The sequence below is a fragment of the Nelumbo nucifera genome, chromosome 1 (genome assembly GCF_055504915.1).
Source record: "Nelumbo nucifera cultivar China Antique chromosome 1, China Antique-T2T, whole genome shotgun sequence".
Taxonomy (NCBI): domain Eukaryota; kingdom Viridiplantae; phylum Streptophyta; class Magnoliopsida; order Proteales; family Nelumbonaceae; genus Nelumbo; species Nelumbo nucifera.
In genome coordinates, this window is record NC_142649.1 from 192,339,481 (window position 1) to 192,478,777 (window position 139,297).

At 37.9% G+C, this 139,297-nt stretch overlaps 1 protein-coding gene, 1 non-coding gene and 1 pseudogene across 2 annotated transcripts; 1 reads left to right on the top strand and 2 right to left on the bottom strand.

The window, feature by feature from the left end:
- Positions 1 to 16,751: 16,751 nt before the first annotated feature.
- Positions 16,752 to 115,741, top strand: CPSF160 (cleavage and polyadenylation specificity factor 160). The gene is made up of 26 exons (XM_010279097.3): positions 16,752 to 17,217; positions 18,102 to 18,248; positions 22,014 to 22,167; positions 25,708 to 25,843; positions 31,273 to 31,418; positions 34,253 to 34,348; positions 34,519 to 34,571; positions 45,530 to 45,661; positions 47,441 to 47,492; positions 47,610 to 47,732; positions 54,761 to 54,895; positions 56,339 to 56,467; positions 56,814 to 56,891; positions 58,175 to 58,315; positions 64,831 to 64,925; positions 75,327 to 75,523; positions 79,486 to 80,273; positions 85,345 to 85,425; positions 85,537 to 85,602; positions 85,711 to 85,788; positions 92,658 to 92,888; positions 93,014 to 93,145; positions 93,309 to 93,482; positions 111,074 to 111,259; positions 112,145 to 112,530; positions 115,144 to 115,741. The coding sequence occupies exons 1-26, from the start codon at positions 16,895 to 16,897 to the stop codon at positions 115,256 to 115,258; spliced, it is 4,374 nt and encodes a 1,457-aa protein (XP_010277399.1). The 5' UTR covers positions 16,752 to 16,894; the 3' UTR covers positions 115,259 to 115,741.
- On the bottom strand, positions 22,893 to 23,012 carry LOC148804292 (U5 spliceosomal RNA). The gene has a single exon (XR_016081494.1). It is a non-coding gene; the product is annotated as a U5 spliceosomal RNA (small nuclear RNA).
- Positions 50,047 to 52,684, bottom strand: LOC148804293 (NADH dehydrogenase [ubiquinone] flavoprotein 1, mitochondrial pseudogene; annotated as a pseudogene).
- Positions 115,742 to 139,297: the final 23,556 nt, after the last annotated feature.

Here is a 139,297-nt window from a genome sequence, read left to right on the forward strand (position 1 = left end):
CTAAGACTTACGCTTTTATTGCTGGTCGCGGCTCGTACCGAATGTCATATTCATTGAGCTCGATTGCCCATTTGGTGAGTCAGCCCGAGACCTCGGGCTTTAGGAGAACTTGTTTCATGGGTTGGTCTATTAGTACCACAATGGTGTGGGCCTGAAAATAGAGCCTTAACTTTTGGGGGGCAAGCACCAATGCGTAGGCAAGCTTCTTTATGTTGGGGGTATCTCGTTTCTGCTGTGTGTAGGACCTTGCTGACGTAGTAGATAGGTCGCTATGTCCTATCTACTTCTCTTAGTAGGGCCGAGCTATCCACCTCATCACTTCCGGAGAGGTAGAGTTTAAGCTCGTCATCGGTCTAAAGTTTGGTTAACAGCGGAGGCAAACTAAGTTCTCTTTTCAGCTCGTCAAAGGCGAGCTGCTGTATAGAGGTGGAGTGGCTTGTCGTTGAGTCGAGCCCCGAGGTGGCAACCTACTTTTTCTTTGTGGTGAGCTGTTGCACCTACTCTGAGGCGATCTGCTTTTTCTTCGTGGCGAGTTGTTGCGCCTGCTCCAAAGCAACCTACATTTTCTTTGTGGCGAGCTGTTGCACCTGCTCTGAGGCGACCTGCTTCTCGTTGGCGACTTGTTCCTTCGTTTAGTTCTACTTGTACTCACCTTTTCTTTGATGCCCTTTCTCTTTCCTTTTGTATCAGACTTTGTTCCTATTGCTTCCTCCACCTTGATGAAGTCATGGGCTATGTCAATGACTTTTTCCATGGTGGCTGGAGGGTGTAGTTCGAGCTCCTACTTAAGCTTGCCATGTTTCACGCCTTTCTTCGCTGCTATGAGCTGCACAGTGGGATCCAAGTCCAAGATCTGAATTTGACTACACACCTATAGGCGAGGTGGGTCTTCTCGATTCAAGTTGTTATTATGTGAAGGAAGTTGTTGGTTGCTAGGGGGTCGCTACTGACTATTGTGAAGTTGGCTGCCTCGTGGTACCTACTAGCCGTCTCGCGGGATTGGCTGATTTGGTACCACAGGGTGCTGTTTTTGTACTGCTATTGCTACTGATACTACTGTTGGAGTTGCTAGAGGGGATGCTGTTGCTGTTGTTGAACTTCTTGTTGTTGTTGTTGTTGTTGTTAAACTTGTTGATGTTGTTGTTGGAATGGTTGTTGCTGCCCAGCACCATGGCATTAAACTGTTGCACGTCCACCGCCACAGGAGGTGCCATGGGATCTGCAGCTGGAGGTGGGGGTGGCATGTTCACATTTTCTTGTACATCCACTAGCGGTAGAGGAACGTCAATTTGACCTATTGTTATTGTCTCCACTTAGCCATTAAAATTGTTGGCAGAAGGGTTGCTTGAGAATGCAATTGAAAGGTTTCTTTTGAATGAAATGAGAGAGAAAGAGATGAATAAAATGAAACACTTGCTATTTACTGTGTTTCCCACAGACAGTGTCAATTGGTGAAGCCCAATCTAGATGCTCCCTCGTGTGTTGGGACTCGAACTCCAACTGGCAACAATCTGGCTGGGCTGAGCTATGTGGACGAGCTGCGAGTTGGATATCCGAGCTGAAGCAAGCTATAAAAACAAAGGAGGAGAGGGTGCCTGGGTAGCTTTTACCCGGGGAAGGCACTCCGATGCTTAAGTCAATGGGTGTGTAGGAGTAATCTCCGAGAACATAAGGGAGCTTTGAGGGTATCACTGTGCATACCTTTCATAGTGATCTTGGGTTCTTTTTATAGCTATCTTAGGTTCAAGTGCCATCTGGCAACGTCTCTGAGTCTTCTGTGGAGCTGTTTCCGTAGTTTGAGGCATGTCTGACTGTCAATTGCAAGATTCATGCAGCAGTTACAGGTCGCTCGCAAGTCTTGTGGCGTATGTAGCAGTTGCATACTGTCCTAATTGACCCAATTGTTTATTCTACCACAATCGATACTTGTAAGTAAGTAGTTTATCCATGAGATGCCATCTTAGATATCACGATGGATGTGCTTACAATAGAGATCACAAGAGCAGGAATAGTTGCCACCATAACAAGGGTAAGAAGCCACCCTTTGATGAAAGCTACTATAAAGCCACTTACGAGCGTTGTTGTTAGTTGTATAAATTTGCCAACCTAAAAATATATATACATAACAAAGATCTCTTAAATTGTCAAGCTTTATGTGTAATATGATTGATAATAATCATGATGTTGTGTTTGTCAAGGTAGAAGTTGAAGGGAAAGGAGATTCATCATATGAATGGTCGAACCATGTAGGGTGATTGGGAAAATTTCAAAAAATTTATTTCTCCCCTCTGGGAATCTTATTCCCTGATTTAGAAAAACTGCATTTTTCAATGTTCATTCTTGAAACAAATCGGACCAAATATGAAACCAAGATTCAGGGAGGGATATACTGAAAGAATGGTAGGATCCATCGTATGGACGCCAAAAGGTTGCGGAATTGGTGGGCGAATTTCAAAAATTTCCTACCTCTCTTCCAACTAGAAATCATATTCCCTAAATTTAGAATACAATACTCAAGGATCCTACTTGAACCATAATCGAACCAGATCTGAACCAAAAGACAATGGAGGAATTATACCTGATCCAGAGAAGCAGTATCTCCCAAAGTTGGTGTTACGCCAAAAGAGGACACCAAGATCCGCTCCTGTTGAAAATGACACAGCAATCTGTGGAACGGAACCAACAGAGTGCGTTCTACACACTGAATCCTTCACAAGAATCCTCTGGAAACACTAAGCACCGAATCTTTTCAGTTCCTTCTGCAAAACTGATTTCTTGATTTCTTTTCTTCAAAGATCGAATCCTTTCAGAGAAAGGCGGTGGCTGGAGGAGAACTCCTGAGGTGAAGATGGCGAATGTTGCTTCTCTTCTCTCTGGAGTGTATGAGATCCTATCTCAATTTGCAGGAAGGTTTTCTTTCTCAAAAACCCTAGGTTCGAATTCTGTTAATCCTCTTAGGATTTTTCCTCTTTCTTCTTGATTAAGAAATCTCCTAATCCTATGGAGTTATCCCAATCCAAATCAGCATCTGGATAGGGGATGATCTTAATCCTATCTGCAAATTAGGTTAACTTACTCCTGATCTTATCAGGAGATTACCATATTCAAATCTGATACGAATTTGGTCTCCTGGAGTGGATTAGGTTAAAGGCACAATCCTTTTGCTAACCTTAATCTCAGATCCACCCCATAAGTGGGTGATCATATCAGCCCAGTTCGAAATGGGCTTTTGGCCCATTAAGTAATCAGCGCTCAATTGGTTTCCAATATGCTGCCCAGTTGGGCTTCTTTGTATGGCGTAGGACCCAAGCATTGATCTACACACCAGCCACAAGAGTTTTCCATTTAGCCTTCTTTTTTTTTCTTTTTTTTTTTACTCTACCTCTCTTCACACAAAATAGACATAATAGAAGATGTACATATTGATTTAAGCACTGCACAGCTCCTGGTTATCAAACTTAACTTTTGTGGTTTTGTTTTTTGAGTAATACAATACTTTACCTTCTTTCTCAAAAAAAAAAAAGAAAAAAGAAAGAAAAGCTTGAAAACTTGAAAGCTTTGTTGCTCCTTGGTTCTTGTATTCTTGAAGATACAGTGTTTTAACTCAAATTGTACTTGTATTCTTCTTAAAACTTTCAATGGTGCTTCTGCATGTTACAATCATATTGCTTTTATTTTTCTTACAAAGCATATTATGGTTATTTGATCCAATAGAGTACAATGTTTTTGTTCAAAATACACGTGCACAAGAAGATATCATATCTAGAGCAAAAAAAAAATCACATGTCCCTTACAAGAATAGTAAACTTACACAACCACTCCAAGATTCTTTAGATGGTCAAGCCAAGACACTGATGTTTATTCACACAAGCCCTGAACTAGATGCCCCTGAGGAAACAAATAGTACCTTAAATGCCAAACTTGGTGCAGCAAGAGTAAACAAAGTTCAGATGACAGAGAACTCAAGGAATAGATTGCTAGCCCTAAGGCAGCCTTAGCAAGAAAAGAGGGAGAACCAAAGTGCCTTTAAAGTTCCATATCTAGTAACCCTGAAAAACATAGAATAAAGGTTGATGGGTCATCATCTTTACATTCTAACCAATAGTTTGGAAGGGATATGTTAGGTGGACAGCAGTTGCAAGCAGCCTATGGAGGATGTAGGAAATATAGAGGTTTGTTATAACTCTACAATAAGGCCAAAAAGGGTAAAGCTTTGATCTCCAAGAGCTACTCAATTCCCCTCCATAGCCACCCATCAACAATCCTGGACTAAATTTCCACATGGATGATGAGAAAGACACATGCTGCTGAGATTGGGTTGGTAAGGTCATGGTGAAGAAGCCAGAAGCCGAAAATCGAAATGAAACCCACTAGGAAATTGGAAAGGAGAGAACCGAAAAGTACCTAGCTTTTTTACTAGAGATACCTACCAAATTTATAAGTATATCCAACAACCATATAATAGACTGACAATAAACAAAATGGAGAGCCATTATTATGGTTTACAATGAAGTTGATTTGACATAGCTACAATTGATCATTCTGATGAGCTAGAGGTTGCAGCTAGTGACTCATTTGAACCAGATTTGCTTAGGCAATTTAATCTAACCAAGCTTACCAGCATACCTAATGATGCTAGGTCAAAGATCAAGAAACCTCATCCTAAGCCAGCAAAGAGCCTGGAACTAAGAACTTCAATACCCACACTAGGCCCTTCACCATCATGAAAGTTGTTGAATGGGGTTGTCCATCTTGGCAGTGTAGTGCGCAACACATAATTTGTGTTGATGTAGAATATGGAAAACTAGAAATGGGAATTGTTGAATTTTGTATCTTCTCACACTTAATAGAGAAATTCTTTATTTATTCTTTTGTTCTAGTAATTTGAATTCAGATAGGAGTTCTTCTTGAAATCCTTCTCCATTATTTTCATTTGATCAAATCTCTCTTTAGCTTCCGCCATGACGCTTTTGGAATTGTTGCATATCAAGTATAGGATTTCTAGAGCTTCCTTCTTCTGGAGACGAATACCAGTTGACTAGATACCATTTCTATGATACCATTTAGTGTATCATAGAAGTGATTATTTCCTCCTATGGTGTTTCATCCTTTGACAATGTATCATAAGACACCACTTCTTAACCACACTAAATTGTTTGCTTGGAGATATTCTTGTCTTTTCTGTCTCATTCATATCATAGCTGATCTCTTATCTTTTATCATTAGGGTGTAAAATGGACAAGAGTTAGATTCACTAATCAATAACTTGTAAAGAGTATCTAGATGGTTTTGATCATTTTATTAGGTTTGCTTTTAGGAAGACAAACCATGAAGGAAAAATTCGATGTCCTTGTACAAAATGTGGAAATGTTTTGTGGATGGGTCAAGTCGATGTGAAAAATCATCTAATCATGAATGGGTTTCTTTAAGGTTATACAAAGTGGATATTTCATGGAAAGTCAAATTATGTGCATACAACATATAATGAGGCTTATTCTTCTGATAACCCAATTGAGCGTGATGATATGCATGGGATGATTCATGATGCATGTGGCATTCCTATAGTGGAACAATGTGATGAAATGATGGATATTCCAGTACAGTCTAGTGGAGGGCCTAATCCTGATGCTCATATTTTTTTTAATCTCTTACAATATGCTGAACAAGAATTATATCCGGGGTGTACAAGATTCTCAAAACTTTCATTCATTGTTAAGCTATTTCATATGAAGTGTTTGTATGGTGGAGTAACAAATCATTTACCGAGTTGCTTGAATTGTTGAAGGAGGTGTTCTCGGAAGGTAATCAAGTACCAAGTTCTTTCTATGAAACTAAGAAGATGATAGGAAATCTTGGACTTAAGTATGAAAAGATTGATGCATGTCCCAATGATTGTATGTTGTTTTGGAAACAACATGCTAATGATGAAATCTACGCCGCATGTGGTGATTCAAGATGGAAGCCAAATGATGACCATGAGAACAACACTGATGGGGCAGTTGGTATAAAAGAGAGAAAGATTTTTGCAGAAGTCCTGCACTATTTTCCTTTAAAGCCAATGATGCAACGTCTTTTCATGTAAACGTCATTTCTTATGACTTGGCATGAGAATGGACATGCTAAGGATAGCTTCATGAGACACTCTACTGACTTTCTTGCTTTGAAGGAATTTGATGTCAAGTATCCAAACCTTGCTGTAGAACCTCACAATGTTAAGCTTGGTTTGGCAAGAGACAACATAAATCCCTTTAGAGCACTCAGTGCCACATACAGTACATGGCTAGTGGTACTAATCCTATACAATTTGCCCCCATTGATGTGTATGAAACAACCTTATTTATTTTTAGTAATTGATTATTCCTAGCCTAAATGCTCCTGGAAATGATTTTGATCCGTACTTACAACCCGTTATTATTGAACTCAAGGAATTATGGGAGGATGGTGTCAAAACATATGATGTATATACTAATCTAAATTTCTAATTACGTATTGCTTTGTTAATGACAATTAATGACTTTCATGCATATGGAAATTTATCGGGTTAGAGTATCAAAGGAGGTTCACATGTCCATCATGTAACATTGAAACTTGTTCTCATTGGTTGAAGCATGGTCCAAAGTTTTGTTACATGGGTCATCGACAATTCTTGGATGCCAACCATAAATATCAATATGAGAAACAATATTTTGATAGAAATCAAGAATTTAGAGTTGTACATACTCCACTAAGTGGCATTATGGTATTGCACCAGTTAGAATGATTGTAATTCACACTTGGTAAAAAGGACCAAGGTAGTACTAGGAGAAAAAAGAAATGCAATGCTGAGTTAGAGAGTCATTTCTTTGACTGTAAGAAAATAGTATATTTTTCTTTTTACCACATTGGCAGCACAACTTGTGTTGTCATAATCTTAATGTGATGCAAATATAAAATAATATATGTGATAACATAATGAGTACCCTCTTGAACCTTGATTGTAAGATAATGGATAATGTAAAGGCACACTTAGATTTAAGGGTAGTGTGAATAAGGCCCAAGCTTCATCCTCAACAACGTGGATCAAATGTTGCATATTTGCCCCTGCATGTTACTCTTTATCTTCTATTGAGAAAAAGTTTTTTTATAGAGTATTGAAATCGATTAAGGCTCCAGATAGATATGCATCCAACATGTCCTGACTGGTGGATGTGAGGCAACACAAAATTTGGGGTCTCAAAAGTCATAATTGTCACTTTTTAATACAACAATTGCTTCCATTGGTCATGCGGACAACTTTGCCTAAGAATGTTGTTCCCCTTTGACTGATCTATGCGAGCTTTTTAGGAAGTTGTATGCTCAAAAGTATTAAACCTATATGAGTTATGCAGAATAGAGAGGGAGATTGCAATAATACTTTGTCGTCTAGAGAGGATCTTTCTTCCATCATTTTTCACCATCATAATGCATTTAGCAATACATCTAGCACATGAGAACAGTATGTGTGACCCAATGCAATTTTGCTGGATTTATCCAATTGAGAGGTAAATCTTGATATTCATTTCAATGCTTAATACATTTATACACACAAATATATGTGTGTGTATGTGTGTGATCATAATTTAAAATTTCATTCTCTTTATCTAGGTACCCTGGAAAGTTAAAATCCTATGTTCGCAACAAAGCATATGCAGAAGGCTCTATAATAGAAGGTTACTTGTAGGGATAAGGTTTAATAGACCAATAAGAAATGATGATGAGGTAAATAATGGAATGCAAGGATTCTCAATGTTTCAGATGCCAGGTCGTCACTTAAGAAATATTGACTATATCAAATTAGATGACATCACATGGGCCCAATTTCATCGATATGTGTTATTCAATCGTGACAAAGTAATCCCCTATATTGAATAAGTTTTTGGTTCAATGTGATTTTTTATATTGATAAGTAACTTTAATCTTAAAAATTTTAAGAATACTAACCTTAAATTTATGCTGACAACATGCTGCAATTATCAAGCATCAACGTCAACGTACACATAAGAAACTTCTTGCACTATGCATCTTCTTACACCTTGTTTGTAAACATAAATCCATCTCAAACATTATTTGTAGTGTTCTTTAAGTTGCAAACCTTGAATCAGAAAATAATCTTCAAATTTTGGAGGAGGTTAGATGATTGGCTAAAGGTCAACCGTGTGAAGTGCAGAAGTTAGGGGTTTATTGTAAATGGTTTTAGATTTTACACCAAGGATCGTGGATGACGAAGAAATACCTAAAATAGTGGGTTATTGTCACAACATAGACATCAAATTTTGCTTGTTGAAGAGATAGAAATCCAATTTCTAAGGATGTCACTTATTATGGAACATTAACCAACATCATTGAGTTAAATTACTATGAGAAATTTAGGGTTGTATTATTTCGATGTGATTGGGTTGATGTGACACAAAACAAGGGAATAAAACATGATGAGTATGGCTATACACTAATTAACCAATATCATTGGAGTGTTGTTATCAAGACAAATTTAAAATATTTATTTGATATGCGGGCTGAAGAAGTTGATGGAGATGATGATTTTAAAGTTGAGCCACCTAAACACATGTAATGGAAAATACTCCTAATGATAACATTGATTGAGTTCGTGAGGATGTTGATGGAACAACTATTGAGGCAACAATTTTCGATAATGAAGTTAATGATGTACATGAGCCTACATATGAGGAAGAGTTAGAAGATGATACCATTTATGACTACATATGATGTTGATTAGTTTTGCAAGATTTAAAATGTGATTCATTACACTTATTTGTACTTTCAAGTCACACCTTGTGACTCTCTTTAGGGTGTTGTAACTTTGCTTACATTTTGGTAATAAAGTAACTTTTTCAATATTCAAAAAAAGATGTATGTAATAATACATATGTTATTCTAATATGATTGTGCAATTTAAAATATTATGCTTGTATTGTTTTATTCTGGTAGACATGCGATTTGAAATCTATTGAAAATGTTTGTTTTTTTTATAGGAAATTATGGTTGAAGATACTGATGGTTCAGTTGGTAATATTATTTTATGAATAGATTTTTGTTTGGGTCTTATTTTTATCATATTCAATTTGAATATTTTAACTTTTTATGTACTATGAAATAGATGCCTCAGTGTGAAAAAGGGGCAGGGGCCTTACAAGAACTGCCGACATTTGAAACTTGTCAGCAAGAGAAAAGATTCCCATAACATTAAATGAGTTAGGCCAAGGAATTGAAGAAAGTACAAAGAAACTACTTAAGTTTATGAGGACAATTGCATCGAATGGTGATCTCTGTCATTTGGGTTTCAAGTAGTGGACTTCATTTCCAATTCCACGTGAGGAGGACATTTGGAATCTTGTATTGGTATGGTTTTTTTTTATTTAAGTCAGTTTATTTATTTGATTTCATATATTAATCATTAATACATTTGTTTAATGTGTTATTTGTAGTGTAAATTTAAGATGGATAGCAAATGTAGAAAGTGGATATTGTCCTCGATTGGGAAAAAACAAAAATATGACAAGTCAGATTTAAAAGCCATGTACTATGATCCAGTTACCTCATGATGAGGCAATGCGGAATTGTCCAAAAGGGGTTCCTAGTGATCAATGGCATATTCTTGTCACTTTTTAGAGCTCTGATGAGGGCAATGTATTATCTCCTAATTAGATTGATTAACTTATATTGTTTAAGTGTCACAATATACATGGCCTTACACCTGTAGTTTTTATAAAATTATAGAAACGAAGTATGGGTATAGATGTAGGAAACCAGTGTTGGGGCACAACCAAACAAAGGAGTTGTGTAGATCAAACACATAGAAAGAAAGATGGGGCACTTGTAGATGTAGAATCGGGAATGACAATGGTTGTTTATTGAAATTGTGAACACACACATGCATATAATGTTAATTATATGATTTAGTATAAACACCTCATATTAGCCTTGATGTGACCCGAAGCATGTCGTTAACCACTTCAGAACACCAATTTAATCATTTATAATTTTATTCTGATTCTGAAACAATTACTAATGCAGTAAAGTGATGAGAACGGGTTGTATCCACAGGGAAGCAGGAGAAAAATAATTACGTACTTAGATCTGAGAGAACACAAAGGGGAGTTGCAAAAATATAAAATTAACCAATTAAAAAAATGGAATTCATTAAAACCAAATTCGAATAGTACTAAGAATAACAAGTGCATAAAAATAAATAAATAACAGAAACAAATAAATAAAAAGAACGAAATAAAAATGCTTGAGAATCCGATCAGAGGTAGTAATCTCTGGATCTCTCCTTCGACCCTCGAACTTCTCGAACTAGGCCTTCCGTCTTACCTGGCCGAATTTCAAATCTGCAGAAAAGAAGTAAAGTACATATTAAATCTAATAAAAGTAAAATTTGCAGGAAGAAAAAATGAACTGAAAATTAAAGAACATAAAGTAATTCTAAAACTGAAGAGAAAATGGTTGGGATTCAAGTCTAGAGGTGGCAGTAATGGCTTAGGCGAACTACAAGCAGGAACCCCTCCTCTTGCCTGGGCATCCTCCTCTTCCTCTACCTTTGAACTTCTCAAGATCGGCCTTCCTTCTTTCCTGGGTGAATTGGCCAACCCTTTCTACAGGGCCCGTGGGACCCTTTTTATAGAGAATGGTGGACACAACTGGAAATAAGGAGAAAAATGGGGGCGATAGCTGGGATTTAGCAAAGTTAAGGATGCCCTAGGGTTTCTAATGAATGGCTAAGATGGTTTTAGGGTGATCCTAAGGATGAGAATGGAAGGAGAGGGCGCCCAATATTATGTAAGGCTGAGATTTGGGCGCCCAAAAATGGAGAGTGTAGATTAAAACATCTAGAGTTGAAGGGTTAAGATTAAAAGAATAAGTGGCGCCCTAGATTGAATGGTTATGATATAAGATGGAGGGAGTGGCTGAGATTTAATGGTAGAGGAGCTGAATGGTGAGGATTAGCAGAATAGGTGGCGCCCTAGGGTTCAGAAGGTACAAAGGAGAGCCCTAAAATAGATGGTGGACATTAGGAGTGGATGGTGGAGATTACACAGCTAGGGTTGATAGGGTTAGCTAAGGAGGAAAATAATGGGTCAAAAATGCTCCATAGGGTTTGCTAATGAGAGGGGAGCATGATAATACAGTAGGATGGGCGCCAACTGGGTTTAGCAAATAGGAGGCACCGTCCTGTTCTTAGTTCTTTGTAAAAACACCTCGTCTCTCAGTTGGTCTTCACACCATCTTCCCAAAAACTACAATTCGGGCCTGAAAATTTCCCAGTTTTCTACATAATTTGCACAGAGACCGTCAGAGGTCACATAATTGATTTTAACAGGAAACAATTGGAGAACCTGGCATTACAACCGGCCACAACTTCTGGTGGGTCCTTAACCCCTAATGAAGATGATTTTGATCAAATATTTGAAGCGGAATAGCATGTGTACGTGCGAACGTATGGATTGGGTGTTACTCCTTCCACTCTAAGCATGAGTTGTAGAAATAGAGCATCAGAGTCTACATCAACAAGAGGAGGACATGGGCATGAGAATGGCGATGAACGATTCAGGCAGATAGAGGATAGCCTTGAAAATGTGACTATGGCAAGTAGTGATGTATAATGCCAGGTGCGAAGGATAATATCCATATTTCGTCAAAATCTTCAAGGCATACTAAACAATGATCAGGATTTACCTTTGAGAGGCACATAGGTAATACGTGTCTCAAAGTACAATTTCAATATTTGCATACTATATGTGTTTATTGGTATGGTTTCTTATTTGCTATCATGGTTAGGTTCCCGACCAATCGAATGCACCGCGTGAAGCATCATAGCATGAGTCAACATCCTTGTACAAGTATCATAATAAAAAATCAGAAATAGATTTGGATTGAATCCCGTATTACCTTTAATCCCTGGTGATCGGCATTACCTTTCCTTAGTTAACTCTTAATAAAATCTAATCTTTCTGTTGGACTTGTAGAGTGTGTTTGATTTGCCTAGTTTGGATTCTTTGTTTCTTTCTATCTTTCTTTTTCTGTAAACGTGGTTGTATTAAAGCTAACACTTTGATAGTCTTGCTTGTTGAAGCTTATTGTTTTCCCCTTCTAGTTCAGATTCATTTGGAGTGTTGGGGGTGTATCACTTCTTTTCTTTTTTCCTTGTAGTCTGCCGAGGCTCGAGTTTAACCCTTATGTGGACTTAGATATAGCTTATGAGTTTTTAAGCCGAGATCTGACTTCACTTTTGAGACAGACTTAAATTTTCCATAGCTTTACCAAACATGTGGTCACTATGAAACCCATAACTTGGTATATGTAAATTCGAATCGATGCAACTTTGTATGGTCATCATATAGGTTGGTATATGTAAATTTCTTGCATGTGATTTTGGATGCTTATTATTTCATATATTGTTTTTGTTACAGTCCAGGAATAATGTCGTTGATACTCACAAGAGCTAGTGGCCATGTCCCTCTCAAGATTTTATCAAACAAAGGATAACACTATTCTTAAGGCCTTCAGCCATCTTCTTCATTGAAATAAGAAGGTGGATTTCATAGAGCAGTTCAATGAAAAGCTTCTTATCAAGCAAGAAAATGAGAATCTTTAGATTCTTGATGTAAGATTTGCTTTGTTATTTCGGTATGTAGAATAGTAAATCTAATTAATAAACTTACATTCCATCCGTAATAACTTCCTAGTTTTCTTTTAGGTTCGTACTTTTGAGCTAATAGAAGTTAGCAAAACCAAATTCATGACTCCATCAGCATTTATCTTCCTATATGAAAATCAATTATTCTTGACATTTCGAAATCAAACAATGGCTGTTTGGAACTTTCGTGGGGAGCTTGTAACTTCGTTTGAGGATCATTTGTTATGGCATCCAAATTGCAATACAAACAACATCTATATCACAAGTGACCAGGACCTTATAATATCTTATTGCAAGGTGGATTCTGATGATATTTCTATGGAAAATGACACCCCCTCACCCTAATCAAATTTTAAGATTAACCATATTATGAATATATCTTTGAAAAATGTTAATGATTTGTCTTGTATTCATGATGTGCTTTTAAGTCTCTGAAGTTGAAATTCTAGGAATGCTTAAAGTTGGTGGAAATGCCCCTTTAACTTTGATTTTAAATCTTGGAAATCAAACTTAGTGGAAAATGCCTAAAGCTGCAATTGAGTACTTATAAGTTTAGTACTTAGACTTGATGTTTCTCCTTGGCTCATAAATGAGAAGTGTGAATTTCTATTATTCAAAAGAACTATAGCAAATTATGAACAAAACAAACCATATTGCAAGCATCTTAAGTTACGATAGCCTATATTACCTGAGTATAGGTGCAATAATTTTCCATATGAAAGTCATGTTTTGGACCTAGGCTTGAAAAGAAATGAAAGGAATGGACATGCAATAGATACTCACCTGAGGCTTGAAAAGAAATAATCTGACAGAAAATAGACATGAAATAAAATAAACAACCTTTTCTTTATATCTTTTAAAGGGATACACAGCGGGGGGGTAGCCCATCCCCCAACCCAGGTGCAGGTGGGATTTGATCCCAAGTCTCCGCTACGACTAGCAAGAGATCTTACCAACTTGCTGGTTGGCACCTTGCAAAATAAGTAACCATTCACACACACATGCAATATGCAGTTCTTCTTGTCTACCTTACTGTATTGTTTAATTTTGGTTTGCTCTTGTGTGTTACAAAAACCTAACATTGCAGGTCTAGCAGAATTTCTCAAGCCATTAAAAGATCTCATCATGAAGACAAATGCATTGATTGAAGGATGACCTAATTTCTTCAATTACTTGAAGACTACTGCTGACAATCTCACAGCCTTAGCTGCTTGGATTGCCTACTTAGACCATGATTGCGGTGAGAGATTTTTTTACTAATGTTTGTGTGCTAAAAGGATCTATTTTCAGTTTACTAACTTCATTTTCTTGCCTTTTTTTTTCAAGGTATGAGTCTTCCTATTGCACATGTGGAAGAGAGTTGGCAAATGGCTAAGTTCTACAACAATAAAGGTATTTTCAGGGTGATGTGAATTATAATAATTTACTACCACACAACAACAATGTGGCCATACAAATCATGAAAATCATTTGTGCTATATTTTATAGTGTTATCAAAATTTTGTTTTATCTCTAACATTAATACTTAATAGTATATGTTCATATTAAAACATTGATAAAAAAGAGCTCAACTCTTTGTATTGTCATATTGTTGGTATCCTATGCCTTTTTAAGTTTCCATTTGATTTATGGGCAGTGGCATCGTTTAGTCCTGTGGTGGTTTCTCTCAAATCTATCATTTTCACTCTACTTATGTTTATTGACAAGGAAATAAATGTACATGGGTTATATGAACTCAATAGGTTAATTCTCACATTCCACATTTAATTTAACTCAGGTTATAGTGGAGTATAAAAGTAAAGACCCTAATCATGTAGAGTGGAAAGCTTTGAAGGAGCTCTATTTACTAGGTTTGAGGGATTGTGTTAAGAGTTTATGTTATTTGGGTCCAATATGGAATCCTACTGGAAAAATGGTTGTCAGTGGCTTGGCATCCGCACAGTAAAAAACTTCTATGCCAAATGCCACCAGCTTCCCTCTTCACTTCTGAATCTTCTAGTTCTTCATCATCATGTCCAAAGGAAGGAATGTCAACTGTATTTCGAGAAATCAATTCGGGGAAGCCTGTAATTGCTGGTAAATGGAGCAATATAATCATTACTTGATGAAATAAGCACTGCTTTGGATGGATTATTTTATGATTTCATTTGAATCTTGTTTCATAGGATTGAGAAAGGTAATGGATGATATGAATACAAAGAGTCGCATGGATAGAACTGTTATTGTTGGTGCTAGTGAAAAAGAGACACGTACCACTTCCCTATCCTTATCTAAGACTGGACCTCAAAAGTTTGAGCTTCAAATGGGTCACGAGTGAGGATTTTAAAGATGTTCTTTGAAATTGAAGTTATCCATGTTTTCAAGAAGCATCATTTGTTATATGCTTTACATTTAAGTCATGACTACCGCTAAAGAAGTCCATGATTGTCGCTAAAAAAGCATGCGCCAAACTTATAGTGGCAGCCAATTCAGTATTAGCGCCAGTTTAAAATTTATACTAGTAGCCGAGAAAATTGTTGATAGAACGTCTAGCAATAGTGCTTTTAGCAACAATTTACCGTCTGTCGGTAAAGTCTCTAGCGATAGTTTTAGAGACTTTTAACTGCTGCTAAAAGTCATTTTTCTTGTAGCGGAAAATTATAAAAACCTCATTGGGTTTTATAATAGTCGTATAAAACTCTCCCATGTTTTGACTTTAACAAAAACCTCCACTATTGTGTTTGAAAAATGTGCAAATACCTTCCTTTCAATAGGATTCCAAACAAAAAATGGTGATGAAATGTATTGATTTATTTAAGTGCAAAATTTACCTTTAACCAATTTCGTTTACATATAAATTTAGTAAAATACCTTGAAAAAATGATTTGCTTTCCTTTACGTCACTTTAGCCTTTTTACCTTACTTTGTCAAAGAAGACTATTGGAGAATTACTCTTTGAAAGTTGTCAAACGAAATAGAATAGTGGAGGTAAAGTTGAAACTTTAAATTTGTGTATGAAAATAGCTTAATGATTATATGAGTATTTTGGAAAATTCATTGTTTTTGTTACCAAAAAGTCAAGAGAAAGGAAACCTAACCAACCCGTTGGTTACCTAAAAATAATACAAAAATAATAACAATCCAATAAAAATTAATACAAAACTATTATTAAGAGACAAAAAACAATACAAATTTATCTAGAGCATAGGAAATTAGCACTCTTAGTAAAGTGCAACTTAAATTATGACCGAATATACTATAAATAACCCAAAAAAAATCCGTGATTTTGACTTATATGGGAACCACTTTATTGGAAATGTCGTAAAACTCTATCCTCAATTTTAAGTTATGAAAATAAAACCCATGCATCGCATGGTCCTAACTAGTAATAAAATTACAAGTAAATGAGAATGTTGGGATAGGGTTTCAAGAGCTTGAACCAATGAGATTGGCCTATCGGGCTCTCTGGATGACATTTCCAATTCTATAATTTTCACCCAAAAATCCATAAAGTATCACAATCATGAATCCTCCAAGGTAATCTTGCTCCTTTGTGATCCTGTCCCTAGTTCACTATTTTTTTTTTTAATTTTTTTTTCTTTAATGGCTCCATCTGAGAATGCACGTTAACCCTTTCTGCAACTAATATTCTTTATCCTTTTTTTTCCTCTTAGTCAAATATCTGAGGAAATCAAGTTTAAAGTTTTTTACCAATCTTCTCGTATTTTTATTTTACTCTTTTTTGGTCCGAAACTCATCTTTGATATTTATACTTCTTATCTTAAAAGGAAGAAGAAAAAGCATTTGAATTGAACGGCTAAAAACAATGAAATAAGAGAATCTAAATATGGGCATTTTTATAATTCTATTCTAGTGTTATGTTTAGTAGAATTTGATTTAAGTATTATATTTCTAAAAGGTTAGGATATGAAACTATGAAGGTATGTATATTTGTATATGTTTCCCGATGTCGCCTCATCCGGACCCGAGCCACCCTCGGTTCGGATTGAACCCTATGTCCCATTGTTCCAAATCTAGATAGTAGATATAAGACGGGACCAGCTATGCGTCTATGCCCGTTTTCGTAATTGAGCTTCTGCCCTAAACCGCAGGTTCCAATTGTCTACTCCCGCCAATCCCCCGCTCGATTGATTTTACTCAACTACTCCCAAAGCGTCTCTCTCTCTCTCTCTCTCTGGTTCTCATATTGTCAAGCTCTTCGAAATCGCTTGACAAGAAAAGATGAGTTACGCTGCGTTTAAAGTGATGCACTGGGCGACCGGAATCGAGAACTGCGTGGCCGGATTCATCACCCACTCGAGTGCTGATGCTGCCCCCAAACTTCCTCCTCTCCAAACAGACGAATTCGAGTCTGAGTGGACCGCAAGGAAAGAAACCGGACCAATTCCGAATCTCGTTGTAACTGCTGGTAACATTCTCGAGGTTTATGTCGTTAGAGTACAGGAGGAGGACAACCGATCTTCTCGTTCATCCACAGAAGCCAAACGTGGTGGTGTCATGGCTGGGTTATCGGGTGCTTCGCTCGAGCTTGTTTGCAGTTACAAGTAAGCTCGTGTTTATTTAGTCAGTTTTACCGTAATTTCAGTTACTACTTTACCCACATTTTAGCGCAATTGGGTTTGATGCTTTATTCGGATAAAACATGACTATGATGGTTTCATATTTCATGAATCTTGTTGGGATATTTCGCTGTAGAAAGAACATTTTCCTTAGTCTTATTTTACTCGAAAATTGCTAAGAGCAAAGTACTTATGCGACTTTCCTCCCACCCGAAGACCTTCAATTAGACCTTCCTGAGCTGCTTTCGTTGTCATTCTCTTTAGTGCATCTGCTACCCAGATGAAGACTATGATTGCCTTCGTTTTAAATTTTTCCTCATAATAAATAAACAAGTATACGAATGCATATACTGGACGATAAAAGCAGCTCAGGAAGGAGGGAGGGAGAGAATGGTATTGTGCTGAGTCTGCTTACTAGTTTGATAAAAGCAGAATTATAAGTTAAAGCCAGTTAGCCAAGCCTCACCTTCCTCAGTCACAGTTGTCCCTGTTAACTTCTTTTTCTGTTTACTTGGTTTGCAAGGGTATTATCTCCTTATCAGACTGTAACCAGTTAATTAACACTCGACAGTCCCTATGCACAACTTATTATCTCCATCAAAGAGATGATGACAGCTGTAAGCCTTTAGTTAGAGCTGTAGTTTCCGTTCTTACCAAATTACCAACACCCACTAGCCTTGAGAAGCTAAGAATGATGTTGTCATTACCATCTCTAGTGACACTCCAATGCCAGAGGCTCCAGGGTTGCCAAGGCTGCAACAGGAACCTCCACTCTGCTTCTGCTCGGATAGATAAATTCATCTTTATATTTGATTTTTGGAAATATAGTTGATTTGTTCTATTCATCAAACTTCTTAATGTTTTTTTAGGTTGCATGGTAATGTTGAAACAATGGCAGTGTTGTCCATGGGTGGTGGTGATGGTAGTAGAAAGAGGGACTCAATAATCTTAGCATTTCAAGATGCAAAAATTTCAGTGCTTGAATTTGATGATTCAATACATGGACTTTGCATAAGGTGAGATGAAAGTATTGAAGTAAGTTAACGGAGGTTTTTTCCTTTATGTGTGAATGTTGTTGTTAGATGTGCATTTATACTGATTTTGAGCTCTGCACAAAGAAAAAGCTTGCATGGTGAGATGAAAGTATTGGAGTAAGTTAACAGAGGGTTTTTCCTTTATGTGTGAATGTTATTGTTAGATGTGCATTTAAACTGATTTTGAGCTCTGCACAAAGAAAAAGCTTGCATGAATATTTTTTTTTTTGAAGAGCAAAAGTAAAAAAAGAAACAGAGTACAGGTGGAACGAGGTGTTAAAATAACACCCAATCATACAAAAATAATGACCAACATCCATACTCAAAGCAGAAAATAACGCAGCCTTCCAAAATTACATCCTCCTTAATCATCTCCTTCGGGCAGTTCTTCATTTCCATCACCCTCCTCATTCCGTGCCTCACCTCCTTCCCCTGTCTTACATGAATAATTGGATCACAATGGGACATCCATAATGATTTTCATTTTTTTTTTTGTAATTGATGACAATGAATTTTGTTAAAGAAGAAAATGTTTAGGAATACAATTCATAAAAAATGCTGAGGAATAAAAGGGTAGCCATAGCAACCATGTAAATAAAGGACAAAACCCTATTGGCCTCATTACAGTATGGTTACAACCCAGTGAAGCTTGTAAAACTACAAAAATAAGCATGAAGTTCAAATGCCCTTCTCTTTGTTCCCCATTAATGCATATTCTTGACAAATGGTCAATCAATGAATTTTTTGATCTTTGGATCCTTCTGAACAAGGTTTTCATGTTAGGATTCAGAGATGTAGCCTCTTTGATGTAGCCATAGGCCTTCCCCAGCTTTCTTCATCCATTTGATCATTTTGAGTCATCATATATCTCCATTCGGGATAGACCTATAATGTGGGAAAAAAGTCTAAGAAAAGGGAAGCCAAATCTATACTTTCCTATTAGTCTTTATAGGCCTTCATTTCGCTATCAGCCTATCATGAATCATGATCAGCCAACAATTGGGTTTCCACAAATTCACGTAAATCCAATCCTATTTCATGGGCCTAATAAGTTGCAATAGTAGGCCTAAACCTAATATGTCTTTGGATTGAGTTTAAACTCTAAAATGAATAAAGTTCAGCCTTTTCTAGAATGTCCAATAAGTTAGTCGTCAAGTCAAGTGGAACCCACGTGATTTGGATTTAATTTTCTTATTCAAATCTTTGTTTACATTTTCAATATATGCTGCCTAAAGGTGGATCTCCAGGATATTTTGAATATTTTTTTTTTGTTGTAAGTGTTTTTAGTTCTATGTTTAGGAAAATAAAAAGTTTTTATATCTTGGAAGATCCATTGTGTTTTCCCATAAATACTCCTTTAGCTTATATGAACTATTGATTGAATGAATGAATGAAGAGTTTTTCCTGACTCATAAAAAAAGAAAGAAAATGAAATGTGTTCTCTGTTGATGTGTTTGGTGCTGACTCCAAAGTTATGAAGGTGTTGACTCCATATATTGCTGCTGATTCCTCAAGAGACCTAGTAGTGCTAAATCCATTAGGGCCTATATTTAGTTTAGAGCATGTATTTATTTGTTTTATCGTAGTTTACTAAACTAATGTGTTATTATTTTCATATTTGTTTTCTTATTGATTGTTATTCTTCATTGGACAACATTACTGAATTGATTTATAAAATATATCAGGCAGATTGGTTGAAAACTTGGACATTTGGCTATAAATTTGGGTTTTAGCTATGTATTTTACCCAAAATTTCAAAATATTATTTATTTCTAGATGAGATCAATAATATAAATATAACTTATCAAATAAAATCATTAATATTAATGTAAGAATGCTATAAATTATTAAATACTAATAAAATAATTACATTTAATACGGGGGCATTGCTTGTTGCAATGGTAAAATCTCAGTCTGACAAGCTTCGGGACATGCATCTGATCTGAGAACTACTGTTTTATTCAAAGGATGTCAATGATTAGGGCTGTATCTAATCCACCCTTCCCAAGAGCCTGAATGGTTGGGACTAACATTGGGTAATGAAAAATTAATAAAATGATTAACATTTAATGAAAAATTTCATCGAGAATTCTTAAAGTTTGAAAATTTTCTATCATGGATCAAGGACCCAAAATGTTCTTAACTAATTGTTTCTATTGATAAGTTTCTGTGGTCCTTATACAACATAATTTATTTGTTTTCCTTTCTTTTCTTGATTCTTCACATACTTTGTAGTCCTACCCAATCCTTTTGCTAGGTACACTTAAGGTAAGTCTCAAAACCAATATTGTCAAAATCTTACGATTTACGATACGATTCACAATTCAAACCATGAACCCCAAGGGTTTTGATTCAAATCTTATGTCTAAATCCTTTTCTGCAAAAACTGACAATTTTTGTTTGAGTCCTACGACTTATTTCATAAATCTTACAATTTATACGATTTCTACAATTAACTACGATTCAAATAAACTCAATTAAGTATTAGTTCTCTACTTAGTTTTTTTTGTTTATATTTAGTTTTGCCAAAGGGAGACTTTTTTTAAAGTTCTTACTAGAAAACTATTTATTTACACTATTTAAGACAAGAAATTGAGTTTATTTTCCATCATATGTAGGTTAAAGAGCCATTGTATGTAGATTTGTTTGATTTTCAAGTCCAACTTGATTATATCATTTTAGGCTTCTATTGTATAAATGCTGAATTGTATTGTTTTAAGTACATATATGGTAGATATAGATAAAAAATAGAGTAAAGTCACTTTTCCTATATATATTTAGCCTATTAACATTATCTATATTTAATTTTTGACAAGTTTGTAAAAAATAGAAATAATCTTACGATTTACGATACGGTTGACGATTTGATTTGATTCAGCTTTCTCTACGATTTACAGTACGATTATGATTTTCAAAACATTGCTCAAAACATGCAAGCTGAAGGCTTTGTGGTTTTTTCCAGTTTAATACCAATCCTCCTTAACCCATTATTCCTTGTCACTTCATCCTTAACTTCTTTACTGCTTTAGACTGATTGCTTACATCAATCTATTTTTGCCATTTCGGCTTCATAACCCATCTTAAACCTTGTATTGCCTTGTGTTGGGTGTTAGTGGTGTTTGATCCTTTTAAGAGCATTTTGGGTTTCCCTTTGCTGTCTCTCTATCTGTGTTGTATTGTCTGTATACAAGGCAAACCTTCCCCCCACAGGTCTTCCTAGAATCTTGTTTTGTCTCTAGAGGAAGCATCAAATCTAGTGTGGGCTAAAAACTTAGGTGAAAGGGCTGAAATAGCTTTCCATGGGATTTGACTGTAGCTTCTGAAGTTAATTCAACATCCCAGCCATTGTCATTCTTTATTATTATGAGGAGCAAAAAGCTTCACCAAGATTCTTATGAAATATAGGCATAATCGATGAGCCCAAAAATTCTAATATTTAATATTGCGCATGTATGTTACTTTTTTCTTCTTGCTAACTGTTATTATAATGATGCCTTGCAATTGTTTTCTGCTTCTCGATTTCCTTTTAATAAATTGTCTGTTTTCGATTAATTGTTGGATTTGTTATTGCATTCTCTTATTGAGGGATGGCTATGATGCAATACTAGTTGTTATTTCATCATATTGGTTTTTGTTCTTTACTTATGTTTTGTTTATTATTTTTATCCTGTTGGTTTGTTTTTACCTTGTTGTAAAGTAATTGTCTTGTTCACTTAATAAAAATATGTTACATCATCCCTTGAGCAGTTCTATGCACTGTTTTGAGGGTCCAGAGTGGCATTATTTGAAAAGAGGCCGGGAATCATTTGCTAGAGGTCCAATTGTAAAGGTCGATCCTCAGGGCCGGTGTGGTGGGGTGCTTGTTTATGATCTGCAAATGATAATACTTAAGTCTGCTCAGGTGCCTTTTTCTCTATATATTCTATCTTTCTATTCTGATCAGCTTTCAGACTTGATTTTATTCTGTTCTCTAAAGGAGATGCAATTTAATAACTTAGTTCAGTTATTTGACTTTGACATGGAATAGGACCCTTTCTCCTGAGCTTTCTTGATAATAAGATCTAAACGAAATCCAGTGATGGTTATTCAGAAGAAAAAAGAAAAAAAAACAGAAAAGAATGAAAAATACTATCAGTGTTGCTGAGCCAATAAGCCAAAACGGAATATGGTAAAAGGACAGCCTGTATAATTTAGATATAATGCACAATTGAAAGTGAGTTTTAATTTTGTCTACAATTCATCGATGTCAAGGTGTCTAGGAGATTCTTGTGGACACGGGGGTTCCTAGTTGCCTAGGTGCTGATAAGAATTTTGTGAAGTAAATACCATTCGGCATGCATATTAATTTTAAAAATATTGTCTCTTTATTATGAACATTACATTTCCTCTAAAAACATGTTGAACATCATATTTAGGACATTAGTATTCCAAATTTCAATTCTTTCTTTCTTTCTTTTTCTCTTCTCAAAAGCCTCATATCTTTTAATTTCTTTTGAAGGGCTACAGAACCGGGGGGGGGGTAGCCCATCCCCCAACCCAGGTGCAGGCGGGTTTCGATCCCATGTCTCTGCTACGACCAGCAGGAGACCTAACCAACCTGCTCGTTGGCACCTTGCCTTTGTTTGGACCTTCTCAAAAAAGAGAAAAGCCCTCCAAAAATAGGTGTATGCTGCATTAAGTGACGAGCACACGGTATTCTTTAGTAAATGGTGAAAGAATAGAACGACTTGTGCTCATTGCGCGGCTGCGTCTCATATCTTTTAAATTTCAAGTATAAAACTTTAAAAATAAGTATAAATGATACATACAATATATGATAATATTAATTTAAAATGCATATTAGTAAGATGTAACAATATGAATGACATTATAATAAGACTCCCATCTTATCATTTTTTGTTGCCTAGGCAGATGCCAATCACCTAGATGGGCGCCTAGTTGCCTAGGTGATGACTGGGAGATACTATGAGAACTATGTTCAAATGTTCCAGAGGTAAGTTCTATGGTTCTTGTGACCTTGTGTCCTAAAGTAAGATTGTCACGTTCTCATGACATTCTTGCTTGCCCCTCTCCCTCTCATGGTGTGGTGTCGCAAGTTTTGGAAGTCTAGGATGATGCGTTTAAGCTTGGCCATGTTGGTGTGGAGAAGTGTGCATTTTCTCAGAGGAGTTTGGAGAATTTAGTGGTTGAAGAAGGGATAATGGGTAAGATTGGAGTTGATTTGGGTAAGGATTTAACAGTCTCTGTTGACCCTAATGAAGGAGTGGAGGATGCAAAGAAACGTAGGGGTTCTCTTAAATCTCACCTGGATCATGTAATGAAGGTCTTCTCCTGTTTGAAAGAAGGGCTGGTCGGAGCTGGCCCTTACAGTAAATATAAGAGGGTGTATAGAAGAAGTGGAGCGAGCAAGAAAGCCATAAACCAGAAGTCTCTTGGTGGGAAATCTGTTCTCTCAGTTGTGTTCTGTCCCTAACCCTCAGCCTTTCTTTTGTAAGGAAATCTGTTCTAAACCCATTCCCTCTAAGGTTAGAGCCCTTTGTTGGGAAGCCTCCCTTGGGAAATTAAACACCTTGGATAACCTACAAAAGAAAAGACCCTACCTTTATATCTCCTAAAATTGGTGTTTCCTTTGCAAAGCAAATGGAGAGAGCTGTTAGCACCTGCTTTTTGGGTGCAGGTGGAGGAGGCGTTTGCAAATTGGGGGGCTTTTTGACCCCACAACTTTCAGGTGGCCTAAGAAAAGAGGGAGGGTCTTATGGAGGTGTATTAGGGCTACTTTTGTTTGGACAGTTTGGGAGGAAAGGAATAACAGAGTTTTTAATGATAAAGATAGGGATGAGGATTCTGTGTGGGAATGTCTGCTGTTTAGGGCTATTAGCTGGGCTAAAGCTATGGACCTTTTTTCACTTTTCTCCTTTGATGACATATGGAGAAATTGGGAATTAGTTGCTGATAAAGCTTCTTTTGTCAAGGACAAACCTTTTATAACCTGGAAGCCTCCGGAAGAAAGCTTCACAAAAATAAACTTTGATGGAAGCAGCCTTGGTAATCCTGGGCCCTCTGGGATTGTGGAGTATTCAGGAATGCAGAGGGCCAGATAGTGGCTTTATTCTCTGGTCCAATTGGAGTGGGAGATGCAGTTAGTGCAGAGGTTCAAGCTGTTTTACAGGGGGCTCAAATCGCTAAAGAGATGAACCTCAGAAATCTGGTTATAGAAGGAGACTCCAAAGTGGTAATAGGGTGGTTGAAAGAACCAGAGACAGCAGCTTGGTCTTTCAGGGGGGCATTGAAAAGATTCAAATGGCTAACTTCTAATATAACAGTCATAGTTCAGTGGGAGAGAAGATCGGCGAATGGGCTGCAGACCTACTAGCTAAACAAGGGGTGAATAGTGGTCAATTATTTTGGGCTACATTGTAATTTATATTGTTTTTGAGGCTGCATCTCGCGGTTCTTGGGAAAACTAAATTCTGTCTCAGTTGTAAACCTATCTTAAATAGTTTTTAATGAAATGCTTTATTATTCATCCGAACAAAAGATAGGATCAACTTTGTTCATGTAAATAGAAACTTAAATGGTGTAGTGCATAGTGTTGCCCAAAGGGCAAAATCTTTTATTTCTTGAATGATCTGATGATTAAATCCACCTGAGTGACTATGTTGTTTTGTTGTAATTAGGGCCATAAGTTGGGTTGCCCCAAGTTGGAGAATTTCAACTACATCAGGCTTGGGCCCATTAAAAACTTAAGAAATTCCCAGTCCAACCCAACTAAAGTTGCACCCCTAGTTGTAATGAACAATCAGTGTACTGTTAGTTAATAAAATCTTTTATTTGATTATAAAAAAGTGGGCATATACCTTGGTTTATTTAGTATTTTTGTTCCTTAAATCATATTATTGTGTGTATTTGAAAAGTTTCTCAGTAGTGTTTTGTTTTTTGATTATTAATCATGTGAATGATTACGTTTCTCAAGTTCAGCAGTCAACACTTGCAACACATTTTCACTGGTCGTGCCCCCAAAAGGGAAGCTCATACTTAATTTCAAAATTTCTGGAATAATTGTGGAAAATTTTGCTTGTTGAAGTATGGAAGTTTCCATTTAAATCGAAATTGCAAACCTTGAATGTGTCTAATATTTGCCTTCTTGGTGATAATACCAAACTGAGCAATCCATTATCTTTGACGGACATTTTGATTTGAGATCAGTTTGTGGTACAAACTTACAATTGATCAAATTGAGTCTTTCAGGAAGACATGGGTGTAGTTTATTAATAAAATTCATTACTTTATCTTTCTCTAGACCTGTTAAAAAAAGACATGGGCGTAGTTCACTGATTTTGAAGGTTGACAGAAATAAGGGCTGTGATTTGATGAGTTAATTTATCTATGATGCTTTATTCTTTATAATCATTGGATTTTATGAATTTCATTGCTTTATTAGGCTGGATATGGTTTTGCTGGGGATGATGAGGCTAGTGGTTCTGGAAGTACCATCTCTGCTAGGGTTGAATCATCATATGTGATCAGTCTACGTGATTTGGACATGAAGCATGTAAAAGATTTCATTTTTGTACATGGTGAGAATATATGGGTAATTACTCCTAAATTATCATGTGCTCTAGATAATATTTTTACATCATTTTTATTATCAGATATGGTATATATGCTGTTGTAGTTAGGATCTGAAGCTCTGATACTAAAACAAAGCTTAAAGGCCAAATTATCTTGTAGTTTGTTGATAATATTTTAGGCCAAGGGACTGTTTGATAAGAGCTCAAGTGACTGAGTAGATTTGAGCTCCCTAATGGATGAATGAGATGTTGGGTAATGGTTATATGGCTATTATATCTACTAAAAAACATTCAAGTCATCGACCACTTCAGCTGTTACAAAACTGCCCCATGTACTTGTGTCCAGCTGAAACTTTTGTACATAGGGTGATATCCCATTACATCTATTCTCTATCATTAATTTTCCTTTTATTCCCATTACATTTTTATCTCATGTGTTCAATTTTCTGGAGGAAATTTTAAGAATGGAGATGCAAGGCTTGACTCCACTGAGCTTTTCTGTGTTGTGTTGTTTATGATCTGTCTATTCTGTTGTGTTGTCTATGCTTTAATAAAATTTTTCAATTCTCTTTTTGAAAAAAAGGAAAAGAAAGAATAGGTAACTCTTAAAATTGGAGATAGTTTCTATACATTAGTATTAGGACTTTTAATGTCAGGAAAGATATAAAAGATTAATATTATTAAGTTTCTAAGTAAGAATGGATAACTCTTAAGGCCTTTTAAAGCACAGGACATATTAGAGATTTAATCTTATAAATTTTGTATATGAGAATGTAATTTTAATTGTATTTTCATTGAGTAGTCAATTTTAGATTGGTAAAAAATAGTAAGGTTCCTAAGTAGTAATCAATTATAGATTGGCAAATGGTTTAGCTGACACCCTAGCTAAACAAGGGGCTATGAGGCAAGAACTGTTTTGGGCATCCATGTAATCTGAAATGGCAAAGTGGCTAAAAAGTTATACTTACTATTTCTTCATTCCAAATATTTATAAAATCACTTTTCTACTGATAAAAAAAGTAAGATTCCTGGTTATTCATATATTTTGGATATTTTAGTCATATAAACAGTCTATGAAACCTTATTTTTTTTTTAATTTAAACATTGAAGTTATTAGTGAAAATTCAAAATATAACTATCATCTTGGATCTTGAGGACAGAAGAATGTGGGACCCCAACCTATTTACCTGAATAGAAACCTTGTTTTGTATGCTTTTTTTTTTTTTTTGGAAAAGGTAAAGTAATACTTATTGAGAAAGAGATACACACAGGAGGCTGAGATCAGTCCCAGAATAGGCTGACTGATCTAAAACAGCAAATACATAAACCATCAAGAAACAGAAAATAAAACATCTGACACATTACAGTTTCTAAACTCTGCAGCCACAGACAGCCAAGAAATCAGCTTGTCCACTAACTTCTGAGATAGGTCCTCTGGACTAAGAGACTTATTATTAAAAACTCTTCTATTCCTCTCGGTCCAGGTGCACCAGATTACCACGATTGGAATCAGCTTCCAGAGTGTCTTCTTTTTCTTGCTCAAACCCCTAATCTGCCAGCAACTTAACAACTCTTTAACCGACCTCAGCATCACCCAGCTAACCTTCACGATGTTGAGGAGATGATTCCACAAATGAGCAGAAAACGGGCAGTGGATGCACAAATGATCAGTGGACTCAGCATTGCAACCACATAAACTGCAAGACAAGTCTGAAACCTGGATGCCCCTTCTCACTAGATTTTCCTTAGTGATTTATTTAAAGCCATAGTCCAAACTAGGAAGCAGGCTTTTGTTGGGCTGGTTGGATTCCATACTTGCCGAGCTGGGAAATCAGGCCCACCCCTCCTACCTATCAAAGCAGCCAAGGATTTTACAGAAACAGACCATCAGAATTCCACCTCCAAAGCCACTTGTCCTCCAAATCATAATCCAGAAACTGATTTTGGAGACAGGACAAGAGATTCACTGCCTCTTCCACCTCCCAATCAAAAAGATTCCTTCGAAAAGAGGGAGTCCAAAGAACTGAACCACCCGAAATATTATAGCACTCAGCAACTGAGGCTTCTTGATCTGAAGCACACTGAAATTGGAGCGGGAAGGACTCAGCAAGAGGAACATCAGAGCACCAAAGGTCCTTCTAGAATTTGGTCCTGTTACCATTACCCACCCTAATTGAGACTCCCCTGGCCAAATCGGAGTAGGTCTTCATTATCCCTTTCCACAGAGTTACCCCAGTTAGGAGGAGGATCCCTAGTTCTCCAATTTCCCCAACTCACCATATTTACTGGCAATGAGAGATCACCACGCATCAGGCTCTACAGAAAATCTCCAGATCCATTTACAAAGAAGAGAAGAGTTAAAAATTTTCAGCTTCCTTATACCTAACCCCCCTTCAGATTTAGGGAGGCACACTTGCTCCCAACTCACTAAGTGCACTTTTTTCTCCTCCTCCCAGCCTTTCCAAAGAAAATTCCTTTGAAGCTTTTCGATCTGATTTGTAACCTTCTTAGGAATATAGAAAAGTGACAAGAAGTAGGTAGGCAAATTGGAGAGAGTACTCTTAATCAGAGTCACCCTCCCCCCAAAAGAGAGATATTTTGCCTTCCAAGAAGCCAACTTCCTTTCCAATCTCTCAATAACTGGGTCCCAAATTGCAAAGGAACCACCACTCACCCCTAACGGGAGACCCAAATATTTAACTGGGAGGGACTCAATCTGACAAGCCAAAATACCAGCACACTCAGCTAAATTAGACACTTGGCCAACTGGGATAATTTGGCTCTTGTTCCAATTTACTTTTAGCCCTATAATCACTTCAAACCAACACAAAATCCCAAGGATTAGCTCCACCTGAGAGGGGGAGGCATCCACAAAACATAGAGTATCATTTGCAAATTGAAGAATATTCACCTTCTCTCCCCCTGGAACAATTGCAAATCCATCCCATTCTCCCAAGATTGCAGCCTTCTTATAGAACAGAGTAAGGATCTCCATTACACATATAAAAAGAAGAGGAGATGAGGGGTCTCCCTGCCTAAGGCCCTTGGAACTGTCAAAGAAACCTGCAGCCTGCCCATTTACCAGGACTGAGAACTTTGGAGAAGTGATACAGACTTTAATCCAATTTCTCCATTTCTGCCCAAAATTCATCTGATGAAGTACAAGGTCCACACATCTCCAGTTAACATGATCATAGGCCTTCTCAATGTCAAGTTTATAGATCAAACCAGGGAAACCTTCTTTTTTCCTTGAATGAATGAGCTCATTGGCAATAAGAACCGAATCTAGCATCTGCCTACCTGGAATAAAAGCACTTTGGTTGTTTGAGATGACACTACCAAGTACTCCTTTTAATCTTTCAGCAAGCACTTTAGCTAGGATTTTATAGAAACTATGTAGAAGGCTAATCGGCCTGAAATCCCTAATATTCACAGCACCTTCAATCTTTGGAATAAGGGTGATGAATCTTTCAGGCTTCTCTGCAAAGAACCCCTCTCAAAAAAATCTTGGAAAACATTCATGATGTCTTGTCTCACCACATCCCAGCATTTAATATAAAAGAGATTTTTAAGACCATCGGGGCTAGGAGACTTCTCATCAGTCAACGACTTGATAGCTTCATTGATTTCCTCCTTAGAGAAGGGACCCTCAATAAGGGAAGATTGCTCCTCGTTCAACTTGTTAAAAGGAAGGGATCTAGGAAAAGGTCTGAAAGACCAAGATTCCTTATACAGCTTCTTGTAAAAATCTGTTGCCACAAACTTCATATCAGTCTCAGTGATACCTACCTTGCCCTCCCCCTCCAATCTAGTAATTACAGAAGCTCTAGCTCTAGCATTTTCCATTTTGTGAAAAAAATGTGTATTCCTATCCCCCTCTTTCAGCCAAGCTACTTTGGCTCTTTGCCTCCATTTAATTTCTCCCACCACTGCCAATTTGTCAAACTTCAACTTGGCCTCCTGTCTTTTTAGTCTGAGCTGTTTTGTATGCTATTTTTTATTTTGTTTTTGCATAATTCACTTTTAATTTGAGTTAATACGCTTTTTAAAACATTTTTTTTAAAATCATTAAGCTTTTTAAAACATATATTTTAATATGAATAAGTATTATTTCAAATTAATGTTTGGTTTTTTAATTAATACTATTTTTAATACTTTCTTAATTTATTTTGATTTATTTACATTTTTTGCCATTTTTTGGGATTTTTTTTTTAACTTTGTGCCTTGCTTCAAAAAGTGCGTGCCTTGCCTTGCACCTTGAACACAAAATGGCCTTTGCACTTTTAAAACACAGATGGAAAGAATGATATCTTTAAACAAGTTTCTAGTGCATGGTATACTTTGTTTATTGTGTTATAATTTTTTTTTTGGATCAATACTTTTACCTTTTGATTAACAGAAACATATTAGAAAAAATATGCAACTTTGAAGATGATAATCCAACATAAGAGATAACCCAATGGAGCATAGCACCAGCTATCTCCCCCAATACACATTTTACAAAAAGTATGCAACTTTGAAGATAATCCAGCATAAGAGATAACCCAATGGAGCATCGCACCAGCTATCTCCTCCAATACACATTTTGCAATTCAGGCCAGAAAACCCAATGGAGCATAGAACCAGCTATCTACTAACTCATTGGACCTTAGTTTGTATGTTGCTAGTCAAGAACTTCACTTCATCGGATTTCTGTATGCTCAAATAGCTTTTTCCTCATTCATCAACTAGCTTATTAGCACTTTTTTTTTTTTCTGTAATTAGGTTGGACACACCCATTTCCACAGTCTATAATTCAGTCCTTGTTGAGTCCCCATTACCAATTGGGCCCAAATATATTGCAACTAAATTTCCCTCTTTATTTCTGAACATGCCCCTTATACCGGAAGACCCCGGATTTCCAACACTGTTGCCATCAAAATTCAATTTAAGAATTCCCTGCTCAATTTTATCCATGCACAAGCCTCCCTCCTCTTTCTTGAACATGATCCCACTATCATGGACCAATTCCTTGAAATGTGGCCCTAGTCTATACAACAGCAATTCCATTCATTTGTGCCTAGGTGCTTCCAAAGATAAGAATCATATTTCTAGTTTGATCAGTCTTTTGCGAATTTATGGATCTAACACTGTCAGTTGGACTTTTTTTGTCAGCACAAAAAATGTTTTATTATAGGCTGAATGCTCCTGTATCATCCGTATCCAATGGGACAGCTTCGATTTGTCTTGTTATTCCTTGATATGTCTGGGCAAGGTTGATTGTCTATATTGGAATCCTTAACTGCATGTTTGGAGAATTTTTTTCTTTTTTTTTTTTTTCTTGAACTTGTAGACTAAGATTTGTATTAAGTCATTCATTAAATTATGACTTGACAAGAATGAGTTTGTCATTCATTAATACTTGTTTGTCTTATTTTATGTTTCTTACCATGAAGGGTATATTGAGCCTGTGATGGTAATCCTTCATGAACGAGAGCTTACCTGGGCTGGTCGTGTCTCATGGAAGCATCACACATGCATGGTTTCTGCTCTTAGTATTAGCACCACCTTGAAACAACATCCCCTCATATGGTCTGCTGTTGTAAGTATGCTTTCTCCATTATCAAATACAGTTCATATAATCATACTGTAATAAGTCCATATTTGTGTTGCTGACTGCAAATACAGTTGAGATGAGGCTAGTGTTTTAAAAGGTGCACCATTGTGATACTTGGCTCATGGGTGAGGCTCATCTTGTTGGTTGTGCCTGCCTGAACACATGTCCTTTCCTGGCTTGTTGCTGTATTTTGATGAACTATAGTTTGGATTTGTTGTTAAATGTGTAATTTACTATATTGTGGGGTGTTGCATGATGTTTAGAGACTGTTCAATTACACTAAATGGCTGAAGTAGCTGAACTGAATTATTTATTGATTTGTATTTTAGTGGAAGTTATTGAGGAGGTTGCAAGCTTCTTAATGACTGAAACTGGAATTGGGTCGGTTACTATACCATCAAATATTTTATTATTTAATTATTTTATGCATCAACATCTGTCCCTCCCCAGACCCTGCATTGGTGGGAGCCTCGTGAAGGGCTGCCCTTTATCAAAAGACAAGGTAATAAATCATTAGACCAGTCACTTTAGCCATTATCAATGAGTCTCTTAGAGTTTAAACAATTATATGCCATTTGATGACAGATGAAGTGGGTGAACTGAATGACTTATTGCTTTGTCTTTTAGTGAATAAGTTATTATGTATTGTTATGACCCCCTTAATGTCTGAAGGCTGAAGCTGTAGTTCAGCTGGTCAGTAGTATACCCATGATTATTTTATTATTTAATTATCTTATTCATTGAAAGGTAGAGAAACAAATCATTTAACTCAGCCAATCCAGCCATTATCAAATGACTCATTGGACTATATAGGAATTGAATGTTTTAAGGCTACAGCCTTTGTGTTAATAACATATTAATTGACCTAACATGTAATTTTGAAATATTTTGTCTCTCAGAATCTAGATTTGCATAGTCTTGTATATTTAGCTTTTTTTGATGGATAATATATTAAAATTTTCTTTTGTTTTCTTTTTCAAAAATGGCACCTTGCCTTGTTTACTATTTTTGAATTATTTAATACACATTACTTTTTCAATTTTAACAGTTTTCATTATTTTAAGCAAATTTCAAATGTCTTTTTATAGCACTGTAGAGGCATTGAGCTGACCCTATCAGGTTAGGGTTGGGTTTGGGTCAAGGCTGCCTCACAGCAGAGCCATCCATTGACATATAGCATTGAAAAATTTGTAAAAATAGCCTGGGTTGAGTACAGGTGCACCATTTGTGGGGCAGGTTGGATCATGTTTGGATTTCTATTTTCTTTAGACAGATTGGGTTGGGTTGGGTTCAGTACTTCGGTTTAAGCTAAAACCATTGATGAACCTGATCCATTGACATCCTTAGGTCCTACTGAACAACCCCCAATTTCTGGAAAACAAACGTTTCGGCAATTGAATGAGACCAAAATCTACAGCTTTTGTCTAAATTTCTTATTCCATTACTTTAGTGAGTAGGGACATCTTTGGATTTGGATTGGGTGTGGTATGGGTTTGGATCAACTGAAACTGAACCCATCTAAATTTAATGGGGATACCAGACTTGATTGATCCACCCCACAAATAGTGCGTCTATGATAAGACCTGGCTGGTGCCTTTTCCCAAATTGGTGTATCATATGCGAATCTTGCGGTGAAACTGCTTATCATCTTCTTTAATTACTGCCCTTTTGCTTGCTGTATTTGGGATTGTTTTTTTTTCTCTTTTTGGTTGCAGGTGGATTACCCCAAATAGTTTGGATAGGTTATTTGATTCTGCTACCTTCAGGTGGCCAAAAAGAAGGGGGAGAGTACTATGGAGATGCACGAGGGCAGCAGTGATTTGGACAATTTGGGAGGAAAGAAATATAAGAATTTTTAATGAAAAGAAAAGAAGTTGTGATAGAAGGCATTTTGGTAAAGGTGGTACATTGGGTAAAGTCTTTGAATTTATTTTCAGGCTTTTTTGATGATGTAATCAGAAATTGGGGAACAGTTGCAGCCTCATCCTCTTCTAAGAAGAATACTTTAAGGAATTGGGTTCCACCTGAGAATGGCTTCCTTAAATTAAACTTTGATAGCATTAGTTTTGGTAATCCAGATCCATATGGAATTGGAGGGGTGATAAGGAATGAAAGTGGAGTAATTGTGGATTTGTTTTCAGGACCACTTGGAGAAGGGGATTCCACAAAAGCTGAGTTGAATGCAATGATGCTTGGGTTGCAAAAATCTGTGGAGATAGGGGTTGGGAAGCTGATAATTGGAGGAGATTCAAAAATAATTATAAGTTGGTTGAAACAAGATGAAAAGACTCCTTAGTACTTCAGAAATGAAATCAAAAAGTTTTGAAGGCTTTCAAAGGATATGTAACTAATAATTCAATGGACTCCAAGTTGAGTTGAGTCCTTGAGGCCCTAATCAAGTACTCCTGTTTTCCTTAGTAATTCATGATAGTCTACCTTTTTAAACCTTGTTATTGATGAAAACAAGAGTGTCAATATTTGAGATTCTAGTTAAATTACTTGTACAATTTCAGAAATAAATGGTCTAGCATAGCTACTCCTGTTTTTCCATTTCTTCTCTTCGTAATATATTTTATCACTATGGTAATATTTATAAAAAAAATATATTTTATCACTATGATAATCCATAAAAGAAATTATTATGGTGATATAGGCATCCTGCCTTTCAGGAACAATTTGATTCTATCATGAACACAAAAACAAACTAAGGTTTCTGTTCTGCAGTAATGTGTGACCTCTTAGTTTTCTCATCTCCCCCCCTCCCCCCAAAAAAAAACCTCATATACAGATAATCCCTGTTCTTTTTGTTTTGTCATCAGAATCTTCCACATGATGCCTACAAGCTTCTTGCTGTTCCTTCTCCAATTGGTGGAGTGCTTGTAATTGGTTCAAACACCATCCATTATCACAGTCAGGTGGTCCTTTATCCTTATCTCTGCATTTTGATTTCTGTAGTAAATTTGGCATGCTTTTAATTGTTGCTTAATATTATTATCTGTTGTTTAACTTTTATTTCATGTTATTTAATCTTATATTTGATATTGCCCCAGACGTTATATCTCTTTTTTGTTTGGTCATTTTGCAGTCAGTATCTTGTGTGTTGGCTTTGAACAATTTTGCTGTTCCTCTTGATAGTAGGTCATTTCCTCCCCCTTATTTTCTGTTGGTGTTTTTGATATTTTTCTACTCGATTTTATTATGTGAATAGTTTTTAAATTTCAACTTGTCTGAACATTTCTTTGGCTAGTATAATAAATGCACTTATTATTGCACAAATGAGAAGATTAACATTATTCCCCTTTGTCTTTTATTGAGGAATCTACAGCCTTTATCTGTTTTTCCCTATTGATAAATAAACTTTTGTTCTCCATATTGATACACTTTGTTTTTGATTTTTTGTTCTTTTTTGCTTTGGTGTAGGTGCCTTAGTTCATGCTCTTAGATTTAATTCTTAGACCCCTGGGTGTTGCATGTCTTACTGCTTGTTAATTGGGGGGGGGGTTAGAAGAGAGATGTACCTAAAGTTTGCAATCAATAATGTTCTTGGTGGTCCCTGATTAACATTCTTTTAATAGGTACTCATAAAATTTATGAATATGTATGAACCTGAAGGTGTATAAAAAGACGTTTTACAATAACTTTTTATCAAAGTGATAGTTTACAGTTTGCTGTAATGGTTCATAATTTGCCATCCTCTACACCCAAAATACCAACAAGTTGAATGCAAAGCCTGAGAAAACCTAGTCCAAAGTTCAGGCTGCTAGCGTCCATGCAAAGCTTGAGAAATCTTCTGCTTTTCCTTCAAAAATATGCTGGTGTTGCAGGGAACTATTGATGACAAGAGGAGGATCCAAAATGAAAAAACTGGGTAACTCCCAAATAGGTCGATGGGATAGTTTGCTGTTGCTTCTGAAAATCCTTATATCTTTTAAGTTTCAGTAGTATGACTTTAAAATAAAGTGTATGTGTATAATGTGTTTTTATCACCTATGTGCCTAGTTAGCTAGGTAAGCATCTTGTTGCTATAAGCAAGGCATTTAGGCAAGGTGCTCAGCCAAGGGTGCCTGGTTTCCTAGGCTTTCAATTAACGTGTAGAATACATATTATTGGCATAAGGAGTCTCAAGGTATGGGGTTTGTGCCTTATATTGTTATGCTTGAGCCTCAAGGCCTTTTCCTTAGTCTTAATGCTCGAGGCTCACATGCCTTTCAAAACACTGGTTTTGATATTAAATTTATGAACAAGGACTTTCTAAGCATGAGCGCTTTCTAGGAGTTTGTAAAGAATAGGCAGATTATTGATGAGATCTTAATTGCTAATAGAGTCTGGAGTTGAAAAGAACTGGTAAAAAGGGTTTAATAATCTTGATTTGGAGAAGGCCTATGACCTAGTGGATTGGTCCTTTTTAATGGAACTGATGAGAAACTATGGGTGAGGAGATTAGTGGTGTAAATGGATTCAAGGGTGTGTTAGAACTTGACACTATTCAATTTTGGTGAATGGGATTGTAGTGGATCATTTTCCAGCTATTAGAGGAATTAGGTAGGGAGACCCTCTCTCCCCCTTTTTGTTGCCTTAGTGCCTTAGTTGTTGATGTCTTAGGGAAGTTAATCCATAGAGCAGATTTGAGAGAGTTGGTGAGAAGGTGGAGAGTGGGAGGGAATAGATTGCCTATTACTCATTTATAATTTGTTGACGATACGATTTTATTCTGTGAGGGAGATGATCTCAGATTGGTGAGAAATTTGAAATTGGTAGTTCAACTCTTTGAGCAAATGTCATTTAAAATTTAATTTTAATAAGAGCTGTGTAGTAGGGGTCAATATGGATGTGAGGGAGGTTTTAGATTGTGCTACTATTTTGGGTTGTGAAGTTTCCTAATGGCCAATGAATTATTTGGGCCTTACTTTGGAAGATAACCCGACTAGTGGAAGTTTTTGGAACCCTGTGGTTGACAAATTTACAAAGAGGTTAGCTTCTTGGAAGAGGAACTATCTATCTTTGTGTGGCAAAATTCCATTGATAAAATCAGCCTTGGCCAGCATTCCTGTTTATTTGTTATCAGTGTTCAAAATCCCATTGGGGATGTGCAAGAGGCTTGAAGAAACTAGTGAGATTTTTTGCGGGAACTGGAGTAGCAAAGATATGGCCTAGGGCAGCTTGGAAGTTGTATGTAGTAGGAGCTTTGGTGGTTTAGGAATTAGGAACATTCAGAAGAGGAATATGGCACTTTTAGGAAAGTGGTTATGGAGATTGCCAGTGGATAGTGATAAATTGTGGGTAATGTGATTTTAAGCATTCATGGGCTGGTGGGTTAGGGCTGGAATGCAGGAGTGATGGCTCGAGCTACTAGTGCTTTTCCTTGGAAATCTATACATGCCATCCTACCATCCTTCCTATAAGTTTTCAGGTATTACCTGTGCTCTGGGGATCTTGTAAAGTTTTGGGAACATGTTTGAGTGGGTTTGCCACTAAAAGATCAATTCCCTTCTTTGTTCTCCATCTTTAACTATAAAAATGAGTTTGTGCACCTTCATGTCTTCTTTTGTAGTGGGTTCTTGGCTTGAATGGGACTTGGGTTTTAGGAGGGGAATTATAGACTCGGATATGGACAATGCCTTGGCACTGCTTCAACTTTTACAAAGGTTTTCTTGATCAAAATTGGATTTTCGGATTTGGACCCTTTCTCGTTCTAGTAGTTTTACTTGTGCCTCGTTTTTCAAAGCCTTAGCTCAACCCTTTGACAGTCTTGGGCAATCCTTTCTTGTTAAGGAAATGTTGAAATAGTTTATTTTTATTTCTTGTCTATTAATTTTGTCTTGTTAGGGTCTGTTTGGTTGGTTAAAAGCCTTTTTTATTTTCTGTTATTGTACTTTACTTACAGCTGGGGAACAAGGGTCTTTTTCCCTTTTATTTTAGATGCCCTATAAATACTAATAGAAGCTGGCACTGCCAGCACTGTTCCATTGGTCGCCAATCTTTCCTCTGCTCTTCTCCCTTCTTTCTTCTTCTTCTCTTCCCTTTCTCTCTTATTTCAGGCCAGCCACACTGTCAAGATGGTATCAGAGCGGGAATACTGACTGTGAGAGCAGATCGAACAAGCTTTCTTTCCTTTTTCGGCTTGCTGAATCTGGGCAGAACAGAGAACTGAATCTGGTTTGAACAAAACAGATCTATGACTGGAACAGTCCTCTCTTTTTTCTTTTTTTACCTTCCTTGGTCATGTACCAAGAAAAAAATCCAACGAATTTGGGCTGCTGAATGCTGTCAGACCTTTGTGAGGTTTATACCTCCTTTTTTTTGGATCGTGTGATCCTGTACCTGCGAAAAGGTGACTGTAGTTCATGAATGACCTGTTAGCTCCAGTTTTTGGCTTGATTATAAGTGTTAAGGATCTCTCCTGATGATTAATGTTCTTAGACATTCTGGAAGGTTGGTAGGTTGGGATTGTTAACCCATACAGGTCTGAAATCAGTCTGGTCTTGCCTCTTTTGTTTGGAAGTTGGTGCTGTTTTGTACTCAGATTGAGTCCAAACCGTAGTTTGTGTGTGGATTGAGTACGTGTGTGGAGAATTTTTTTTTCTTGTTGAAAGGAGGGATCCTAAGTCGAGTGTTGAGACTGAAATTCTGTTTTGACCATGTCCTCTGAGAATTCTGCTACTTCGGGGGTTTCAGGAAGTCATAATGGACTGAGTGGGGGAATGGATATGAGTTTTCCCATGGCTGTAATCCCCTTCGATGGACCAAACTACCTTGAATGGTCTAAGGGAATAAAACTCTACATCACTGCCAGGGGGAAAATAGGATATATTAATGAGAAAGTGAAGGAACCGAAGAATGGAAGTGCTGAATATGATAGGTGAAACCAAGAAAATAGTATGGTGATGTCATGGCTCTTGGTTTCCATGCTGCCACAGGTAAGAAAGACATTCATGTGGGCTGAAACAACTTGTGAAATATGGGAACAAGCAAAGTCTACTTATTCAAAGCAAAGGCACTATGCCAAGATATACAAACTGCAAGTTGAATCCTCTACTTGCAAGCAGGCGGAGAGGAGTCTCTCAGTGTACTACTCAGATATGATATCGATCTGGAAAGAACTGGATCACTATCAAAATGTGAATTGGAAGTGTGATGTGAAGGGATGAGAGATCCATCATATGGATAACCGAACCCTGCAGGTAGGTTGGGCGAAATTTCAAAAATTTCTCTCTCTCCCAGCTGGGAATCACATTCCCTGTTTTAGAAAACTGCATTTTCAAAGATCAATCTTGAACCCTAAACCAGACCAGATCTGAAACCAAAAAGGTAGGAGAGGGATATACCTGATGCAGAGTAGTAGTAACTCCCAATAAAGGTGTTCACGCCCAAGGAGATCTCCAAAGACTTCTCCCACTGAAGATGACACAGTGTAGGGTGGAGCAGAATCAGCAGGGTGGTCCTTCAGCAAGAACATGATTCTTCACCAAGAATCTGATGGAGGGCGAGTGAGCACGACTTCAGATCAGTTTTTCTCCAAAAACTGATATCAAGAACCATTCTTGATCGCTCCTACAGGTGGAGATCGAATTGGCTATGGCGGCAACAGTAGAAGGCAAGAGCAGAAGATGGCGTCAGTCCAACTGGTGCTGTCTTCTCTCTTGAATCTGTAATCTGATGGATGAATTGGGGTTCGCCCTCCTCCTCTATTTATAGCCTTAAGAGATAAGGATAATCCCTTATCTTACACTTAACCTCTCAGGCCATAATGATCAAACACCGCCCGACAAGAGATGACCTCTCCCTTTTGCAAACATTTTGAAACCATAATATATATATGTATATCTCTATATAAATATATTTTGCAAAACAAATTTCAACGGTTGAAATCGACTACCGACAACTTTGGTTTCCATCGGAGGGAGTGCATCCCTGATCATTCACTTTGTCCGACAAAGGGGCTGATCCTGTCACTATGATCACCCACTCAGATGAATTCTCGGACTGTTCCAACATACCCAGGTTTTGACCCCCTCTAAGGATCTCACTGATTGGCATATCAAAGACAGCCCAATCCGACACTTAGTGCAGTATCATAATCGAGTCTAGGGGTCAGGTGTAATATTCCAGTTTTGCCCATCAATCTCCAAGGTCCAGGGCAATACTAGAATTTTGGTCCGATTCAGGGTTTCAAGAAAACCCACACTGCATGTACCTCAGGTCTCACCCTGGCAGCTGAGACAAGCCACCCCAACCAACTTGGCGGGAAATCAGTGTTAGCCTTGGCAGGATAAATCTCCTAGATCTATCCAACGGCCGTGAAGAATCTAAACTAACACGGGTCTCATATGTGTCCAATTTAAGGGTATTACACAGAAATACACCATAATAACATGAATCAAATATGTACTTTATTCATTTACATTAAATGTCATAAGGTACATCATTCCGATTGGAGCTAAGGGCATACACTGTCTAACATGATGAAGATGCAAAGGCATACAAGTCACTTGTCTCTCAGTAACGGGTATTTGCTTTTCTCTTGAGGTTGAACCCTTCATATGAGTCCATTAGAGTACAAATCTTGGGAAGTAAAGACTTGCCATCAGTTCAGGAGGTTTATGCCTTAGTCTAGTTAGAAGAGAGTAGAAGAAGTTTGATGAATTGTAAAGAGGGGGAGCCAGTTGCCCTTGCTATTCGAGGAAGTACAAATACTAATGTCGGAGGTTCCTTTTAGAAGGGTGATTCTTAGAAGAGAATAGATGACAAGAGTAAACTTTGGTGCACTCACTGCCAGAAGACAAGACACACCAGAGACACATGTTGGGATCTCCATGGAAAACCTAAATGGGCACAGGATTTGGGTAAGAAACCAATTTAGCAAAATCAGAAAACATATAACTCAGCTAATATGGCATCTCAAGAGACTAGTCTCATGGTAACTCAGGAAAGGCATCCTAGTTCTTACCCTAAGGAAGAGATTATCAACTCCTTTTGTGACCATTTGGAGTTATATGGTAGGACTGTTCGCCAGATTGATTCTGGTCCTACTCCTTCTACCTCCTTTGCGTCTACATTAGGTAACACTGCCACCGCTTTCCATGTGTCATCTCATACATCTAATTCCCCTTGGGTAATTGACTCCAATACCTAATGGAGTACTTCATTACTTTGATCGATGATTACTCTAGATATACTTGGGTTTATCCTATACGATCTAGAGATGAAGTGCCTAAAATTGTGAAAGACTTTCAACGCATGGTGTTCACTTAGTTCCAAACTGAAATTCATATTTTCCAGTTGGACAATGCAAAGGAATACTTCCATAGTGATCTCACGGAATTCTTTGCTTCGAGTGGATCTCTTCAATGAAACTCTTGTGCTAGGACACCCCAGCAAAACGGTGTTGCTGAAAGGAAAAACTGCCACCTTCTCGAAGTAGCTCGTGGATTGTTACTCCATATGAATGTTTCGAAACGTTTCTGGATGGATGCTGTTCTGTGTGCTACGTACATCATCAATCGTATGCCATCTCGGTTACTAGAGTATAAGGCCCCACATCAGCTTTTGTTTCCTACAACTTCGTTGTCCCCCATTCCAATGCGTGTTTTTGGGTGTCGTTGCTTTGTTCATAACTTGTCCCCTACTCGGGGTAAACATGATCCTCGTGCTATTCCTTGTATTTTCCTTGGTTATCTTTTATCTCAAAAGGGGTATCGTTGCTACGATCCCACCTCTCGCAAGTAATATGTCTTCGTAGATATATCCTTCTTTGAGAATCAACCTTTCTTCTCGACTTCTCCTCAGGGGGAGAGTAGGGTTAAGGAGAAACACACCCAAGGTCAGAGTCAACTACCTCCTCTTCCTGATCCTCCTCCATTCCGTGTCTTTCTTCGCCGTCACAAAAGCCAGCAGAGTTTAAGAGCTATGGAACTTGCCACTATGCAACCAACATCATCAGATTCTTCGGAGGTCGATCCTTCTCATTAGCTAGGTACACTTGTTTCTATTGATATGCTTGTACCTCTCAATGTTGATTCCCCTGTCATTAATGATCTTGATGTTCCTATTGCTAAGAGAAAGGGTGTTAGATCTTGTACCACTAATCATCCTATCTCTCACTTTGTGTCCTATGACCATATTTCACCTTCATATTGTGCAGTCCTCTTTTCTGTTGACAATAACCCTATTCCTAAGAATGTGGCATAAGGTTTATCCAAACCTGAATGGACAGATGCAATGAAGGAAGAAATTGATGCATTGCACAAAAATGACACTTGAGAGTTGGTGGATCTTCTTGAAGGGAAGGAACCAGTGGGATGCAAGTGGGTGTTCACAGTGAAACACAAGGCTGATGGAACTGTTGAATGGTACAAGGCCAGATTGGTGGCAAAAGGTTTTACACAGGTATATGGAGTGGACTATGCAAAGACATTTGCTCCAGTAGCCAAGATGAACTCTATCAGGATTCTTCTCTCATTGGTAGCAAATCTTGACTAGGAACTTCACTAATTAGACATTAAGAATGCTTTCTTGAATGGTGACTTAGAAGAGGAATTGTACATGATCCAACCTCCAGGTTTTTGTGCCAAAGGCAGTGAGCAGAAAGTGTGCAGGTTAAAAAAATCTTTATATGGGTTGAAACAATCACCTCGGGCATGGTTTAGTAAGTTCCATTTAGCAGTTCAACAGATGGAGTTCAAACAATGCCAGTTAGACCACACTCTGTTTGTGAAGAAAGGTGAAGGGAAAATTGCAGCTTTAATTGTGTATGTGGATGACATAGTGATCACAGCAGACTGGGAAACTGAAAAAATTCTTAGCCACTCAATTTGAGGTGAAAGATCTAGGACCCTTACGTTATTTCCTTGGAATTGAAGTTGCCCGCTCTCAAAAGGGTATCTTTATTTCCCAACTGAAATATGTACTGGATCTACTAGAAGATACAGACAAGCTAGGGGTGAAACCAATTGACTCACCAATTGAACCTAACCATCAGTTGGGAGATAGTCAGGTGGAGTTCTTGAAAGATGTGAAGAAGTTTCAGAGGTCTGTAGGGAGACTCTTGTATTTGTTTATGACCAGGCCTGATATTGCTTATGCAACGGGTGTCCTTACTCAGTTCATGCACAACCCTAGGACAACTCACTTTGAAGCTACAGAGGGGATCCTTAGATACCTCAAGAAGTTTCAAGGAGCTGGTTTGCTGTTCCAGAAACATGGACATTTAAAGGTGGAAGTATATACTGATGTTGATTGGGCAGGGGCAGTTAATGACCTAAAGTCTACCAGTGGGTATTGTGCCTTTGTAGGAGGAAACTTGGTCACATGGAGAAGTAAGAAGCAAAGTTTGGTGGCTAGATCTAGTGTTGAAGCAGAATACAAAGCTATGTCTCATGGAGTTGCTGAAATCATGTGGATAAGAAACCTGTTAGGTGAACTGGGTTTTGCAGTTAGCAGTCCTATGTCACTCTATTGCGACAATAAAGCTGCTATCAACATTGCTGCTAATCCAGTCCTCCATGATAGGACGAAACACATCGAAGTGGACAAGCATTTTATTAGAGAAAAACTTGTGAATGGAGAAGTGTGCACTCCATATGTTAGCTCAGAAGAACAACTTGCAGAAAATTTCACCAAGGGTCATCATGTGCGGCATAAAGATTTGTGTGACAAGTTGGGCATGACTGACATCTATGCTCCAACTTGAGAGGGAGTGTTGAAATAGTTTATTTTATTTCTTGTCTATTAATTTTGTCTTGCTAGGGTCCGTTTGGTTGGTTAAAAGCCTTTTTAATTTTCTGTTATTGTACTTTACTTACAGCAAGGGCACAGAGGTCTTTTTTCCTTTTTTTTAGATGCCCTATAAATACTAATAGAAGCTGGTGCCACCAGCACTGTTCCATTGGTCACCAATCTCTCCTCTTCTCTTCTCTCTTCCCCCTTCTTCTCTTCCCTTTCTTTCTTATTTCTGGCCGGCCACACTGTCAAGAGGAAATTTGGGGTAAACTGGTTCCTCCAAGGATTGGGGCCTTTGGAATTGGTTTCTCTCTTTGTTTGGTTGCAGGTGGACCCAACCAAATGTACAAAGCCTTTTTGACCCTTCTGTAGGTAGCTAGACAAAGAAGAGAGGAAGAGTGTTGTGGAGATGCACAAGAGCTGCGGTTTGTTGGACAGTACGAGAGGAAAGAAACCAAAGAATTTTTGCTGAAAAGGAGAGGAGTAGAGGGGCAATTATTGGGGTAATTACTGCTGGGGTGGTTCATTGGGTGAAACGTATGTATTTATTTGGTGATATTTCTACAATGGTATGTTTGAATGACTAGAAGGAAATGGCATCCTCAACTCCTAGTAATACCGTGTCCTCTCCTTTGTGGACTCCACCAGTGTCTGGTTTCACTAAGCTGAACTTTGATGGTAGTAGTGAAGTAAACTCTAGCCCTTTAGGTATTGGAGGAGTTTTCAGGAATGAAGAAGGTGAAGTTATTGCTCTGTTTTCAGGCCCAATTGCAGTACTAAGAAGCTAAATATTAGCAGATTGTTCATTGAAGGAGATTCAAAACTGGTAATAGGCTAGCTAGAGGAGGATAATGACCTGTGGAGCTACATTAATGAAAGAACAAAGAAGAAAATTTAAGTGGGTGACTCAGGGTATGGAAGTGAGATTGTAGTGGGTCGAAAGATGTGCCAACTCCTTTGCAGATGCACTTGCCAAACTAGGGGTGGAAAGGGATCAAATGTTTTGGGCTAAATTGTAATTCTGCTGTTTTTTTGGGGGAGAGTTAAGAGAGTTTAGCTCTTCCTGCACCATGTTTCATCCTTTTTATCTTTAATAAAATGGTTCTGTTCTTGATAAAAAAATGTTAGCATCATCAGTGCATACAATTTAAGAAAAATGTGTTGCTATTATATGATTATAGATGCAATACAGGGTATGGAAGAATGCAGTGGGTGAAAAGATGTGCTGATTCCTTTGCTTATACACTTGCTAAAGAAGGGGTAGGAAGGGATCAATTGTTTTGGGCTTTGTTGTAATCTTGAGTGATTTCTGTGGGGATGGTTAAGAGAGCTTACATCTCCACTTTGCTCTCTTCTACTTGTAACTTTAATCTTAATTTTTAATAAAGCGATTCTGTTATTGATAAAAAGAAAACACAATAAAAGGAGAACGATCAACAACTGGAATAGGAAGGTTTATTAATGTCCAAAGGCGCTGCTGGTCCTGGCTATCTGGGGTTGTGAGAGGGATAGGCTGGATATAGACCTAACATCTGTTGATTTTTGCACAAAGTGGCTACTCTTAGACTTGAACTAGTGTTTCACTATTTTCAGCCTGAGATTTTAGTCTTTTACCATTGCACCATACTGTGAGCCCTTAATTGAAAATCTATTAATTTCAAATTTTCTACTTCATATTGGGTCTTTTCTTGATAGATAAAAGTAATTGTATGAATTTGTAAAGGAGCACGTATTTATATTTATATGTCTAATCATAATGTAAAAACATAGCTTTGATGGATGCATATGACAAAAATCATAAATAGGATTACAAATAGTCTAGTCCCAAACAAAATGGTTTTAGAAACTCAAAACTTAATTAGTTAATCTTGATGAAGCCCTTATACCTTATGTTCTCACTTTCAATTAATGAGGCTCAAATTTTAAAATAAGATTTTGGATGTATGTTTGTTATGTTCCATAGTTCAGCTATATAATGCAATGTATGCTAGGCGCAGGAAGTTTTTGATTGTAAGAGTTTCTTTAGAAACACTTTCTGTTTTTTAAATCTGATGGTACGAGTTCTTTACTAATGAAATGTTTTTGTTATTTTATAAATTGGTGGTGGTTGTGCATGGGATTTAATTTAATGTCCATTCGGCTGTTTATGCTGTGTTGTGACTTGCGATGTACTGGTTACCTATGAGCAGGATCATTTACTGTATCCCCCAATAAGAATCCTCCTTGTATTTACATTGGCAATCTGCACTTACACACTCTAAGGTGCTTTCCTATTGGGGATCCAGCAATGGATCCCACTCATAGGTAACTGGTTGATCCTGAGTGGTTTGTACTAACATGAAGATTTTTTTTTTTCGTTTTCCATTTTTTTTATGCAGTCAAGACATACCACGATCAAGTTTCAATGTGGAACTTGATGCAGCCAATGCAACCTGGTTGTTGCATGATGTAGCCATCCTATCAACAAAAACAGGAGAGCTACTCCTGCTGACATTGGTTTATGATGGGCGGTAGGTGACTTCTGTGCATCCTATATTTAAATGTATTTATTTGTTGTTTCCGAAGAACAAATATTCTGCCTGGTTAAATTTTTCTTGGGTTGGAAGCAAGTCCATTAACTGTCAAATTAATATAGAATTTATTAAATTTATGAATATTTGCTAAAACTCATTCTCTAACAGAATATTCAGAGTTTATAATAAGTGGTTAGGTACATGAGTCTAAATAGTGGAAATCTTTATGTTAAGGTTGGGCATATTGAGAACAGGCAACCTAAGCCAGTTGTAAGGGCCATTACCTACTGCAGGTCCCAGCTAATCTGTGGTCTTGTTCGGGGTGGATTTGGTAGGAACCTAACCTTCTCCTTTGCTTGCACAAAGTGGCTCCTGTCAGGTTTGAATCAAAGCTCTGTTGTTTGTCAGCTTGGGTTTTATCCTAAGCCATTTGTAATACAAATAAATCTTAAAAGGTGCTGTATTAGAAACTGTGTTGGCCGTCAATATGTGGTGCTTCAAGTGATCATGATGGTACAGTTTTGCATGTTGTTATCTGGTCCACTAAGAGAAGGAATTTGTTAGTAGCAGAAGCAATGGCCTTATGGCAGTGACAATAGTTTACCAAAGCTATTTTGTTGGTTAGATTGGAGGTGGATGGGAGTTTTAGGGTCACTAGTGTAAGGGCACATGCTATGCATGTGTGCAAGCAAAGAGTAATGATATGAGGTAATTAACATTATATAATCAAATTTAACTTTTATGACCTGCACCAAAACCAAGGCAAGTATCCGCTTTATATATAGTATAGATAAGTTGGGTGAAATCTTCAGCTGGTGGGAGTATTTGCGATATCATACAAGGGTAGGGAGATAGGAGCTTGTTGTTCAAGAAGAAGATGGTTATTTTATTAACAAGTGTTTTGTCATGCCTACTAGCTTTTTTAGAAAACACAATTTGATGATTTTTCTGAAGTTATAGCAGCCTGTTGATTTTCCAAGATACCTAGCATGTATGTTGTTTAACCTTAGCTGCTTTATTAATTAATTTTGATTAATGCAATGGTGTTTATGTTCTTATATGACTTTGTTTTTGTTGATATGAACCATCCAAGAGGAAGATGGCTATTTTGTTCATAAATTTTCTCCTTTCTTCTACACTCTTTTTTAAGAAAATGCATTTTGATACTTTTTATGAAGTTGTGTCCAAAAAACCCAGTGTGTATGTTTAACAGTTTTTAGCTGCTTTATTAATTTATTTTGATTAATACACAGGTGATTATGTTCTTATTTGACCTTTTTTGATATGAACCATCCAATAGGAAGATAGCTATTTTGTTCGTAAGTGTTTTTCTTGCTCTTAATCTCTTTTTAATAAAATACATTTTTATGATTTTTCTGAAGTTGTAAAAAAAAAAACAGCATGTATGTTGTTTAGCATTTTTAGCTGCTTTGTTATTTAATTTTGAACCTTAAATCTTGCTCTATGGTTAACAAATCTCACCTGAATAAAATTTATGGATTAGATGGAGGACATTTATTAAGTTTCATATTTATAGGATATAATTCTTAACTACTCATTGAGTCACTGCATCTGGTTCCTTGCAATGTTCAATGTCTTAGTGTGATGTTAAATGTAAAAAATGAATTAAAAGCAAAACAAAAAGTTGCAATCTCATCTCCTCCCTTTTATCTGGTATTTCTAATATTTTGTCTACATTTAAAGAAATAAGAAACAACTTTAAGTATTAGTTTAGTGATTGTTGATCTTTTTCACTTGTTTATTTTTCTTCTACAGGGTTGTGCAAAGGCTTGAACTTTCGAAGTCTAAAGCCTCAGTTTTGACTTCGGTTAGTTTCATTATTTGAAATAAAAACTGTTTTAGTTTTTCTTGGATATCTTACTCATTGATATCTTTTTCTAATAGCAAAAAGTTGTAACTGGTGTTTGTTTTATTTATGTTGTAGGGCATCACAACAATTGGTAATTCTTTCTTTTTCCTGGGGAGTCGTTTAGGAGATAGCTTGCTTGTGCAATATACTTGTGGAATGGGAACATCAACTACAACCTCTGGGCATGTGAAGGAAGAGGTGCATATAACGTTCATGAAGTAACTTGCCATTCAAATGCCTTTTTTTGGTTGCAAGAAATTAAGCTAATTCGAATTTCTACCTTTCCATTCAAATGCCTTTTTTTGTGTAAACTTCAAAGGGATTTTCTGTGGAATGTTAAGGTTGAAAAAAGAATTTTTCATTTGGTTAAATGGGAGTGAGTATGTAGGGCCAAAAAATTTTGGGGGTTGGGTATAAGGAGAGTGGGGATCTTTAACAAAGCATTGTTGGGGAAATGGGTTTGGAGGTTTGGGAGGGAGAGGAAAGGGCTTTGGAGGGTTGTGGTGTTCAAATATGGGGTGGTGGATTTTAGGTGGGATGTGAGGGAGGTGAGATCTTCTCATGAGATTTAATTCTTTGCTTCTACCATTGTTGGGGAAATTCTTTGGCTAGGATTAGGAATCAGGTAGAAGTCTTTTCAGTCAAAGGAATTTGGGGGAACCAGTTCCTCCAAGAGTGGAGGCTTTTGCTTGGTTGGTGACAATTGACAGCATTCTTATGCAAGATACGCTGAAGAAGAGAGGTTTCTATTTGCCAAACAGATGTGTTTTATGCCTATCAGTGGAAGAGGCTTCACATGTTAGTTAGTTGCAGTTATGTGAAAGGAATCTGGGCTTATTTCTTCAAGCTTTTCAGACCAGATGGTTAGTCTCTTAATAGGTCTTCTGACATTTTTGAAGCATGGACAATATTATTTGGGAACATCAAAGTCAAAATCCTTAGGAGCTGCATTCTTTTTGCCGTTTGTTCAAAGGTGCGAAAGGAAAGAAATAGAGGTATTTTCGGTAGGAAGATGAAGAGCAAAGAAAAGTTGGGGGAAGTTATCAACTCAAATCACTTAGATTGGGTGTTAATTATTCTGGAGTTTGAAGGCTCATAAAAGAAGACTTTGGTTCGGATTTTTATGTACTTTGAATGGTTAATTGTTGTATCTTTGTTTATTGTGTTTTATTTTTCGGAGTTTCTTTTTTATGTTGGATGGTGATACCTTGTCACCTAAGACTTATGTTCCATTTTATTTTTCAATAAATTTTTCTTCTTTATTTGTTTTCAAAAAAAGGTGAATTTTAATCCCTCACAGAAGTTGGGGTCATGGTTCAAAGCATTGATGCCAAACCAAGGCTCAAAATATCGATACAGTTTGATACGCCGGTAGGGGTGTATCGGACTGTATCGTGGCTCGCATCCTTTTTTTTAGTTTTTTTCCAACCTGGTTCAGAGAGGTCGGTTTAAAGGCCCGTCTACCCCCTGAACTGGTTTAGGCCTCGAAACACCCCCGGTAGGGGCGTGTTGGGAAGCCCACGATACAGCTTGATACGTATTGAAACTTAGAACCTTGTGCCAAACAGAGGAGAAAATATCCATATGACTCCATATACTGTCCTTGATCAATAGCAGGTAGTGCAGCAACTTGCATTAATTCAAGTCCTACAGAGCAACCTGCTCTGATACCATGACAAAGAGCAGAGTATGATGTACACACTAGGGTTGGATGGGTGTGTCTAGAATATTGACGTCACCCAGAGAAGATCCTTGTATTATTAATGATGGCGAATGGACAATTCTATCCTTACAAGTGGTACATATATATGTACAAATATGATGTGGTACAACTATACTACCCTAGTATAGAAAAACAAAGGAAATGCAAAGCTAACCCTTATCATCTATAGCTTCTTGTTAGGTCCCAGAAACTTGACACACAATTCTCAGACTCGCAACAGAATTCACACAACTAGAACATCAACAAAGGAACTGGTATTCATTCAGAAGAAAAGAAGAACATTAACAGTTGGTCGGTTCTTCGAGAGACTGCCGGCTCTCCCAATCACTCACAGTATTCTTCACTCAACAAAAGGCTATCTCCCCCATCCCCCAAAGCCCCTTCTTATACTCTTCTCACAGCATAATTGACTCCCTCAATAAATGCCCAGCTGGCCAAGTTATAAATGCCCATACTCTTCTTATTCCTAACTGACATATTTATAAATACCTCAAGACTCTCCTTATTCCCTCCAGCTATAATTGCCCCCATGTTCAATTATTTCCCCCCTTAGCCAAAAGCTGACCTTTCCCCTTCCTGGCATACGTAAAGTTAATTGGGGGCCTATCATTATCCGCCACCCAAAGTCTAACCTTGTTCTCAAGGTTAAAATGAGGAAATTGGTCTCGAAGCAAGTCAAAAGGCTCCCAAGAATCTTCAAAATCAGGTAGGCCCTGCCAATGAATAAGCACTTCCAAACCAGTAACTCCAGGCATAGTGGATGGATGCACACCGTGCACTGATATGTCCCTACACAGGCCAAGTAGCAGCATCGCCCAATGCACAGTTGGTGTGTCTGCTTTGTCACCTCTTGAAGCATGTCTATTTCCTCCAGCTTCGCGTTTCCAACCTTTAGCCTCTCCATGATCATCCACAGCCATCCTGACCACTCCCTGCATGGTGTGCACTGCCCACAACTTTCATGCTTATAGAAGTAAGAGAGCCTAGCAATTGCATCCACAATATCAGTTGACTTGTCCATCACAATTACAACAGCTGTCCCTAAACCCGTTTGGACAGCCTTGAGTGCATCATAATCCATCAACACATCATCACATATGTGCTTTGGAATCAGTGGAACAGAAGAACCCCCTGGTATCACTGTAAGCAAATTATCCCATCCACCTCTAACTCCTCCACAGTGCCTCTCTATCAGCTCCTTCAATGGAATACTCATCTCCCCTTCAACTGTACGAGGCTTATTCACGTGGCCTGAGACACAGAATAGCTTTGTCCCATAATTGTTCTTCCTGTCAAAACTAGCAAACCATTCAGGACCATGCCTTAAAATGGTGGGGGAAACAGCCACAGTTTCAACATTTGTAATAGTTGTTGGACATCCATATAGCCCTACATTAGCTGGAAAAGGAGGCTTCAACCTTGGTTTTCCTTGTTTTCCTTCAAGGCTTTCCAACAACGCCGTCTCTTCTCCACAAATGTAGGCATCAACTCCATAGTGGATATGAACATCAAAATCATATCCAGATCCACAGGCATTTTTTCCCAAAAGTCCAGCTTGATAAGCTTCCCTCCTTGCCTTCTCAAGGTTTTTCCGCTCATTTACATACTCTCCCCTTATGTAGATATAAGCAGCAGTGGCCCGCATACCAACCCCTGCAATCAGGCAACCCTCTAGTAGTTTTTGTTGGTCATGGTGCATAATTTCTCCGTCCTTACATGTTCCTGGCTCACTCTCATCAGCATTGACAACAAGATAAGAAGGACGACCATCAGATACTTTTGGCGTGAAAGACCACTTCAGGCCAGATGGAAAACCAGCTCCACCACGGCCTCGAAGACCAGATTTCTTCATTTCATTGATAATCCAATCAGAGCCCTTAGGTACCAAGTCTTTGGTTCTATACCAGTCACCCCGCTTCATGGCACCGTTCAGGAAAGGGTCGTGCAACCCATTAACAAATGCTGCTTCAAGGACTGATTCCGGCAGGTCACGTAAGGGAGCGAAGATCACCTCGAATTGGCAATGATATCCCTTAATAGTAGAAGAGTTGCTCCTGTAAATTACCCTCCTGAGTCGATCGAAAACGTTCAAGGAGAAGCTCTTTGAATTCTGTCCAACCACGAAAAGGTCGCCGACCAACTTCCTGGTAATACCACGCCAATGCATCATCCTCTAGACAGACAACTGCAGCTCGCAGACGCTCTGCCGAAAGCAATCCATTAATCTCAAAATAGCGCTCCACACGAAAAAGCCAGCTGTCTAGATTTTCCCCATCAAAAATAGGTAACTCAAACTTCCGAGGAAGTGAATCAGGAGTATGTTCCGGCACTGGCATCGAGGAAGACGTCGGAAATGCTGCACTCTTCCCTTTGTCAGCCGCACGACTCGATGCCACTAAAGGAGGAGCAATGTCAGTCGTAGACAAAGGAGCTGAATAGGCCTGTTGCTGAAGCAACAGGTCAAAATGTCTCACCAGATCTTGAACGCCTTCTTCCAGAGATTGTACCGAGGTCTCCAGAGACGAGATCTTCGAAAGTCCAGCTGCTACCTTATCTAGATTGAGTCACTGAATCTCATTGCGTAAGCCATCCATCTCCACACGAATTCCAGACTACAGAGAAGTCAAGCGTTCTTCGAAACCCTCCACCTGCGATGCCACTTCCTTAGCTATCACCATGGCCGAGGAAAGATGGGCTCTGATACCACTATTAGGTACCAAAAACCTGACACACAATTCTTAGACTCACAGCAGAATTCACACAACTAGAACATCAACAAAGGAACTGGTATTCATTCAGAAGAAAAGAAAGAAAAGAAGAACATTAACAGTTGGTCGGTTCTTCGAGAGACCGCCGGCTCTTCCAATCCCTCACAGTATTCTTCACTCAACAAAAGCCTATCTTCCCCATCCCCCAAAGCCCCTTCTTATACTCTTCTCACAACATAACTGACTCCCTCAATAAATGCCCAGCTGGCCAAGTTATAAATGCCCGTACTCTTCTTATTTCTAACTGACATAGCTATAAATGCCTCAAGACTCTCCTTATTCCCTCCAGCTATAATTGCCCCCATGTTCAATTATTTCCCCCCTTGGCCGAAAGCTGACCTTTCCCCTTCCTGGCATACGTAAAGTTAATTGGGGGCCTATCACTTCTCTACTTGTCCATCCTTTTCAAAATATTTGTTCACTATATTTAGATCATTGACTTTTGCAAATTTTAAAATTGTGTCCTGTTTCAATTTTCTCCTAAAGCATTAATGTTCCGTGCACCCTATTATACTGTACACTTCTCCCCACATAACCAATTTGATATCCTCCCACAGAGCTACTTTCTCCATTTAGAATTTCTTTAATTAGTCCACTTATGTTTTCCCAAAATTGTCTTTGAATGTTTTCTTCTTGATTCACTTTAGATGTATTAAGTACTAATTATGTTAATGATTTCGTCATCTAAAAAAGTCTAATTAAAATAATTCTTTTCTCAGTTATTTAATCATTTAATATTTCATTTTTTTAGCTCTTTGTTTACTTTTCTTGGTACTTCCTTTCTATATTTAGTTCTCCTGTGTACCATAGTTTGTATCCGTCATTTTCTTTAACTTCCCCCTTGCATTTAGTTTCTTGTATGCACGTTATATAATCTTTATCCTTTTCATTCTGTGTATTTATCTATTGTCTTGCTTATTAATATTTCCCACATTCTAAGTAGCTTATCACATTATTGTTTTTTGTACTAACTGCTTTATCTGCCCTTGTGCAAAAGGATATGGGAACCTTTACCTTTTCCTCACAACAACTAGGCATTGTTGTGGCGCATTGCTTCTTGGAACACCTAGCATACCATTGCCCAATTCTCATTTTATTCAGGTTAAGGTGTAGCACGTTGCTTTAGGGGAATACCTTGCCATCAGCAGAAAATGACATTTTAGGACCAATGGACCATTAACAGATAGATTTAAGGGTTCAACAAAACTAGTCTCTGATCCCACCATACTAGAATTAGTATGTGTAGATTCTCTTTTCACTTCAGAGTTCAGAATCAGTGTCCATGGCACTAAATTATCTTCAAAGTGCAAACACAAATGGAATGAACAACACTAGAAGTACCAAACACCAGTTATTCCTACTTACCAGCAGTAGGTTGCACTGAAACATGGAGATTTCCCTCCGTGAGTGTCAATCCATCTCAGAATGGCATTCCATTTGATTCTGGAAATTAATAATAGTCATAGGGATTAAACAATATTGGCTGAACTGTCTATCTGACTATCACTATGCCCCCAAACAAAATATTGCAAACCTAAGTTTTTCAAACTTAACTCTCTAGGTGATCATCTGCGGGTAGAATATTCTAGAAAAATATGTAAATAGCCTTTTAAGTAGGGGTGGTTGAGATTGTCAAGCTCTTGAGTGCCAGTTTTTTACTATCCACCATATGACTCCAAGAGTCCTGACCTAAGTCATATGGTTTCTCTCATGTTGGCTTGAGGAAGGAGAAATTAGCAGCTGTACCACTTGTTGTAAGCTCTGATACCAACTTGACAGTAATATGGAAAGTCAAAAATAAAAATGATAATGTGATCTTTTACATACAGTCATTGGGTTATGCTATCTTTTTTATTTTTCCAGACGTAAATACTAATTTATTCTTTTTTTGATATCATGGAGATCTTTTTTGTCCAGATTTAAATACTTATATACTCTTTTTTTCTCATATCATGGATATTTGATCCTTTGCAGTTAGAAGAAGAAAAATGTACTGGAAGTTCCTCTCAATGGACTAGTTTATTGATCATTTTGAGTAAATATGGACACAAATTCAGGTGCCATTTGGCAAGTCTTTTTTGAAAGATCGTCTGGAAGATCTGACAGCCAAAAGACGTAGTGGGCTTCTAGATAAAGATCTTGGCAGCCCATAGACCGTTTGGTTGGAGGTGCATCTTTCCATGCATCTTTTCGCGCAAAGACGAGACAAAAAAGGCAAAAAGCTCCATTTCTAGCTTCCTGAAATAAGCTCGAATCGAGGTTTTCGCGTCTTTTTGCGGTACAGTCTTTTGGTGGCTAGATCTTCCCTCAACCAAACGAGAAAAGACGAAAACATGGGCTTCCAAGCTTCTAAACAGCTGATAGCCCACGCGGAAAGACGTGTCCAATGGGGCCTTAGTTAAGCATCTACCAAGTCTTTTTGCATCTAATTCACTAATCAAATAAAATTAACATATCTGTAATTTCCTACTAGATGGTGTTCATCCTGAATTTGAAAATGCTAATTGCTTTGCTTTTATTTCAGGCTTGTTGTTGACTTCCTAACTTGTTGTTAATGTTTAGATATCTCCTCTGGTGTAATGTTTCATTCTATGGCACTATTGTAATTTTCTTCATTGTCATTAATTTTATTTTCATTTTTACATTGATGTAGAAAATGAACTTTTTATTGTAATGAAATTCTGTTATTGATAAAAAAAGAAAATAAACTTTTTAGTTGCCTTTTCCTGTGGAAGGTTGGAGATATTGAAACTGATGCTCCTTCAGTTAAGCGATTGCGGAGATCACCTTCTGACCCTTTGCAAGATATTGTTGGTGGTGAAGAGCTTTCTTTATATGGTTCAGCACCGAATAACTCAGAGTCAGTACAGGTTGAGTTTTGCTCTCTTGTTATTATTATTACTTGTTGGTTTTTCAGTGGTTTCTTATGTTATCTTTCTGATTAGCAACTTTATTGATTGTGTTACGAAAGTAGTGTACAATGATTTATATATGAATTTGTACAATGATATGCCTCAGCACCCATAACATGGTTGATCAGAACACTATCTACCATCCTCAAATATGAGCACATGCATTCATTCCCCTAAGAGGACAGAACCCCAAAATAGTTGCCTTATACAAACACCCTGCCTGCTAGAGCATCAGATAGGCTTACATACCTTCCTGGCATCACAAATCTTTGCACCCCCTAATGACCAACAAGAAACAAACAAACAGCAAAAGACACTAAACACCAACTTAGCACCTCACAATTGCTTGAATGGAAATTTCTTTGCTCCTCTTGCAAACCTTCTTTGCTTTCTTCACCTTCTTGGCTTTACACCAAATAAACCCCCTTTCAATCTGGTGAATACTTTTGAAACTTGAACAACAGTATGATGCTTTTTTTTTCCTCCTAAATTGTCTTGCTGCATTAGGAATCTTCTCCAGAGCCTATTGATCCTTAGAACTAGCATTCATCCTTGTAATTCTAAGATCACATTCTTCTCAAAAATCTGATAATATGTGGCATTGACCTTGACTGTCTCTAAAAACCCCCTCAATTCTGTACTCTCCTGGTTTGCCTGAGCTGTATCTATCAAAAGGTCATCTTTACAAAGTCTTTTGGGGGTGTAGTAGAACATTTCTCCTTACAAATGGTGCATTAGCCACTACTTTCCATCATCCAATTATATATTACTTGTGAAATGTGCAAAGATATCCATAGTCTTCACCCAATGAGTGACTCGAACTGAGATATTCTCCATGAGTGCTTCCTTCTTGCAAATATTATCCTGAAATATCCTTGCATTTCTTTTCTCTCAGATAGATCAAACCACTGCAGCTCTAGTGCATCTCCATTAAGACTTTTCCTCTTCGGTGGTTTCTTATGTTGGTGCATTTCCTTTAGCTCTACTTTTGCTCTTTCTTTGCTTGTTGGGGAAACAATGAGATTCTTGTCTTTTTTCAGTTCCTCTTTAATTGATCTGCTATTCTGCTTAGATATCAGGAATGTATTAGAATATCTTATAATTTTCATAATCTCATTGATGCTCTATTTGGAGGAGCAAGCAGACAGACCATGTGGTGGTGCATACCTCTTAGGGTTAGTACATTGGTGCTGTTTTGGTTTCTTATTGATCTTTGATTATGACTGCATATGTGTGGAGAGTAGCAGGGTGCTACTCTCTTTCTTCGGATGTGGGTGGGCTAATATCCCCTATTTGTTGCGTCATCATTATTACTTTTTCTTATACCCTTTCCTGACTTAATTCTTATTAGCTACTATAACAAAAACTGATAGTTATAACTTGTTTTCTTGTTGTATGCAGAAGATATTTTCATTTACCGTCAGGGATTCATTGATTAATGTTGGCCCTTTGAAGGATTTCTCTTATGGTTTAAGGCTCAATGCTGACCCTAATGCAACAGGAATTGCAAAGCAAAGCAATTATGAACTGGTTGGTCCTGCATATATACTTTTTTCTACAGTTTATGCTGCTCCTGCAAGTTAGAAAACAAATAATCTCTTTTTTTTTTCTTTTAAAATAACAGGGAGCACTAATTCTGCATGATACTCTTTGATTTTCTGTCCAGTAGAAAAGTTTCCTGGATTTATATAGAGAAGTTATCCAATGATTGTTATTTAGACTTAATGGAAGATGCTTTTTCCTAATCATTTTTGGGACAGGTGTCTAGTAGAAAACAAAATGGTCAAATTTTATATGACGTTTTTTTTTTGTTTTTGTTTTTGTAAGTTTGAGACATTAAGTTTCTGGTGTAATATTTTCCTTTCTTAATTGGCAGGTTTGCTGTTCAGGTCATGGAAAGAATGGTGCTCTGTGTGTTCTTCAGCAGTCAATTCGTCCAGAAATGATCACTGAGGTGTGCTTTGAGTTTAATTTGGTGTTTATTTTCTACATGTGCAGGTACTATTTGTAATCATTTTTTCCTTTTTAAAAGTTAAAATTTGAAATTCAGGATTGAATTAGTTGATGCAGGTTGAATAATGTTGGTAAGACTCTTGAAAATGTTGGTGTTGCTTAGAAATCTTCTTTGAAGGGGAGGGGGGGAGGGTGTATCCTCTGTTAAAGGAGATTAAGTTGGGGGAGAGATGGTTATGTAACCATCCCTGCTTTAAGCATGGTTTCAAATGTGTGTTGGTGGAAGCATTGGTCATCCAAATATAAGAAACATGTTGGAAATGTCAGAAATATTTTTTCGAAATATTGCCAAGATTGTAGACGTGGTGGAAACTTCGTGAAACATGCAGAAAAATACAATGATATTTTATGAAATGATAAAAAAAACATAGATACACCCTTTTAAATTGATATCTTGTTGAAAGCCATCAATCAAAGCCACGAAATTAAGATAAATAACAGTTAAACAAAAATGAAGATTTAGTTTTGACATGGAACAAAATTTCGACCTTAACTTAGAGTGGTCATCATTTACATTAGGTGGGAAATAATACATCTACTACACATTTGTACCGTATTGTTGCTAATACATGTTATAATAACATCTCATGTACTGCACATAGCAGTGGGTAGTTTTCATTTGGGTTATATGTCAGTTCTAGTATTATTTTGTGATGGCTCTAGTGGAAATGGAAATATTCTGTGAAAATATTAGGACAATTTAAACCATTTAATCATGGGGGAGAGTCGGTCATGGGGCACTGTTAACGGTTTTGTCTTATTTTATAGATGTGGTCCCAACCATATAATTGGATTTTAAAAGTTACATCTAGGTGTATTATAATTTTGCTTCTAACAAATATACATGCTTTTGTGATCACATGCTCATTCTTTTTCAATTTTGCTTTAAAAATATCCAATGAAAATCTGATTTCCCAGATATGTTACTTTCTCTTGTCTTCTCAAGCTAAATTTCCCAACTGCTTCAGAACTATAATTCTTGTTGACATTGTTGGTGATCCCAATATTGGTAAATCTTCTCAAGACTGTACACTTCATTTGGAACCAGATAATTTAATTGCTATTGATCACATGCTCATTCTTTATCATGTCAAGGAAATTATAGCCATTCTCACTGCATTAGTAAATGATAATGCACTACAAAAGATGTAAAGGTTCATGTATAAAATTTAACTATTCTTCCATATTTGTTTAGCATTATTTTTTTGTACTTTTTTTTTGTAGGTTGAGTTACCTGGTTGCAAAGGTATTTGGACTGTGTACCACAAGAACACACGTGGTCATAACAGTGACTCTTCAAAGATGGTTTCTGAAGATGATGAATATCATGCATATTTGATTATAAGTTTGGAATCAAGAACAATGGTAAATTGCATACAGATCATGTCAAATAATGGAAATGGAAATATGCACATCGTATATGCATTGCCTTCTGCATGTTGCATGCTTCTTGTAAACACTTTGTGGTATTGTGTTTGAGAATGACATTCCTCTATTTAGAAGCATGCTTTTTTTTTTGAATCTTGTCTATTAATACCTGATCAATCGCATTTGTGGCTGTTTTTTTATATGAATTAGTATTTAATTATTTTTTGATAAAAACTCAGAAATTTCATTAAAAAAGAAACAGAATATATACGTACAACATAAGCACTGCATGGAGAGGAATTACACTCTCCACACATGTAAAGTTATAATTTACTGTTGAAACCAATAAAAAAATTCCCTATTGGCCTTCCACATTTGGCTAGCGTATCAGCCAAGACATTTGCCGATCTTGGAACCCATTAAACTTTAATAGTTATATGCCTTGTTATCCATTTAAATTCTTTTCATTTCTTGTTTATAAGCTCAAACCCCTTTACCAAAGTTCTTCAGCTACCCAATCACCACTTTCGAATCTCTCTCTACAATCAATTTATCCACATTTGTATCTTTTGCTTGTTTCACACCTTGCAATGAAGCATAGAGTTCACCCCTTGCAATACTCTATTCTTTATTGGTAGAAAGTTTCTATCATTGGTAATTATCAAAAAGAAATGTCATTGGTACTCCATTCATTGTAGTATTTTCTTTATAGTGGCTCCTGGAGGTGGGAGATGACTGTGTCTAGGGATATATTTTAGTGATGATCTTATAGAAAACTGATTTGCTTACATTGTGTGGGTGCCAAAATACTAGATTTCCTATAGATAGAGACAATGTACTCATGCACTTGTTTATCTCTTGAACGAAATTCCTTGAACATTTTGAAGTGATAGGATTCATTAAGTCGCTTAACCCCCTTGGGCAAAAATAATGGAACGACAATTTAGTCTTTGGGCTTTATTGGTTTTACACTTATGCAACGCTTCTTTAATCTCTTCTCTCCGCTTTGTGGTGTTTTGAAAGATGCCTCAGCCATGTTTAGGCTTGCAGGCAGGAGTTATTTTGTGGGGCCTAAACTCAGCTGCAGCTCTTTGTGGTTATACTTTAATGAATTGGCTTGAATTTGGCGTTGAATACATAAATTAGTTTATGTATGTATTGTGTTTGGTTTGAAGGAAAAGGTAAGGAAAGGAAGGGAAAGGTAGGGGAACCTTTACAAGGTTTGTAAATGTTTCCCTACCTTTTCCTTCAAACCAAACATAACCTGAACATAGACTACAAGCTTAGCATCAATAACAGAACACTCTAACCAATTGAGTTAATTGGCTTTCTGAAGTATTTCTTTTTCTTCCAGAGTTTGGAACTGGATAAAAAAGGGGCAGCCCAGTGCATGAGGTTCCCACCAATGCGGGGTCTTGGGAGAACAGATGTAAACAGCCTTACCCCTACATATATAGAGAGGCTGTTTCCAAGATTTGAACCCTGGCCACCCAGGTTGCAAATCGCAATGGAGCAACCCAACCGTTGTGCCAGGGCCCATCCTGGTCACCCTGGTCATCCAGGTCACCCAGATGTACACATAGAGTTTGGAATTGGATATTGTTGTATATTATTTTCTTTCCCAGAAGTCCTCAATAAGAATAGTTAGTCTAAAGAGTCTCTTATTGGAAACATTACTATAGAGGTGACACATTGGGTTAAGTCTTTGGATGTCTTCATTCCCTTTCTCATCATGACTTCTCTAGAAATTGGCAGATTGGAGTGAGCTCGCCCTCATAAAAAAATCTCTTCAATTATATCATGGTCCCTTCCCATCCCTAATGGGATCGGTTTAACTTTAACTGACTTCTATTTTGTTTATCTAGTTAATTCTAGAGGAGGGTCCATGCAATACTGGTGGAAAGGGACTCTCATATGCTAGTAGGATGATTTAATAAGTGCTTAACTAGTGACACTCCTACAAGGGATGAGATTTTTATAAAAGACAAAAGAAACAAAAGATGCAGTTGGTTAAACTCTCAAGTTATATAAATTTGATGGTGGAAGGGGGCTCCCATATAATAGTAGGATGATAGGGATGTCAATGGATCAGGTTAAATGGCAAACCCACCTTCATAGGATCGGGTTTGAGTCGGTTGTTGTTGGGGGTAGGGTTGGTAAACCCAATTGGCATTGGTTTAAGGTTGGGGCCAAACCTAACCTGCATCAGAATCTGAGATGTGTGTCTTACTCTGCAATATGAGAAAATATGGACTTATAGACATATCTTTGGAAAAGTATATACTATTAAGATGGTTCATACTTTTTGAATTTTAACTTCATATATTAACAAGTAACATCTGACCATGACCAACAAATTGAAAAAGAATCCACAAGAGAAACTTCTAGCAGGGTTAGGAGTCCACAGTCGTTTTTTCCCTAGTAGAATTATCTAGAATCACCCCATCCAACATTTTTAGAAGGCGAGAAACAGGTATGATTTCAGGCTCTTAGGTTTCTCCTAAATCCCAAATTCTAATCAAACCCAAGTGGTGAGGAAGAAGGTAGAATAAAGTTAGTGATGGGCTTATCTTCAAGTTTAGAGAGAGTATAGTGAGAAGGAAACACATCTGTCAACGAAGACTTCCCAAGATAAGGATCTTAGATAAGGATCTTCCCAAAATTTGCTGTTGTTATCAGAGACCAATGTTTTGAAAACCGTAATCGCATCGTAAATTGTAGAGAAAGTTGAATCGAATCAAATCATGAACCGTATCATAAATTGTAAGATTACTTCTATTTTTTACAAACTTGTCAAAAACTTAAATATAGATATATTAAAAGACTAAATATATATAGGAAAATGACTACCCTATTTTTAATCTATATCTAATATATGTACTTAAAGCAATAGAATTTACCACTTATACAATAGAAGCATACTATAATTGAGTTTGGCTTGAAAATCAAAAAAATATACATAAAATGGCTCTTTAACCTACATATGATGGAAAATTAACTCAATTTCTAGTCTTAAATAATGTAAATAAATGATTTTCTAGTAAGGGCTTTAAAAAAAGTCTCCCTTGACAAGACTAAAATATAAAAAAATAATGAAGTAGAGAACTAATTCTTAATTGAATTTATTTTAATTGTAGAAATGGTATAAATTGTAGGATTCAAACAAAAAATTATAAGATTTTTGCAGATTTAAATTGTAAACCGTAAGATTTTGACAACATTGCCAAAGACTGTGAGATGTCATACTTGATGTGAGTTAGAAATAAGGGAAGAGTACTATGAATGGCCTTCCAAGGTGAAGCAAGGGTTGATCTGTGTGGTAATTCAACATCCCATCCATTCTCTGAGATCCCATGAATGCTAACCACAACCATATGCCATAACTTTTCAATCTTCACTAGAAACCTCTACAACCATTTCCTAAGGCGAACTATATTCTTCTTGCTAATATTATCTATTCCCAAGCCCGCCCCCATCAATTTTCCTTTTACTCACTACCTCTCATCTAATCAAGTGATCTTTCTTTCCCTCCTTAGGCTCCCCAAAAAAGTTCCTCATCAACTTCTCAATTCTTTTAATAATTACTTGTGGCATCTTGAACACAAATAGGTAATGCATAATAAAATTAGCTAAGGTAGACTTGATCAAAGGTAACCTACCCCTAAGAGAAATATAATTCCTTTTCAACCTGTCAATCTCTTTTCTACTTCTCACCATTGGATTCCAAAAACTATTGGTTTTAGGGCTGGCACCTTAGGGGAGACCTAAGTAGTTCATCAATTACTCACAACAAAGACACCCTAAAGCTACCGCCAAAGACCTCTTGACTCATCTTCCCCTATATTTAAGCCTACTATCATGCCCTTACCTCAATTGACCTTCCAATTGGAGAGTTGGTCAATCACCCTCACCACCAATTTTAAATTCTCAAACCATTTGTCTATTCTCCCCAACACAAAAGATAATGGTGTCGTCTGCAAATAGCAAGTGGGTCATTATAATTCTATCTCTTCCCTACTCAACACATTTGCTACTAGAGTAAGAAGAAAGGGGGTAGTGGATTGCCTTGCCTCAAACCCCCAAAGGCCCAAAAAGTCCTCTACAACTCCATTGACAATCACTGAGTAATTGTAGGTTTTTAAGCACCCCTAATCCATTTACACTATTTCACCCCAAAAGTACATCCCCGATCTTCTTTGTTCCTCTTCACATTCATTTGTCATAACAATCTGATCTCTTAGTTTTCTCTCTTGAACAAAGGCTCCTTGAAACTGTGATGATAAGGGGAAGAACATTTTTAATTCTCAAGGATGGGACTTGCTAAAATTTTGTAGATTCTGGTCACCAAACTAATTGGCCTAAAGTCTCTAGGGTGACATGCCTCAGCCTTGTTATGTGTCAAGGCTAAGAGAGTAGCATTAACTCTCAAATTAAAGATCTCATGATTACTTTGAAGAGATCACCACCGTTTAGTATATCCAACAATTTTGATATAATGCCTTAATCTCATCCAACTCAAACCTTCTTTCCTACTTTTCCTGATAACTCCTATCCATTACAGGTCAATGAAGTCCTACACATTCCATCTTCCTTCTAGAGGCATTTTGTAAATCAATATAAAGTGATTGGAAAAGACTTTTGCTATAACCTCCCGTTGGGTGATCACCCTACCCTCCATTTCTAGCATTGACATCATAGTTTTCTCTTGTTGAAATAATATCTCTTGTTAGAAGAAGACTATATTTTTTAATTGAAGGTAAGTTATTGTATTAATCTGAAAAAAACATATAGAAAACCCTGTTCAATAAGATATTGTGCAGGGACCAACATCCTCTTGGCAGTTGGCACACTGACTATTCTGTATGTCTGATTACAAAGAGATTATTACTATGATAAAAATAAGAGCTGATGTATCCTTGAATTGCTTATGTACTGCTATCTATGAGTAAATCCTTCCCCTAATCCCTTCATTTCTGTCCTTATTGACCGAGTCACTGCTCCTGGCACCATTTCCCATGTGATCTTCCCTGTTTGGACAAACCTATCAAAGACTTTTGGAAAGCAAGCTGTGCCTCAAAATGTCCCAATGTTGTTGCCCACACTCTGCAGCACCCTTGCAAACTTGCAATGAATAAATAAATGACCTACCTCCTCTGTGGCATCTCTACACATTACACTTCTGCTTGGTTGTTACACCCTCTCCATTCACTGCTCTATCTCAATCATTGATGTTCATTTTAAAATGGGGCATTATTTGCCTACATCCCTGTCACGGGAAAAGACATCTAAGATCATGTACTCCTTTTTTTGATCAGTAACAGAATAAAGTTATGAGATTGATCAGCTAATCCATGTGAAAGAAGCCTCAATTTCTGTTGCCAAAGCCTTGATTTCTCTCATAACCTGCCCGAACTTTCCAATCCCTTGACTGTTACTGTTGAGCCACCCCAACACCAACATGGAATTCCTTTCCACCTCCACTTGCCTTATGTTCAACTGTTAGCATGTTTTAAACCTTGCAGCAGGGCTAAGAATTCAGCTCAGAGTGAGTTATCTACTCCTATTGGGCCTAAAAATAGAACCATTGTTGCTTGCTGACTGTCCCTAATTACTCTCATAGCTTTACTCTGAGATCATGCACTCCTTGTTCTGTGCAATCTGGAAAAGGGTTGGAACATCTCTTTGAAAGGTTGATTCCACACCAGGTGTCCTGCCAGAATTTTATCTTTGTTCCATCTCCCACTACAAACTTGATTTGCTTTCTGAAGTCCCTTGTTGATTTCTGTATACCCTCCATACTGCACACCACCCATATGTTGGCCTCTCCCAGGCCCCAATTCAGATTTCTTGAACCATATTTTCCCAAAATGGTTCTTCTCCATAAACTGGTGGGTTTGTTCCATCTCCAATACCACTTACCCGAACAAGCCACGCTGAATTTTCTAATTCTCCTCACCCCTAGACCCCTGCTTTCCTTGAGCTGCATATCTTACTCCACTTGACTAGGTGGAACTTGAAATTATCCTTCCTGCCACAGGAAGTTTCTCATTCACTTTTCAATTATTTTGGCTATACTTGTTGGGATTGGGAACTTGTGACATAGCGACATTGAAATTTTGTAAATATAACCTTCACCAAGAATAGGTGAACCCTTCACAGGTTCGGTTGGAAAGGGTTGCTGCCTATAAGGTTGAGTTTGGTAGTTCTATTTCTTTTATTTGGGCTGGCTTCTGGTTGAGCCAAGCACATACTGAACCTAAACTGTTGGGTGCTGGATGCACTAAATTTCATATCACGTTATTTTCTGCTGATGGTGCCAAACTTTGCCTGGCTGTACATTATTTACTCTTTTATTAATTATCAACAGAGGTACTATTTCTGTTATCACTCTGGAAAACAGGAATGGAAGGTGGCAGACTTTGCCTGCTGCTGCTAAGATTTGGATTTTGGGTTGGTTGTGAAAGCGCTTCTCTTTTGCTCAGCCTTACTATTGCCTTTTCTCCTCTGTGCAGGTGCTTGAGACTGCTGATCTTCTAGGAGAAGTTACAGAAACTGTTGAGTATTATGTCCTGGGAAGTACTGTTACTGCTGGAAATTTGTTTGGAAGGTAATGTATATATACTAATGTATGCTTTCTTGTTTTAAAAAATAATTTATTTTGGGTTCACTTCTTTGCATCTTCTAAGCATCATTTGTTTGATAGAACTAACTAGAAGTTTATATTGCTGCTTACAAACCTCAATTATTATGTCCTTTAGACTATATCTCCTTTTTGATGTCTTGGTTGTGCTTCCTGGATCCATACATGTCTCAAAATGTGCTTAATTGTCTTGTTTAATTTGCACAGTACACATGTAAATTTAACTTGGCATCACATAACCTTATCCCAATTTTTTGAGCTCAGATCTGATCCACTTCATTTTTCTGCCCTTTCATGGGTAATGTCCTCCGTAAAATGGTTGGTCTTAAAATATTTTATTATACTTGAATGGACATCCTTTGGGCTGCCCTTGGGTCTTTTAGAACCCTTAATATCCATTAAATTACTTATTGGTATACAAAATTTATGATCTTAATGAAAAAGAAACAGTGTAATGGTGTTAGTCTAGATTTGGAGCAGTGATTTAAAAGGGGTTTCTAGGCACACATGTGAGGTACATTTCAAGGCCTGCACCTCGCCTAGGCCTAGGAGCAGCACCTTTAAAAAGGCATGCACCTTGCTCCTAAGCCTAGGTGCACACCTTGGTTAAAATTTGTGCTTTTTACCTTTCTTAAAGAATGATGGCTTGTCTGGGGCTTGCCAGTGCTCCAAGAACCCTTGCATTTTACTAATGTTATTCATTCATTTTTTTTTTTAAATTCAAGACATATTTTTAAAGTTAATTAACTATAATTGAAATAAAAAACCAATCTTTAATGTATGAATTAAGAATTCAAGACCCTAGCATAGACATGTTTGGGCTTGCCTCAAGGGGCTCAGTACAGAGTGGCTTGTAGAATTAGGGTAATGTAATTGGAAAGAAATAAAGAAATTGAAAGTTTTGCATGCTTGAATGGTTGAGTGCTTGAATGTGTTTTATATGCTATGTTTATTTATTTTAATTTGAGCTGGTAGGCTTTTTCAAACATTTAATTTGTAAATTAAGTATGCATTTTTTAATACTATTTTTGATGTTTTTTATTTTTAGCATTTTTTTTTGAAAATTTTAAGAATTTTGCACCCCACTTCGGGCGTAAGTAATGAAGTTTTGTATTTTTACCTTCAATTTATAACTTCGTTGGAGATGTGCTCTATTGACTGTTTGCTGCTAATTTGTCTCCTTTATGTTCCTTGGATGTGTCTATGCATTCAACAAAGTTTGCTCATTTTTAGATTAGATCATTATTGATGGGAATTCATGTTAAATGTGGGAAACACTTACTATTCCCTTCTTTGTTCTTTTTGTTTTTGTCTTGTCTATTTATCTGCTTATTATAGATACAACAACTTACATATATCATGCTTTTTCCTTGTGGGCTTGACCTTTTTTTGTTCTTTATTAGGAAGGATTTGCTTTGTGAGTGAGATAAATGGTTCTTTTCTGCTGGAGTGTTGGGGATGATACAAGAGTCATGAGATTTATTAGTAAAAATGAAGGGCAAATTTCTTAAACTACCCTTACCATTTAGCTCATTGACTAAGTCTACCCTTACTGTTTAACTATTGTCTTAGAGTACCCCTACTGTTTTTGACAATTTCCATTATCGTTAAATCGTAACAAAAAGGATGAAATGTCCCTTTTGCCCTTAAGTTAAAGAAAAAAACTGTGAGAGGCAAACTTCGAGAAGAGTCTACTCCAGTCCAATGCGTTAGAGAGATATCCCAGTTGTGTTTGTGCCTCCACCCAGTTTGAGAAGGCCAAAGGGACTTCTGGAGCTTAGAGACCTGCTCTGTGTCGGCAGCTCGTGGATGTATTAGCGACATCCATTTTCTCGAGTTATAGTCCTTCAAGAGAGATGTTAGCTATGGTTTTGGCGATTACAGGGGTATGTCTATCTTTCCATTTGATTAGATACTCTATTCCCACACCGCCTTCAATGGTTCTACTTGAATCATCAGGCATAGTGGAAGTTGAGAGGAGGGAGAAAGTTGAATCGACAGACAGGGGAGGTCGAGGTTAGCCACTGACGGAGAAGAAACAACTTGGTTCTCCTCCACTGGTTCCCCTGTTTTTTGTAGTTCAAACTAAATCTCTGCTGCTGCTGCAACTTTCGACACCTCTGCCACTTCCGCAACAACAATAGGTTCTTCTTTAGTCACCAACCTCAGCAATGGAGTGGACTTAGAAGGGTATTTTAGGAATGCATCCACAGATGCTGAGGTCTTTTCATCCCCTGCTCTGATCGGCTCTCACATGGACCACCCCACTTCGTCTTCAGCCATTTGACTGACCACCAGATTGGGTTTGGATCCTAAGCACGCTTGGAAAAAAGCTGTTTGGGTAAAGAGGTGGTCGACTAATCACCACTCAGAGATCACATATGGACAAATCTTGGTGTAATCTCTGTATGATACGTTTTGCATTCTCATTTTATCAAATTTGCTACTTCGACACTACATTTTGCATGCAACTCTCTGTTTGGATCAGTGTACAATTGTGTAGATGGATGAAGATGAGCTTTCCGCTATTCAATCTTATGATTGGATTCTCGATTCAGACACACATTTGTTTTGTCTTCAATCCCATCGATGGTATCTTTCAGGATGGATTTTTAAAATGAGGAAAGGGGATTTCTCATTACTATGGTGATCATGACTTGGATAACTTGAGCTGGGAACAAGATAGAGGAGGCCGGTACAGGCCCAGTTAATGATTCCACGACCACAATGCCACTTTGCGTTCATCGGAAAACCATGCTTGCTTGTGAACTTGAAAGAGCATATCATTTCACAAATTTCATGTGGTTACTATTTTTGATTATAGAGAATCTTCCTGTGGAAGTCATTGGAAACATACTATCCCAGCTTGGAGCTGCTAGAGATGTGATGATTGCATTTGCAACTTGCTGGAAGTGGTCATAATAGGATGCTCACGGGCGGTGATTCTTACCCGGCTTATAGAAGAGGGGTGGAGGGTAATATTGGGTTTTAAAAAATTATACATCACGTGATGTCACATGTGTACGGATTTTGCCGGAACATTAACGAATGCTAATGGCAGGGGTAGAGCTAGTCAATTGTCAGAAAACTTGGGGGGTACTCTAAGACAATAGTTAAACAGTAAGGGTAGAGTTAATCAATTAGCTAAACAGTAAGGGTAGTTTAAGAAATTTTCCCAAAAATGAATGAACATTTGATTAGGGCACAATGATTTAAAAGGCGCGCCTAGGTGCACAGGCGAGGCACATTTCAGGGTAGGCGCCTCGCCCAGGTCCTAGGTCAGCCCTTTCAAAAGGCGCACACCTTTTTGAATTTTTTTTGCATTTTTTGAATTTTTTTTACTTTTTTAGCCTTTTTTTATTTTTTCACCTTGCTTAAAAAGGTGCGTGCCTAAAACACTGGTAGAGCAGAACAAGAACAGTTTGAATAAAGCCATTCTTCTATCATTTTCTTTCTATTCGCTCTTCTTCCCAACCCTTTCTGGGAAGAAGCCTGTCTCTTCTAAACAAACTCCTCATCGTCTTCTTCCTCTTCCTAACGACTCTTGGCTGGCTTCATCATACCCGCAAAGCTTTGGTCTGTAAAATTGGGAAGGCTGCGTTGAAGCACTTGAAGGCATATGAGTGCTTTGCCTTTTTGATTGCCACTTCCTGCAGTCTCTCTTTCAGATTCTTAAATCTTGCCAGATTTAGAGGCTTTGCAATCCTTGGTTGCCTCCTGAAGGCATACTGTGCAGTCAATCAGTTCCAACTAATTTAAATTGAATGATATGAGTTTCAGTCTAGCTTTTAGAGGCTTTGCAATCCTTGATGCAATTCTCTGTCAGCTATCATAATTTCTGATGCTAAAGCGTAAAATTTCTGATATGGTGATATTTCCACAGGCTTTATCTCCTGCTTTTAGCCCCTATGCCCTCTTTAAATTCTGGGTCTTGGTTCCTTGACAGAAAAGTTTAGGTTTTCACAGCTCTTCAGATGGTGCACCTAATTCGTATTTGTTGGAAAGTAGAAGATTGACTCTCTGATTGATTCTCCATAATTTTAGGTCCTTCATTTTAGGAAACATACATAAGTTAGTTTCCTAGAATCATGGGATATCCTAGAATGATGGGATATTAATTGGAGAATCCCATTGATATAGAAATTAGTTTTCTAGGAAAAGTTAGTTTCCTATTTTGTTGCCCTGTAAGTTAGCTTTGTAATTCTATATAAAGCTGTGTATATGCTCCTTCCAAGACAATACAATCAATTCATTTTTTTTCTCAAATTCTCACATGGTATCAGAGCTGGTCACGACCTAATCTACACATAGTATCTCTTCGGTCATCTCTGCTGCTGCTGGTTCAAGAACTCTCTAACAGTATTTGGGAGGTTCTTGAGTGTCCTTGATTCTTCTTCGGGATTGGCTACAGATCTGAACTCTACATTTTTTTCTTCTTCTGGACTGCTGCACCATCGGATTCATCCTTTTTCTTGGATCTCTTTGTAGAGACAGATCAGTCTGAAATCTTCTGGTGTTGCCCAGAGCAGATTTACTGAATCCCTTTGGTTTGGTTTGGATCAGTTTTGATTTTGAGAGGTTTCGATCCACTCTTCAGTTTGGCGGAGCATTATAGTTACCTTTTTTGGACATTGACTGAAAGATTCTTTAGGCCTTCATCGCCAACCCTTACTAAATTTTTCAGACTTTCATTGTTTGTTTTTCTCTCTTTCTTGAAGCTCGCCCAATATGTCAGAAGCCACCGTATCAAATACCACTGCACAATCAGAAGAAGTTTCCTTCCATCAAGTATCTGTGACCTACAAAACATTCAGACAACATATAGGTTGAACGGGAAAAATTATTTGAAGTGGTCTCAGTTTGTTCGAACATATTTAAAGGGAAATGGAAAGCTTAGCCATCTCTTAGGGACGGGACCGAAGGAAGGAGATCCAAGATTTGATGCATGGGACGAAGCTGACTCCATGATCATGTCATGGTTATGGAATTCAATGAACCCTGAAATCAGCGACACGTGTATGTTTTTATCCACAGCTAAAGAGATCTGGAATGCCGTCCGACAAACATATTCAAAGGCATGTGATGCAGCCCAAGTGTACGAAATTAAAGTCAAGACTGGAGCAACTAAACAAGGCAGCAAGACAGTTGCCGAGTATGCAAATTTACTGCAGAACCTGTGGCAAGAACTCGATCATTATCGGTGCATTGAGACTAATTGTGCAGCGGATGCAGCAATCCTAAAGAGTTTTATCGAAAAAGATCGTATTTATGACTTTCTTGCAGGACTCAACGCAGAATTTGATCATGTTAGGGTCCAGATTCTCGGCAAAGAAGAGGTACCATCTCTAAATGAGACTAATTTACTGATTCGTGTTGAAGAAAGCCGTAGGGGGGTTATGCTTGAACCCCAAGTACTAGAAGGTTCAGCCATGGCTACAAGGATGGAACAACCGAAAATACTGGAAGGAATGAAGACAAATTTGTCCTCTACACGGGACAACAAGGAGTCTCTTTGGTGTACCTATTGCAAGAAACCAAGGCACATCAAAGAGAAGTGTTGGAAGCTGAATGGTAAACCATCGAACAAGGAATGGGGCTACCGAGGAGGACAACAAAAGAGTCAAAATCAAGCTAACTTCACCACGAATCAGCCGAGCCAAGAAAAGCCTCTAGACAAGACCGAGTTCAATAAGGAGGAGATCGAAAAGTTAAGGGGGCTTCTGGGATCGTTGGAGAAACCTAGTGGTGCAAGCTCTCTTGCAATCTCAGGTAAGTTTTCTATTCCTCATGGACTAAATGTCTCAAATGAACCTATTAGGGATTTATGGGTTATTGACTCAAGAGCCACAGATCACATGACTCACTCCTCACTGCATTTTAGCACTAATACCCCCTGCCCAAGCAATCGAAAAATAGCCATTGCAGACAGTTCCCTTACTACCGTAGCTGGCCTTGGGGATATCCATATTAATCCATCACTTACACTAAAAAATGTCCTTCATGTTCCCAAATTGTCCACTAACCTTGTATCCATCCAAAAACTCACCCATGACATGAACTGTAATGTGCTTTTCTATCCTTCTTACTGTATATTTCAGGACCGGGATTCGGGGAAGAGGATTGGACTTGCTAAGGAGAAGAATTGACTCCACTATCTTGAAGAATCATGCAAATCAAATATTGTCCAGGATAAGTTATCTCTGTCATTCCTTTCATCATCCAACAAAGACACCATTTGGCTTCATCACTTTAGACTAGGACATCCATATTTTGGAATTCTGAAAACTATGTTTCCCTCCTTGTTTAACGGATTGAGTGTTGAATATTTTCATTGTGATGTGTGTGAATTTGCAAAACACAAGCGTGTGCCCTTTCCAATCAATAACAAGAGAAGTTCAGTCCCATTCTTTTTGATCCATAGTGATATATGGGAACCCTCCACAGTTCCAAATGTGTCTAGCTCATGATGGTTCGTCTCTTTTATTGTTGATTGCACTAGGGTCTCTTGGATCTTTCTTCTTAAATCTAAATCAGATGTAAGTACTGTACTCCCAAATTTCCATAACTTGATTCAAAATCAGTTTGGGGTCAGAATCAAAAGATTTAGATCGGATAATGCACGGGATTATTTCAACCAAACTTTATCCCCATATTTTCAAAAAGAAGGGATTATCCATGAATCCTCTTGCATTAATACTCCACAACAAAATGGAGTAGCAGAAGGGAAGAATGGTCATCTACTAGCTGCAACCCGAGCCTTACTTTTCCACCAGCATGTTCCAAAAACCTATTGGGGGGAAGTTGTGCTTACAGCCGCATACATTATAAATCGATTACCTTCGAGGGTGCTGGGATTTAAAACACCAATGGAAACACTTTCTCAATTTTATCCCGATCTACGTACAACAAATAATCTCACCCCAAGAATCTTTGGATGCACTGCTTTTGTCCATGTCCATAGCCATAATAGAGGGAAGTTAGATCCAAGAGCCGTCAAGTGTATTTTTGTGGGTTATTCGTCCACCCAAAAGGGTTATAAGTGTTACCACCCACCTACCAAAAAATTCTTTGTCTCTATTGATGTCACTTTTGACGAAAAAACACCATATTTTACTCAACCTTATCTTCAGGGGGAGTCCTTGTCATTCATTGAAGATAAGGACAGAGATTTGTTCCTGCTTGGTCTACCTACAGTTTCTCAACAACCAAACTCAGCACCTATACCAGTTCAATCCATATCTGCACCTATCGAACCACCTCAAACCAAACCAACTTCTTCACCCATTCATACCAGACCCATGATAGAGAATGATGAACTTTGTGACTCTATGAGATTGCAGGTATATTCAAGAAGAAGAGACCAGGATCCTAATCTTGTGCAGGTTCAAGATTCAACTCCTAATCCTGAGAATGAGGTAAATACAGTTCCAGAAATTTCTTCTGAATTAGCATCTGACCAAGATCTTCCTATTGCCCTTAGGAAAGGCACAAGAGAATGCACTAAACGTCCCTTATATCCCTTAGCAAATTTTGTGTTCTTTAAAAAATTCTCACCATCACATAGGAGTTTCCTAGTTAGTCTAAACACCATTCATATTCCTATTACTTTATCTGAGGCATTATCTGATGAGAAATGGAAAGATGCTATGAGAGAAGAGATGCAGGTTCTAGATAAGAATCAAACATGGGAAATTGTTGACCTACCACCAGGAAAGAAACCCATGGGCTGCAAGTGGGTTTTCATAGTAAAGTACAAGTCAGATGGCTCTCTAGAAAGATACAAGGCAAGACTTGTGGCAAAGGGATATACACAAACCTATGGTGTTGACTATCAGGAGACATTTGCTCCAGTGGCTAAGATGAATACGGTAAGAATTTTGTTGTCACTAGCAGCTAACTTCGACTGGTACTTGGAGCAATTTGATGTAAAGAATGCTTTTCTTCCCGGTAATTTAGAGAAGAAAGCACTATCTGGTCTCAAGCAATCACCTAGGGTGTGGTTTGGAAGATTTACTAAAGTTATGCTTGCCATCGGATACAAACAAAGTCAGGGAGATCATACACTCTTTATAAAGCATTCGGATGCAGGGGGAGTCATGGCTCTTCTGGTATATGTCGATGACATAATTGTGACAGGAAATGATGAAAAGGAGAAGGAAGCCTTGAGAAGATGCCTAGTCAGAGAATTCGAAATAAAAGAACTTGGGAGATTGAAGTATTTTCTAGGGATTGAAGTAGCTCATTCCAGAGAAGGCATCTTTATCTCACAACAGAAATATGTAACAGATCTTTTAAGAGAGACAGGAAAGTTAGCATGCAAACCATCCTCCACACTGATTGAGCCAAATCACAAATTGGGAGAAGCAAATGAAGATCCAGCCGTGAATAGGGAAATGTACCAAAGATTAGTAGGAAAACTTATATATCTTGCCCACACAAGGCCACACATAGCATATGCTGTGAGTGTGGTTAGCCAGTTTATGCACAACCCGAAAGAGGTTCACCTACAGGCGGTCTATAGGATATTACATTACCTAAAGGCTAATCTTGGCAAAGGAATCTTGTTTAAAAGAAATACTGGATTAGCCCTAGAGGCATACACCGATGCAGATTATGCAGGCTCTCTCGTGGATAGGCGATGCACTACAGGTTACTGTACGTTCCTTGGAGGAAATCTTGTGACATGGAGGAGTAAGAAGCAAAATGTGGTAGCTAGATCAAGTGCGGAGGCAGAATTCAGGGCAATGGCTCAAGGAGTATGTGAAATACTATGGCCCAAGATAATTTTGGAAGACCTAAAGATTAGATTGGAAGGTCCAATGAGATTATTTTGCGACAACAAGTCAGTTATTAACATTGCTCACAATCCCGTCCAACATGACAGGACAAAGCACATTGAGATAAATAGGCATTTCATAAAGGAAAATCTTGATAGCGGATTCATTTGCACTCCATACGTCTCAACGAATGGTCAACTGGCAGATGTGCTGACAAAAGGGCTTTGCAGTGTGGCATTCCAAGGACTTATCTCCAAGCTGGGAATGAAAGATGCATATTCACCAGCTTGAGGGGGAGTGTTGGAAAGTAGAAGATTGACTCTCTGATTGATTCTTCATAATTTTAGGTCCATCAGTTTAGGAAACATACATAAGTTAGTTTCCTAGAATCATGGGATATCCTAGAATGATGGGATATTAATTGGAGAATCCCACTGATATAGAAATTAGTTTTCTAGGAAAAGTTAGTTTCCTATTTTGTCGCCCTATAAGTTAGGTCTGTAATTCCATATAAAGCTGTGTATATGCTCCTTCCAAGACAATACAATCAATTCATTTTTTCTCTCAAATTCTCACAGTATTGTTAAATTATGGGCTGAAACATGTACTATAATGCTGCAGGGGCATATATGTCTTTTTATTCTTTTAGGTTGTTATGATGTCTCACTACTATAAATAATGAAGTGGGCACCACCAGCCTATCCTTTTGGAGCCTTTTAACTCTTTCTTCTCAATGAACCATTCAACCTAAAAGCTTAAGCTGTTAGGTGAGGTTCCTGAATAGGTTTTTATTCTCTAATATTTCTTCTCTTCCCTCCCTTGCTCTCTTTTCTTCTGATTTTTAGACAGAAAAGTTTAGGCTTCACAGCTGTTCAGATGTTGCCCCTAATCTTTTTTGTTAAAATGTAGGCTGAAACATGTATTATACTGCTGCAGGGGCATATATGTCTTTTTGTTCTCTTTAAGTTGTTATGATGTCACCTTAAAATAAATAATAAGTGAACGCTGCCACCCATCTTTTGTAGCCTTTCAAATTTGTCTTCTCTTCTCTCCCTTGCTCTCTCTCTTCTCTTGATCCTACCCAAAATTTGAGTGGGCCTGGTCTGAAGCCCGAGGCTGAAGTAGTGTAAAGCTGAGCCCAACAGGCTGCCCACGAACAGGTCTAGGTGTAACTTGTATGCTTTTTGGAGATTTTCTTGATCTGTTAGACACTAGACCGCTATACAGCATTCTTCTGCGGTTGGTTGGTTTGTTTGTTTTTGGGTGGTGACAGCCTTGGTCATCAACCTTTTGGGTTGTGACATTCCTTGAACCTAAAACTTCCTTGAAACTGGTGTTTTGGAGCCTATCAATCTTTCTTCTCTTCTTCCCTTGCTCTCTTTATCTTGATCTTACAGCCTTATATTTATCAGTGGGTGATGTCTAGTGATCTGATTTTAAAGTTTTTTTTTTTTTTTTTTTTAATTTTTCTGTTGATTTATTGAATTTTTCTCTAGTGTGATTGCGAAAAGTTTCCTTAAGAATGTGGAAATTGAAGATTTTTATTGAGAGATGATACAAGTATAAGACCTTATGACTTTACTTTTTCCAGGCGTCGGGTTGTCCAGATTTTTGCACGTGGTGCTCGGGTCCTTGATGGTTCTTACATGACACAAGATATAAGTTTAGGATCTCCTAATCCTGGATCAAGTTCTGGCTCTGATAATCTAACTGTTTCATCTGCTTCTATAGCTGATCCATATGTGTTACTAAGAATGAGTGATGGGAGTATTCAGCTTCTCATTGGAGGTATTGTGTGATATAATCTTGGACATATTATTTTTAGTAGGCATGTTGCTTTTCCAACATGTGGGTTAAAGTATTTGAAACATTGATATATTGTCTTGTTTACTTAACTTTTGATTACAAGTTATTGATGCTTAAAATATTTTTTGTTATTTCCTATTTTATATATTAGTGAACTTAGATGGTGTTAGCAAAAAGGAGACTACGGAATTTTATCTATATATCTTAGATGGTATTCATTTAGTAGAATCAGCTACAAAATTTACCCAGGACTCTTCCACATGACAAGATGGTTGAGAGTGCAAAAGGGCCATATGTGCTCCTTTTATACTTTCTGTTTCAGGGGGTAAGTTTCAGCCCTAAAAAACATCGTCACTTGCTTGGAATGTCCCTTCTTTATGGGCAAGTTTTAATGTATAAAGGAAGAAGAAGAAAATTTGATACTAAAATAGTCTTATTTTATCTTTTGATAGTCGATCGCCCTTCCTGAGCATGCTTTGATTGGAATCCCCATCTATTATACCTCATTTAAATTTTGCAGGTATTAAGTGGAGCGTCCATTTTCTAAATTGCAAGTGGGTTTGTTGGCCTGAAATCTTGGTGGATTTAAGGTTTAGAAGATATGGTTCTTGATAGAGAACAATAGTGAGACTTGGTTTCTGTACATAGCTTCTAAAGAGTAATTCTTCTCTATTAGGCAAATGGCTTTGGAGTTTGCCTTTGGATTCAAAGAAATGTGGCCTTGGTTAAGAGGATCCATGGTTTGTTGGCCAGTTGTTGGGATGCAAGATTAAATGCAAGAACTTCCTTAGCTTATCCTTGGAAAGTAGTCTTTTTTTCTCCTTCCTATATTGCTGAATCATGTAAGGTATGGTGTTTGTGCTATAAGAACCAAGCTTTTGTAGAGTTTTATGGTGGGAGTATTTGTCTTTTAGGTTTCTTCCTCAAAGGATCTATTGTTTCCAGTGTGTTTTCCTTTTTGATACATGGTCTAGCTTGGGATCTGGGGCTAAGGAGAGAGGTCTTAAGCATTTTGAGATGTCTGCTGCACTTTCTCCCACTGAATCATTGGGGGGGGGGGGGTTCCTTGATCTTTCTTCCCCAATAGCAGAATCACCTTTCTCGTTTTTTATTCTTCTGCCTCATTTCTTTTTTCTGCCATCTCTCATGGTTCTCCATCCGAAATAAGCTCTTCTATCATGTTTTTCATTTGTAGAGCAAGTTGTAATCTATGTTCCACCTACTAATCTCTTGTTATTTGCAGTTAGCATTTGAGAGGTTTTCTTCTCTCTATAGGGGTGCAAGTGCATATCTTCAGAAAATATGAAAAAAATCAAGAAAGACTTTGCTCTATGGTTGGAAACATGATTCTTGATTGATAATGGTGCTGCCAGAATTTTCTGATGTTCAAAGAGAAAGCTTTGGGGACTCTTTTTGGGTAATCTTAAATTTGTGATTGGAAACACATTGTAATTGACTCTGCTGTCCTTACAATGTTTTGATGCATGTCTCTTCTTGGGTTGGGCGCTATTTAATTACCTTATCCAATTTTTGTAATTTGTTTGATTGGTAAATTTCTTTTTTTACCATGAAAATGCAAAACTTAGTTAGCTCTTGTTTATTCCCTTCTCCAGAGAAGGTAAAATTTTATGAGATGAATGAGGGCAGTTGTATTGTAGAGTATTTGTGAAGAGAGTTGCTTGAATTTTCAAAGAGAAATCTCAAAGGAAGCTCTAGTTGAAACTCATCAATGTTGCACATTTGGTGGAGGCTACTGATACTTTTGCTCTTTTTATTATGGATGGTATTGTAAGAAATTGGAAGAAGGTGGCATATTCTGCTATGAGTAGGAATGTTTCCTCCTCTCCATGCTATCCTCGTATTCCTAATTTCTCAATCTAAACCGTGATGGTGGAGTTTGGGGAATGCAGGCAACTTAAGCATTGGAGGGTTTTTAGAAACATCATAGGGGAGATAATTGCCTTGTATTCTGCACCTTTGGGTTTGGGGATTGAACCAGGGTATAATTATTGGCAGTACTACAAGATTTGATGTTGGCTGCAAACTTTGATTCCAGATTTCTGTTGGTGGAAGAGGACTTTCATACAGTTGTGAGGTTGCTAGGAGACAAATTAGAAATTTGGAAGCTTTTTATGAGAAAAATTAGAAATTTGGAAGTTGCAAATGGTTTAGCAAAACAAGGAGCAACTATAGCCAAGTCACTGGGGTTTGATTGTCTAAAGTGGGAGTATGTAAAAATAGAGGGGTGGCCAGGGGCTAGGCCAATTAAACAGATGTTGAGGCACTTCAATGTAAAAGTGTTCTTTTACATCAAATCAATCAATAAAATTTTTTCCAGTTACTGATGAAAATAAAAAATCCATGAAGACCATGTTACTATAACTTAATTCAAGGTTGGCCTGTGTCTGAAATCAGATTTTGGGAGACTATGTTCTGTAGTTCTGGTACTCTCAACTCTCTCCGTTCTTGGATGTACAGGCTATCCTCTTAAGTTGCCAGGGTTATAATTATATCAATTTTTCTCAGAGCAAGTTACTTTGGTACTTCAGGATCCCGTACCAGTCTTGACTAGAGAATTTTTGGAAGTTGGGACCTAGGGTTTTGCCATTACATATAAAATGGCTTTTAATTCAAAATGCTAAAAGTTAGTTAGGTCAATATCTAGTCCACCCCTCCCAAGACCCATATAGTTGGAGCAACATTGGGTAATGGCTCTTTATTCTTGAGAAAGAAATTTCTGGTAAGTTGGTTATGTAAAAGTTAGGGCTGCAAACGATTCAGATTTAACCAAATATACCTAAATCTATATTTGATTCATTAGTATTTGGATTCAAATGAAATCTTATCCATTGGATTTATATTAGATTTGCATTCCAATAGGATATTGAATAGCTTTAATATATTTAACTAAAATGGTCAAAAATCAAACTATTATATATTATTTATAGGCTGAACTAATATGTCATGAACAATTTGAATCGCAAATAACACTTATGAAACTTGAACCTATGACTCTTTAGTAAGGCAGCACAGTGCACGAGGCTTCTGCCAATTTGGGGTCTGGGGAGGGAGAGATATATGCAGCCTTATCCCTGCGTATCCACAGAGAAGGGTATATATAAGAATATATGTTTAAATTGAATTTAATTGGATAAGGATTCTGCCAATGCGGGGTCTGGGGAGGGACAGTTGATTTGTGACAGTTTTATCCCTCCCCATGCTGAGGTTTTTTATGCAGTTTGTACTTCTTGACAAGATGCTTGCTATATGTATGTATGTGCAAACTAGAGGAGTCATCAAAGAATATCTATTTCACTTTTTCCTCCGTCTATCACATTTTTATAGGAGTTATTATGGTCTCTCTTCCATGTTTATTTGGTTGTCTTGAAAGAACAAAAAAATAAATAATATTCATGGTTTCAAGTAGTGTTTGGTACAGTTATATATTGATGTCAGCAGTTAATACTTTCTTTAAGCTATAGGGATTTATTTTATAGTTGGCACATAGTTTTGGGCATAGAGTGTGGTATATTGTAATATTCTCTTTTGGTCTAAGGTTCTTTTCTACATCTTTACATTTAAAATTAATGAAGTTTTTCATTACTATTAAGAAAAAGGATGCATGTTTAGAATAAGTGCTGGGATTTCTGCATTAGAAATATAAAAGGCAATCTTCAATTCATCAGGATCTATTTCATTTTTTTAGTAAAAATATGGACTTGCAATTGTCACAGCTAACTTTTATGGAAAATATCCACTGAATTGAAATACTATGACGTATGACATGAACTCTTGTTAGCTGATATTTGTCCAATGACTCAGAATTTTATACAACCATACATACTGGGATTCTGTAGGTATTGAACTTCCCATTGCTCTTTTTATGGTTCTACCAATTTTTGTGAAGTTCTGCCATGTAAGCTCATTTGAACTTTGTTTTACAGATCCTTCCACTTGCACGGTTTCTGTTACTGTTCCTGCTGTATTTGAAAGCTTAAAGGAGTCAATATCTGCCTGTACACTTTATCATGATAAAGGTCCTGAGCCTTGGCTTCGTAAGACAAGTACAGATGCATGGCTTTCTACTGGCATTGGTGAAGCCATTGATGGAGCTGATGGAGCTCCGTCTGACCAGGGTGATATATACTGTCTGGTTTGTTATGAAAGTGGAACTCTTGAAATTTTTGAGGTGCCTAGTTTCAAATGTGTTTTCTCTGTGGATAAATTTGTGTCTGGAAAGACTCACCTTGTTGATACTGTCATTGGGGAGCCATCCAAAGATCCTCATGTATCTAGAAACAAAAACTCCGATGAAATGGCTGGGAAAGTAAAGAAAGAAAATGTGCTGAACATGAAAGTTGTAGAGTTAGCTATGCAAAGGTGGTTGGGGCAGCATACTCGTCCATTTCTTTTTGGAATATTGACTGATGGGACGGTTTTCTGTTACCATGCTTTCCTATATGAAGGTTCAGAGAATTCACTGAAAACTGAAGAAGCAACTTCGCTGCAAAATTCTGTTAGCTTGAGCAGTATAAGTACTTCTAGACTTAGAAACTTGAGGTTTGTCCGAGTGCCCCTTGAATCATACACAAGGGAGGAGACTTCAGGCTTAAGTACCTGCCAAAGAATTACCATTTTCAAGAACGTTGGGGGCTATCAAGGCTTATTTGTTTCTGGATCAAGGCCAGCTTGGTTCATGATATGCAGAGAACGGCTTCGAGTCCATCCACAGGTGAGTGAACTAGCCTCAATGTTAAAAAAGAAAGGAACTATAGTTAAGAGCAGGAGTGCATAACCATCTAATTCATAATTGTGGGCCAAATTGCATGGTTATAAAGGTTAACTATACTTGTGTTGTAGAGACTGTAATCAGTCCTAATGTAGTTGAGAATTCAACAAGAGAAAGTTCAGAAAATAGAAGAGAAAGAAGAGAGAAGAAGAGAGAGAACAGAAATCGTAGAGAGGAGATTTCAGAAAAAGAGTGTGGGTCAGTTGATGATTGCTGCCCCACTCAGTTGCTATTTATATTAATACTTAAAACATAGTAGACTTACAATATTGCCCCTACTGCTAACACAGATAAACAACAACTAACATAATTGAAAGAACTAACTTTCTAACACTACTAACATTGTAACAACAACATAAATAACTTACTAGCTAAGGGCCTGTTCGTTTGCTCAGAAGTCTAACATCTGAAAGTGCAATAATTACATTAAGAGGTATATTGGTATTAGTGAACTTTTCTCTCCTCAGAACTCTGATTGCAGAGAATGTTGTCCTGAATTCTGAAAATTATCAAATATTCACTTTGACCCCATATATGAGAGTTTTTGTTTGTCTTTTTGGGGGTATCATTGGAAAACAAAAAGTAGTATGATTGCACTTTAAGAGATAAGAGATAAGAGGAAACAAACAACCATTTTCCCCTTAAAGTTAAAAGATTCCTCTTAAGAGCTAAGAGTTAAGAGAAAACCAACAGGCCCTAACTCTACACTCCCCCTTAAGCCAATGGTTTTGCAAAGTCCTGAATATGTTTATCGGATCTGAATACTTTGATTTTGACCCCAAATTGGGTAAAAACCATCTGATAGAAAATCCGAGTCAGGTTAGGGACCTCATCTCGAGAGCGCATAAGATAAACCCATGAGAAACGAGTGTAGTCATCAACAAATAGCAGAAAGTATCTGTGACATGGTCTCTAAACATTAGTATGCACAATTTCAAAAGGAATACTACTTTTATTACTCAAAGAATAGGTTGTTCTACAATGCTTTACAAGTTCACAACTTTCACATTTTAAACTAGACTCAAACAAGCTGGGAAATAAACTCTTCAAAGACCTAACTCACAGACTGAGAAACTAATGACCTCCCCACTTCTTTATCTTCCCCATCTGAATGCCCACAAGCTGGTAGATTCCATTTGTCTCACGACCAATCCTTATCACCTTCCTTGTCTCCAAATCTTGAAAAACACACTGATCAGTAAAGAAAGTCACTGAGCCGTTTTGATTTTTAGTAATGCTACTAACTGAAAGCAGGTTAGTGCTAAGTTTAGGAACGTATACAACTGAGGACAAGGAGATGGCATTAGACAATCTAATGTCTCCCTTGCCAGAGATGGGAACAAGGGAGAAATCAACAATAGACTCTTTGTCTCGGCTAGAAGATAAGCAATAAGTAGTAAACAATGAGGATAAGCCAGTCATATGGTCAGATGCACCTGAATCTATAACCCAACAAGCTTCATTGTTACATGTGGCTGAAGCATGATATGATGAAGCTCTTGTACCTGAATGAGCGAATGCTAAAGTGGAAGTGGCTGATGTTGTAGTAGGTAACTGAGATGAGGGGGCTGAAGTGCCAACTTCACTTTCTAACTGAGTTAGAGCAGCTCGGACAACAACTAAAGCGTCTAGAGATGTGGCTCTTGTGCTCGAGGATGATACACCATCAGTAGTAATTGCCATAGTGCCACTTAGCATTCCCTTTTCTGTTTCGTAGCATTGCTGGAATTAGATGTGGATATAGCTTCCAACAAATACCCCTTGTGTGCTTCGGTTTCTTGCAATGATCACAAATTACTTCCCTCTCGTCTTCTTTCTTCATATCTATTTCCTTGTCACCCCCCCAAACTTTGGTTTCACTACTGCTAGGGCTGATTCCATAGGCTGATATTGTAGAGTAACCTTTCTCCTACTTTCTTTACTGTGCACTAAGGAATAGGCCTGAGACAAGGTCACATTCTCCCTAGTGAGAAGTTTTGCCTCACAATATCATATTCTGGATTCAGCCCAGCTAGGAATTCAAATACTCTATTGGTTTCAACCTGTTTTTTGTATGTCTGTGCATCTTTTTGGCTTTCCCACTTAATTGTCTCTAGGTGATCAATTTCATGCCACAAGGATTTCAAAGTAGAGAAGTAAACTGAGACCGATTTCTCTTCCTACTTAAGATTATTGACTTCACACTTTAGCTCATAGGCCCTAGCAACATTAAGTGGTTGGGAATAGGTTTCTCTCATGATGTCCCAAATTTCCTTAGCAGTTTTGGCCCACAAGTAATTTCGGCTGATATGAGGCTGCATGGAATTACACAACCAAGTCATGACCAAATAGTTCTCCTGAACCCATTTGGCATATAATGGGTCTTCTTTGGCAGGTTTCTTTACATCCCACATCACATGGCCTAATTTTCCTCTTCTCCCAATAGCCATCATAGCTGACTGAGCCTATTCTAAGTAATTTGATCCATCAAATTTGACAGTGGTAATCTGAAAATTATTTTCAGTCATGTTTCCAGCCCCCAACATACCTTCCCCTTGGGTCTTTAACTCAGTTTCTGTCATCTCTATCAGGGAATTTATCGAAAGAACTCCCTTTTATGCTGAAATAGAGGTAATTATCACCCAGAAATTGGGAACAGCCCACTTAGACTGCTGAAGAAAGGTCTAGCAAACACCCAGAAATGTTGAAACAGATCTAACAATGTCCCAAAAGTAATTATCAGTCAATATGAATAGTAAAACAGATCTAACTGTTACCCCGAAATCAATAACAGACAGGATGTTGGGGTTTAACCAACTAGAACTGGTTGTAGGTTTGAAAAAACCCTAAAGAAAGTCCAGAGAAATTAAGAGAAAAGCAGCCGCTCCTTCCAGATCACTCTAACCAACTTCTGGTGGCTGTCGATGTCAAAATGAAACTGAGACTTACCCAAAAAAGGCTGGCTGCCACTTCCAATCCTTGTCTGAACCCTAATCTTGAAAATCTTTCCTTCCCTTCGATTCTTCCTGATCACCGAACACTTTCCAAGGCTCTACAACCTCATGAAAAGCTGCTGCACTCAATCAGTGATTCCAAGAACCATCTGATGGACTATTCTTGCTAAAACTTGTAACCCTAGGAAGTTCTCATGCAGTAAACCTGATTAGACTTACATGAGAAACCCTATGTTGGCTCTGATACCAACTTGTGTTGTAGAGACTGTAATCAGTCCTACTGTAGATGAGAATTCAACAAGAGAGAAAGTTCAGAAAATAGAAGAGAAAGAGGAGAAAGAGAGAGAGAGAAGAAGAAGAAGAGAGAAATCGTAGAGAGGAGATTTCAGAAAAAGAGTGTGGGTCAGTTGATGACTGCTGCCCACTCAGTTGCTATTTATATTAATACTTAAAACATAGTAGACTTACAATGTTGCCCCTACTGTTAACACAAATAAACAGCAGCTAACATAACTGAAATAACTACCTTTCTAACACTACTAACATGCTAACAGCAACATAAATAAAATGCTAACTAACTCTACAACTATTGATTCAAACCTCCAAATGATCATAAACTCAAGCACCTTGGCGATTGAAAGCTCAAATCAGAGAAGCCATAGCATCAATCTGAACTACTTGTTCAGTTTGACACTCAGCTCTATGAACAGCATAGTTGATACTACAAGAGATTGGAATGGGGAATGCTGGGCCTAGGGGAAAGCTTATAAATATCATTTGCCTTTTCCTTAGATTGTCAGATAGTGGCTGTTATATTTGGATGTCTTACTGCTCCATGTTTCTTGGAGAGTGGTGTTCCACTGCTTTTCCTTCTCAAGTATTTAAATTTTCTGTTATTATTAAAATATGGTACTGATGGTATTCTCTTCCTCTTGTGGTTATATAATCTTTTGTCATGAATAAGGTGTGAGAAGAGAGAAGAGAGAGCAAAAAGATGGAAGATAAGAGAAAGGACTTGGGTGGAAGCTGTAAGGAATGATTAAAGCACCCATAATTTAATGATGGATATGACACTGAACAGAATGGAATGGTACAGGATTTATGTAGCTGACCCCACCCATATAAATGGTGAAACAGGATTTATGGTGAAACATAATGGATATGGTGATGATTACATCAAAATCCCTGAATATAGTTGTTCTCCTAAAATAACCCATTCGGAATACATGTTACAAATTGCACACTATCAGTGTTTTAAAAGGTGTGAGAGGCATCCGCCTGGAGGCGCCCCCAAAACGCCCTGAGGCGTATGCTGGAGGCGTTGACACCCCTGAGGCATGCGCCTCAGGTGCAAGAGGCATAAGCCTCATGTGCTTTTTTCATGAGGCGTGCTAGAGGTGTACGCGCTATATGCCTCACACATACCTCATATTAAAAACAGAAAAAAAGAAAAAGGAAGAAAAAAGGAGAGGAAAGGAAAGGAAAAGAAAGGGAAGGGAATAACAATCAAAAAAAAAAAAAAAAAGAAAGGGAAGGGAAGGAAAAAGAAAGAAAAATGAGATCCTCCTTCCTCATTCTCCTCTTCTTAAGGAGGCTTCCTTGTGTTTGGGAGGCTTATGCCTCTTACATTCTGAACTACACCTCACTCTTCTAGGTAGTGGAACCCCTCACATCATGCCTCTGCATTTTAAAACATTGCATACTATACTCCCCCTCTAGGTAGCATTAACTAGCTTGCCTGGAATATCCTAATAAATATCCACATAGTGGAGGAGAATCTGACCTTAATTCTTGCTGAATTTGGAAATCTACAATTTCTTCTTCAATCCCCTCAATGGTATAGTTGATTGTGAACTCGCCAGGCCTGTCTAGTATACAAACTTATAAAAATGATAAAAGAAAATGGTGATTTTATGTTGCAATAGAAGCAAGGTTGATTTTGCCCTTAGTTATGACTCAACTTTTACCACTACAGGAAATGTTTGGCTTAATTTTGTTTCACTTGGTTCTTAAGTAGGTTTCTGATTGTCTTTTTCATAAAGTTCGTTATTATTTTGATCTTTCCTTCATCTATTTTGCAGTTATGTGATGGTTCGATTGTGGCATTTACTGTTCTTCACAATGTAAATTGCAATCATGGCCTTATATATGTGACATCCCAGGTACCAAAGGCAATTTCTGATTGCCATAATCTGGTTGATTCTTATACAAGAATATACTTATATATGTCCAATAATTTCTCATAATCTTGATACTTTCTTCGTTGGTATTAGGGTTTCTTGAAAATCTGCCAACTGCCATCTGTATCAAGTTATGACAACTATTGGCCAGTTCAAAAGGTTGGTTGGTTTCATTCTCTCTATAAAATCTCGAGGGTCCCAATTTTCTAAATTTCTATATAAGGGTGGTTCCCAGCATTGATATGCTTGTTATTTTTATTTCCACAGATTCCTTTGAAGGCAACTCCACATCAAGTCACTTACTTTGCTGAGAAGAATTTATACCCTTTGATAGTTTCTATTCCTGTAAGTGGTTTGTGCATTTTCTGGCCTAAATTTCTTCAAGATAAAATCACCACCATGCCTAGCACAACTTGTGTCCAAAGCCTTGCAATCATATTGCTTTTCACAGAACTGAGATATACCTTGTTAAAAACATGACTGGAAGCAATATGAATGAATAAATTTCTAGACACAATCACCCAAAGGTATCGAATTATCAGATCAATAGTGATGAGCTGAGATCAATAGGGTAAAAATTGATAAGATAGGAACCATAGTAGCTGCTTCCACGAGAAAGTAGATGGTCCTTGAGAATCCTGTAAACGTGTTTTAACAATGCCAAGATATAACAGCTTTTCCTCTCATCAACTTTGTTTTTTGTAGTGTACTAAGAAATGACTTTCAGTTGGACACCGTAAGCTATGCTTGTGGATATTGGTAGTGGGGTCAGAACCTGAATATTGTCTTGTGGTCTGATATAACAAGTTGGAAAAATATGGGTTTATAGACACATCTTAGAAAAAGTATTTACTGAAGTATGGAGGTCTTGTGAACTCTAACTGTATATACCTGTAGAGAATGGACATAAGTAAATTAAAAGGTTGATGTTTTCTGTCTGGAAACAATCTACTAAAAAGGTGGACTTTATTATATAGCTAGATTCTGATTTATAATAAGAAAAGAAAAAAAAACAATTTTTGTAACTTGTAAGTATTCCTCAAGAATCCAAGAGTCTAGGTCTAGGGGTCTGACCTAACAAGCTGAAAAAATTACGGATTTGTAGACACATCGTAGAAAAGGTATTTACCAAAGTATGGATGTGTTGGGAATTCTAGCAGTATAAAAAGTTTATATTTGCTACCTAGAAGCAATCTTGGTAGATTTTGGTCTTTACCAAGAAGAAAACAATTTTCATAAGTATCACTCAAGAATGCATGAGTGTCAAAATCTGAATTGGACACTTAACCCACTTAGGGACTTGCTATATGTTTCTGACTTTCTGTAAATTGCTGAAATGTCGTATTTTGGTTTTCTCCCAATCTAAGTGCAGGACTTTTATTTTAGCATACAATTGGCTATCTACCACAACTCAGAAATTTCTAAAATAAGAAAATACATCTTCCTCAGGAATTAAATTCAGGCATATTGTGCAGTGTGCACAATTGTGAAATAAGTTACAAAATATCTACATCGCAACCAAGACATGAAAAAGTTGTATAGCAGCTATAGCTGAATTCATCACTTTACATCAGATAAAAAGAGGTTGTTGTGGAACTGAATGCAACACTTAGGCTGTAGTGGATGCTTTCAAAAAAGTTGTGAAGCTCAGCAAGATAGAAATGTTGAAGATGGAGCTGGGTCAACTTCTGCAGTGCAATTAGGTGTTCTTTTTACTGAGGCAATTGTTGACAGCAATTCAGGGGTTTTAGAAGCTATTCAATTTTATTCTAGAAGTGATGTATGTGGAGAGAAGGACCTGACTAATGAGGTAAACACTGGTTTTAACTCATAGCCAGAGGATCAGAACATCGTTGATTCAGGGAATTTTATGGAAATTGTTGCAGGGAATTGGGAAGAGATTTGGGTAGAAGATCTGAAACTAGTGAGGAAGGAAGCAGGAGGGAGATGAGATTCTCTGCTAGCTGAAACTCTGAACACACTCTGCAAGCATGAGAATCCTTCCGCACATTGGGAACATCTCCCCATGAATTTAACATAAACGTATGGGAGATGTTCCCAGTGTGTGATTGGATGATATGTGTGCAGAGTTTTTGCTTGCAGGAGGATGTAGTTAATAAAAAGATCTGATTCTTAAAAGACCTAAAGGTAAAGGCTTAGTGATGACCATAGCATTGTGGAAGGAGGCTTTGTGGAAAACTTAATAGCACCACACTGATGACCATAGCATTGAAAAGGAAGAACAAGAAAAGGCAGCAATGGATAGAGGCTTAGTGGAAGGATGCTTTGTGGAGAAAGCAAAATGGAGGTCAGCTTTGAGGGTAGAGGCCAAAGATTTTCTCTTTGAAGAAATACGGGTCAAAGGAAGAATGGGGCTGAAAATAAGAGAACAGAAGAGGGCTACGGTTCTTGTGGAAGGCTCAGACATGATTGTCTGGGTGAAGGAATATGTCTTTGATGCAGCAACTAAAGGGAAACAGACAAAATGGAAAGAAAAGTCCCCAGAGTCAGGTAGGAGGTATGTGATGGAGAACAAGGGGAATGCAAAGGGTGCATTCATATCTCTCACTGAATATTTTTCTAAAGGAAGGAAGCAGATGGTTTGCTTCCCTCAAGGGAAGAATGGCAAAGGATGGATAAAGATAGCTGGAATACTAACAAAATTCCTAAATAGAAGGGAATTGGAAAAAAAAGAACTATTGGAAATTGATGAAAGGGAACTAAGACCAGAAAAGAAATTTTTAACCATGGAAAACAGTAGGAGGGATCCTACCTGGATGGCAGATGGAACAGCAGGAAAATGGGAAAGAACACTAGTGGTTGAAGCTGGAGGATTGGTGACAGATTGGTGGAAAGTTGCAGAACTACTGAAGCTCAAACTGGAGCTAAGAAGCACCTTCATCTTAACTCCGTTTGATTCTGCTAAGGCAGTATTGGACCCTCTCGAAAACCAGGTAAATGTTAGAGCATGTTGTATCCAAGATGTTCTGGGGACCTTTTCAGTCTATAAATGGTCTTTTTCTTCAAACTCGAAAGTGTTCTTAATGGAAGATAATGTTACTGTCCGAGTGGTTGGGCTGCAATTCCATCTCTGGAATCAAGAAACTGCAAACTCAATTGCTTTGCTGTGTGGAGCTCGCCTTGATGGTGTCTTCTGGGGAGATCTGCGAAGTGCAGCCATTCTACTGGGTGGAGTAAAACCAGAAGATATACTGAGGAAGGCGACTGTAATTGTGGATGAACTGTTCTTACCAGTTTGGTTAGTGTCCTCCATTGAAGCTAACCTTTGGAGGGAGGCAAGGCAGGAGGAAGACGAAAAGGTGGAGGAAATGGAGTTATATGGCAGCTTGAAGTTGGTTGGAAAAAAGAGACAAGGAAGTTTCACTGAAATGGAAACTCTACCTTTAGGCAGTCCAAAAGATTTGGGTCAGGAGACTATTAGTTCCAAAATGTGGGTGTTTAATCCTTTAATAGTTTTTTATAACTTTGTATTTCACCTTTGTTCTTAAATATAGGCACCATGCTTCTATTTCTCTAATCATCAGGCACCCTCTTTTCTTTTACTATCTTATTAAATAGCTTAGTTAGGCATAACAAGCCTACCTCTCCCATACCTTTCTACACTTCTATTGGAATCCCATCAGGTCCTAATGCATTTCACTTCTTTATCTTATTTTGTGCATCCTTTACTTTAGTAGGTCTAACTTTATGAAGGTACGCATTATTGTTAACAATATTAGTATTGCTAGCTTCTTTTCCATTACCACCCTCTCCTTGTTCATTTAATCACTTCCCAAAATAGTTCTTTCATCTTTGTTTGATTTCATCTTTTACCACAATGAGTTAAAAGGCACTAGGCGAGGCACATTTTAGGTTAGGCACCTTTCCTAGGTCCTAGGCGCAACACTTTTAAAAGGTGCATGCATGGTGTGCATAGGTGTGTGCTTGATGCTCCTTGGCCCAAGTGTGCACCTGATGCACCTTGTGCATTGGCCCAGGAGTGCGCCTTTTGAAAATTGTACAATTTGTTGCTTTTTTCTGAACCTAGTGGCTGGGTTCCTTAGCAAGTCCTATTTTCTAATGTTCATTCATTCATCTTAATAAAATATCTTCTTAAAAGACAATTAAAATTATAAAATCATTATTTTTTTGTGTGAGAATTAAGAATTTAGGACCCTAACATGGACTTGTTTGGGTTTGCCTCGAGGGGCGTGGCACAAAGGCGACTCGTAGAATCAGGAATGTAATATGTTTTACATCACATTAGCTACTTTAAGTAATGCAATTGATGAAAAAAGGAGATTGTGGCTTTACATGCTTGAAAATTTAGGGAAACTGTGGACCCCACATTGAGGGTATTCGTGTGACACCCTGAGATGTACTTAGATTTAATTGATTAGGATCAGCTTTCCTAGTAGGATAAGGATAAGTTTTATTCTATCTTATCTAGGATTAGTTTTATTTTAATCTTATCTTTTATTGCCATGTAAGCATTTAAGTTATTTACAATTAGGAAACCATGTATATAAATTAAGGAGTGGGGCGGCTGTTTTAAGCACTCCAACCATTCTCTTCTTTCAAAGCTTCACCCACGAGTTCTCCTTCTCTCTCTCTTCTTCTCTTCTTCTCCTTTTCTCCTTCTCTTTTATTTTATGTTCAAAACCTAAAGAGTCTCTGTAGTCTTGTACGACTACTAAAATGTTTCATGTTTGATTTCATTTTTAAATTTTCATTTAAATATGCTTTACATGTTATGTTTATGTTTATATTTCTTATTAATATTTTTGATTTTTTTTGAATTTTTTGACATTTTTTTGGTTTTTAGCAATTTTTTGTATTTTTGCGCCTTGCTTCAAAAAGGTGCACGCCTCACCTTGCGCCTCGGGTGCAAAATGGCCCTTGCGCCTTTTTTGCTCCTTGCACTTTTAAAACATTGTTTACCAAGACTCTTTGATCTTCATCTTTAATGCATTGAACATGATTTAAATCAATGTTTTAAAATGTGGGGATGTGACGCGAGGCATTCCGTTACCTAGAGGTGAGGCATAGTTTAGAACGTAAGAGGTGTAAGCCTCCTTAAGAGGAGGGGGATGAGGAGGGAGGAGGAAGGAGGAAGGGGTGGAGGAAGAAGAGATGGGAGGATCTCATTTTTCTTTATTTTTAATAATTTTTGTATATTAAGAAGATTTTTAATAAAAATATTTCCCCTTATCTTCCCTTCCCTTTTCTTTTCTTTCTTTTTCTCTTTTTCTTCTCTTTCTTTCTTTTTCTTTCCCTTCCCTTTCTTTTCTTTTCTTTTCCTTTCCTTTTTTTTTTTTCTTTTTTTCTGTCTTTTTATATGTGGTGTGTGTGTGTGGGTGGGTGGGTGTCTGAAGCATTTGAGGCATATGCCTCTTGCACGCTTCAGGGCATTTTGGGGGCACCTTTCCTGGAGGCATGCCTCCAAGCACATGCCTCCCACGTCTTTTAAAAAACTGGTTTGAATCTTTACCTTTCATTTCTCTCCGCTTTTCTAGTTTATATTATTCATTTTTCTCCCTCTTTACTGCTTAGTTTATAGTAAAGCTCATCATAACATAAGCCCTATGTTTAGTTTCATGCACTTTCTTTTAACTTCCTTTCTTATGGATTTGTATTTTTTTTAATTTTCTGCATTTTTATCTTCTTGGCATTCTTTGTAATATGCTCATTTTAATCCGATTATATTTTGAACCTCTTCATTCCACCACCAACACCAATTTTTTATAATACTTTTCCATTTCCCTTTAAATTCTCCTAAGACCACCTTTGTTGTTTTCTTTATGTTGTTTGCCATTTCAAGCCAAATATCGTTGATCTTTCCATCTAAATTCCAATTTCCTTCTATTGTCAACTTCTTTCTAAATTGAGCTAGTTTTTCTCCTTTTTGGTTTTCCCATCTAATTCTTGGCACCTATTTTTTTCCCTATTTCTCGTCCATTTCCTAATGTGCACATCTATCACCACTAATCTACATTGTGTTGTTAAGCTTTCTCTTGGAATAACTTTGCAACTTTACATGTCATTCGTTCTGTTCTCTTAGTATGGAAAAAAAATCGATTTGACTTGTGTGATTCACTTTTAAATGCTATTAAGTGTTCACCCTTCTTTTGGAAAATGGTGTTTAAAATTGCCATATCATAAGCTACTGCAGAATCTAATATCATAGGTCCTGATTCATTCCTCTTCCCAAACCCCAAATCCTAATCCTCCATGTACTATTTCATATCGTATACTTATTTTCCTTGCATGCCCATTTACATCTCCTCCTATAAAAATCTTCTCTTCATTTGGAATTTCTTGGATTAAACCTTCTATGTTTTCCCAAAATTGTCTTTTAGTGTTTTCTTCTAATTATGTTAATGATTTACTCACCTAAAATAGGCCTAATTAAAATTATTCTATCCCCAATTCTTTTTTACATTTATAATTCCATTTTTTAAATCCTTATCCATTATTACTGCTACACCATTACTATTATTCACCTCTCCTGTATACCATAATTTTAAACCATTGATTTTTTTTTAGCTTTTTTACCCTTCCTTTTAGGTTCTTGTAGGCATGCAATATTAACCCTTCTCCTCTTCATAGTGTTTACTAATTCCATAGTTTTTCTTGTTAATGTTCCGACATTCCAAGTGGTGTTTCTTGGACTAGCTTTTTTACCTACCCCCGTCCAAAATGATGTGGGAACCCTTGGCTGTTCGACACCACAGCCAAGCATTGCTGTAGTGGGTCACTTATGGGGTGATTCTAGCAAACCGTTGCCCACTTAACACACTCGAGTTAGGGTGCAGTGTGTCATTTCTAGAAAATTCCCTAGCATGAGCACGAAAAGACAAATCAAGATCCATATTAATGAGGGATTGGAAAAAGTTTGGCAAATTTTTCTTTTTTATTTACTACCAAAAAATCTTATCAAAATAAGTGGCAGAGGCAGAAAAAGTACAGGTTGAAGAAAAGTGAAGTAATGCTTTTACTCAAAAACAGCTAATGCAAGATGCATCAACATTAGTTTGCAAATATCCTTGCATATTAGTTTTTATTTTAATTGTTATCCCTGTTTATTAGCTTGTGAAAAAAAAAAACATTCTTTTTCTTAGTTACTGCTCAAAGGCCAAATGTGCACAGGTATTTTCATTTTTCTCCACATAATTTATTTTGGATTTGCAATTGATCTCTTTCTCTTTGTGCAGGTTGTTAAGCCATTGAATCAAGTTCTTTCATCATTGGTTGACCAAGAAGGTGGTCATCAGATTGATCATGATGGCTTGAGCCCTGATGAACTGCATAGGACCTACACTGTAGATGAATTTGAGGTTCGAATCATGGAGCCAGAAAAATCGGGTGGCCCTTGGCAAACAAAGGTTACAATTCCAATGCAAAGTTGTGAAAGTGCATTAACTGTGCGAATGGTTACTTTGTTTGTAAGTTTTCTTGTCAGTCTTTCTATTGACATGGAGTTCTTGGTTTGCACCCAGTTCTTTTTTTTAGGATGTGCTCATGTGCATGTTGCAGCTTCTCCCTCTTATTTAGTTTTTTATCCTCACAGAATACAACAACAAAAGAAAATGAAACACTTTTGGCCATTGGAACAGCATATGTTCAAGGAGAAGATGTAGCTGCAAGAGGACGTGTCCTTCTGTTTTCTATTGGAAGAAATACGGATAATCCTCAAAATTTGGTATTAGTTTAGATGACCTTTACTTCTATTCCCTTGATCCATTTTTATTTTCTACAGGAATTTCACCTTATACCCCAAAGAAATATCCTTTTTCCTTGTATTCCTATGGAACTCATGATTGCTTTTTGGTTATATTTTTTATTATTCGCTTTTTCTCTTTCAGGTTTCAGAGGTGTATTCAAAGGAATTGAAAGGGGCTATCTCTGCCTTAGCCTCACTTCAAGGACACTTGCTGATAGCTTCTGGCCCTAAAATCATCTTACACAAGTGGACTGGTACTGAGTTGAATGGTGTTGCATTTTTTGATGCTCCCCTATATGTTGTCAGCCTAAATATTGTACGTAGATCTTTTCTGAAACCTTAATTCCCTTTTTTATGTTCTCTTCTTTTCTGTATATATCCTCTATTTATTTTTGTTATTTTTATGGTCCAAATATGGTCTCTTGTGCTTCTCCATCTAAGTTACAATGATATTGATATGTTGGTCACAAAATGTAATATGGCATAGAATTACAGGTAAAAGGTTACAGTTCAATATCAAACAACAAAATGTATAGTTGCATCAATGTTTCATCATAAAAAGCAACCTTTCCGATTCCATATTTAGCTCTCTTGTAGATACTATACTATTGAAGATAATGCAAAAAAGATCCCTTTTGAAGAAGGAACTCCATCTGATCGCATTACTGAAGTGGAGGAACTAAACAAGATGAAGGGTGGAAAGATGTGGTATCCCAATAGAAGTGTGGAAAGATATGGGAGAGTTAGGCTTATTATGTCTAACTAAACTATTTAATAAGATGATGAAAACAAAGTAATTGCTACATGAATGGAGAAAGAGCACTATGGTGCCTATATTTAAAAACTATGGGTGATACACAAAGTTGTAATAATTACCAAGGAATTAAACTCATTAATGATGTGATGGAAGCAAAATTAAATGAATTATAGGTTCATCGTAGGGGCAGGGTATGTGGGACCATTTAGATGAAGGGATGGGAAATCCATCATATGGATGGCCGAACCCTGCAGGAAGGTTGGGCGAAATTTCAAAAATTTCTTTCTCTCCCATCCGGGAATCGTATTCCTTAATTTAGAAAACTGCATTTTCAAGGTTCATTCTTGAATCCAAAACCAGACAAGATCTGAAACCAAAGGGAAGTGAGGGATATACCTGATACGAAGTAACAGTAACTCCCAACACAAGTGTTCACACCCAAAGAGAAGACCACAACCCGCTTCCACTGAAGATGACACGGTGTGTAGTGAAGCAGGATCAGCAGGATGGTTCTTCAGCAAGAACCTGAATTCTTCAGCAAGATTCGAGCAAGGGTTGGTGAGCACGACTTCAAATTGTTTCTTCTACCAAGAAACAATATCAAGAACCTTTCTTGATCAGATCCACAAGTGGAGATCGAACTGGGTAGGGGCAGCAAGAACTGGGGAAGAATTGTGCAATTTGTTGTGTTGAAAATCTGAGGAATTCTCCCCCTATTTATAGCCTTCTTGGATCAGCCTCCTAATCTAATTAGGAGAGAGTTTCCTAATCCAAATCTTATATTTGGATCTGGACTCTTAAATGGATAAGACTTATCTTATCCTTCAGCTAATCCTAATCAGTTTAAAACTGAATTTGCCCCCTTTTAATTAACTAACTTAAGCCCAGTTCGAATTGGGCCTTAGGCCCATTAAGCTTATGTGCTCATTTACTCTTTAATCTGCTGCCAACTCGGCTCTCTTTGTATGGTGTGGGACCCTAACATTGATCTACACATCAGCCACATGGGTTCAGCCTAGCCTCTGTTACAAGGCCTGGCCGAATTCACCGCATTAAACAGTGAACCCCCGAGTCCATCAACATGGGCTCTTAATGGGCCCAACATTTACACTAGATGGTTCTCGGATCCAGCCACCTTATGAAAACCCAAGAAATGTGGCCAGATGCAAGATTAGCCGATCAGATATTACCCCTCAATGGTCTTAACCTCTCAGCCCATAATGATCAAACACTGCCCGACAAGAGAGGACTTCTCCCTTGGTTTTAAGGTATAGTGTTGCACTCTCTACTCACATGGATCCCGGGAATTAAAACCTTTTGCAAACAATTTGAAACCATAACATATAAGTATATATCTATATAAACATATTTTGCAAAAACAAATTTCAAGCACATTTGAAATCCACTGCCGGCAGTTTAGGTTTCCATCAGAGAGAGTGCACTCCCCGATCATTCACTTTGTCCGACAAAGGGGTTGATCCTGTCACTATGATTACTCACTCAGGTGAATTCTTGGACTGTCCCAACATACCCAGGTTTTGACCCGGTAAAGGATCTCACTATTTGGCATATCAAAGACAACCCAATCCGTCACCTAGTGCAGTACCATAATCGAGTCTAGGGGTCAGGTGTAACATTCCAGTTTTGCCCATCTATCTCCAAGGTCCAGGGCAATACTGGAATTTGGTCCGGTTCAGGGTTTCAAGAAAACCCACACTGCATGTACCTTAGGTCTCACCCTGGCAGCTGAGACAAGTCACCCCAACCAACTTGGCGGCACATCAGTGTCAGCCTTGGCAGGATGCATCTCCCTAGATCTATCCAGCGGCTATGAAGATTCTAAACTAACACGAGCCTCATAAGTGTCCAGTTTAAGGGTATTACACAGAAACACACCATAATAACATTAATCAATTATGCACTTTATTCATTTACAATAAATGACAATAAGTACATCAATCTGATTGGAGCTAAGGGCATACACTGTCTAACATTAGATTATAGGAGACTTTTTATCTTTGTTAGAAAATTTGATATACACTGAAATGCTCCAATTGTTGGTTACATATTGAACAGAGTCATGCATTGTTTTGGGTGGTAAGAATTGATAATTGAACATGGAACACCACTTGGAAAGCCCAATAGAGTGATCATCCTCATTTATCTTTGGACACATTGGATTGGAAGGGACTCACTGAGTATGGAGCTGCTATCGCTTCTTGAAGGTACCAATAGAGGATCAATTTCTGTCTGGAGGGTACTTCAAGGCTTAGCCACTTAAGTATAATATTAGAGAGTAGGGGTGTAAGTTGAGTTGCCCGATTTAAAAATTTGGGACTATATCAGGCTCCTGATTGGGCCCATTTGAAGTTTAACAAATTCCCAACCCCATCTAATCCTATCTGCATATTAGAGAGGCATGCTGGCATGGTATTCGAACACCAGACATTATTCTTCATTCAGATGGGTTCTGAATGCGACTACGTAATGACAAGAGATGATTCGTGTTGGGGATCTTACATGTCAAGTTGATTTGATCAATCTAGTGAAAAATACTGACTTAATACTTTGTTTGTTCATTGATTTTTTTATATGTTCTCTTTCCCCTCTGATAGCCTAGCATTATTTGTTTGTTCATAGATTTTGTGCATGATGCATAAAGGGGATGACCAAAATAGTTGGAGTCAAGGTTTAAAGTATTGATACAATATTGCCTTGCATTGGGTGTATCATATCGTATCTTTGGCTTACCAAAACACCTTTTTTAAAGGCTTTTCTAGAAACTTAGTTTTTCAAGTGTTAAATACCCCAAAACCACCCCCCTGTGAAAATATCAGAGTAAAAAAGTAAAAAGAAGGTGTTTATAGTATCGAAACACCCGACACACATATCTCGATACTTAATATCAGAGTAAAAAAGTAAAAAAAAGGTGTGTATAGTATCGAAACACCCGACACACATATCTCGATACTTTGAACCTTGGTTGGAGTACTATATGACTGACATATACCAATGAGACTGAAAATAGAACTTTACAAGACCAGCATTGCTATATGGGACATAATGCTAGGCAGTAAGAAACAACATGTTCAGAAAATTAATGCAGTTGGTACTTTACAAAAATTAATATAGTTGAGACAAAGATGTTGTGATGGATAAGTGGCAAGATTAGAATTGGAGTATCAGAAGTGCATTAAAGAGTACTTAGAAGTAGCTCCTATTAGTGATGAAATGTGTGTCAACTGAGATAGTTTGGTCATGCGCATAGATGAGCAATGACTGCACCAGTGAGAAGCCACTTGGTGCAAGTAACTTCTCAGGGCTGGTTGGAGTAGGGGATTCTTAAAGGGCTCAATGGCTTTAATGGAAGGAGTGCAAAGGGCAAAGAAAGAAAAGAGAGAAAAATATTTAGAGAAAAAAAGGGAAAAAAGAAGAAATAGAAAAGGAAAAGGAAATAAGGAAGAAAAAAGAAAAAAGAGAAGAAAAACAAAGCGAATGGACAATTTAAAAATTGTTTCTTGGAATATTAGGGTTTAAATTTGGGGCGTTGAAGAGTGGTTGCTGGGGGTTTTTTGAAGAGGTGGAAGCCTTCAATTCTGTGCATTCAGGAAACAAAGATGAAGATTATGTTCAATGAAGTGATGAGGTCTTTGTGGGGGGAAGGGGACTATTTTTTTTTTTCTTTTTGAAAGGTAAGATGGAAAATTTTATTAAAATGAAATAAAACAGATACAGATTGCTGGTTGTCAAGATGACACCCCATTACAATCAGACTTCCATAGTACCCATCTACAATCAAACAAACAGAAACACTTCATACAAGACTAAACTGATGCATATTGCAGGGTTGAATCTCAAGAGCATCCCAGAAATTCTCTGTAAAATCTGAAAAACTGAAGTGCTCGAACTCTTCAAGGGAGAGAACCCAATCTTTGACAAGTTTGCCGATTCCACGAGCTTTTCAGTATTTCTTTCCTTTCCTTCAAGTTGACACACTGCAAAGGGGATACAGCTCCAAATTATTTTTGGTCTCTTTCCTCCTCTGAACTTTGGCCAGCTTGAGAAGAGTCCAGCTACTGAAGATGGTTGGAAAATGGAAGCCCCAAATAGGAAGAAATACAGTTTCCAGATGAAGTTTTCTAGTTGACAAGAGACAAATATGTGGAAAATAGTTTCTTCTTCAGATGTGCAAAGATAATAGTAGCTGGCCATATTAAAGCCTCTGCTCTTCAGGTGATCCGTAGTAAGAACACTATCCATTGCAGCCAGCCAAGCAAAAGCTTCTACTCTTGGAGGAACTAGGTTTCCCCAGATCCCCCCAAGCTGATATGAAGATGTCTCATCCTTGATGAGAGCCATGTAGAAAGATTTCACTGTAAATTTTGCATTTCTGTACCCCTTCCACCACAGTCCATCTGCAGCTGTTAAAGAAATATTGGACTGTTCTAACTTTTCCAATAAAAGTCCACCTCTTGATCAAGCAGTGGCCTCCTGAACCTAGGACTTTAGATCATCTTACCTTTTCTGACTTTGTAGTAATGGGTTACTGAGACCTGATGATCTGCCAATCTGTAAAGTCTTGGGCAGATTTCACACAACTTCCCCACCCTACTCCATTCGTCCTCTTAAAACCTCACTCTAGAACCATCACCCACTTTTAACACTAACTGAGCCGCCGAAGTCCTGAATAAAGTTCATTATGCCTTTCATACACTCACCCCATAGGAATCTGATTCCTCCCTCGGTTCCCACCCAAATCTCACCACCCCGTCCTTCCCTACCACCACCCTTCTCCACAAGGACTCCCTTTCTTTTTCTAGTCTTGACCTCCATAACCATTTCCCCATGGGGGCTTTGTTAAAAGTCCTTGTTCTTCTGAACCCCAATCCCCCCAATGCTTTCGGCCTACACACCTTCTCAATCTTGAGTCTATGCACTCACTTGCCACCATCACCCCTTCTAAAATATGTCTTCCCTCCACAAAGGCCATTTGAGTTTCCCCTACCACTTCATGAAGCACTTTTCTCAACCTAATTGGTAACACTGGCCAAGAGTTTGTAAGGACTGCATATTAAGCTGATTGGCCTAAAGTCCTTAATGTTCACAACCCCAGCTTTCTTCTGTATTAGTGTAATGAAGGTTGCATTAGATCTTCATAAAGTTGTCCTCCAAAAAGTGTCAACACTGTTTTATGATGTTAAAATTGAACCCATTGGGACCCGGAGCTTTGTCTCCATTTATCTTCTTTAAGGCCTCCCTTACTTCTACCTCTATGTCCCTTTCTAACCACCCCACTGCTGTCTCACTCAAGACTTTTGATTCAACCTCTTCCAAAGAAATCCAACACCACTGCCTACCTGAATACAACTTTTTGTAAAATTCCACCACTAGTCTTTAAATATTTTCCCAATCCTCAGCTACTTCCTCCCCTACCCCTACCCTTGTAATTAGATTTCTCCTCTTCCTCCCACAAGCATAAGCGTGGAAGAAGGCTGTATTTTTGTCTCTCTCTTTTTTAACCATAAAGCCCTTGATTTCTACCTCCAACTCACCTCTTCCCTCAGCAGCAATCTCTCTAACTCTCTTTCCAGCCCCTCCTCTATTCTAACCTCTCTTGGGTAAATTTCTTTCTCCTCCTGAAGCCTCTCCAGCCTGGCCAGTTTCCCCAACACCTCTTTCTTTCTACTTTCTTCGCTCTCTAACTCTCCCCTCCTTTCTTTCAATTCCTCTTTGAGCAGCTGAAGTTTCCTCATCAGCTTTAACCTAGCTGATCCCTCTACCTGAAAACCTCTGCACTTTTCTTCTTTCCAAGCCGTAAAGTTATGTAAAAGAAGCCAAGTATTCTCAAATCTGAATGGTTTTGGGCCCAAAAAGAAAAAACAAAAACTGCAAATTCTCTTAGAATGATAGGTTTGTGGTCTGATAATAGAATCTGTAGTGATTCTCGAACCAGAACTCCCAGTTGATCCACCAATTCACTAGAGAGCAAAAACCTATCCAACTGTCTCAGGATTGCTGGATATTGGCCATTTGACCATGTAAATTTTCCCCCATTCAGAGGGAGATCCGGTAGCTCTTGCTCGTTGATGAAAGCCTCAAATCTTCTCATCCCCATGCTGGCTCTCCTATCCCTCCCCCCTTTCATCTCACTCCTTCTAACAATGTTGAAATCACATCCCAAACACCACAGACCCTCCCAAAATTGCCTTACCCACCTTAGCTCCTCCCAGAAAGCCATCCTCTCCTCCTTTGTATTTGGTCCATAGACATTCATCACTCCCCAAGAGCATTCCCCCTTAATCTCTTGCAAGCACATTGAAACAGAATGATTTCCAATCCACTCCCCTACCTTAATGAAGACCCCTGAATGCCACAATATAACCAAACCTCCTACCAAACCCACCACATTCACCTCCAACCATTCTCCTCCGCCCCTTCCCCATATCTCATTCATCAGAGACATCAAATGATTCTAGTTTTGTTTCCTGCAAAAATACAATATCAGGCTTCTACTTCCTTATTAAATTTATCACTAGAAGCCTTCTATTTCTCTCCCTTAGCCCCCTAACATTCCAACTCAACACTTTCATCTTTGCCCCTCCTGACAACCCCTCCAACAACACTACTAGTAGTCTTCTACAGTCGCTTGATCCTCCCCCCCCCCCTCCTCGTTCTAATTCTTTTCTTTTTTGCTTTCTTCTCTTTTTTTGTCTCTCCCTTCTTTTTTTATTTTTTTTTTCAAATTGTTCGAATACAATTTTGGCAAAGCCTTCTCTCCCAAGAAAAACAATCCTATAGATTTGCCTACTTTAACTTCTCCTTTGACTAATTTACTCAGTTCCAGCTTCCTTTTTTCAATTACCCCTTCACTTCCTTCCCCCTATGAATGGGAAGCAATTCCTGCAGAGGGCACAGCTGGGGGGCTGTTAATTGTTTGGGACTCGTGCTCTCACGCGGTTTAGGGGATATTGAAGGGATCATTCTCAGTGTCAATACTGTTCCAATCTTTTGAAAATAATTTCAAATGGGTTATGACTGGGTTGTATGGGCCAACAGATGATAGAAGGGGAACTGTGGGCTGAATTGGACGTGATCAGAGAGAGGCGGGATTTCCCTTGGGTGGTCGGGGGGGTGGGATTTTAACACAGTCATTTTCTTCTCTTCTGAGAAGAGGGGTGGTAATAGTAGGTGCAGGGGTAGACAAGGTTCCTCACAGTTTTTGAGAAGATGGGAGCTAGTGGACTTACCTTTAATGCGGTCAAGGTACACCTGGACAAACAATCATGACTTTCAGATTTGAACATTTGTGGTTGGAAGAGGAAGGCTTCATGGATCATATTAGGTGGTAGGAGGAATGTACAGTAACTGGAACAGAGAGCCATGTGTTCTGTAAGAAACTCTCTTAGGTGAAGTCTGAGCTGAAACAATGGAAGAGACAGGTTTTTAAAGGTTTAAAATGGAAAAAACAGGATTTCCTTAGGAAAATAGTGGAGGTGGATAGGGTGGGGGAAGAGAGGAGTGTTATAGAAGAGAGCAAGGGCAAAATTGGATTTTGACAAATTGTTCTTCCAATAAGAAATTAAGTGGAGGCAACGCTCCAGATGTTTGTGGTTAAAACAGGGGGATAAAAGCACAGTTTTCTTCCATAAAATGGAAAATGGAAGGAGAACTAACACTATTAAGAGGTTGGAGGAAGGGAGGAGGTGGAGGAGAAAAGTGAAGGGATGAGATATCCATCGTATGGACGTCCGAATCTTGCGGAATAGAATGGGCAAATTTCAAAAATTTCTCTCCATCCTATTGGGAATCGTATTCCCTATTTTAGAAAAATCATATTTTTCAAGGATCAATCTTGAACCAAGAACCGAACCAGATCTGAACAAAAGTAGTAGGAGAGGGATATACCTGATACGGAGAAATAATATCTCCCAATGGAGGTGTTCACACCCAAGGAAGGAACCAAAAACTGTTCCCACTAAAGATGGCGCAGTGCAGGATGGAGCAGAGTCAACAGTGTTCTTCCCAAGAACCTGATCCTTCGCAAGAATCAGTAGGATGGCACGTGAGCACAGCTTCCTATTAGTCCCTTCACAAGAAACTGATATCAAGATCCAATCTTGATTTCTCCCACCTAACTGGAGATCGAACTGGCAGGTGAGGTGGCGGCAGGAAGGAGGCGGCAAGAAAGAATTTCGCAGGGTTGCTGAATTCTTCCTTCTGTGATTTCAGCTCTGAAGAGGATGTGAATGTATATCTTCTAAAGGCTGCTGCCCCCTCCTTTTATAACCTTAAAGGGATCAGCTCCTAATCCCATTAGGAGTTGCTGATCCAAATCATATTTGGATCAGAATTCCCTTTAAGTGATAAGGGTGAACCCTTATCTTATTTGCAGATTAGATCAGCCTTCTCCTAATCTCATTAGGAGGTTTCCAGATCTGAATCACATTTAGATCTGGACTCTCTGAGTGGATAGGGTTAAGACCCAATCCTATCTGCTAAGCCAATCTCAGAATTCGCCCCTTATTTAACTGATCAAATCAGCCCAGTTCGAAATGGGCTTTAGGCCCAATAAGGTTATGTGCTCACTTAGCCTTCCAAACTACTGCCCAGTTGGGCTTCCTTGTATGGCGTGGGACCCAAACATTGATCTACACATCAGCCACATGGGTTCAACCCAGCCTTTGTTACAAGGCCTGGCCGAATACACTGTTATGGACAGTGCACCCCCTAAAACCCATCACATGGGCTCTATGGGCCCAACACTTACCCTAAGTGGTCCCTGGGTCAAGCCACCTTGTAACACCCAGGGACTGTGGGCAGATGCAAGATTAGCCCATCAGGTATTACCCTCAATGGTCTTACACTTAACCTCTCAACCCATAATGATCAAACACTGCCCGACAATAGAGGACCTCTCCTTCGGCTACATGGAATAGTGTTGCACTCTTTTCTCACATGGATCCCGAGAATTAAAACCTTTTGCAAACAATTAGAAACAGTAATATATATACTTTTATATCTCATATAAAATATATTTTGCAAAACAAATCTCAACGATTGAAATCGACTGTCGGCAATCTTGGTTTCCATCAGAGAGAGTGCATCCCCGATCATTACCTTTGTTCGACAAAGGGGCTGATCCTATCACTATGATCACCCACTCAGATGAATTCTCAGACTGTCCCAACATACCCAGGTTTTGACCCCCGCTAAGGATCTCACTGATTAGCATATCAAAGACAGCCCAATCCGACACCTAGTGTAGTATCATAATCGAGTCTAGGGTCAGGTGTAACTTTTCAGTTTTGCCCATCAATCTCCAAGGCCCAGGGCAATACTGGAAATTTGGTCCGGTTCAAAGATTCATTTAATCCTACACTACATGTGCCTTGGGTCTCACCCTGGTGGCTGAGACAGGCCACCCCAACAATTGGCAGCACACCAATGTCAGCCTTGGCAGGATAAATCTCCCCAGACTTATCCAATGGCTGTGAACATTCTAAACTAACACGAGTCTCATAAGTGTCCAGTTTAAGGGTATTACACAGAAACACACCACAGGAACATGAATCAAATATGTACTTTATTCATTTACAATAAATTCATAATGTACATCATTCTGATTGGAGCTAAGGGCATACAACTATCTAACAAAAAGCTGGGTGGGCTGCCTTTTACGAGTCTTTCTCAACTAGAGGCCAGTCAATTGGAAGTAGAATTTTCAGAAGAGGGAGTTAGAGCTGCAATTGAAGAAATGGAAGGTGACAAAGAGAGGATGGGTGAACCCAGCAGATGTGTTCTATGCGGTTACAATTCTGAGAAGCTAGAACATCTCTTTCTGCACTGCAGATTCAGTTGCGAAATTTGGATGAAAGTTCTAAAGGTTTTTGGAGTTCAGTTCTGCCTCCCTAGGAATGTATTGGAAATGTTGCAGGGCAGGGGTCTGAGGGGTTTGTCGAGGAGAGGTAAGATTGTATGGAAGGTGTTGCCAGCGGAGGAAGTCTTAAAGAGCATTTGGGGAAGGTTATACTCTTGGGTGGCGACTCACAAGTTGTTCAAAAATTGTCCTTACAGCTCTTTTTTAGAGCACAGAGTAGAAGATCAAGACTGCAATCAGTCTTGAACCCTAATAGATTTTAGGTTAAGAAAAGCAGAAGAAAAGTGAGAGGAAGGAGAAGGAAGAGAAGAGAAACAGGAGAACACAAGGGTTTGAAAGGAGGGACAGATTCTAACACATCTGCCGCCGCCACTCTCTTAATATTTATAGGTTATGTTCAGTACATAGAGAAAAGGACAGATCTGCCCTTAGTACTTACATGACAAATAAAGTAAATAAAAACTGAAATAACAAACTGACCCCAACTGACACTACTATGACTGAAACAAATAATTACACATGCTGTCCTACGAACACAGTGGGGACCACTGCTGTGGGGCCCACATCAGTGTTCTCTACACTCCCCCTCAAGTTGGGAGTAGATATTTATCATTCCCAACTTGGATAGGTCTGCCTCTAACTTCTTCCTTGGTACAGCTTTGGTGAGGATATCTACGAGTTGCATATTAGATGTGATATACGGGAGACACACTTCTTGTGATGTGACCCTCTCTCGCACAAAATGTCAATCAACTTCAATATGTTAGTTCTGTCATGCTGCACTGGGTTGTGGGCTATATTAATAGCTGCCTGATTATCACAATACAGCATCAAGGGCTTTTCATAGTCAATACCCAACTCTTCAAGTAGTGATCTCAGCCATAAGATTTCAGCCACTCCGTTAGCCATTGACCTGTATTCCGCTTCAGCACTAGAGTGGGAAACAACACTCTGCTTCTTATTCCTCCAAGAGACAAGGTTACCTCCCACAAGGGCACAATATCCACAGGTAGACCTCCTGTCATCAACACTCCCAGCTCAATTGGCATCTGTATAGACATCCACCTTCATGTGATTATTGTTCTTGAGCAGTATACCTCTACCCGGGCATCTCTTCAAGTATGCTAATATTCTCTCTGCCGCAAGGAGATGAGAAGTTCTAGGGGAATGCATGTACTGGCTGACAACACTAACTGCATAACTGATATCTGGCCGAGTGAGGCAGAGATATAGGAGCTTTCCAACCAACCGTTGGAACATAACTTTGTCTTCAAGAAGCTCCCCGCCCTCTGCACTAATCTTGTGATTCTGTTCAATGGGTGTATCAGCAAGCGTAACACCTAACTTTCCAGTTTCCGCCAACAGATCTAGAACATACTTTCTCTAAGAGATAAAAAACCCCTGTTTAGATCTAGCAACGTCAATACCCAAAAAATGTCGTAGTGCACCAAGATCTTTCACCTCAAACTCTTGATGAAGGAGTTGTTTGAGGGACTCAATCTCATGGCTATCATTTCCTGTCACCACAATATCATCAACATATATTGCAAGTAGTGTTAGAGAGGACTCCACCCTCTTGATGAACAGTGTATGATCTGACTGGGCCTGTACATAACCGAACTTTCCAAGGGCTATTCTGAACCTATCAAACCAGGCTCTAGGTGACTGCTTCAAACCATACAATGTCTTGTTCAATCGGCAAACCTTCTTACCTGTCTCTGTATCATAGAATCCAGGAGGCAACTGCATGTAGACTTCTTCCTGTAAGTCTCCATTCAGAAAGGCATTTTTAACATCCATCTGGAACAAGGGCCAAGAATGATTTGCTGCAAGGGATAACAGAACTCGGGTGGTGGTCATCTTGGCTACTGGGGCAAAGGTCTCCAAGTAGTCTATACCATAAGTCTGGGTGAACCCCTTTGCGACCAACCAGGCTTTGTACCTTTCAATAGAGCCATCAACATTATGCTTCACAGTGAATACCCATCTACATCCAACCGGTTTCTTTACTTTGGGTAGGTCAACCAGTGCCCAAGTATTATTCTTCAACAGGGCATCCATTTCGACTTGCATTGCATCTTTCCATTCTGGAACTGATAAGGCTTCTTGCACTGTTCTTGGAATAGGGACATTGGCAATGGAAGTGAGATAGGACCGATAAGAGGGAGATAGGCGATCGTAAGATAAGAACTGTGAGATGTTGTGAGCTGTAGATGTGGTGCAATGTCGTTTCCCTTTGCGGACGGCAATAGGGAGATCAAGTTCATCCACAAGAGGGGAAGTGGCAACAGTGGAAGGTGTCGTAGGCTCTGGATCTGGAGCTGCAGAAGGAACTGGAGCTGGCCGGGACTGTCGATGACTAGGATCAACCTGCCTGCATCGCTTGTGATAGACTCTCAACTCCTGATCCCTCTAACCAGCCTCACCACTACAACCTTCATCACCCAGTGGAATAGGTAAAGGAACAGCCCCACTCCCACTGCGCTCCCCGTGAGGAAAGAGACTCAAAATCCCACTCTCACTGCTTTTCCCCTGAGGAGAAACCCTAGGATAATAGGGTGTCTCCTCAAAGAAGGTGACCTCCATGGAGACAAACCTTTTCCCCGAAACCGGATCATAGCAGCAATAACCCTTTTGAGTTTGTGCATAACCGAGGAAAATGCATTTGGAGGCCTTAGGTTCAAACTTGGAATGATGAGGCCCGAGAAGCTGAACGAAACAGTTACAACCAAAGGTTTTAAGGGGAACGATGAACAACTCCTCGTCTGGGTATAGAAGGGAAAAAGGGGTTTTCATATCAAGAACCTGGGAAGGAGCCCGATTAATGAGATATACTGTTGTGAGGATAGCATCACCCCAGAAGCGAATAGGTACATTGGAGGTAAACATAATGCTTCTAGCCACCTCCAAGATGTGTCTATTCTTCCTTTCGGCAACTCCGTTCTGCTACGGTGTATGAGGGCAAGTGGTCTGGTGAATAACTCCATGGCTGAGAAGGTAGGAGGTCAATGGCTTAGCAAAGTATTCCTTTGCATTATCAGATCTAAGGACTTTGATTTTGGCCCCAAACTGAGTGAGAATCATCTGATGGAAGTTTTGGGTCATAGTAGGAACCTCATCCCGAGAACGCATAAGATAGACCCAAGAAAAACGGGTATAGTCATCAACGAACAATAGAAAGTATTTGTACCCACCCATAGAAGAGATGTGATATGGCCCCCAAACATTAGTATGCACAATATCAAAAGAAGAATTACTCCTTTTATTACTCAAAGAATAAGAAGTTCTACAATGTTTGGCAAACTCACAACTCTCACACCTCAACTTTGATAACTCAACAGACTCAAATAAAGTAGGAAACAGACTCTTCAAGGACCTGAAAGACAAATGACCTAATCGATTATGCCAAAGCATAACCGGACTCACAAACTGAGAAACAAAAGACTTTTTATCCACTGACTCCTCCCGACGAGAACTCTCTCCAAGCAGATAGATTCCATTCGTCTCACGGCCAATCCCAATCACCTTCCTCGTCTCCAAGTCCTGAAAAACACATCGGTCAGGGAAAAAGGTTACTGAACAGTTCATATGTTTGGTAATACTACTGACTGAAAGCAGGTTAGTATCAAGCTTAGGAACATGCAAGACAGAAGATAAAGAGATAGTATCCGATAACTTGATGTCACCCTTGCCCGAAATGGGAACAAGAGAGCCATCAGCAATGGATACTCTATCTCGGCCAGAGGACAAGTGATAAGAAGTGAACAATGATGGCAAGCTAGTCATATGGTTGGATGCACCTGAATCTATTACCCAACAATGGTCAGTATTACTTGGAGCCGAAGCATGGTAAGTTGAGGCTCGAGTACCTAAATGTGCAAACGCAGATGTGGCAGGAGCTGATGGTGACTGAGATGGCTGAGCTGAACTCCCAACTTCCTTTTCCAATTGTATGAGGGCAGCCCGAACCGCGGCTAAGGTCTCTAGGGATGTGCCTGATGAGGATGATGAATCAGTGTTCACAGCCACATGAGAATTACCCTTCTTATTTCTTAGTTTTGCTGGGACCAAATGAGGATGTAGCTTCCAACAAGTATCTTTTGTGTGCTTGGGTTTCTTTCAATGTTCACATACCAGGTCCCGTTTATCTTCCTTCTTCTGGTCCCTTTCTGGATCACCCCTTGACTTAGGTTTAACAGCTGTCAGGGCTGGGGAAGGGGGCTGAGGCTGCATCATGACTTTCCTCCTGGTCTCTTCACTATGCACCAGGGAGTATGCTTGGGAGAGGGTCACACTATCTCTGGTCAGTATCTGTTGCCGCACAATGTCATATTCTGAATTCATGCCAGCCATAAACTCAAACACCCTATTTGTCTTGACTTGCTTTCTGTGAGTCTATGCATCTTTGGGACTCTCCCACTCAAGGGTCTCTAGATGGTCAATCTCATGCCACAAGGATTTCAAGGTAGAGAAGTAGACAGAAACTGACTTCTCTCCTTGTTTAAGACTGTTCACCTCACACTTCAGTTCATAGGCTTTGGCAACATTAAGGGGTTGGGAATAGGTTTCTTTCACAACATCCCATATTTCCTTGGCTGTCTTTGCCCACAAGTAATTTCGGCTGATATGTGGCTGCATAGAATTACACAGCCATGCTATAACCAAATAGTTCTCTTGAACCCACTTGGTGTACGTTGGATCCTCCTTGGAAGGTTCTTTCACATCTCCCAAGAGGTAACCCATTTCCCTTCCTCCAATAGCCATAATGGCTGATTGAGCCCATTCCAAGTAATTTGACCATCAAATCTCACAGTTGTAATCTGAAACCCGGTTTCAGATACACTACCATAACTGCTGTTCCCAAAACTACTTTCTCCCTGATTTTTAAACTCCCATCTTTGGTCAAGAATCAGTAGCTACAAACTGTTAGAGCCACTACACCAGAAAACTGCACTTGGACAGTCGATCACAACCAGAAAACAGTATGAAATCAATGCAGGTCTGATCTGAAACCAATCTGTAATCACGGTATATGCATGAACTAGTGCAGGCCTGATCTGAAACCAATCGGCAATCACAGTATATGCATGAAACCAATACAAATCTGATCTGAAATCAATCGGCAATCACAGTACCAAGCAGTCTGTCAAGTTTTTTTATCCCCTAGAAGAGCTCGAAGCCAAAAATAGGTCTGAAACCAGCTTAGAGAGCAATCTGAGATGCTGGAGCAGAATTAGGGTTTCATTGGTAGGTCTGAAATAAGTGCTCAGCCGCACTTTCCAAGCAGTCCTTACAGTTAGGACCTGTCGTAGGGTCAATATGAAACCCTAAAACTGATCACCTCTGAGAGAAGATAAAGAGGGTTCGGCCCAATAGTCAAACCCTAGATTAGAGAGAAAAACCTTAAAGCAGTTCGGCCTCTCCTTCTAGATAGGTCCAACCTATCTCGACTGATAGCAGTCTCTGGAAACTAAATAAAACTTACTCAAAGAATGCTGTTCACTGCCTTCCAGGGTTACCTGAACCCTAGCCTTCGCTGCTTCTTCCTGATTACCAACTCTCTGCAAGCCGCGGCAAGTCCTCAACAGCTGCGAAACTCTCCTGGTAATCTCCAAGAATCAGCCGACGAATACTTCTTCATAAGCTTCCAGCCCTAGCTGGTCCTCATGTGGTCGGCTGGACTAGACACACATGAGAAGCCCTAGATAGGCTCTGATACCAAGTAGAAGATCAAGACTGCAATCAGTCTTGAACCCTAATTGATTTTAGGTTAAGAAAAGCAGAAGAAAAGTGAGAGGAAGGAGAAGGAAGAGAAGAGAAACAGGAGAACACAAGGGTTTGAAAGGAGGGACAGATTCTAACACATCTGCCGCCGCCACTCTCTTAATATTTATAGGTTATGTTCAGTACATAGAGAAAAGGACAGATCTGCCCTTAGTACTTACATGACAAATAAAGTAAATAAAAACTGAAATAAATAACAACTGAAATAACAAACTGACCCCAACTGACACTACTATGACTGAAACAAATAATTACACATGCTGTCCTACGAACACAGTGGGGACCACTGCTGTGCGGCCCACATCAGTGTTCTCTACACACAGTAATCTTTTTGTCTGATGTTCATATAGTGCTTTTTTTGCGATGTACAAAGTGTTCTTCTGTCTTGCCCAGTGCCTCATTGGGCAAGGCTGTATCTCTTTTCAGTTTGCTTTAACGAAATACCTTACCTTTTCTCTCAAAAAAAGGAGTGCAAAGGGCAAAGGATATGAACTGCAATAAGCTGATTATGGAAGGTGACTTGAAGCTAGTGGTGGGATGGCTGCCAAAGGAAGAAAGTTGGATTCTGGAACTACAGTAGTGAAAGGAGGAAATTCAAGTGCCTGACACAAAACATAGATTGAGACTTACATGTGTTGAAAGAACTGCTAATGTTTTTGTTGGTATACTAACTAAACAAGGGGTGGGAAGGAACCAATTGTGTTGGGCTCCAATTGTAACACTGCTAATATGCTGAGGAGAGTTACTTTTATCTCTTCTTTCGTACCTTGCTTTATTCATTAATGAAATTTGCACTTATTGATCACAAAAAAAGTTTCTTGGTACAAGCAGAAGGCTCAAGAGGGCAAATGAAAAGACCTGAAAAACGTGGTCTGAAGTGGTAATAAATGATCCAAGGCCTTACAATTTGACAGAGAGCATTGATCTTAATAGAGCATAATGGCAGGACAGAATTGTGTGGCTGTCTGGCTGACTCCAAATAGTTGGGATTGAGTCTGAGTTGAATTTACAAGGGAGTCCCTTTGTTAGGTTGGGATTGCTTTGGTGTTTTTTGATTCACCATGATCTCGTATATGTTGTCCTATATTAATATATATTTTTATTGTTACTGATTAAAGAAAAGTTACCTAACCGTTGCATCCAAACTTGGAATTCCTGTGGTTAACAGTTGTGGCCACATTTTCTGCTATCAACTTTACATCTGTCAATAATAACTTGCCTTGGAATCAATCATTATTAAACAGTTACTCATACTTTTCTTCTAGGGTTAGTCAGACTCGGCCAACCAACTTAGGTTCATTGACTTTTGACCAGTTTATTAGAGTTGTAGTCGTTGCGGTATGGAGATTGAATTATAGGCTGTTTGTTATGTGAGATTGCACTTTCTTTGTAGGTATATGTTTCAATATTGTGTCTCAAGGTCTTTGCATTTTCTTGACAACGTTAGAAGTGGATTATATCCTTACCATGCTGTTAAATATCATTGCAGGTCAAGAATTTTATCCTCCTTGGTGACATTCACAAAAGCATTTACTTTCTCAGTTGGAAGGAACAAGGAGCTCAGTTGAACTTACTGGCCAAAGATTTTGGCAATCTTGATTGTTTTGCAACAGAATTTTTGATTGACGGAACTACATTGAGTCTTGTTGTCTCAGATGATCAAAAGAATGTTCAGGTAAGCAGCTGCTTCTACACAGGCATTCTGTTCTTATGCTGGATTACAACTAGACTTCAGAAGTTTCTTTTTTATAGTTACAATGAGTTACTTCTTGATGTAACAGGGTCTGTCAAATAACAACTACATACATTAGAGTGCTGGCTTAAATTTCCTCATTTTTTCTGTTTTCCTGGTGAAGTAAAAAACTGTATTAGTATTTCATATTTTCTTTAGAATATAATGCAAAGCTGAGGTGGAGACTTAAGTGCCTGTTGGGGAGGGCTTTCACATAGCGGCTGCTGGAGTTACAAGGTAGGTCCCACATGGAACGTTGCGAAGCTTTGTTTGGTGAAAACCAGGAAAGTTAAAATTACGCTTACATATGAGCCAGGAAATCTACTTTCCAATGAAGCTATTTTTGATAGCTTCTCCGAAGTGGTTCAGTTAATGCAGTTCAATCAGCACTGGAACCCTCCTAAACAGGCTCTAAGTGGTTGAGAGCAAACAAGTAGCTGCTAGAACAAATGGAAATTGCCTACTTAAATGTGGGATTGCCTTTAGGAAACAAGAAATAAGCGTGAGTTATGCTTAAAAGACCATCTTAAAGAAGTGCCTTAAATTATACATTTTAGAGATTTAAGATAATATCCTGTGTTGCTCATTTATTTTTACAAATCTCATCTTTTAAGTATAACAAGTACTAGGAGCCCATGAAAGCTTTCAAGTAACATACTCTACATATTATAAATCTTCGTAATTTAGAATCATTCGCAACTTATATTAGATGGATATTTTTTTTTTTACCCAATCCTTGAATGCCTTGCAGATTTTTCTATACAGTGATTTTTGCTTGAATTTATTTCTCAGAAGTATCATTTTCCAACATTTTTAATATGCAAACAGATCTTCTATTATGCACCAAAAATGTCAGAGAGTTGGAAGGGGCATAAACTTCTATCGAGGGCTGAATTCCATGTTGGTGCTCATGTGACGAAGTTCTTGCGGTTGCAAATGCTCCCTACTTCCTCTGACCGGACCACTGCTGCTCCAAGTTCAGACAAAACCAATCGGTTTGCTCTATTGTTTGGTACACTTGATGGTAGCATTGGTTGTATCGCACCACTTGATGAGCTCACATTCCGACGGCTTCAAACTCTACAGAGGAAGCTTATTGATGCTGTTCCCCATGTAGCTGGCCTAAATCCCCGAGCTTTCCGACAGTTCCATTCAAATGGAAAGGCTCATCGACCTGGCCCTGAGAATATAGTTGACTGTGAGCTGCTTTGCCAGTAAGTTTCACATATTCCATTTTAAATATTTCTAAGTATATGTAGTTCCTTTAGTTCATGGACTGATGTCACCAAAGTGAATGTCTGAAAATGTGTGGTTAAAGCATTAGTGCCCATTACCTAGGCGGGTGGTATGTATGTATATGTGTGTGTATAGTGGTGGCAAATAACTAATTAATTAATTATGCTCCTTTTATATATTAATATGAATGTCTGCAAGCTATTTTGGGCCAATGGGTGCTTATAAAGCAAAAAATTAGGGCTCTTAACCCTTGTGTGTATATCAATGTTGCCAAAATCTTACAATTCATGATTTGGGTCATGAATCCCAAGGGTTTCAATTTGAATCTTATATCTGAATCCTTTTCTGCAAAAAATCTTGCGAATTTTGTTTGAATCCTACAATTTGATTCATAAATCTTATGATTTGAATGATTTCTTAATTTATTGTGATTCAAATAAATTCAATTTAGAATTAGTTTTCTAATTTGTCATTTTTTTTTGTTTTTTATCAATAACAAAAACAGATACATTCAATATGAAGAAAATTAGTGCGAGTAAAGAGAAAGAAGGGGGAAGGGATATACTCTCTTAACCCCTTCCCAAATAAAAATTGGACCACAACCTAGAATAAACAATTTCTCTCCACCCGTTGTTTTGCAAGTGTATCAGCAAAGGCCTTTACATTCAATTGTCATTGCATTCTTCAGCCCTTAAAGAGTCCCCAACTTCTATTGGACCCAAGAAGAATGCAATGACAATTCCTTCATACCTGAACAATCCTCCAATGCCAGACGGGCCGGGGTTGCCTTCACTACTACCATCAAAATTGAGCTTGACAGAACCTCTAGGGGGTGGGAACCATATAGGTTTGACCACGACCCTAAAGGGGGAAGAACCAACAAATCTCTCTCCAATTTCTCAGCATTTCAGCCCCAGAAACATCCTTGAATAGCTCTGACAATTTCACCCAGTGGATCACCTTGATGAAAATAGCTTCAGTAACAGCTTCTTTGCTTCATTCTTTACCAAGAAATATTTGCTGGTTCCTTTCTTCCCAAATCATCCAACACACCACTGCCCTTGTGCACCTCCAAACCAATCTTCCCCTCTTCTTTGGTCAACTTACGAAAGTAGGAGTGAACAAGCTTTGTACATTAGACAGAGAGTTCCACCTGCACCCTAACAAATAAATAAACCTTTCCCAAATTGAAGAAGAATAAGGGCAAAAGATTAATAAGTGATAGCAATTCTCACCACTAACTTTGCAGAAAGGGCACAAGTGGGGGGAGAGTCACCAATTAAACCCTTTTTCTTTGCAGTAGCTCGCAAGTATTAATTCTTTCTAGAATGATTTTCCAACACAAACCACCCACCAAGGAGGTATAGGTGAACTCTAAATCTCCTTAAAGGGCAAGGCCCCTCATTTTCACTCGATCGGATAAGGAATGAGAAAAAGCATCTACAGGTGAAAGAACCGGATGGTGATGGGGTCTAGATTCTCCTATCCCTTTTTACATACATCTAAACATACCCCTTCCAAGCTTTGTAACAGACATATGACACTATTAACTTAATGATCATGAAGCCCTCTTCTGAGACCCAAATCCCAATTTTTTGTCACTTTTTTGTTTATATTTAGTTTTGTCAAGGGAGACTTGCTTTAAAGCCCTTACTAGAAAATGATTTATTACATTATTTAAGAGCATCATTGAGTTTATTCTGCATCATATATAGGTTAAAGAGCCATTGTATGTGAATTTATTTGATTTTCAAGTCAAATTTGATTATAACATCTTATGCTTCTATTGCACAAGTGGTAAATTCTATTGTTTTAGGTACATATATGGTAAATATGGATTAAAAATAGGATTAAATCACTTTTTGTATATATTTAGCCTTTTAGTGTATCTATATTTATTTATTTTTGACAAGTTTATAAAAATAGAAATAATCCTACGATTTATGATACGATTCACAATTCGATTCGATTCAATTTTCTCTACGATTACGATTTTCAATGCATTGGTGTATATGCGTATTTTCCTTTGAACTAGGGAGAATATTCAAAAATATTATCTTTCTTCCAACAATGTAAGGTGTCATTTAACCAATGCTGGTTTAATTTGTTTATAATTAACATGCAATTACATAATGTGTGTATGGTTACATAGTTGTATTATAAAATATAAATGTATTTATCTATTCATTTTTGTTGCCTGGCCACCTTGTAATTACATAATAGATAATAGTTATGAAATAGCTGGAACACAGAACTTTCACTGAATATTTTTATGCTGGGTATCTCTTGCATCATACACCTAATGGAGGATTAATCCTGGTTTTTCTTCTAAGTGAGTTCTGAAACTTAAAATATATCCTGACATCGCAATATATTGATGATGTAAGATGAGAGGATAAATCATTAGAAAGGAAATTTTCTGCACATGGCCTTTGAAAAGTCCAAAAGGAAAAGAGAACTATTTTTTGTACCTTCTGACAATAAGATGACCCTTTAGACTTGCAGACTTTCAGACAAGCACGCTGTTGAATTTTAAGATCTGATTTTTGTTTTCCCTTCCAACTAACATTTTTATTTTGATGTTTTTGCAGTTATGAGATGCTGCAATTAGAGGAACAACTTGACGTTGCTCACCAAATTGGAACTACCCGTGAGCAAATTTTGTCAAACTTGAATGACCTCTCTCTTGGCACAAGCTTCCTCTGATAATGGCCTGGTGTTATCAACCCATCAGAATTTCCTCCGAAGAATTACAAGCTATGAGCAATGGAATCTACAGAGTTTTCAAGTTGGCTTACACTTAAATCTGAAACATATCAATCGTGACTTGGAAGGAACCTCAGACTCTACAATGGTTGTGCGGTGGTAATGGCTAGCTGTTACTGGTGGAGATGACCTCATCCTAATTTCAGCCAATTTTGTAGTGTATTTTGGTTTAGTCAGAGCCAAAGAGCAGTTGTCAAGGTTCAACCATTGGATAAGGAATGGATGGGTATCTAACAGGTGAACTGTTAGTACCATAATTCGATCTTTAATCAACTTCAATGGTTTTGAACCAGAAATCCCAAGCCAATAGAAAAGTGGAGCGACTGAAGGACGTTGTTTTGGGCCATGAGTTGTTCACAAGCTATAAAATGGAAAACCACTTGTAAAGAAACGCCAAATGCATTGGTTACTGTTCTAGCTTGTTCCTCTTAGGGATACTGGTCGTGGAAAATATAAAGTTGATAAAAATCAACTTATACATGCCTTGTTGACCTGCCCCACATAACATAAACAGGACCTCTGTCGTTGCACCCTTTAGAGCTCTTAATAGCTCACTCAAAAAAAATTATAATACCAAAGTTGCCCCTAACAGTGGGCAAATCATTTCCTCTCTTTTCATCATCCCCGAATGAACCATCGTGGCAAAGCATTTCATCTCTTTCCAAATAACGGCACATAAATTTCTCCCAAGAAAAAGAGTGAGGGAGAGAGAGAAACCCTAAAACAACTTTTTATCTTCAAAACCTAAAACCAAATTGAAACACAAAGACTGCACAGGGAACGGACTAGAAATTTTTTTTCAAATATGTAGAGAGCATTAATGTGGTCCCCACCTTGTTTATGTTTATGTTTGTTTAGTTTCAGCCAGTAATTATTTTTCAGTTGGTAGTTATTGGTAGTTTTTTTTTCTCTTTTCATTGCTTGTGTAAACAGTAGGGGTAATTCAGGCTTTTCTCCTATTTTTTAATTGTTAATATAAATTGTTGTGGGGCGACAATCATAGACCCACAATTCTGTTGACTTCTCTTCGTTTTCTTTTTTTCTTCTCTCCTATTTTCGAACTACTCTTCTTATTTTGTACATTATATCTAGGACTGATTGCAGCCCTACTCTATAACTTGGTATTAGAGCCAAGCTAGGGCTTCTCATGTTAGTCTAATCAGGCTGACTACATGAGAACTTCCTAGGGTTGGAAGTTCCATTTGAAAGAATATCATTAGTTGATTCTTGGAGGTTGGGGTTGGAATTTGAAAGAATATCATTAGTTGATTCTTGGAGGTTGATGGTAGTGTGCGGTTACTACTCAAGGGACTGTAGAGCTTTAGAGAGATCCAGTGATCAAGAAGAATCAGAAGAAGGGTTGAATCCTCAAGATTAGGGTTCAGACATTAGTTTAAAGGTGGTAGCTAGACTTTTTTTTTAAGTAAGTTGATTTTCTTTTGAGATCGATTTGAAAAGTTCTCTTTGGTTATTTTGAGAGGTGTGAATGGGAAATCTCCTCTTTTCTCTTGAGTTTTAGGGTTTTAATCCCATGACTGATCGTAGATCAAGAGAAAACCCTAAAACTCAAGACTTGTTAATTCTAGGGTAGTAGTTGGACTTGTTTCCCATTCTAGACTAAGTGATTTAGTTTTATGGAAATCTAGTAGAGTTGTTCTAATATTTTTGGGTAGTAGTTGAACCTAATTCACCCTCCTAGGTCGGTTGTTAACAATTTTTGGGTCTTTGATGGCCATTGGGGTAGAGGAAAACCGAACTATTTGTTGGGGGATGTGAATGAACCAATTAAGGAGGATCCAACCTATGCCAAATGAATTTAAGAGAACTATTTGGTTATGACATGGTTGTGCAATTCCATGCAACTTTACATCAACCGAAATTATTTGTGGGAAAAAACAACTATGGAAATTTGGGACATCATGAAAGAAGCCTATTCCCAACCTCTTAATGCAACTAGAGCCTATGAGTTGAAATGTTAAGTGAACAACCTTAAGCAATGAGAGAAATTAATCTCAATTTACTTCTCAACCTTGAAGTCCCTGTGGCATGAAATTGACCACCTAGAGACAATTGAATGGGAAAGTTAGAAGGATGCACAAACTTACAGAAAGCAAGTTGAAACTAATAGGGTATTTGAATTCCTGTCTGGTTTGAATTCTGAATATGATATTGTGAGACAACAATTTCTCACGAGAGAAAGTATAACCTTATCACAAGCCTACTCCTTAGTGCACGGTGAAGAAAGTAGGAGAAAAGTTATGCCGCAGCATCAACCCTTTGAATCAGCATTGGCAGCAGTCAAACCAAAGTTTGGGGGTGATAAGGAGAAGGATTTGAAGAAGGAAGATAAGAGAGAGCTAATATGTGAACATTGCAAGAAACCAAATCATACTAAAGACACCTATTGGAAGTTACGTTCTCATCTAGTTCCAACAAAGTTCAAAAACGAAAGGGGAAATGCTAATGTAGCTATTACTATTGATGAAGCATCGTCATCGAGCACAAGAGCTACATCCCTAGACACCTTAGCTGTTGTCCGGGTTGCTCTAATTTAGTTGGAAAGTAATGTTGGCAATTCAACATCGTTGTCTCAGCCATTAGTCACAACTTCTGTTACTCCCATTTCAACTTTTGCTCATTCAGGTACACGGGCCTTAGCTTATAATGCCTCAGCCCCAGGTAACACCGAACCTTGTTGGGTAATAGACTCGGGTGCATCTGATCACATGATTGGCTTGCCTTCACTGTTACTACCTATCACTTATCTTCTAGTAGAGACAAAGTGTCTATTACTGATGGCTCTCTTGTTCCCATTTCTGGTAAGGGAGACATCAAATTGTTTAATGTTATTTCTTTGTCTTCAGTTTTGCATGTTCCTAAACTTAGTACTAATTTGCTTTCTGTCAGTAGTATCACTAAAACTCAAAATTGTTCAATGAATTTTTTTTCTTGATCAATATGTTTTTAGGATTTGGAGACAATGAAGGTGATTGGGATTGGTCGTAAGACAAATGGAATCTACTTGCTTGGAGGGAATTCACATGGGGAAGAAAGTGAAGTTGGGAGATCTTTTGTTTCTCAGACTATTGGTCATGTTATGCTTTGGCATAACTGGTGAGGTCATTTATCTTTTAGGTCTTTGAAAAGTTTATTTCCTAGTTTGTTTGAGCCAGTCCAGATGTCCAATTTGAAATGTAAAAGTTGTGAGCTTGCAAAGTATTGTAGAATAACCTATTCTTTGAGTAATAAAAGTAGTATTATTTTTGAAATTGTGCATACTGATGTTTGGGGACCTTATCATATCACTACTATGGGGGTACAGATATTTCTTTTTGTTTGTTGATTACTATATTCGTTTTTCATGGGTTTACCTTATGCATTCTTGAAATGAGGTTCCTACTTTAACCCATAACTTCCTTCAGATGATTTTAACCCAATTTGGTGTCAAAATCAAAATTTTTAGATTCAATAATTCAAAAGAGTATTTTGCCAAAACCTTAGCCTCATATTTCCTTGACCATGGGATTATTTATCAGAGTATCTGTCCTCATACACCTTAGCAAAATGGGGTTGCTGAGAGGAAGAATAGACACATTGGAAGTGATTAGAAGCATTATGTTTAACTCCAATGTGCTTATACGATTTTGGGAACATGCCATTCATACAACTGTATATCTCATCAACCGAGTCCCTTCACGGGTTCTAGACGTGAAAATTTCATTCACCCTCTTATATCTTGATAAAGAGTTTGTTCACTATTCCCCTCAAGACTTTTGGATGTACTTCTTGCTTTGTTCAAACCCTTGGACCTCATCGTTCCAATTGATGCTAAAGCCTCAAAATGCATTTTCCTTAGTTATGCACAAACTTAAAAGGGATATTGCTGCAATGAACCTACTTCTGTGAGGAGGTTTGTCTCTATAAATGTCACTTTTTTTGAGGATGTACCCTATTATCCTAGGGTTTCTTCTTAGGGGGAGAGTAGTGAGGTGGAGGTTCATTCATTAGAAATTCCATTACCTATCTCAATCACTGAAGGGGAGTGTAGTGAAGAAGGTTGTCAGAGGTGCCAGGATTTGAGAGTTTATCATAGATGGTGGAGGCAGGTTGATTTCGATCATCAGCAGTCCAGGCCAACTCCAGTTCCTTCTGCGGATCCAGATCCAAGAACCACAATTCCTTCGTTTTCCATTACAAATGAGATACCTTCCATTGTTGAGCCTTCACCTCCATTAGATGACCATGATCTTCCCATTGCAGCCCGTGAAGGGAAACGTCGTTGTACCTCCTCTATGGCTCATTGTATTTCCTAATTCTTGTCTTATGATCATTTGTCTCCCTCTTACAAGTCCTTTTTGGCATCCATTACTACTATCTCCATTCCCAGAACAGTGGAGGAAGCCTTGTTAGTCCCTGAGTGGAAAGATGCAATGGAGGTAGAAATGAATGCCCTTCTAAAGAACAATACATGGGAGCTAATTGATCAATTTGAGGAAAAGAAATCAAATTACTCATGGCTCTTGTTTCAAATGGATGTTAAAAATGCCTTCCCCAATGGTGACTTGCAAGAAGAAGTGTACATGCAATTGCCTCTTGGATTTTATAGTGCAACAATAAGAAATAAGGTTTGCAAACTGAATAAGGCCTTATATAGACTAAAACAATCTCCTAGAGCCTAGTTTGATAGATTTAGACAAGCTCTTGAAAAATTTGGCTATGCGCAAGCCCAGTCAGATCACACTCTCTTTATTAAGAAGGTGGATACCTCTTTAACACTGCTATCTGTATATGTGGATGATATTATAGTGACGGGGAGTGATACTCGTGAGATTGACTCTCTTAAGCAACTCCTTCACCAAGAATTTGGGGTCAAAAACCTAGGAGAGTTTTGGTATTTCTTGAGTATTGAGGTAGCACAGTTTAAGCATGAGATTTTTGTTTTCCAAAGAAAATATGTTCTTGATTTGTTGGAAGAAACAGGGAAACTAGGTGTTAAACCTAGGGATGGAAATTTCACGGGAATTTTTAGGTATCCGATCCTAACAGGACCCATTTATCAAAACCCTATAGAGTTTGGGATTTTAGATTAAAACTCTATCGGGTTTTGAATGGGTTTGGGTTTTGACAATAGAATATCTGATACCCGATACCTGATTTGTTTGTTGACACGAATACTTGTTCCTAATACCCGATTACAAACCCAACTATAATATATATATAGTATAAAATAATTAAGAAAAATAATATATCAATACATGCCATGGTATAATATATAGTATAAAATAATTTATAATATATAATATATTAAGAAAAATGAATTAAGTAGAAGTCAGCTAGGAGGAGCCCTATGTGCTATGGCCTATCTATGACATTCTTATAATGGTTAATTAATAAGTCTGGGACATTTCTTTAGGTTCGAGTCCAATCAAAGCAATACTTTTAGGTGAATAGCACACTTGCAGACTTGCTTGTTTATGAAATTTAATTTTTTTATTAGTTAATTTTAAAATTTCAATGACATAGTTATTATTAAATTTAATTGGATTCTAAATTAATACAATTAGGATTTAAGATTGCAAAATACAATTGGTATCTATTTGTCTAAATTTGAATTAAGAATCAATTTGTTTAGGTAAGTTTAAGTCCAATCCAAGCAAATATTTCTAGGTGAAATATATGTTTATGAATTTTAATTTTTTATCAATTAATTTAAAAAATTTATTGATTTAATTATTTTTAAGTCTAATTCAAGCATTATTTTTGGTTGATCAAATTCGACTCTTACATGGGACAGGGTTGGGGTTATGACCTTGTGGGCATGGGGAAATAAAAAATGAACATAGGCTACCCTCATCCCTAAGCCCCTAAGCCCTAACATCTGATGCTTATGATGTTAAAATTAAAAACAGAGGGAAAGAAAATGAGTGCTTTAGAATTTGGTAGGGTGTTCATAGTTTAACTAATTGATTGGTAGGGGTGTTAAAATAAAAAATGAGTGCTTTAGAATTAGGTCTCCATCAAGAATATATGATATATATTAAAAATATATGTACCAATCGTTTCAATTAACAATCGATCTTTTTAGGTTAATCGAAACCAAAAGCATTACAATTGGAGTTGTAAATTGGGTCATTCAAGTATTCTTATATATATATATATATATTAAAAATTATTTGATAAAATATATCATATTAAATATATATATAGACCAAATCTCCACCATTAGGGCTTTAAGAATTAAGAATACTTGAATGTGAAAAGAAAAAAAAATCCAAAAAGCTTTAGGAATGCTTGAATTAGAAAAGCATTTAGATTTTCAATTTTTTGAAATTACAAATTTACAATACTTGAATAGTTGAATGCGCAAAGAAAACGAATTCCAAAAGAAAGTTTGAGTGTAATTATTGGACTTTTGGTCTCTTAACTCTCTCGGGGCCCAACTCATGAGTAATTAGTAAATAATAAAGAGTTTAAGTAAAGACTAAAGACTACTAAAGACTGAAAAAACAAAAAACTATTCCATTCCACTGCACCGCACGTCCGTGCCCTGTGTGACTGTTGTTCTTCCAAGTTTTGATTTTCAAGTAAAAAAAAAAAAAAACCCAGAAGAAGAAAACCGTGTGTGACTATTGGTTCTGGAATTTTTCCACTTCTACTTGCATATAAAACTCAGAAGAAAATAAACTATTGCTGGACAGACGTTGGTTTTTTACCATGGTGGTCCATCGTCGTTTTTGGCCATCTATAGGTAAATATTTTTCTTTTTCTTTTTGCTGCAAACATATACTGATATACAAGTATGTTTTGGGCCTTATTACAAGTTAAAATTCTACTATATTGTATATTTTTTAGTTTTGGCATTTTGTTGCTTGCATATAAACCCAAAAGAAAGGAACCATTGTTGGATTGGACGTTGGCTTTGTCTTTTCTAAAATTAAACCTCTGGTTCGTTGTCTTCTTCAAAATGTAGAAATTATTTGAATTAATAATGCTTATTATTGTCAAGGAAAATGACAATATTTACATGTTAGTATAATGAACTTGAATTGTTTTCCTTGCTGACTGTAATGGGCTTGTAAAAAACATAACTATTTATCAAATGAGAATAATCATATTTATATATAAAGTGAAGGCTTATAGTTGAAAATGATTCACAAGTACAACTAAAGACCTAAGAGGTTTTTAACTTTTTATGATGGATCTATTTTTAAATTTCCTTTGCAATTGAGATGAAAAAACCTGAATGAAAATATTGAAGAGCACTTGTATAGTTGTTGATTGTTATAGAAGGTCATTGCCTCAATGCCTCTTTTGTTCTTTTATATGGAAGGATTCTATTAATGTTGGTTCTTGTTGAATGTTGGTTGATAATGAATATTTGAGATTTTTTTTTATATATTTAATATTGAAATTGAATAAAAGTCTAACTTGATCATATAATAATCGGGTGGGACGGGTTTAACGGGTTTGAGAAATTGAGAGAAAAAGTTAGACGGGTTTGAAATCAAGGGTACGTAGGTGGGTTCAGGAACGGGTAGGGAAATTTGCACGAGTACCATACTCGTTGCCATTCCTAGTTAAACCTGCTAACACGCCTATTGAACAAAATCACAAGATCAGTGCAGAAGGTGGAGAACCCCTTGAAGATAAAGTTATATTCCAACGGTTGGTTGTAAAACTTCTCTATCGTTGTCTCACATAACCAGACATTAGTTATGTAGTCAGTGTTGTTAACTAGTATATACATTCTCCTAGTACTATTCACCTACTTGCAATTGAAAGGATACTGGCATATTTGAAAAGATGTCCAAGCGGAGGTATGCTATTCAAAAATAATGGTCACATGAAAATAAAAGTCTACACAGATGTTGATTGGGCTGGATATGTTAACGATAGGAGGTCTACCTCTGGATATTGTGCCTTTGTAGGGGGTAATTTTGTTTATTGGAGGAATAAGAAATAAAATGTTGTTGTTTGCTCCACTGTTGAAACTGAATATAGGTCAATGGAAAATGATGTGACTGAAGTATTATGGTTGAAATTCCTATGTAAGGAATTGGGTATCACTTATGAGAAGCCCTAATGCTGTACTGTGATAAATAGGCTGCCATTAACATAGCCCATAATCCGATACAACATGGTAGAGTTAAGCATATTGAAGTGAACAGGCAATTTATCAGAGAAAGAATTGCTTTACAAAAAGTTTGCCTTCCATATATCACCTCTAACATGAATGTGGTCATCACCTTGTTTATATTTATTTATTTATGTTTAGTTTCAGCTAGTAATTATTTTTTAGTTTGTAGCTATTCGTAGTTTCTCTTTTCATTGCTTATGTAAATAGAAGGGGTGATTCAGGCTTTTCCCCTATTTTTTAATTGTTAATATAAATTGTTGTGGGGCGACAATCATAGACAAGACCCACAATTCTATTGACTTCTCTTCGTTGTCTTCTTCTTCTTTTCTCCCATTATATGTAGGACTGATTACAGTCCTACTCTACAACTAAATACATGGAGAGGAACTCAAAATCTTCAAGTCCTAAAAAGAAACTAGAGATACAGGGGAAAGAATTTCAAGGGGTCGAAAAGTGCTATGCCAAGTTGCTATTAAGTGCTGTTTACAGGTCACCTCAATTGAAAATGGGCGGTAGGCAAAAGGCAGTGCACTCTCTAGTCTACCATTTTGTTTCTACAATCCAAGAAGACGAAGATGTTTCCTTTTCTAGCTTCTAGGTTGGTAAGAGATTAATTTGTTTCTATTATTATTATTTAATTCTTGAATTGTTTTTCTAGGAATGACAACGGAGCAAGTGGGGTTGGGTTTTGCTTGCCTCATCCCTGACTTTGAATTCAAATGCGCCACCACCCCAAATCTTGGTGGAGCTAAAAATCCTAATCCCATCCCCTTCCCCATGAGGAATGGGGATCCCAAATTTGTCCCACCCTCCTATATATATAGCCGGGGTGGGGTCCTATGAGGACAGGTCAAATTGCCATCTCTATGTGTTTTCTTTCTTGAGCAAAAGGAGAAGAGACGGAGTGGAGAAAAAGAAAAAGCAGCATTCTCTCTCTCTCTATATATATAGGTGGATCTCTTCACCACGAAGCAGGGGACAGAGCTACGCAGCACCTTGGTCTCCTCCATTATTAATAAAACACAAACTTTGAGGCATGTATTCATACTGAGGTGTCGTTTTTTATGCAAATAATGATGGGTATATATATCAGCCAAGTTACTGAGAAAGACAACCACTATAGCTGAACAAAACCATGTACAAAACTTAATATTTTAGATGTTTTTCGTGAAAATATTGGCTAATACAGCTTTGGGTATCTTTGGAGCCAAAACATTATAAAAAAAATGGGTTTTTCTGCTAAAGATACCAGTCTGTTGTGCTAAATCTTGATAGAAATGTCTAAAAATGTAAATTAAATAATTCTTAGTGAAATAAATAAATTAATAGAAATTACCAGAAGCCAGTAGAACTTAGCAAAAAATTACAAGTATTTTAAAAAAATGATAAATTTTCAGAAATTACCCATAAAGTATTAGATGATGAGTATCAAAAATTAGTAGACATTTACCAAAAATATCATAAAATTAATAAAAATTTTCTTAAACCATATTAACTTTCATTATGGATCATCTTATATTTTTGTTAACTAATTGGATTCATTTCATTTGCCTATAATTTTCTATTATTTTATTCTCGTCGAGTAGTAAATAATTAACCCAAAGAAAAATCAAGAAGCTTATAGATCCCCGGACTACCCTCTATGTGCAAGGAAAAAAAAAAGATTCCCCACTCTCTTTTATCGACTGAAGACGATGTGAAGACTGAAGACCAGTTTATTTCGATTCTCGACTGAAGACGTGATTTAGATTTAGCAGAGCAACTAGATCAGCTTGGTATGAGCTTTCATTGAATTGTGTGATATACTGTTATCCGCTGTTGGGTTGGTTTAGGCAGACCCCAAGCCGGAGGGCCGGCACAACCCGATTCAGCCCATGGTTATATATATTTAATTTTATTTTATTATTGTATATATAAACAATTATATACATCAAAATTCATATAAAATAAAATTTTAATATTTTTTAATTTTTTTATTTCTTTAATTTATATTAAAATTTTTATTATTTATTCAATTTTTTTAAAAGCATGATTAGCCTAGTTTATGGCTCGACTTGGCCCAAAGCTCAACCCGTGAATCAGTTCGACCCACAGTATGGGCCTACATGAACTCGAGCCGTGAATTATACTGGACTGACCCCCCAAAATATCACAGGGGAGAGAGGCACGACCTACACTTTGCACATACCGCACTCGGGCCATGCCATGCCGGCCCAATACGGCCCGATGTACACGTCTATTTGGGTGAGGTCAGGTCCAGTTTCTCTTCTCTTGGGGGTAATCGTATATGCGAGGAGACAGTCCCACAAGCGGCTGTTTTGTTTTATTGCGATTAGCACCCTTGTTCTAATCTGACGGTTTTCAGAGGTCGTCTCCCATAAGGCTGGTCTAATTTAATCACCCTCTTAATTTATAATTGAAGGATGCTGCTTCAGCTGTTGCATACCGGCCGACCAGGGATCCAACATAGACTATTACGTAGAGAATGATTCTGTATTAACCACGGGGTAATTAAATATGTGTATAATTTAGTTATTAAAAATTAAATTAAAAAAAATTAATATAAGTTTTGCATCTTTGTAATTGGTAATCTGTTCTGATCTATTTTATTTGAAAATCATTATTAATTTATGTTTTTTTAATTTGATTTAAGATATTAAATGAGATCTTATTTGTAAACAATAACTCATTTTATTTGGTATTTACTATTTATCTAATAAATCTATTTTGATAATGGGTCCCCACCATTTGTATTTAATAGACTATGGATAAACATGCGTTAAACTAATAAATATTGTCTATTGAGAATGTTTAGGAGTGAAACTACCCATCTTTTGAATCTTATTTCTTGAATGAATAGAACGTCATGTGTCTGAATGGTGGTAATAGGTTGTAGGCTTTAATAACAATTTCTCAGAAAATATCACGTGTCTAACTTTCTAGAAAAATGAAAAGGCCACATGTCTAAATGGTGGGGGCCTATAACATGGTAGTGGGTTGTGGGTTTTAGCGGGAATTTTTCAAAAATTGCCACATGTCTAAATTTTCAGAAAATGAGAAGGCACTTGTCTGAATGGTAATAGTGGGTTGTGAACAGCAACTCAGAAAATGCCACGTGTCTAAATTTCTAGAAAAATGAAAAGACTACGTGTTTAAATGATGAGGGGCTATAGTCTAAAAAACCAAACCAATCAATCCATTAACTGATTAATTTTGATTTGATTTAGACTTTTGGTTTTCCAAAAATCAAAATATTGTTTCAATTTGGAAGTAAAGGATTTAATCGAACCATGAACACTCCTACTATTAACGATGTGATGGTCTCCATGGTTGTGATATTCAGAAAAGGCGTTATAATTACTATTTATATGTTAGACTTGCAAATGGCTACTCAAGTAAAACTTGCAAATGGAAATTCTTCTCTTATCTAACCATTCATATGAAGATCATAACCCATTAAAGTAAAACTTGCCTAGATCTTCCCCCATTAACACAGGAGCAGATTGGCAGCCCAGAGAGGGCGCCCCACAGCACCTCCGATTTGTGTATTGGGAGATGTTCCCAATACACGGGTGGGAGGTGCTGTGGGGCGCCACTATGATCTCACACAGGAATAGCTCCAATACTAATAAAACGAGAGAACGTAGATTGAAATATGCTAGAAAAAAGTATTCTGTTACAAGGGGATTAAAAGAGCTAGGGATAAACTGAAAGACTCTGGTACAAGTAATAATAAATGATTTAAGTGTACATAATTTATCAATGGATACGGCTTTAAACATAGCAGAATGATAAACAAGATTCATGTAACCAATCCCACATAGTTTCAACAAGAATTATGATGAAAATTGCAAATCCTCACTTTGGTATCCATTTAGGCTCTTTGGTAATTCACATGGATCATATGGCAAAGTTCTTTGCAAGTGAAACATATATTCCAACTTGATAATGATGTTCATGGATAGTGCCCTGCCCGTGTTTGGATCTCCTACCTACAAGAACCCTACTCACACAGTCATACAACTGAACATTTTCCATGTTTGCATGTTACTATTCATGGGAAATGTTTCCAATATACAGATATAGTGTCATGTGGGTAGATGCGGATAGATCTGAATTCTTGCTTGTGATGATTGATGAACTGTTATGGTTTATGGATACATACAACAGTTTATAAAGTTATTGTAGTTTGAGATAGATCAGAATTTATTATTGTAGTTGGAGATCTTGGAGTATTGGTTATTTCTATGTTTGATGGATAGCGTCGTCATTTATGGAGATAATCCTAACAACTTTGAAAATTAACAGAGAAATCAACTTTGATTCATATCACATTAATTGCAACTATGAATTGGGAATGCACGTAGAGATGCAATGTGGGGCATGTATGTGAGTGTGCTCTTGAGGTAGGAGTGTCAATTGGACTGGATTTGGTCCAATCCTATCCAGTGCAATGTGAGTCCATTATAAATGGACTAGGTCCAATTCAGTCCAATCCAATAAATATTTTGGACCATTTTGGATCAGTTCAATTTAATATCTAGACCGTTAAATCTGTTTAAATTCATTTTGATTTAGATTTGTGTCAACCCAAACCAAGTACATTAACACCTATATTCTTATCTTATATCAATGGACCAGATATTGACTTAATCAAATTCAATCCAATACAAATTTATTACGGACGGGCGAGGTCCTATCCAATCTAATAAATATTTTGGATCAGATTGGTCTAATCCAATATGTTTTATTGGTCTGTCCAATCGATCTAAATTGATATTGAACTGGATAGGATCCAATCCAAAACCAATCCATTGACACCCTTACTCTGGGGAGCCAATTCTAAATCCTTCTAACCCTTTCAGCTTGTGACTGATGGCTTTTTCTATTATAGGAATTATCTCCTCTTTGCAATTAAAAAGTCTGTTTGAGGCATTTTATCCGCAAAAATGCAGCAGCATTTGCTGCCTTGCATTGAGAATATGTTCCTACTTGTGTTAAAATGGTGCGATGTGGGCACAGGTTTGCCTCTCGTCTTCGTATTTAAGGGTGATTCTCAAAATTGAAATTGAAAGTGACCGTTGCATGGAGATGGGACACGTACGAATGGAGGTGTAAACCAATAAGGTGGTGACATTTAGTAAACCGAAATGTGCTACACAAGAACAAGAACGGGGATAGCACGTCCCCACATACCACTGAAATAAATAAGCCTCAAATCCCTTAAAATTCCCGAGCGAGCAAGTCAGTCAGTCGCGTCGCTTGATTTGCCTCCTGAAACGAATGACGGTAACTAACACCAGCGGAGAAGAATTAGCTGACATGAAGGCACTTTTTGATTATGTTCTTCAATCTTCAGTCGAAATTGGATGATCCTTGTACTTGATGGCAACATTAATTTAAAGCTTCCCAAGCAGCCCATGCTTCCGCAACATTGATATTGGTAATCCTAATTCCGCACGCTTTGAAATCAAGAACTGCACCATGTTCATCTCTAGCAATACAGGCCATAGTGCACCTTCCCTCCGAGTTACATGACGCATCAAAGTTGATTTTGATGACCCCCGCATTAGGAGCTTTCCACACGATTGGCTTCCACTCCTTAGAATAGAAATTCTGGTACTAACATCAAGAGAAAGACTAGAATTAACTTCACACAGAAGATGGAGAGCAGTTTCATTAAGGATCGGAGGAGGTGTGGATTTATTATTCAAAACAATGTTGTTCCTGTTTTTCCACATATACCACGAAAGGACAATAAGCTTTTCCTTAATTGGAGGATCAGCAGATTGGATATTAATCATAGAGACCCTTTCCCACCAAGCCCAAAGGGAAGAGTCGCCATTGGATGGCAAAGGAAGATTAGAACTCACACTCATCCAAACTTGCTTAGCATAACTATAGTTCATAAAAATGTGTTCTAAATCCTCCTTCTCACTACCACATATTACAAGTACAACCGCCCTCAATATTAAACCCCTTAGATTGTGTTTGGAAATGATGCAAATATCTAGAGTGTAAAAGGGTTCATATAAATTGCAAAGTTGGGTTAGTTTTGCACATAAATTTATCTTCTTACCAAACATATTTTTATTTGTAATAAATGCAAACACAAATTCCAATAAAGCATATGTTTTTTTTTTTTATCAAAAGCCCACTTGAATGCAAACTTACTTCTTTTTTATTGATGTATTTTTACATCTTATTATCAATGTAAATATGCATTGGCCTGTCATTTGTCAATGTATAAATGTAATATTGCCAAACACAAACAAAAGTAAACCAGGGTGCAAATTTACCCTAAACCGGAATTTACACTCCATTTGCATTGGTTCCAAACACAGCCTTTAAGTATAAACTTAAGCTTTGTAGGGAATTTGTTAGTAAGGGCAAGAAACATGAAACCTTTAAGTTTTGGTGGTAGGTTTAACCTCCATATATTATTCAGTAGTTTATTAGTGGAGCCCATAATTTCATTTGCCTTACATTCTTCATTATAAGCCAATTTGACTGAAAAGTTACCCGATGAGGTGAGTCTCCAGACAAGATTATCCTCCTCCTCATTTGAGGGAATAAGGATGGATTTAATCCTATTCCAAGCAGAGTGCTTGGGATGAAAGAATTGATCGTCTCCTCTCTCCAAACCTTCCTATCATTGTCAATTACACGGGAAGCAGGCATGTCACGGTTTTCAATGATACTTTCATCAACCTCATTGATAAGAGGGGTATTGCCTGCCCACGTGTCATTCCAAAAGCTAATGCTGTCTCCATTTCCCACATTCCACCTTCATGAGGTCCCTGGCCGATAGGATGCCCCTCCAAGCCCACGAAATACCATTCTTTGGTTTGATAGAAAAAGACTCACTCTTTAGGTATTTGCTAGAAATCACTTTGACTCATACATTTTCTTTATTTGTTAGGATCTTCCATTCAAGCTTTGCCAAATAAGCTTTATTAATCCATTTTAGGTTTTTGAGACCCAACCCACCCCAAGCTTTGGAAGTACACACTCTATTCCAGTTCACTAGGTGCACAGGCTTTTTGCCACTATTATTAGCCCAAATGAATTCCCTTTGCATCTTATCAATGTTCTCTAGCACATTACTAGGAATTTTAAAAGATCTCAGAGGGATCATACTAGAGGCTGATCTAACTAAGGTAAGCTTCCCGGCAAGCGAGAGGAAACCATTTGTCCACCCAGCGAGCTTTCTCATGACTCTCATTGAGCGGCTTAAAAAGGTCCTTAGAAACCCTCCCCTCAATCATTGGGGCTCCCAAATAATTCCTATTTTTGCTTCAAGGGGAATTCTAAGGATCCTTGCCAAAATTTTTTGGCATTGACTGTGAATATTTTTTGAGAAGCATATAGCTGATTTGGTAAAATTCGGGGCTTGACCTGAGGCAAGGGCATAATTGTCTAAAATTTCCATGATTTTTCAAATATGCATTTATTGAGGTTTTCACAGAAGTAATACAATAGTCAGCAAACTGGAGGAAAAGAATGGTGGGCCTATCTGTGGCCACTTTGCAGCCAAGAAGCTTGTCCCCAAACAAAGCTTCCTTCTCCAACTTACAAGCCAAAGGTTCAACACAAAGCACAAAGACATAAGGAGAGAAAGGGTCTCCTTGTCTGATACTCCAAAAGGCGGAGATCCATTAATTAGGATCTGAAAGGAAAACAGTTCTGATACATTCCATCACCCAATTAACCCATTGCCTATGAAACCCAAATTTAACAAGAACTCCTTCAATAAAATCCCACTCGAACCTATCATACACCTTCTCCATGTCAATTTACACGCCATGAACCCAGATTTGCCCTTATTTTCCTTATGGAGTGCATTAGCTCATGCACAATAATGAATGTTATCATTAATCTATCTATTTAGCACAAATGCGCTTTGGAAAGGAGTGATAATTTCATCAAGAAACAGCTTCAGCCTATTAACCAAGATTTTTGAAATAATCATGTAAATCACATTGCATAAGCTAGTGGGACTAAAATTATCAACTCTCTGGATTATTCCATTTAAAGATTAAAGTAATAAAAATACTATTTATCACTCTATTCGTTTTCCCTGAATGGAAGAACGCCTTAATGGCTCCGCACACCGAATCACCAATAACATTCCAAAACTTTTTGAAGAACAAAGCATTGAAACCATCCGGACTAGGATCATTCATATCTTTTATTGATAAGAGATTAGTCACCTCATTGATCAGTTTCTAATTCATTTCCTCAGAAACACAGTGGTTTATTTCACTTACAAAATCGGCCACACCTCCTGATTTAAACCACTCTTTAAATTTATTGTTAAAATGGGCTTTAATTTCATTACTCTCTTGAATCCACTCCCCATTGTCATCCAGGATTCTAAAAATCTAGGATTACTCGGCTACTCAATTTGCCTCATTTGAATTTCCTCAACTTGGCCCAGTGTTTCAATTTTTTTTCCTAATATTTCCAAAGTGGTGAATGTTCTATTCTTTAATCTTTTCCACTAGGTTATTTCTTTTCTGGACAAATTGGGAAGCTCTTGACCCATTCTCAGGGTATCTCCACGCTTCCTCTATGACATTATCAAGACTCAGCTCTACACACCACATAGCCTCAAACCAGAATGGATTAGGGCCTCCTGAATGCATTAAAATCCCCCATTAAACACCATGCGCCATTTGTGCTACCAGCAATAGATTTAATCCACTTCCATACTTGAGTTTGGTCAACTTTGCCAAACCAAGAAATGTTCGATTCAAGGTCAGTAATAAGGGAATGGACTAGCCTTTCATTAGATAAAATAATGTTCACATTACAAAATCTGGAGTCCCAAAGGACCCACAGTCCCCCGCAAACCCAATCGACTCGACAATATGAAATTTATCAAAAGGAAAGGAACGAACAATATTCTTAGACCTATCCGGGTTTACCCTAGTTTCCATTGAAAAGCATACTGCAGGTTTATGTAAATTGACAAATTCAGTAACATGTCTTCCGAGGCAGGGCCTACCAGCAGCCCCTTTACCTTCCAGCGCCGTTTGTAGAGGGACCCATATCGTCCATGTTGGAATTTCCACCAACCAAAATATCATCGATATTGCATGCTTTCTCTTCAGTAATATCTGTATTATTTTGTTCTTCCCATCCCTCGTGGTCCTCTTGGTCATTCCACTCCCCCCGTCCGTCCATGGCCTTGTCACCTAACTCATCCCCAATATACCCATCCGAAAGGATACCTTTTATGATCCACCATTTCTCGTGTTTAGGCGCACCAAAAGGAATAATAACAACAACATGCCCAGAATTCAAGAACCGAGTTTGAGTAGCACCTCAAGCTCGGACATGCCTCTGTGTTTTCATTTGATTCCAATTAGTAGCTTTGTGTGGGCCATTATTTCTCTTCCTGTACTCACTAAACACATTAGTCCTTGCCTTAGCAGTGCAGTGAGAATACCATTGTTCTTTTTCCTTTTACTTACAATTGTCCCAACCATAATTAGTGGATTTCTTGTTGAATGTCGAGCAATTAAAATACTTGTGGCCCCTCCACCCACAAGCAGTGCAAAGGTCGTGCGTGTTCTCATAGAAAACCCGAATGGAATCCAAGTCCTCCTGGTTATCAGAGGTAAGAGGGATCTCAAGTATGAAGGGGTTAAGGAGATCAACTTTAACACATACCCGAGGTAACCTGGCTTGAGATAGATTTGAGTGTCCAAGTCTAGCTTGACAACAGAGCCTACATCTCTGAGAATAATTTCCATGTCTTCACGAGACCAACATTCAAGTGGGAGTCTAGGTAATCTTACCCAGACCGCTGCTTCTTCAAGTTTCGCCTTCAAAGGGTTGAATCCAAGCTTCCATTAGACGAACATTTTATGATAATTTGCAGGGGACGAGAAAGAGAACAGGAAGAATCCATTCCCTATAGTCTAGATATCCACCTTACTCTCAAGCTTCCAATCTTTCTCCTTCTCAAACTATTCTCAAAGGTTTCGTTTCACCCAGGAACTTGGCGAATAGTTTAGTTTTCTTCTTCCCTTTCAAATCCTTAACGTTGATAGCTTTGGTGACCATAGAGCCACCCATGTTCGCAGGCCGCAGCAGACATATAATTTGATTTGCACCCCTCTTTTTGAAAAAACCATTGTGAGAGAACGTTTGGCTACCCGAAAAATTCCCCATCCAAGATCCCAATAACTCACAAGTAGTAATCAAATTCTTATCTTACCTGAGGAGTCGGAAGGTTCCCTATCGCCAATGGTTTTAAATCCATACCTAAGGGGAACTCGAGATTCTTTCACATTTAATGGTTTACATGCATGATAAACGGGCGGCGCATGCGCGATCTCAGTGAGCTCCAGAACCGAGGGTTTAAGGAGAAAGCACTCCTTATAACTTCTCCTACTCTCTTTTGCCTCGATCCCGCCAATAGGAACTAACTATTTCCCGAAGAATAGATGTGGAAGATGATTCCTTAAAACAAGTCTTACTGTAGTTGGAATGTTGCATGTAAGACTCACAAGGAGGAAACTGACAATCATTACCCATGCACATGCACGTACCGTTTGACGTGGCAGGTCCAGCAGCCTTATTTAAGCTATCATCATTTCGCTTACGCACGTCCCACCCGGATCTGCATTGAGGTATGTTTTAAATTGATCAATACCATTGGGGAATACTCCATCAATCAGATTTTGAAACAAAGACACCCATCCAATAATCCTCTTGGAGCAGTTTTGGCAAGGGGCTTATCGTTCCAGTAGTGGAATTGGCATGTATCTAAGTTCAACTTGCACCCAAATGATATCTCAGTGTTAGACAAGGAGTGGCCAAAAACCAGGTTTAGTAGCTAGAGGCCTAGAGCCATTCCCTTCCCATCAAGGGAGACCTCCTATCTGTTGTGCATCACATCCCTGATATCAGCACAGGATATCAAAGCCTTATTCTTAAAGCTTATTTTCAAGTTGGCTTCCTTAGCTAAGGCTCTTTTAAGATTTTTTGCTTTAGCAACAGTTATAGGTTGCTCGCCATGTATCCCAGACTTAGACAAAGATAGAGGGTCATTTCCCCTTCCATTTCTTGAAGCCTTAGCTTCTTCAAGATTAAGACTTTTAACGCTCGAAAGCGAAACATTAGAACCATGAAACTGGTCAAATTTAGTTCTCTGTGGCTCCTTAGATATAGAGTCCATCAGAAGGCATCTTGATCTTTTCTTTCTGTTACCCCTGATGCCCGTTTCCACATAGGACTCAGAAGAGAACTGCCTTACGCTCTCCCTAAAAACAGGATCGATAGCCTCGAAAACCTTTTAATCTGCAACTCCACAAAAAAACAAAGCCAGTTGAATGGTCAGTTGCAATTTAAAAACAAAATAAAATAATTAAAATAAAAAAGGTCAAAACCATTATTCAGGTTGAATGGATTGACAATATGACTGCCCAAATCAATAGATCGTTAACCAAGTCAACGGTTTTTTATAAATGAATGGTTCAGGCGTGAAAGAGAGTCAGTTGCTTGGACGGTTTCATGCTGAATGATCCTGAACATCTGGATCATGAATGGTCCCAAAACCATGCTGGCATTAATTTCATGAGCCATAAAACCCGAAAAGTTGTAAATTTTGGTTTGGTAAAATATCTGGAAATCCGTAGTTAGGCTTCCATAAAACAAAAAGAGGAAATTGTTGAAACCTCTCCTAAAGTTTAATAATTGCAATAATCTCTCATGAACTTTTTGATATAGTTGCAAATAAAAATCAATTTCTATGTAAAAAAACAGTACAAATTTTAGGAACAACAAAAAAAAAGAGAATTTAAAATTGCATCTTTAACTTTGAGTGATTGGTATAAAGGGAAGAAAAGTAAATCAATTTTGGAAAAGATGTTGAAAGGGTTTGAGGTAGTGATTCATATGAAGAGAAAATTTGCAAAATAAACAATTTTGCCAAAAGTAATTGTATGGGTATTTTGGACATTTTATATTTCTTTTTAAAAGATTCTACCAGAAGGGGTCTACTTGCAACTGTGTTTAGTTTTTCAAGTGTTTATTGCTTTAAATGTTTATTTGAAAGACGCGTGCTACCTTAAATAATGTTTATTGCTTTTGTTGTTTGGTTGGCCATTTCATGAGCATTCAAGTAATACCCCATAAAGTTACTTTCCACCTTAGACCTTAGATTAACACTCCATAAAGTATGTCATATAAGCATTTCATTTCACAAAACATTGCAGCGTTCAAGGAAACAAGAATTTGGTGTTGCTCCAAATGTCTCATGCACATAAATCCAAGTGTTTATGCTTTTTAATGTTTATTTGCTAAATGTTGAAATCAAACAGTGATTTCATACACAATAAACACCAATGCCTATCTTATGTTGATACATAGAACCAAACATAGTAAGTATTTGGTATAGCTTCCATTTATTAAATAAACATGTGTACTTGATTTATCTTCAAAATTGAGAAAAGTACTTGATAGACTGTTTATTGACAATTAGGCGCCACATTATGAGAATAGTGAATAAACGCTTAACCATTGGGGGAAGCATTAAAATGAACATTCCCCCAATAGTTGGTGCACACATAAATCAAGGCCTACTTTCGTAAATACCTATGCATACAGATCAGCATGATGGGATAAATGCTAATTTGACAATGACATAACACCATTTATCAAATAAATAGAAGTCATACAAAACATTGCCATAGCCTAATTAAAATTCATGGGAGGTATTTACAATTATCGGGGAGATTTCAGCAACAACCATAAACTTCAAGGGAAGATTCAGCAATTTACCCAACAAAAAATCTTGAAACTAAGCAGCTCGGTCAACGCATTTCAATCACCCCATATACCCTACCAAATGGGCTCCGGATCCCAATCAGATTTGTAGGTGCACTGACGCACGCCCACGCAGGTGTGTCTCCATCTCTTGCCAATAAATGCAGTTTCATGCCATTGCCAGTGCATCTAATTACCAAAGCACCCCTCAGTTTGATAAGGACACCTCCTTTCGGTGTGCGTGTCGCACGTGTGTCATAGGATAATACGGTCATAAAATATGAGTTTGCAATGATGATTTCCACGTGCGCATGGTCCATGGGCAGAAGAAGAGAGGAAGGAGCATGTTTGGGAGGTTCTAAGTGTTGTTTGGGACCATGTCCACATAAAGCGAAGCAAACTCCTTTAGTCGCCCACAGAAGCATGTAATTTGCTGAACGAGAGAGGCCTGGTTTTCATGCGGATCCTTTTCTCATTATTCATCACCCCACACCACCAAACAAGCACTCATCCAGGTCTGGTAGAGAATGGTGGTTAGTGGGATCCAAGTAATACACATTTAGCATTTAGGTCACCATCAAGGTGGGGATGGCTAAGCATATTAAAAGGGTTTGCTTTGCCATAAAAAAAGAGCCTCTTCTCTTTGTTCCAGGAGTGGTTCTAGTCTTTAGAGGGGTCCTAGACTGGACTGGACTGGTCTTGTGGCCCACATGGCTCAGCCGAAAGGAGCCACGTGGGCCTTCTGATATGGTTAGGCATAGGCCAATTCTATCTTAGTCAATCAAATTATATATAGTTGGTTGGAGGCTATCATAGTCAACATTCCTAGTGAATGGCACCCAAAATTCAGCTTTCTTTTGTAGGAGGCTCTTTTCTGGTATTACATAGTGCACATTATAGGAGTTTACATCGGCGTCCCACAGGGTGTCCCCACAGGACATTCCAACCATGTATTAAAAATATTTTCTAGTAATAAGTGGAGGAGATGTTTCCAATGTACACTGAAATGTACATGTGAGGCACCTGTGGGGCGCTAATGTGATCTCACATTATAACGTCCACAGGTTTGTTTTCACATTTTTTTGGAGGGACGCGGAATTACCATCTCAACTATTGAATCATCGGCTTCTTGGAGGTTGTCTGAAAGCAAATCTTAATACAAGCAGTATAAGGCAAACTGTGTAGGATATCGATTGGGTGTGGGCCAATCTTGTTGCCGACTTGTCCAATTGCTGTCATTTTTCCATAGTTGCTAAGTATGAGTCAGAAAACCAGGTTGAGAGCAAGGTAAGTCATCCTAAAAGGCCCCTCTAGGTCAATCCCAAGGAGGGCCAAGCCAAAAGCTTGTTGGATCTAGTCAAACAACACAACCACCCCATAAAGAAAGAACAGTAAAAGAGCTTTTCTGTGTGTCAAAGTTTTGCTTTGAAGATATCATGTCAAAGGAAGAAAGTTCACTTTAGCCTATTGGAGTTTGGAATCTAATGTGATTTGTTCAGATTTTTTTGGGGCAAAAGAATATGTCGCTTATGTTATATAACTTGAAGGTATATATGGCAGTTGTTTATCTACACTGTCTGAAAGCCTAGCCTCTCTCTCTCTCTCTCTCTTATATCTTTCCATGTTGAATAGCTAGACAAGCACATAAATTTCTACAGTTAGTGGTTTGAATTACTTTGGTAGTTGCTTCCATTTTAGTGATGTAACTATTAATTTCCTCGAGGAAGTGGAAAGGTATTCAGGGTTCAAATGATGGCATCACTATCACTTAGATTGACCCTTCAATCGGCCGGGTCCAACGTCTAACTTGTGCTTTCTTTTCTGACACTACTTTCAGTGACCCTTATTCCTCTAGGGGTAGGCTTCAATAGTCAATGTTTCCATCAATTTACGAGTCCAGGTCTGTTTTTTACAGAGTGCACTTCACACCAATCTCACAGTATGTTTTGATTGTATATTGGAAATAATTATCATATTTGTATTTATTATTCATGGGGAGATGTTCCCTATATAGGGTGGGATGTGGCTGTAAGGAGACACTTTATGAGAAACAGATCCCAATTCTCAATTCACCCCAATTGACTTTCATAAGCATTAACAATTTCTTCTCTTATTATGTGATATTGCTTAAATGTGTTGAGATCACATAAGAAATCACCTATGAATATGAACACATTTTAACTCCTTAAAATTGACAGAATCTCAATAAAGAGTTTCTTCTTCTTCTTCGTTGAAACCATCCCAATCTTCTGCAAATATCGGTGTAATCAACTCACAAATGGAGAAAAAACAATCTAACTTTTTTTTCTTATTTCTAGTCTTTCTATATGATCTAGATAAAAGAGAACAATACAAAAACAAAAAATAAACAAAGTAGGAGAGAAGGGTTTGTACTTTGTATCAAACAAAACTAAATATTTTAAGGAACACTAGGATCAAGAAATGGATATACAACTTCCGACAAGTCAACAAGCATCTCGTAAACTGCCTTATCACTGGTGGGCAAAGATGATAAAACCCTAATCGTTGAGTTAAAGAAATGTAGAGAGTCAAACGCCACCCCAATACATTCATCCCACCACCCATGTGATGTGATGATGATCTTTAGTGGGCTTCCTTCAACTCCCAATATTAATTCACTTTTCTTCTCCAAACAAGAAACCCTTTTGATTCAACATCACATCTCCGCCCCACAATGTCCTATAACACATCCCCGACGTATATTATGAATATCTTTCGATGATATATCAGTCTTAATGATGTTATCATCAAAAGATGATATATTGTGGGACGGTCTCTTTTGATTCCACATTTAATTGATGGTGCCGTCATGCTCATGCGTTCGTGAACAAACCCATCTACAGAATCCCAGACCCAACTGGTTGTCAGTTTCAGTTCCGTGAATCAAATGGTTTTTATATTCTGATCTGATTATGGGTTCTTTTTATATGTAAACTAAATTACTAAACTCAGGAATCCCTTCCCATCATAACGACTTATTGGCCGGAGGATCAAGAAATGAAATGATTGATTGTCATTAAAGTGGACCCACATAGAAAAAC

Bases quoted from the DNA above. Each gene is read 5' to 3' on its own strand.
- CPSF160 (XM_010279097.3), top strand. From the start codon at position 16,895: ATGAGTTACGCTGCGTTTAAAGTGATGCACTGGGCGACCGGAATCGAG. The intron at 34,349-34,518 runs GTGGTCCTTTAT...GTCATTTTGCAG, and splicing joins CCATCCATTATCACAGTCAG to TCAGTATCTTGTGTGTTGGC. The intron at 75,524-79,485 runs GTATTGTGTGAT...TTTGTTTTACAG, and splicing joins TATTCAGCTTCTCATTGGAG to ATCCTTCCACTTGCACGGTT.